Source organism: Ascaphus truei, unplaced genomic scaffold (genome assembly GCF_040206685.1).
Source record: "Ascaphus truei isolate aAscTru1 unplaced genomic scaffold, aAscTru1.hap1 HAP1_SCAFFOLD_699, whole genome shotgun sequence".
NCBI lineage: Eukaryota > Metazoa > Chordata > Amphibia > Anura > Ascaphidae > Ascaphus > Ascaphus truei.
The window spans coordinates 55,001-196,956 of NW_027457033.1; the positions used below are offsets into that span (position 1 = coordinate 55,001).

The 141,956-nt window shown below is 53.1% G+C and overlaps 3 protein-coding genes across 4 annotated transcripts in view; all 3 read right to left on the reverse strand.

Annotated features, from left to right (window-relative positions):
• The window catches only part of LOC142485990 (uncharacterized), a 47,568-nt gene extending 37,158 nt beyond the window's left edge, over positions 1-10,410 (reverse strand). Inside the window, exon 1 of one of the 2 annotated variants that reach the window (XM_075584648.1) lies at positions 10,328-10,410. The gene's annotated coding sequence lies outside the window, so the exon portion shown is untranslated. The remainder of the gene's footprint in view (positions 1-10,327) is intronic. The other variant, XM_075584649.1, reaches the window with a different exon arrangement.
• An 11,951-nt stretch (positions 10,411-22,361) lies between these two features.
• On the reverse strand, positions 22,362-93,163 carry LOC142485991 (uncharacterized). The gene is made up of 2 exons (XM_075584652.1): positions 92,572-93,163; positions 22,362-25,209 (listed from the first exon to the last, which is right to left on the reverse strand). Exon 2 carries the CDS (start codon positions 25,200-25,202, stop codon positions 24,039-24,041), a length of 1,164 nt encoding a protein of 387 aa, XP_075440767.1. The 5' UTR covers positions 25,203-25,209; positions 92,572-93,163; the 3' UTR covers positions 22,362-24,038.
• A 38,651-nt stretch (positions 93,164-131,814) lies between these two features.
• LOC142485992 (uncharacterized) lies at positions 131,815-141,136 on the reverse strand. Its single transcript, XM_075584654.1, has 2 exons — positions 140,840-141,136; positions 131,815-135,568 (listed from the first exon to the last, which is right to left on the reverse strand). Exon 2 carries the CDS (start codon positions 135,555-135,557, stop codon positions 132,591-132,593), a length of 2,967 nt encoding a protein of 988 aa, XP_075440769.1. The 5' UTR covers positions 135,558-135,568; positions 140,840-141,136; the 3' UTR covers positions 131,815-132,590.
• Between the last annotated feature and the right edge of the window lie 820 nt (positions 141,137-141,956).

Here is a 141,956-nt window from a genome sequence, read left to right on the forward strand (position 1 = left end):
GAGTGAGTGTGTGTGAGTACATACCTGAGTGAGTGTGTGAGTCAGTACATACCTGAGTGAGTGTGTGAGTCAGTACATGAGTGTGTGTGTGTGTGTGTGTGTGTGTGTGTGTGTGTGTGTGTGTCAGTACATACCTGAGTGAGTGTGAGTGTGTCAGTACATACCCGAGTGAGTGTGTGAGTACATACCTGAGTGAGTGTGTGTTAGTACATGAGTGAGTGTGTGTCAGCACATACCTGAGTGAGTGTGTGTGAGTCAGCACATACCTGAGTGAGTGTGTGAGTCAGCACATACCTGAGTTAGTGTGTGAGTCAGTACATACCTGAGTGAGTGTGTGAGTCAGTACATACCTGAGTGAGTGTGTGAGTCAGTACATGAGTGTGTGAGTGTGTGTGTGTGTGTGTGTGTGTGTGTGTGTGTGTGTCAGTACATATCTGAGTGAGTGTGTGAGTCAGTACATACCTGAGTGAGTGTGTGAGTACATACCTGAGTGAGTGTGTGTGTGAGTCTGTACATACATGAGTGAGTGTGTGTGAGTACATACCTGAGTGAGTGTGTGTGTGTGTGTGTGAGTACATACCTGAGTGAGTGAGTGTGTGAGTACATACCTGAGTGAGTGTGTGTGAGTACATACCTGAGTGAGTGTGTGTCAGTACATACCTGAGTGAGTGTGTGTCAGTACATACCTGAGTGAGTGTGTGTCAGTACATACCTGAGTGAGTGTGTGTCAGTACATACCTGAGTGAGTGTGTCAGTACATACCCGAGTGAGTGTGTGTCAGTACATACCCGAGTGAGTGTGTGTCAGTACATACCTGAGTGAGTGTGTCAGTACATACCCGAGTGAGTGTGTGTCCGTACATACCTGAGTGAGTGTGTGTGTGAGAGTCTGTACATACCTGAGTGAGTGTGTGAGTCAGTACATGAGTGAGTGAGTGTGAGTCAGTACATACCTGAGTGAGTGTGTATGTGTGAGTCAGTACATACCTGAGTGAGTGTGTGTGTATGTGTGAGTCAGTACATACCTGAGTGAGTGTGCGTGTGAGTCAGTACATACCTGAGAGAGTGTGTGTTAGTCAGTACATACCTGAGTGAGTGTGTGTGTGAGTCAGTACATATCTGAGTGTGTGAGAGTGCATACTTAGTGAGTGTGTGTGTGAGTCAGTACATACCTGAGTGAGTGTGTGGCAGTACATACCCGAGTGAGTGTGTGTGTCAGTACATACCCAAGTGAGTGTGTGTGTCAGTACATACACGAGTGAGTGTGTCAGTACATACCCGAGCGAGTGTGAGTCAGTACATACCTGAGTGAGTGTGTGTGTGTGAGTCAGTACATACCTGAGTGAATGTGTGTGTTAGTCAGTACATACCTGCGTGAGTGTGTGTGTGTGAGTCAGTACATACCTGAGTGAGTGTGTGTGTGTCAGTACATACCTGAGTGAGTGTGTGTGTGAGTCAGTACATACCAGAGTGAGTGTGTGCATGAGAGTCAGTACATACCAGACTGTGTGTGCGTGAGAGTCAGTACATACCAGAGTGTGTGCGTGAGAGTCAGTACATACCAGAGTGAGTGTGTGCGTGAGAGTCAGTACATACCAGAGTGGGTGGATGCGTGCGAGTCAGTACATACCAGAGTGGGTGGGTGTGTGTGTGTCAGCACATACCTGAGTGAGTGTGTGAGTCAGTACATACCTGAGTGAGTGTGTGTGTGTGTGTGTGTGTGTACATACCTGAGTGAGTGTGTGTGAGTACATACCTGAGTGAGTGTGTGTACATGCCTGAGTGAGTGTGTGTGAGTACATACCTGAGTGAGTGTGTGTGAGTACATACCTGTGTGAGTGTGTGCCAGTACATACCCGAGTGTGTGTGTGTCAGTACCTGCCTGAGTGAGTGTGTCAGAACATACCTGAGTGAGTGTGTGTACATGCCTGAGTGAGTGTGTGTGAGTACATACCTGGCGGAATGTGAGTACATACCTAAGTGAGTGTGAGTACATATCTGAGTGAGTGTGTGTGTGAGTACATACATGAGTGAGTGTGTGAGTACATTCCTGAGTGAGTGTGTGTGTGTGAGTACATACCTGAGTGAGTGTCAGTACATGCCTGAGTGAGTGTGTGTCAGTACATACCTAAGTGAGTGTGTGTAAGCACATACCTGAGTGAGTGTGTGAGTCAGTACATACCTGAGTGAGTGTGTGAGTCAGTGCATACTTGAGTGAGTGTGTGTGTGAGTACATACCTGAGTGAGTGTGTGTGTGTCAGTACATACATGAGTGAGTGTGTGTGTAAATCAGTACATACCTGAGTGTGTGTGTGTGTGTGTGTGTGTGTGTGTGTGTGTGTGTGTGTGTGTGTACTGTATGTGTGTGAGTACATACCTGAGTGAGTGTGTGTGAGTGTGAGTCCATACATACCTGAGTGAGTGTGTGTGAGTCAGTACATACCTGAGTGAGTGTGAGTCCGTACATACCTGAGTGAGTGTGTGAGTCAGTACATACCTGAGTGAGTGTGTGTGTGAGTCAGTACATACCTGAGTGAGTGTGTGTGTGAGTCAGTACATACCTGAGCGAGTGAGTGTGTGTCAGTACATACCTGAATGAGTGAGTGTGTGTGTGAGTCAGTACATACCTGAGTGAGTGAGTGTGAGTCCGTACATACCTGAGTGAGTGTGTGTGAGTCAGTACATACCTGAGTGAGTGTGTGTGTGTGTGTGTGTGTGTGTGTGTGTGTGTGTGTGTGTGTGAGAGAGTCAGTACATACCTGAGTGAGTGTGTGAGTCAGTACATACCCGAGTGAGTGTGTGAGTCAGTACATACCTGAGTGAGTGTGTGAGTCAGTACATACCTGAGTGAGTGTGTGTGTGAGTCAGTACATACCGGAGTGAGTGTGTGTGAGTCAGCACATACCTGAGTGAGTGTGTGTGAGTCAGTACATACCTGAGTGAGTGTGTGAATCAGTACATACCTGAGTGTGTGTGCGTGAGTACATACCTGAGTGAGTGTCAGTACATACCTGAGTGAGTGTGTGTACATACCTGAGTGAGTGTGTGTGAGTACATACCTGAGTGAGTGTGTGTGAGTACATACCTGAGTGAGTGAGTGTCAGTACATACCTGAGTGAGTGTGTGTCAGTACATAACTGAGTGAGTGTGTGTCAGTACATGCCTGAGTGAGTGTGTGTCAGTACATGCCTGAGTGAGTGTGTGTCAGTACGTACCTAAGTGAGTGTGTGTAAGCACATACCTGAGTGAGTGTGTGAGTCAGTACATACCTGAGTGAGTGTGTGAGTCAGTACATACCTGAGTGAGTGTGTGTGTCAGTACATACCTGAGTGTGTGTGTGAGTACATACCTGAGTGAGTGTGAGTGTGTACATACCTGAGTGAGTGTGTGTGTGTGTCAGTACATGCATGAGTGAGTGTGTGTGTAAATCAGTACATACCTGAGTGTGTGTGTGTGTGTGTGTGTATGTGTGTGAGTACATACCTGAGTGAGTGTGTGTCAGTACATACCTGAGTGAGTGTGTGTCAGTACATGCCTGAGTGAGTGTGTGTCAGTACATACCTAAGTGAGTGTGTGTAAGCACATACCTGAGTGAGTGTGTGAGTCAGTACATACCTGAGTGAGTGTGTGAGTCAGTACATACCTGAGTGAGTGTGTGAGTCAGTACATACCTGAGTGTGTGTGTGAGTACATACCTGAGTGAGTGTGAGTGTGTACATACCTGAGTGAGTGTGTGTGTGTGTCAGTACATGCATGAGTGAGTGTGTGTGTAAATCAGTACATACCTGAGTGTGTGTGTGTGTGTGTGTGTGTGTGTATGTGTGTGAGTACATACCTGAGTGAGTGTGTGTCAGTACATACCTGAGTGAGTGTGTGTCAGTACATGCCTGAGTGAGTGTGTCAGTACATACCTGAGTGAGTGTGTGTCAGTACATACCTGAGTGAGTGTGTGTGTGTGTGAGTCAGCACATACCTGAGTGAGTGTGTGTGTGAGTCAGTACATACCTGAGTGAGTGTGTGAGTCAGTACATACCTGAGTGTGTGTGTGTGTGAGTACATACCTGAGTGAGTGTGTGTCAGTGCATACCTGAGTGAATGTGTCAGTACATACCTGAGTGAGTGTGTGTCAGTACATACCTGAGTGAATGTGTCAGAACATACCTGGGTGAGTGTGTGTCAGTACATACCTGAGTGCGTGTGTGTGTGTGAGTCAGCACATACCTGAGTGAGTGTGTGTGAGTCAGTACATACCTGAGTGAGTGTGTGAGTCAGTACATACCCAAGTGAGTGTGTGAGTCAGTACATATCTGAGTGAGTGTGTGAGTCAGTACATACCCGAGTGAGTGTGTGAGCCAGTATATACCTGAGTGTGTGAGTCAATACATACCTGAGTGAGTGTGTGAGTCAGTACATACCTGAGTGAGTGTGTGTGTGTCAGTACATACCTGAGTGAGTGTGTGTGTGAGTCAGTACATACCAGAGTGAGTGTGTGCATGAGAGTCAGTACATACCAGACTGTGTGTGCGTGAGAGTCAGTACATACCAGAGTGTGTGCGTGAGAGTCAGTACATACCAGAGTGAGTGTGTGCGTGAGAGTCAGTACATACCAGAGTGGGTGGATGCGTGCGAGTCAGTACATACCAGAGTGGGTGGGTGTGTGTGTGTCAGCACATACCTGAGTGAGTGTGTGAGTCAGTACATACCTGAGTGAGTGTGTGTGTGTGTGTGTGTACATACCTGAGTGAGTGTGTGTGAGTACATACCTGAGTGAGTGTGTGTACATGCCTGAGTGAGTGTGTGTGAGTACATACCTGAGTGAGTGTGTCAGTACATACCTGAGTGAGTGTGTGTGAGTACATACCTGTGTGAGTGTGTGCCAGTACATACCCGAGTGAGTGTGTGTCAGTACCTGCCTGAGTGAGTGTGTCAGAACATACCTGAGTGAGTGTGTGTACATGCCTGAGTGAGTGTGTGTGAGTACATACCTGGCTGAATGTGAGTACATACCTAAGTGAGTGTGAGTACATATCTGAGTGAGTGTGTGTGTGAGTACATACCTGAGTGAGTGTGTGAGTACATTCCTGAGTGAGTGTGTGTGTGTGTGAGTACATACCTGAGTGAGTGTCAGTACATGCCTGAGTGAGTGTGTGTCAGTACATACCTAAGTGAGTGTGTGTAAGCACATACCTGAGTGAGTGTGTGAGTCAGTACATACCTGAGTGAGTGTGTGAGTCAGTGCATACTTGAGTGAGTGTGTGTGTGAGTACATACCTGAGTGAGTGTGTGTGTGTCAGTACATACATGAGTGAGTGTGTGTGTGTAAATCAGTACATACCTGAGTGTGTGTGTGTGTGTGTGTGTGTGTGTGTGTGTGTGTGTGTGTGTGTGTGTGTGTGTGTGTGTGTGTGTGTGTGTGTGTGTACTGTATGTGTGTGAGTACATACCTGAGTGAGTGTGTGTGTGTGAGTGTGAGTCCATACATACCTGAGTGAGTGTGTGTGAGTCAGTACATACCTGAGTGAGTGTGAGTCCGTACATACCTGAGTGAGTGTGTGAGTCAGTACATACCTGAGTGAGTGTGTGTGTGTGAGTCAGTACATACCTGAGTGAGTGTGTGTGTGAGTCAGTACATACCTGAGCGAGTGAGTGTGTGTCAGTACATACCTGAATGAGTGAGTGTGTGTGTGTGAGTCAGTACATACCTGAGTGAGTGAGTGTGAGTCCGTACATACCTGAGTGAGTGTGTGTGAGTCAGTACATACCTGAGTGAGTGTGTGTGTGTGTGTGTGTGTGAGAGTCAGTACATACCTGAGTGAGTGTGTGAGTCAGTACATACCCGAGTGAGTGTGTGAGTCAGTACATACCTGAGTGAGTGTGTGTGTGAGTCAGTACATACCGGAGTGAGTGTGTGTGAGTCAGCACATACCTGAGTGAGTGTGTGTGAGTCAGTACATACCTGAGTGAGTGTGTGAATCAGTACATACCTGAGTGTGTGTGCGTGAGTACATACCTGAGTGAGTGTCAGTACATACCTGAGTGAGTGTGTGTACATACCTGAGTGAGTGTGTGTGAGTACATACCTGAGTGAGTGTGTGTGAGTACATACCTGAGTGAGTGAGTGTCAGTACATACCTGAGTGAGTGTGTGTCAGTACATACCTGAGTGAGTGTGTGTCAGTACATGCCTGAGTGAGTGTGTGTCAGTACATGCCTGAGTGAGTGTGTGTCAGTACATACCTAAGTGAGTGTGTGTAAGCACATACCTGAGTGAGTGTGTGAGTCAGTACATACCTGAGTGAGTGTGTGAGTCAGTACATACCTGAGTGAGTGTGTGAGTCAGTACATACCTGAGTGTGTGTGTGAGTACATACCTGAGTGAGTGTGAGTGTGTACATACCTGAGTGAGTGTGTGTGTGTGTCAGTACATGCATGAGTGAGTGTGTGTGTAAATCAGTACATACCTGAGTGTGTGTGTGTGTGTGTGTGTGTGTGTGTGTGTGTGTGTGTGTGTGTGTGTGTGTGTGTGTGTGTGTGTGTGTGTGTGTGTGTATGTGAGTACATACCTGAGTGAGTGTGTGTCAGTACATACCTGAGTGAGTGTGTGTCAGTACATGCCTGAGTGAGTGTGTCAGTACATACCTGAGTGAGTGTGTGTCAGTACATACCTGAGTGAGTGTGTGTGTGTGTGAGTCAGCACATACCTGAGTGAGTGTGTGTGTGAGTCAGTACATACCTGAGTGAGTGTGTGAGTCAGTACATACCTGAGTGTGTGTGTGTGAGTACATACCTGAGTGAGTGTGTGTCAGTGCATACCTGAGTGAATGTGTCAGTACATACCTGAGTGAGTGTGTGTCAGTACATACCTGAGTGAATGTGTCAGAACATACCTGGGTGAGTGTGTGTCAGTACATACCTGAGTGCGTGTGTGTGTGTGAGTCAGCACATACCTGAGTGAGTGTGTGTGAGTCAGTACATACCTGAGTGAGTGTGTGAGTCAGTACATACCCGAGTGAGTGTGTGAGTCAGTACATATCTGAGTGAGTGTGTGAGTCAGTACATACCCGAGTGAGTGTGTGAGCCAGTATATACCTGAGTGTGTGAGTCAATACATACCTGAGTGAGTGTGTGAGTCAATACATACCTGAGTGAGTGTGTGAATCAGTACATTCCTGAGTGAGTGTGTGAGTCAGTACATACCTGAGTGTGTGTGTGTGTGTCAGTGCATACCTGAGTGAGTGTGTGTCAGTACATACCTGAGTGAATGTGTCAGAACATACCTGGGTGAGTGTGTGTCAGTACATACCTGAGTGAGTGAGTGAGTGTGTGTGTGTGAGTCAGCACATACCTGAGTGAGTGTGTGTGAGTCAGTACATACCTGAGTGAGTGTGTGTGTGTGTGAGTCAGTACATACCTGAGTGAGTGTGTGAGTCAGTACATACCTGAGTGAGTGTGTGAGTCAGTACATACCCGAGTGAGTGTGTGAGCCAGTATATACCTGAGTGTGTGAGTCAATACATACCTGAGTGAGTGTGTGAATCAGTACATACCTGAGTGAGTGTGTGAGTCAGTACATACCTGAATGAGTGTGTGTGTGTGTGAGTCAGTACATACCTGAGTGAGTGTGTGTGTGAGTCAGTATGTACCTGAGTGAGTGTGTGTGTGAGTCAGTACATACCTGGGTGAGTGTGTGTGTGAGTCAGTACATACCTGAGTGAGTGTGTGTGAGAGTCAGTACATACCAGAGTGAGTGTGTGTGTGAGAGTCAGTACATACCTGAGTGAGTGTGTGTATGTGAGAGTCAGTACATACCAGAGTGAGTGTGTGTGTGAGAGTCAGTATATACCTGAGTGAGTGTGTGAGTCAGTACATACCTGAGTGAGTATGTGTGAGTCAGTACATACCTGAGGGAGTGTGTGTGAGTCAGTACATACCTGAGTGAGTGTGTGAGTCAGTACATACCTGAGTGAGTGTGTGAGTCGGTACATACCCGAGTGAGTGTGTGAGCCAGTATATACCTGAGTGTGTGTGTCAATACATACCTGAGTGAGTGTGTGAATCAGTACATACCTGAGTGAGTGTGTGAGTCAGTACATACCTGAGTGAGTGTGTGTGTGTGAGTCAGTACATACCTGAGTGAGTGTGTGTGTGAGTCAGTACGTACCTGAGTGAGTGTGTGTGTGAGTCAGTACATACCTGGGTGAGTGTGTGTGAGAGTCAGTACATGCCTGAGTGTGTGTGTGTGTGAGAGTCAGTACATGCCTGAGTGTGTGTGAGAGTCAGTACATACCTGAGTGAGTGTGTGTGAGAGTCAGTACATACCTGAGTGAGTGTGTGAGTCAGTACATACCTGAGTGAGTGTGTGTGTGAGTGAGTACATACCTGAGTGAGTGTGTGTGAGAGTCAGTACATACCTGAGTGTGTGTGTGTGTGAGAGTCAGTACATGCCTGAGTGTGTGTGAGAGTCAGTACATACCTGAGTGAGTGTGTGTGAGAGTCAGTACATACCTGAGTGAGTGTGTGAGTCAGTACATACCTGAGTGAGTGTGTGAGTCAGTACATACCTGAGTGAGTGTGTGTGAGAGTCAGTACATGCCTGAGTGTGTGTGAGAGTCAGTACATACCTGAGTGCGTGTGTGAGTCAGTACATACCTGAGTGAGTGTGTGAGTCAGTCCATACGTGAGTGAGTGTGTGTGTGTGTGTGTGTGTCAGTACATACCTGAGTGAGTGTGTGTGTGAGTCAGTACATACCTGAGTGAGAGTGTGTGAGAGCCAGTACATACCTGAGTGAGTGTGTGAGTCAGTACATACCTGAGTGAGTGTGTGAGTCAGTACATACCTGAGTGAGTGTGTGTGAGTCAGTACATACCTGAGTGAGAATGTGTGAGAGTCAGTACATACCTGAGTGAGAATGTGTGAGAGTCAGTACATACCTGAGTGAGAATGTGTGAGAGTCAGTACATACCTGAGTGTGTGTGTGTGAGTCAGTACATACCTGAGTGAGTGTGTGAGTCAGTACATACCTGAGTGAGTGTGTGAGTCAGTACATACCTGGGTGAGTGTGTGTGAGTCAGTACATACCTGAGTGAGTGTGTGTGTGAGTGAGTACATACCTGAGTGAGTGTGTGTGAGAGTCAGTACATACCTGAGTGTGTGTGTGTGTGTGTGTGTGTGAGAGTCAGTACATGCCTGAGTGTGTGTGAGAGTCAGTACATACCTGAGTGAGTGTGTGTGAGAGTCAGTACATACCTGAGTGAGTGTGTGTGTGAGAGTCAGTACATACCTGAGTGAGTGTGTGTGTGAGTCAGTACATACCTGAGTGTATGTGTGTGAGAGTCAGTACATGCCTTAAGTGTGTGTGAGAGTCAGTACATACCTGAGTGAGTGTGTGTGAGCGTCAGTACATACCTGAGTGAGTGTTTGTGAGAGTCAGTACATACCTGAGTGAGTGTGTGTGAGTCAGTACATACCTGAGTGAGAGTGTGTGAGAGTCAGTACATACCTGAGTGAGTGTGTGAGTCAGTACATACCTGAGTGAGTGTGTGTGAGAGTCAGTACATGCCTGAGTGTGTGTGAGAGTCCGTACATACCTGAGTGAGTGTGTGTGAGAGTCAGTACATACCTGAGTGAGTGTGTGAGTCAGTACATACCTGAGTGAGTGTGTGAGTCAGTACATACCTGAGTGAGTGTGTGTGAGAGTCAGTACATGCCTGAGTGTGTGTGAGAGTCAGTACATACCTGAGTGAGTGTGTGTGAGAGTCAGTACATACCTGAGTGAGTGTGTGAGTCAGTACATACCTGAGAGTGTGTGTGTGAGTCAGTACATACCTGAGTGAGTGTGTGTGAGTCAGTACATACCTGAGTGAGTGTGTGTGAGAGTCAGTACATACCTGAGTGAGTGTGTGTGAGAGTCAGTACATACCTGAGTGAGTGTGTGAGTCAGTACATGCCTGAGTGTGTGTGAGTCAGTACATACCTGAGTGAGTGTGTGTGAGTCAGTACATACCTCAGTGAGAGTGTGTGAGAGTCAGTACATACCTGAGTGAGTGTGTGAGTCGGTACATACCTGAGTGAGTGTGTGTGAGAGTCAGTACATGCCTGAGTGTGTGTGAGTCAGTACATACCTGAGTGAGTGTGTGTGTGTCAGTACATACCTGAGTGTGTGTGTGAGTCGGTACATACCTGAGTGAGTGTGTGTGAGTCAGTACATACCTGAGTGAGTGTGTGAGTCAGTACATACCTGAGTGAGTGAGTGTGTGTGAGTCAGTACATACCTGAGTGAGAGAGTCAGTACATCCCCTGAGTGAGTGTGTTTGAGAGTCAGTACATACCTGTGTGTGAGTGTGTGTGAAAGTCAGTACATGCCAGAGTCTCCTGTGCTGCAGTTTCCTCCTGACCTGGAAGTGATTTCTGTGTATATAGGGCGGGGCTGTCAGTACTTCCTGCAAAGCATTCTGGGAGTTGTAGTGCAGTGTGAATATGTATGTGTGTATAGTGTGTATAGTGTGTAAGGTGTGTATAGTGTGTATAGTGTGTATAGTGTGTATAGTGTGTGTGTGTTCTTATATATACTATCCTTATCCCTGTATGTAATAACACTATCCTTATCCCTGTATGTACAGCGCCGCCGTCACTGTCACTGCTATGTAATAATACTATCCTTATCCCTGTATGTACAGCGCCGCCGTCACTGTCAGTACTATGTAATAATACTATCCTTATCCCTGTATGTACAGCGCCGCCGTCACTGTCACTGCTATGTAATAATACTATCCTTATCCCTGTATGTACAGCGCCGCCGTCACTGTCAGTGCTATGTAATAATACTATCCTTATCCCTGTATGTACAGCGCCGCCGTCACTGTCAGTGCTATGTAATAATACTATCCTTATCCCTGTATGTACAGCGCCGCCATCACTGTCACTGCTATGTAATAATACTATCCTTATCCCTGTATGTACAGCGCCACTGTCACTGCTATGTAATAATACTATCCTTATCCCTGTATGTACAGCGCCACTGTCACTGTCACTGCTGTGTAATAATACTATCCTTATCCCTGTATGTACAGCGCCGCCGTTACTGTCACTGCTACGTATTAATACTATCCTTATCCCTGTGTGTACAGCGCCACTGTCACTGCTATGTAATAATACTATCCTTATCCCTGTATGTACAGCGCCGCCGTCACTGTCACTGCTATGTAATAATACTATCCTTATCCCTGTATGTACAGCGCCGCCGTCACTGTCACTGCTATGTAATACTATCCTTATCCCTGTATGTACAGCGCCGCCGTCACTGTCACTGCTATGTAATAATACTACCCTTATCCCTGTATGTACAGCGCCGCCATCACTGTCACTGCTATGTAATAATACTATCCTTATCCCTGTGTGTACAGCGCCACTGTCACTGCTATGTAATAATACTATCCTTATCCCTGTATGTACAGCGCCGCCGTCACTGTCACTGCTATGTAATAATACTATCCTTATCCCTGTATGTACAGCGCCGCCGTCACTGTCAGTGCTATGTAATAATACTATCCTTATCCCTGTATGTACAGCGCCGCCGTCACTGTCACTGCTATGTAATAATACTATCCTTATCCCTGTATGTACAGCGCCGCCATCACTGTCACTGCTATGTAATAATACTATCCTTATCCCTGTATGTACAGCGCCGACTTCACTGTCAGTGCTATGTAATACTATCCTTATCCCTGTATGCACAGCGCCGCCGTCACTGTCAGTGCTATGTAATAATACTATCCTTATCCCTTTATGTACAGCGCCGCCGTCACTGTCACTGCTATGTAATAATACTATCCTTATCCCTGTATGTACAGCGCCGCCATCACTGTCACTGCTATGCAATAATACTATCCTTATCTCTGTATGTACAGCGCCGCCGTCACTGTCACTGCTATGTAATAATACTATCCTTATCCCTGTATGTACAGCGCCGTCGTCACTGTCAGTGCTATGTAATAATACTATCCTTATCCCTGTATGTACAGCGCCGCCGTCACTGTCACTGCTATGTAATACTATCCTTATCCCTGTATGTACAGCGCCTCCGTCACTGTCACTGCTATGTAATAATACTATCCTTATCCCTGTATGTACAGCACCGCTGTCAGTGCTATGTAATAATAATATCCTTATCCCTGTATGTACAGCGCCGCCGTCACTGTTACTGCTGTGTAATAATACTATCCTTATCCCTGTATGTACAGCGCCGCCATCACTGTCACTGCTATGCAATAATACTATCCTTATCTCTGTATGTACAGCGCCGCCGTCACTGTCACTGCTATGTAATAATACTATCCTTATCCCTGTATGTACAGCGCCGTCGTCACTGTCAGTGCTATGTAATACTATCCTTATCCCTGTATGTACAGCGCCTCCGTCACTGTCACTGCTATGTAATAATACTATCCTTATCCCTGTATGTACAGCACCGCTGTCAGTGCTATGTAATAATAATATCCTTATCCCTGTATGTACAGCGCCGCCGTCACTGTCACTGCTATGTAATAATACTATCCTTATCTCTGTATGTACAGCGCCGCCGTCACTGTCACTGCTATGTAATACTATCCATATCCCTGTATGTACAGCGCCGCCGTCACTGTTACTGCTATGTAATAATACTATCCTTATCCCTGTATGTACAGCGCCGCCGTCACTGTCACTGCTATGTAATAATACTATCCTTATCCCTGTATGTACAGCGCCGCCGTCACTGTCACTGCTATGTAATAATACTATCCTTATCCCTGTATGTACAGCGCCGCCGTCACTGTCAGTGCTATGTAATAATACTATCCTTATCCCTGTATGTACAGCGCCGCCGTCACTGTCAGTGCTATGTAATAATACTATCCTTATCCCTGTATGTACAGCGCCGCCGTCACTGTCACTGCTATGTAATAATACTACCCTTATCCCTGTATGTACAGCGCCGCCATCACTGTCACTGCTATGTAATAATACTATCCTTATCCCTGTATGTACAGCGCCGCCGTCACTGTCACTGCTATGTAATAATACTATCCTTATCCCTGTATGTACAGCGCCGCCGTCACTGTCACTGCTGTGTAATAATACTATCCTTATCCCTGTATGTACAGCGCCGCCGTCACTGTCACTGCTATGTAATAATACTATCCTTATCCCTGTATGTACAGCGCCGCCGTCACTGTCACTGCTATGTAATAATACTATCCTTATCCCTGTATGTACAGCGCCGCCGTCACTGTCACTGCTATGTAATAATACTATCCTTATCATTGTATGTACAGCGCCGCCGTCACTGTTACTGCTATGTACTAATACTATCCTTATCCCTGTATGTACAGCGCCGCCGTCACTGTCACTGCTATGTAATAATACTATCCTTATCCCTGTATGTACAGCGCCGCCGTCACTGTCAGTGCTATGTAATAATACTATCGTTATCCCTGTATGTACAGCACCGCCGTCACTGTCACTGCTATGTAATAATACTATCCTTATCCCTGTATGTACAGCGCCGCCGTCACTGTCACTGCTATGTAATAATACTATCCTTATCCCTGTATGTACAGCGCCGCCGTCACTGTCACTGCTGTGTAATAATACTATCCTTATCTCTGTATGTACAGCGCCGCCGTCACTGTCAGTGCTATGTAATAATACTATCCTTATCCCTGTATGTACAGCGCCTCCGTCACTGTCACTGCTATGTAATAATACTATCCTTATCCCTGTATGTACAGCGCCGCCGTCACTGTCACTGCTGTGTAATAATACTATCCTAACCCTGTATGTACAGCGCCGCCGTCACTGTCACTGCTATGTAATAATACTATCCTTATCCCTGTATGTACAGCGCCGCCGTCACTGTCAGTGCTATGTAATACTATCCTTATCCCTGTATGTACAGCGCCGCCATCACTGTCACTGCTATGTAATAATACTATCCTTATCCCTGTATGTACAGCGCCGCCGTCACTGTCAGTGCTATGTAATACTATCCTTATCCCTGTATGTACAGCGCCGCCGTCACTGTCACTGCTATGTAATAATACTATCCTTATCCCTGTATGTACAGCGCCGCCGTCACTGTCAGTGCTATGTAATAATACTATCCTTTTCCCTGTATGTACAGCGCCGCCGTCACTGTCACTGCTATGTAATAATACTATCCTTATCCCTGTATGTACAGCGCCTCCGTCACTGTCACTGCTATGTAATAATACTATCCTTATCCCTGTATGTACAGCGCCGCCGTCACTGTCACTGCTATGTAATAATACTATCCTTATCCCTGTATGTACAGCGCCGCCGTCACTGTCAGTGCTATGTAATAATACTATCCTTTTCCCTGTATGTACAGCGCCGCCGTCACTGTCACTGCTATGTAATAATACTATCCTTATCCCTGTATGTACAGCGCCTCCGTCACTGTCACTGCTATGTAATAATACTATCCTTATCCCTGTATGTACAGCGCCGCCGTCACTGTCACTGCTATGTAATAATACTATCCTTATCCCTGTATGTACAGCGCCACCGTCACTGTCAGTGCTATGTAATAATACTATCCTTATCCCTGTATGTACAGCGCCACTGTCACTGTCACTGCTGTGTAATAATACTATCCTTATCCCTGTATGTACAGCGCCGCCGTCACTGTCAGTGCTGTGTAATAATACTATCCTTATCCCTGTATGTACAGCGCCGCCGTCACTGTCACTGCTATGTAATAATACTATCCTTATCCCTGTATGTACAGCGCCGCCATCACTGTCACTGCTATGTAATAATACTATCCTTATCCCTGTATGTACAGCGCCGCCGTCACTGTCACTGCTGTGTAATAATACTATCCTTATCCCTGTATGTACAGCGCCGCCGTCACTGTCACTGCTATGTAATAATACTATCCTTATCATTGTATGTACAGCGCCGCCGTCACTGTCAGTGCTATGTAATAATACTATCCTTATCCCTGTATGTACAGCGCCACTGTCACTGTCAGTGCTATGTAATACTATCCATATCCCTGTATGTACAGCGCCGCCGTCACTGTTACTGCTATGTAATAATACTATCCTTATCTCTGTATGTACAGCGCCGCCGTCACTGTCACTGCTATGTAATAATACTATCCTTATCCCTGTATGTACAGCGCCGCCGTCACTGTCATTGCTATGTAATACTATCCATATCCCTGTATGTACAGCGCCGCCGTCACTGTTACTGCTATGTAATAATACTATCCTTATCTCTGTATGTACAGCGCCGCCGTCACTGTCACTGCTATGTAATAATACTATCCTTATCCCTGTATGTACAGCGCCGCCGTCACTGTCAGTGCTATGTAATAATACTATCCTTATCCCTGTATGTACAGCGCCGCCGTCACTGTCACTGCTATGTAATAATACTATCCTTATCTCTGTATGTACAGCGCCGCCGTCACTGTCACTGCTATGTAATAATACTATCCTTATCCCTGTATGTACAGCGCCGCCGTCACTGTCACTGCTATGTAATAATACTATCCTTATCCCTGTATGTACAGCGCCTCCGTCACTGTCACTGCTATGTAATACTATCCTTATCCCTGTATGTACAGCACCGCCGTCACTGTCACTGCTGTGTAATAATACTATCCTTATCCCTGTATGTACAGCGCCGCCGTCACTGTCAGTGCTATGTAATACTATCCTTATCCCTGTATGTACAGCGCCGCCGTCACTGTCACTGCTATGTAATAATACTATCCTTATCCCTGTATGTACAGCGCCGCCGTCACTGTCACTGCTATGTAATAATACTATCCTTATCCCTGTATGTACAGCGCCGCCATCACTGTCACTGCTGTGTAATAATACTATCCTTATCCCTGTATGTACAGCGCCGCCGTCACTGTCACTGCTGTGTAATAATACTATCCTTATCCCTGTATGTACAGCGCCTCCGTCACTGTCACTGCTATGTAATAATACTATCCTTATCCCTGTATGTACAGCGCCGCCGTCACTGTCACTGCTATGTAATAATACTATCCTTATCCCTGTATGTACAGCGCCGCCGTCACTGTCACTGCTATGTAATAATACTATCCTTATCCCTGTATGTACAGCGCCACCATCACTGTCACTGCTATGTAATAATACTATCCTTATCCCTGTATGTACAGCGCCGCCGTCACTGTCACTGCTGTGTAATAATACTATCCTTATCCCTGTATGTACAGCGCCCCCGTCACTGTCACTGTTGTGTAATAATACTATCCTTATCCCTGTATGTACAGCGCCGCCGTCACTGTCACTGCTATGTAATAATAATATTCTTATCCCTGTATGTACAGCGCCGCCGTCACTGTCAGTGCTATGTAATAATAATATCCTTATCCCTGTATGTACAGCGCCGCCGTCACTGTCACTGCTGTGTAATAATACTATCCTTATCCCTGTATGTACAGCGCCGCCGTCACTGTCAGTGCTATGTAATAATACTATCCTTATCCCTGTATGTACAGCGCCTCCGTCACTGTCACTGCTATGTAATAATACTATCCTTATCCCTGTATGTACAGCGCCGCCGTCACTGTCACTGCTATGTAATAATACTATCCTTATCCCTGTATGTACAGCGCCGCCGTCACTGTCACTGCTATGTAATAATACTATCCTTATCCCTGTATGTACAGCGCCGCCGTCACTGTCACTGCTATGTAATAATACTATCCTTATACCTGTATGTACAGCGCCGCCGTCACTGTCACTGCTATGTAATAATACTATCCTTATCCCTGTATGTACAGCGCCGCCGTCACTGTCACTGCTATGTAATACTATCCTTATCCCTGTATGTACAGCGCCGCCGTCACTGTCCCTGCTATGTAATAATACTATCCTTATCCCTGTATGTACAGCGCCGCCGTCACTGTCCCTGCTATGTAATAATACTATCCTTATCCCTGTATGTACAGCGCCGCCGTCACTGTCACTGCTATGCAATAATACTATCCTTATCCCTGTATGTACAGCGCCGCCGTCACTGTCACTGCTATGTAATAATACTATCCTTATCCCTGTATGTACAGCGCCGCCGTCACTGTCAGTGCTATGTAATAATACTATCCTTATCCCTGTATGTACAGCGCCGCCGTCACTGTCACTGCTATGTAATAATACTATCCTTATCCCTGTATGTACAGCGCCACCGTCACTGTCACTGCTATGTAATAATACTATCCTTATCCCTGTATGTACAGCGCCGCCATCACTGTCACTGCTATGTAATAATACTATCCTTATCCCTGTATGTACAGCGCCGCCGTCACTGTCACTGTTGTGTAATAATACTATCCTTATCCCTGTATGTACAGCGCCGCCGTCACTGTCAGTGCTATGTAATAATACTATCCTTATCCCTGTATGTACAGCGCCGCCGTCACTGTCACTGCTATGTAATAATACTATCCTTATCCCTGTATGTACAGCGCCGCCGTCACTGTCACTGCTATGTAATAATATTATCCTTATCTCTGTATGTACAGCACCGCCGTCACTGTCACTGCTATGTAATAATACTATCCTTATCTCTGTATGTACAGCGCCGCCGTCACTGTCACTGCTATGTAATAATACTATCCTTATCCCTGTATGTACAGCGCCGCCGTCACTGTCACTGCTGTGTAATAATACTATCCTTATCCCTGTATGTACAGCGCCACTGTCACTGCTATGTAATAATACTATCCTTATCCCTGTATGTACAGCGCCGTCGTCACTGTTACTGCTATGTAATAATACTATCCTTATCCCTGTATGTACAGCGCCGTCGTCACTGTCACTGCTGTGTAATAATACTATCCTTATCCCTGTATGTACAGCGCCGCCGTCACTGTCACTGCTATGTAATAATACTATCCTTATCCCTGTATGTACAGCGCCGCCGTCACTGTCAGTGGTATGTAATACTATCCTTATCCCTGTATGTACAGCGCCGCCGTCACTGTCAGTGCTATGTAATAATACTATCCTTATCCCTGTATGTACAGCTCTGCCGTCACTGTCACTGCTATGTTATACTATCCTTATCCCTGTATGTACAGCGCCGCCGTCACTGTCAGTGCTGTGTAATACTATCCTTATCCCTGTATGTACAGCGCCGCCGTCACTGTCACTGCTGTGTAATAATACTATCCTTATTCCTGTATGTACAGCGCCGCCGTCACTGTCAGTGCTGTGTAATAATACTATCCTTATCCCTGTATGTACAGCGCCGCCGTCACTGTCACTGCTACGTAATAATACTATCCTTATCCCTGTGTGTACAGCGCCTCCATCACTGTCACTGCTATGTAATAATACTATCCTTATCCCTGTATGTACAGCGCCGCCGTCACTGTCACTGCTACGTAATAATACTATCCTTATCCCTGTATGTACAGCACCGCTGTCAGTGCTGTGTAATAATACTATCCTTATCCCTGTATGTACAGCGCCGCCGTCACTGTCACTGCTATGTAATAATACTATCCTTATCCCTGTATGTACAGCGCCGCCGTCACTGTCACTGCTATGTAATAATACTATCCTTATCCCTGTATGTACAGCGCCGCCGTCACTGTCAGTGCTATATAATAATACTATCCTTATCTCTGTATGTACAGCGCCGCCGTCACTGTCACTGCTATGTAATACTATCCTTATCCCTGTATGTACAGCGCCGCCGTCACTGTCACTGCTATGTAATAATACTATCCTTATCCCTGTATGTACAGCGCCGCCGTCACTGTCACTGCTATGTAATAATACTATCCTTATACCTGTATGTACAGCGCCGCCGTCACTGTCACTGCTATGTAATAATACTATCCTTATCCCTGTATGTACAGCGCCACCGTCACTGTCACTGCTATGTAATAATACTATCCTTATCCCTGTATGTACAGCGCCGCCATCACTGTCACTGCTATGTAATAATACTATCCTTATCCCTGTATGTACAGCGCCGCCGTCACTGTCACTGTTGTGTAATAATACTATCCTTATCCCTGTATGTACAGCGCCGCCGTCACTGTCAGTGCTATGTAATAATACTATCCTTATCCCTGTATGTACAGCGCCGCCGTCACTGTCACTGCTATGTAATAATACTATCCTTATCCCTGTATGTACAGCGCCGCCGTCACTGTCACTGCTATGTAATAATATTATCCTTATCTCTGTATGTACAGCGCCGCCGTCACTGTCACTGCTGTGTAATAATACTATCCTTATCTCTGTATGTACAGCGCCGCCGTCACTGTCACTGCTATGTAATAATACTATCCTTATCTCTGTATGTACAGCGCCGCCGTCACTGTCACTGCTATGTAATAATACTATCCTTATCCCTGTATGTACAGCGCCGCCGTCACTGTCACTGCTGTGTAATAATACTATCCTTATCCCTGTATGTACAGCGCCACTGTCACTGCTATGTAATAATACTATCCTTATCCCTGTATGTACAGCGCCGTCGTCACTGTTACTGCTATGTAATAATACTATCCTTATCCCTGTATGTACAGCGCCGTCGTCACTGTCACTGCTGTGTAATAATACTATCCTTATCCCTGTATGTACAGCGCCGCCGTCACTGTCACTGCTATGTAATAATACTATCCTTATCCCTGTATGTACAGCGCCGCCGTCACTGTCAGTGGTATGTAATACTATCCTTATCCCTGTATGTACAGCGCCGCCGTCACTGTCAGTGCTATGTAATAATACTATCCTTATCCCTGTATGTACAGCTCTGCCGTCACTGTCACTGCTATGTTATACTATCCTTATCCCTGTATGTACAGCGCCGCCGTCACTGTCAGTGCTGTGTAATACTATCCTTATCCCTGTATGTACAGCGCCGCCGTCACTGTCACTGCTGTGTAATAATACTATCCTTATTCCTGTATGTACAGCGCCGCCGTCACTGTCAGTGCTGTGTAATAATACTATCCTTATCCCTGTATGTACAGCGCCGCCGTCACTGTCACTGCTACGTAATAATACTATCCTTATCCCTGTGTGTACAGCGCCGCCGTCACTGTCACTGCTACGTAATAATACTATCCTTATCCCTGTATGTACAGCACCGCTGTCAGTGCTGTGTAATAATACTATCCTTATCCCTGTATGTACAGCGCCACTGTCACTGCTATGTAATAATACTATCCTTATCCCTGTATGTACAGCGCCGCCGTCACTGTCACTGCTATGTAATAATACTATCCTTATCCCTGTATGTACAGCGCCGCCGTCACTGTCAGTGCTATATAATAATACTATCCTTATCTCTGTATGTACAGCGCCGCCGTCACTGTCACTGCTATGTAATACTATCCTTATCCCTGTATGTACAGCGCCGCCGTCACTGTCAGTGCTATGTAATAATACTATCCTTATCCCTGTATGTACAGCGCCACTGTCACTGTCACTGCTGTGTAATAATACTATCCTTATCCCTGTATGTACAGCGCCGCCGTCACTGTCACTGCTACGTAATAATACTATCCTTATCCCTGTGTGTACAGCGCCACTGTCACTGCTGTGTAATAATACTATCCTTATCCCTGTATGTACAGCGCCGCCGTCACTGTCACTGCTGTGTAATAATACTATCCTTATCCCTGTATGTACAGCGCCGCCGTCACTGTCACTGCTATGTAATAATACTATCCTTATCCCTGTATGTACAAGCCTGGTCATCAAAGGCTAAGTTGCTAATTGCTTATGCTTGGCCCAACGGACAAAAGGAATTAACCAGAGTAAGTGAAACTTTTTACACTGACCATGGAATTCCAAACCGAGCTTCAAAAGCTTGAAAGGGACGTTTGCTAGACGGCACGGAGCCGTAAACTGGGATACCAGGGTTGAAATGATATATAAGTCAGAACCACCTTTTACCCATTGTTGTTCATGTTCATGCTGTTCATGCAAAGTTGTTCATGCAAATGATCTTCATGCATGCATGTGTCCTGCCTGTTTTGCTGTGATGTCAACTCAAATATGGAAGAAGTGGCCAGTCTGTAATCCTGCTGGCTTTCTTGCCATAATCTTTAAGTAAGTGTCTATATTTTGACTGTTATTTGTACATATTTGCTGTGTTCACCTTTTATCAAGGAATAAAATCACTTTATTATATCTTAAGTCTCGTCCCAGTTCAAACCCAGGTATATATATATTTATATATAGTTTTGGTGTAAATTACAGCCTGTCGCAAGCTCTCGTGATACACCGCCGTCACTGTCACTGCTATGTAATAATACTATCCTTATCCTTGTATGTACAGCGCCGCCGTCACTGTCACTGCTATGTAATAATACTATCCTTATCCCTGTATGTACAGCGCCGCCGTCACTGTCACTGCTATGTAATAATACTATCCTTATCCCTGTATGTACAGCGCCGCCGTCACTGTCACTGCTATGTAATAATACTATCCTTATCCCTGTATGTACAGCGCCACTGTCACTGCTATGTAATAATAATATTCTTATCCCTGTATGTACAGCGCCACCATCACTGTCACTGCTGTGTAATAATACTATCCTTATCCCTGTATGTGCAGCGCCGCCGTCACTGTCACTGCTATGTAATAATACTATCCTTATCCCTGTATGTACAGCGCCGCCGTCACTGTCACTGCTGTGTAATAATACTATCCTTATCCCTGTATGTACAGCACCGCCGTCACTGTCAGTGCTATGTAATAATACTATCCTTATCCCTGTATGTACAGCGCCGCCGTCACTGTCACTGCTATGTAATAATACTATCCTTATCCCTGTATGTACAGCGCCACTGTCACTGCTATGTAATAATACTATTCTTATCCCTGTATGTACAGCGCCACCGTCACTGTCACTGCTGTGTAATAATACTATCCTTATCCCTGTATGTACAGCGCCGCCGTCACTGTCACTGCTATGTAATAATACTATCCTTATCCCTGTATGTACAGCGCCGCCGTCACTGTCAGTGCTGTGTAATAATACTATCCTTTTCCCTGTATGTACAGCGCCGCCGTCACTGTCACTGCTATGTAATAATACTATTCTTATCCCTGTATGTACAGCGCCGCCGTCACTGTCACTGCTATGTAATAATACTATCCTTTTCCCTGTATGTACAGCGCCGCCGTCACTGTCACTGCTATGTAATAATACTATTCTTATCCCTGTATGTATGTCAGTCTGTCCCGTATCTGTGTTGTATGTCAGTCTGTCCGTTTGTCCCATATCCCCACGCCTGTCCGGGGCGCACTATTTTGGAACTTTTTGTGCACATATAGAATGCAGTAAATCGATTCATCCATAGGAGCCTTTATTCCCCCCCTTTCTCCTAATGAAACATTGTCCTTTGTCCTTTGTGCTGATTTTCCTTCTTCTTTAGACCTCACGGACAGCAAGAAGTCTACTTCCTGTGACCTATAATCTTTCCCATGCTCCGTGCTTCCACCAAAGGACAGCAGCCCGCATCACCATCACGGCACCAGGAAGTAGCAGCAAGCATCACCATCACGGCACCAGGAAGTAGCAGCGAGTATCACCATCACGGCACCAGGAAGTAGCAGCGAGTATCACCATCACGGCACCAGGAAGTAGCAGCAAGCATCACCATCAGGTACCAGGAAGTAGCAGCGAGTATCACCATCACGGCACCAGGAAGTAGCAGCGAGTATCACCATCACGGCACCAGGAAGTAGCAGCCAGCTTCACCATCACGGCACCAGGAAGTAGCAGCCAGCATCACCATCACGGCACCAGGAAGTAGCAGCCAGCTTCACCATCACGGCACCAGGAAGTAGCAGCCAGCATCATGGCACCAGGAAGTAGCAGCCAGCATCACCATCACGGCACCAGGAAGTAGCAGCCAGCATCACGGCACCAGGAAGTAGCAGCCAGCATCACCATCACGGCACCAGGAAGTAGCAGCCAGCATCACCATCAGGCACCAGGAAGTAGCAGCCAGCATCACGGCACCAGGAAGTAGCAGCCAGCTTCACCATCATGGCAACTGGAAGTAGCAGCCAGCATCACGGCACCAGGAAGTAGCAGCCAGCATCACCATCAGGCACCAGGAAGTAGCAGCCATCTTCACCATCAGGCACCAGGAAGTAGCAGCCAGCATCACCATCAGGCACCAGGAAGTAGCAGCCGGCATCACCATCAGGCACCAGGAAGTAGCAGCCAGCATCACCATCAGGCACCAGGAAGTAGCAGCCAGCTTCACCATCACGGCACCAGGAAGTAGCAGCTAGCATCACCATCAGGCAGCAGGAAGTAGCAGCCAGCTTCACCATCAGGCACCAGGAAGTAGCAGCCAGCATTACCATCACGGCACCAGGAAGTAGCAGCCAGCTTCACCATCACGGCACCAGGAAGTAGCAGCCAGCTTCACCATCAGGCACCAGGAAGTAGCAGCCAGCATCACCATCAGGCACCAGGAAGTTGCAGCCAGCATCACCATCAGGCACCAGGAAGTAGCAGCCAGCATCACCATCAGGCACCAGGAAGTAGCAGCCAGCATCACCATCAGGCACCAGGAAGTAGCAGCCAGCATCACCATCAGGCACCAGGAAGTAGCAGCCAGCTTCACCATCACGGCAACAGGAAGTAGCAGCCGGCATCACGACACCAGGAAGTAGCATCCGGCATCACGACACCAGGAAGTAGCAGCCAGCATCACCATCAGGCACCAGGAAGTAGCAGCCAGCATCACCATCAGGCAACAGGAAGTAGCAGCCAGCATCATCATCACGGCACCAGGAAGTAGCAGCCAGCATCACCATCAGGCACCAGGAAGTAGCAGCCAGCATCACCATCAGGCACCAGGAAGAAGCAGCCAGCATCACCATCATGGGAACTAGGAACAGGGCCTTCAGGGAGCTGTTTATAGTCCAATGTTGGAGTGAATACTCTCCCCAGATTGTACTCTACATCCCCGCTATATTCAGTGTCCCTTCCTCCACTGTGTGAGTCCTCTAGTGTTTCAAGGCTGTATCCCGGGATACGAAGGCGAGGCCACAGTGCGGACACATGTGCGGCTTTCCCCGCGTGTGGCTCTTTCCTTCTCGTCTCTCTATGGTGACCAATGTTTTGCTGCAGACTCCGCAGGGCAGTAATCTGTCTCCCACCTCCCTCCGCTCCCCGACGTGGCACTTCCTGTGGGCCACCAGGTGGCGTGTAAGGCTGAAGCTCTTTCCGCACTCTTCGCACTGGTGCGGCCTCTGCCCCGTGTGGTAGCCTTGATGAGCAGACAGGTGTTGCCGGCAGCTGAACCTCCTACCGCAGTCTGGGCAGGGAAACGGCCTCTCCCCGGTATGGTCACGTTGGTGGACATTGAGATGATGGAGGTAGCTGAAGCTGAGGCCGCACTCCCCACAGGCATAGGGTTTCTCTCCGGTGTGGGTCCTCTTGTGCGTCTTCAGCCCATTTTTCTGGCTGAAACATTTGCCGCACTCCTGGCACCGGTGTGGTCTCTCCCTAGTGTGGGTTCTCTGATGGGTCACCAGGTGTTTACGGTGGCAGAAGCGCTTGTCGCAGTGGGCGCAGGCAAAGGGCCTCTCCCCTGTGTGTATGCGCTGATGGATCATCAGGTTCTGCTTGTTGCTGAAGCTCTTGCTGCAGATGGGGCACTCGTATGGCCTCTCCCCAGTGTGGCTTCTCTGGTGAGTGACCAAGTGCTGCTTGCGGCTGAAGCTCTTGCCGCAATCCTCGCAGGGGAAAGGTCTCTCGCCTGCATGTGTCTTGAGGTGCAGGCCCAGGTTGTCCTTGCGGTTGAAGCCCTTGCCACAGTCGGGGCACTTGTAGGGGTTCTCCCCTGTGTGGATTCTCTGATGGATCATCAGGTTGGACTTCTGGCAGAATCCCTTCTCGCACTTGTCGCAGATGTAGGGCTTGGCGCCGGTGTGTATGCGAAGGTGGATCTCCAGCGTGGAGTTATTCTTGAAGAGCTTGTGGCAGAACATGCAGCTCAAGGGGGGCTTCTGCTTCCGCACCCGGCGGTGGGACGATTGTAGGGGGCTCCTACTGGCCCCTTCTGGGGTAGAAACTTCCTGAGCGAAACCTTCCTCCTCCTCCTCTTCCTCCTCTTCCTCTGCTTCACATGTCGCCAGCGTCAAATCTGCGGACAGTTCCACATCCATCCCGTAGCTGCGTGGGAACAGCAAATGCAGACGTTATACAGAGACATTACTGCTCAACTCTACACGTCCTCTGTGCATACTGTCTCCTCTCTGCATCTCATCTCTCCCTGCACTCTCTGACAGTCTCCTCTCTCTCTCCCTCTCTTCTCACACTGTCTTCTCTCTCTCTCTTCTCAGACTGTCTTCTCTCTCTCTCTTCTCAGACTGTCTTCTCTCTCTCTCTTCTCAGACTGTCTTCTCTCTCTCTCTTCTCAGACTGTCTTCTCTCTCTCTCTTCTCAGACTGTCTCCTCTCTCTCTCTTCTCAGACTGTCTTCTCTCTCTCTCTTCTCAGACTGTCTTCTCTCTCTCTCTTCTCAGACTGTCTTCTCTCTCTCTTCTCAGACTGTCTTCTCTCTCTCTCTCTCTTCTCAGACTGTTTTCTCTCTCTCTTCTCAGACGGTCTTCTCTCTCTCTCCCTGAACTCTCTCTGTCTCCTTTCTCCCTGCACTCTCTCTGAGTGTCTCCTCTCTCTCCACTTTCTCCCTGCACTCTCTCTGAGTGTCTCCTCTCTCTCTCCACTTTCTCCCTGCACTCTCTGACTGTCTCCTCTCTGCATCTCTCCCTCTCCCCCTCTCTCTCCTCAGACTGTCTTCTCTCTCCCTGAACTCTCGCTGTCTCCTTTCTCCCTGCACTCGCTCAGACTGTCTGAATTGAGAAGGGAATTGAGAAGGGAAAAACAAAGATTTACAGAATAATGTCCCTTTCTCCCACAACAGTCTCTGCTCATTTTCTCCTTAAATCCCTCTCCTGGCTTCCCATCAAGCTCCGGATCACCTACAAGGTTCTCCTCCTCACCTACAAGGTTCTCTTCCTCACCTACAACTTTCTCTTCCTCACCTACAAGGTTCTCTTCCTCACCTACAAGGTTCTCCTCCTCACCTACAAGGTTCTCCTCCTCACCTACAAGGTTCTACTCCTCACCTACAAGGTTCTACTCCTCACCTACAAGGTTCTCTTCCTCACCTACAAGGTTCTCTTCCTCACCTACAAGGTTCTCTTCCTCACCTACAAGGTTCTCTTCCTCACCTACAAGGTTCTCTTCCTCACCTACAAGGTTCTCTTCCTCACCTACAAGGTTCTCTTCCTCACCTACAAGGTTCTCCTCCTCACCTACAAGGTTCTCCTCACCTACAAGATTCTCCTCCCTCACCTACAAGGTTCTCCTCCCTCACCTTGGTTCTCCTCCTCACCTACAAGGTTCTCCTCACCTACAAGGTTCTCCTCCTCACCTACAAGGTTCTCCTCCTCACCTACAAGGTTCTCCTCCTCACCTACAAGGTTGTCCTCCTCACCTACAAGGTTCTCCTCCTCACCTACATGGTTGTCCTCCTCACCTACAAGGTTGTCCTCCTCACCTACAAGGTTCTCCTCCTCACCTACAAGGTTCTCCTCACCTACAAGGTTCTCCTCACCTACAAGGCTCTCTTCCTCACCTACAAGGCTCTCTTCCTCACCTACAAGGTTCTCCTCACCTACAAGGTTCTCCTCCTCATCTACAAGGTTCTCCTCACCTACAAGGTTCTCCTCACCTACAAGGTTCTCTTCCTCACCTACAAGGTTCTCCTCCTCAGCTACAAGGTTCTCCTCACCTACAAGGGTCTCCTCATCTACAAAGTTCTCCTCCTCATCTACAAGGTTCTCTTCCTCATCTACAAGGTTCTCCTCCTTACCCACAAGGTTCTTCTCCTTACCTTAAAGGTTCTCCTCCTCATCCACAAGGTTCTCCTCCTCACCTACAAGGTTCTCCTCCTCACCCACAAGGTTCTCCTCCTTACCTTTAAGGTTCTCCTCCTTACCTTTTAAAGGTTCTCTATTCCCCTGCATATCAGCTCTGATCTCTCGTTATCCCCGTTTGTCTCCTGCGCTCTGTCCATAACTGTCTTCTCTCAGCTGGTCTCTCTCACCTTAAACCTTTTCCCCTCACTGCCCCTTACCTGTGGGACTCTGTCACACTCCTGGCTATTGTCCCACACCCACAGTCACTCCTACCACCCATTGTGACCAAGCACTGCCATCTACTGCACTTACCCACCATCAAGGCTAGCACTGCCATCTCCTGCCCTTATTCCCTCACCTGCTGTCTCTGTAACTCTCCCATCATACCTCTTAAATTGTAAGCTCTTTGGGGCAGGGATTTCCTTTCATATTGTCTGATTTTGTTGCATGTATTGTATTATAATTCCCTGTACTTATGCTGAGTGCACCGAGAGACCCCCCCCACCCCCCGCACGTGATGCTCTGGGAGGCCTCCCCCCGCACTGTGACGCAACGAGAGGCCCTCTCTCACGAGATGCTCCTCCACACCGTGACGCTCCGAGAGGAGCCCCCACCCTGCACTGTGACGCATCGAGAGGAGGCCCCCCTGCACCGTGAGGCCCTGAGAGAAGGCCCCCCCACACTGAGAGACCCCGATGGGAGGGGGTAACCAGGCTATATAATTAAGGTTACCCCGGCTCCGTGTATAAGGGACCCAACGAGTCAGCTCTTGAACTCAATAACATTGTATCTTTACATTGTACTGTGTGTAATAAAAGTATTTTTCGTGTTTTTCCCTTCCCGGGCGTGCCAGCGAGCAGGGATTGCTGGGGGATGAGTTTCCGGGCGTGCCAGCGAGCAGGGATTGCTGGGGGATGAGTTTCCGGGCGTGCCAGTGAGCAGGGATTGCTGGGGGATGAGTTTCCGGGCGGGCCAGCGAGCAGGGATGGCTGGGGGATGAGTTTCCGAGCGTGCCAGCGAGCGGGGATTGCTGGGGGATGGGTTTCCGGGCGTGCCAGCAAGCAAGGATTGCTGGGGGATGGGTTTCCGTGCGTGCCAGCGAGCAGGGATTGCTGGGGATGAGTTTCCGGGCGTGCCAGCAAGCAAGGATTGCTGGGGGATGGGTTTCCGTGCGTGCCAGCGAGCAGGGATTGCTGGGGGATGAGTTTCCGGGCGTGCCAGCGAGCAGGGATTGCTGGGGGATGAGTTTCCGGGCGTACCAGTGAGCAGGGATTGCTGGGGGATGGGTTTCCGGGCATGTCAGTGAGCGGGGATTGCTGGGGGATGAGTTTCCGGGCGTGCCAGCGAGCAGGGATTGCTGGGGGATGAGTTTCCGGGCGTGCCAGCGAGCGGGGATTGCTGGGGGATGAGTTTCCGGGCGTGCCAGCGAGCAGGGATTGCTGGGGGATGAGTTTCCGGGCGTACCAGTGAGCAGGGATTGCTGGGGGATGGGTTTCCGGGCATGTCAGTGAGCGGGGATTGCTGGGGGATGAGTTTCCGGGCGTGCCAGCGAGCAGGGATTGCTGGGGGATGAGTTTCCGGGCGTGCCAGCGAGCGGGGATTGCTGGGGGATGAGTTTCCGGGCGTGCCAGCGAGCGGGGATTGCTGGGGGATGAGTTTCCGGGCGTGCCAGCGAGCGGGTATTGCTGGGGGATGAGTTTCCGGGCGTACCAGCGAGCAGGGATTGCTGGGGGATGAGTTTCCGGGCGTACCAGCGAGCAGGGATTGCTGGGGGATGGGTTTCCGGGCATGTCAGTGAGCGGGGATTGCTGGGGGATGAGTTTCCGGGCGTGTCAGTGAGCAGGGATTGCTGGGGGATGAGTTTCCGGGCGTGCCAGCGAGCGGGGATTGCTGGGGGATGAGTTTCCGGGCGTGCCAGCGAGCGGGGATTGCTGGGGGATGAGTTTCCGGGCGTGCTAGCGAGCAGGGACTGCTGGGGGATGAGTTTCCAGGCGTACCAGCGAGCAGGGATTGCTGGGGGATGAGTTTCCGGGCGTGCCAGCGAGCGGGGATTACTGGGGGATGAGTTTCCGGGCGTGCCGGCGAGCGGGGATTGCTGGGGGATGAGTTTCCGGGAGTGCCGGTGAGCAGGGATTGCTGGGGGATGAGTTTCCGGGCGTGCCAGTGAGCAGGGATTGCTGGGGGATGAGTTTCCGGGCGTGCCAGCGAGCGGGGATTGCTGGGGGATGAGTTTCAAGGCGTGCCAGCGAGAGGGGCTTGCTGGGGGATGAGTTTCCGGGCGTGCCGGTGAGCAGGGATTGCTGGGGGATGAGTTTCCGGGCGTGCCGGCGAGCGGGGATTGCTGGGGGATGAGTTTCCGGGCGTGCCGGTGAGCAGGGATTGCTGGGGGATGGGTTTCCGTGCGTGCCAGCGAGCAGGGATTGCTGGGGGATGGGTTTCCGTGCGTGCCAGCGAGCAGGGATTGCTGGGGGATGAGTTTCCGGGCGTGCCAGCGAGCAGGGATTGCTGGGGGATGAGTTTCCAGGCGTGCCGGTAAGCAGGGATTGCTGGGGGATGAGTTTCCGGGCGTGTCAGTGAGCAGGGATTGCTGGGGGATGAGTTTCCGGGCGTGCCAGCGAGCGGGGATTGCTGGGGGATGAGTTTCCGGGCGTGCCAGCGAGCGGGGATTGCTGGGGGATGAGTTTCCGGGCGTGCCAGCGAGCGGGGATTACTGGGGGATGAGTTTCCGGGCGTGCCAGCGAGCGGGGATTGCTGGGGGATGAGTTTCCGGGCGTGCCAGCGAGCGGGGATTGCTGGGGGATGGGTTTCCGTGCGTGCCAGCGAGCAGGGATTGCTGGGGGATGAGTTTCCGGGCGTGCCAGCGAGCAGGGATTGCTGGGGGATGAGTTTCCAGGCGTGCCGGTAAGCAGGGATTGCTGGGGGATGAGTTTCCGGGCGTGTCAGTGAGCAGGGATTGCTGGGGGATGAGTTTCCGGGCGTGCCAGCGAGCGGGGATTGCTGGGGGATGAGTTTCCGGGCGTGCCAGCGAGCGGGGATTGCTGGGGGATGAGTTTCCGGGCGTGCCAGCGAGCGGGGATTACTGGGGGATGAGTTTCCGGGCGTGCCAGCGAGCGGGGATTGCTGGGGGATGAGTTTCCGGGCGTGCCAGCGAGCGGGGATTGCTGGGGGATGAGTTTCCGGGCGTGCTAGCGAGCAGGGATTGCTGGGGGATGAGTTTCCGGGCGTGCCGGCGAGCGGGGATTGCTGGGGGATGAGTTTCCGGGTGTGCCGGTGAGCAGGGATTGCTGGGGGATGAGTTTCCGGGCGTGCCAGCGAGCAGGGATTGCTGGGGGATGGGTTTCCGTGCGTGCCAGCGAGCAGTGATTGCTGGGGGATGAGTTTCCGGGCGTGCCAGCGAGCAGGGATTGCTGGGGGATGAGTTTCCGGGCGTGCCGGTGAGCAGGGATTGCTGGGGGATGAGTTTTTGGGCGTGCCAGCGAGCAGGGATTACTGGGGGATGAGTTTCCGGGCGTGCCAGCGAGCGAGGATTGCTGGGGGATGAGATTCCGGGCGTGCCGGTGAGCAGGGATTGCTGGGGGATGAGTTTCCGAGCGTGCCAGCGAGCGGGGATTGCTGGGGGATGAGTTTCCGGGCGTGCCAGCGAGCAGGGATTGCTGGGGGATGAGTTTCCGGGCGTGCCAGCGAGCGGGGATTGCTGGGGGATGAGTTTCCGGGCGTGCCAGCGAGCAGGGATTGCTGGGGGATGAGTTTCCGTGCGTGCCAGCGAGCAGGGATTGCTGGGGGATGAGTTTCCGGGCGTGCCAGCGAGCAGGGATTGCTGGGGGATGAGTTTCCAGGCGTGCCGGTAAGCAGGGATTGCTGGGGGATGAGTTTCCGGGCGTGTCAGTGAGCAGGGATTGCTGGGGGATGAGTTTCCGGGCGTGCCAGCGAGCGGGGATTGCTGGGGGATGAGTTTCCGGGCGTGCCAGCGAGCGGGGATTGCTGGGGGATGAGTTTCCGGGCGTGCCAGCGAGCGGGGATTGCTGGGGGATGAGTTTCCGGGCGTGCCAGCGAGCGGGGATTGCTGGGGGATGAGTTTCCGGGCGTGCCAGCGAGCGGGGATTGCTGGGGGATGAGTTTCCGGGCGTGCTAGCGAGCAGGGATTGCTGGGAGATGAGTTTCCGGGCGTGCCGGCGAGCGGGGATTGCTGGGGGATGAGTTTCCGGGTGTGCCGGTGAGCAGGGATTGCTGGGGGATGAGTTTCCAGGCGTGCCAGCGAGCAGGGATTGCTGGGGGATGGGTTTCCGTGCGTGCCAGCGAGCAGTGATTGCTGGGGGATGAGTTTCCGGGCGTGCCAGCGAGCAGGGATTGCTGGGGGATGAGTTTCCGGGTGTGCCGGTGAGCAGGGATTGCTGGGGTATGAGTTTCCGGGCGTGCCAGCGAGCAGGGATTGCTGGGGGATGAGTTTCCGAGTGTGCCAGCGAGCGGGGATTGCTGGGGGATGAGTTTCTGGGCGTGCCAGCGAGCAGGGATTGCTGGGGATGAGTTTCTGGGCGTGCCAGCGAGCGGGGATTGCTGGGGGATGAGTTTCCGGGCGTGCCAGCGAGCGGGGATTGCTGGGGGATGAGTTTCCGGGCGTGCTAGCGAGCAGGGATTGCTGGGGGATGAGTTTCCGGGCGTGCTGGCGAGCGGGGATTGCTGGGGGATGAGTTTCCGGGTGTGCCGGTGAGCAGGGATTGCTGGGGGATGAGTTTCCGGGCGTGCCAGCGAGCAGGGATTGCTGGGGGATGGGTTTCCGTGCGTGCCAGCGAGCAGTGATTGCTGGGGGATGAGTTTCCGGGCGTGCCAGCGAGCAGGGATTGCTGGGGGATGAGTTTCCGGGCGTGCCGGTGAGCAGGGATTGCTGGGGGATGAGTTTTTGGGCGTGCCAGCGAGCAGGGATTACTGGGGGATGAGTTTCCGGGCGTGCCGGTGAGCAGGGATTGCTGGGGGATGAGTTTCCGAGCGTGCCAGCGAGCGGGGATTGCTGGGGGATGAGTTTCCGGGCGTGCCAGCGAGCAGGGATTGCTGGGGGATGAGTTTCCGGGCGTGCCAGCGAGCGGGGATTGCTGGGGGATGAGTTTCCGGGCGTGCCAGCGAGCAGGGATTGCTGGGGGATGAGTTTCCGGGCGTGCCAGCGAGCGGGGATTGCTGGGGGATGAGTTTCCGGGCGTGCCAGCGAGAGGGGATTGCTGGGGGATGGGTTTCCGTGCGTGCCAGCGAGCAGGGATTGCTGGGGTATGAGTTTCCGGGCGTGCCAGCGAGCAGGGATTACTAGGGGAGGAGTTTCCGGGCGTGCCAGCGAGCAGGGATTGCTGGGGGATAAGTTTCCTGGGTGCCAGCGGACAGGGATTGCTATGGTATGAGTTTCTGGGCGTGCCAGTGAACAGGGATTACTGGGGGATGAGTTTCCGGGCGTGCCAGCGAGCAGGGATTGCTGGGGTATGAGTTTCCGGGCGTGCCAGCGAGCAGGGATTGCTGGGGGATGAGTTTCCGGGCGTGCCAGCGAGCGGGGATTGCTGGGGGATAAGTTTCTGGGCGTGCCAGCAAGCAGGGATTGCTGGGGTATGAGTTTCCGGGCGTGCCAGTGAGCGGGGATTGCTGGGGGATGAGTTTCCGGGCGTGCCAGCGAGCGGGGATTGCTGGAGGATGAGTTTCAGGACGTGCCAGCGAGCAGGGATTGCTGGGGGATGAGTTTCCGGGCGTGCCAGCGAGCGGCGATTGCTGGGGGATGAGTTTCCGGGCGTGCCAGCGAGCGGGGATTGCTGAGGGATGAGTTTCCGGGCGTGCTAGCGAGCAGGGATTGCTGGGGGATGAGTTTCCGGGCGTGCCAGCGAGCGGCGATTGCTGGGGGATGAGTTTCCGGGCGTGCCAGCGAGCAGGGATTGCTGGGGGATGGGTTTCCGTGAGTGCCAGCGAGCAGTGATTGCTGGGGGATGAGTTTCCGGGTGTGCCAGCGAGCGGGGATTGCTGGGGGATGAGTTTCCGGGCGTGCCGACGAGCGGGGATTGCTGGGGGATGAGTTTCTGGGCGTGCCGATGAGCAGGGATTGCTGGGGGATGAGTTTCCGGGCGTGCCAGCGAGCGGGGATTGCTGGGGGATGAGTTTCAAGGCGTGCCAGCGAGAGGGGATTGCTGGGGGATGAGTTTCCGGGCATGCCGGTGAGCAGGGATTGCTGGGGGATGAGTTTCCGGGTGTGCCAGCGAGCGGGGATTGCTGGGGGATGAGTTTCCGGGCGTGCCAGCGAGCAGGGATTGCTGGGGGATGGGTTTCCGTGCGTGCCAGCGAGCAGGGATTGCTGGGGGATGAGTTTCCAGGCGTGCCGGTGAGCAGGGATTGCTGGGGGATGAGTTTCCGGGCGTGTCAGTGAGCGGGGATTGCTGGGGGATGAGTTTCCGGGCGTGCCAGCGAGCGGGGATTGCTGGGGGATGAGTTTCCGGGCGTGCCAGCGAGCGGGGATTGCTGGGGGATGAGTTTCCGGGCGTGCCAGCGAGCGGGGATTGCTGGGGGATGAGTTTCCGGGCGTGCCAGCGAGCGGGGATTGCTGGGGGATGAGTTTCCGGGCGTGCCAGGGAGCGGGGATTGCTGGGGGATGAGTTTCCGGGCGTGCTGGCGAGCGGGGATTGCTGGGGGATGAGTTTCCGGGCGTGCCGGTGAGCAGGGATTGCTGGGGGATGAGTTTCCGGGCGTGCCAGCGAGCAAGGATTGCTGGGGGATGGGTTTCCGTGCGTGCCAGCGAGCAGTGATTGCTGGGGGATGAGTTTCCGGGCGTGCCAGCGAGCAGGGATTGCTGGGGGATGAGTTTCCGGGCGTGCCGGTGAGCAGGGATTGCTGGGGGATGAGTTTCCGGGCGTGCCAGCGAGCGGGGATTGCTGGGGGATGAGTTTCTGGGCGTGCCGATGAGCAGGGATTGCTGGGGGATGTGTTTCCGGGCGTGCCAGCGAGCAGGGATTGCTGGGGGATGGGTTTCCGTGCGTGCCAGCGAGCGGGGATTGCTGGGGGATGAGTTTCCAGGCATGCCAGCGAGCAGGGATTGCTGGGGGATGAGTTTCCGGGCGTGCCAGCAAGCAGGGATTGCTGGGGGATGAGTTTACGGGCGTGCCAGTGAGCAGGGATTGCTGGGGGATGAGTTTCCGGGCGGGCCAGCGAGCAGGGATTGCTGGAGGATGAGTTTCCGAGCGTGCCAGCGAGCAGAGATTGCTGGGGGATGAGTTTTTGGGCGTGCCAGCGAGCAGGGATTACTGGGGGATGAGTTTCCGGGCGTGCCAGCGAGCGAGGATTGCTGGGGGATGAGTTTCCGGGCGTGCCAGCGAGCAGGGATTGCTGGGGGATGGGTTTCCGTGGCGTGCCAGCGAGCGGGGATTGCTGGGGGATGAGTTTCCGGGCGTGCCAGCGAGCAGGGATTGCTGGGGGATGGGTTTCCGTGGCGTGCCAGCGAGCGGGGATTGCTGGGGGATGAGTTTCCGGGCGTGCCGGTGAGCAGGGATTGCTGTGGGATGAGTTTCTGGGCGTGCCGGCGAGCGGGGATTGCTGGGGGATGAGTTTCCGGGCATGCCGGCGAGCGGGGATTGCTGGGGGATGAGTTTCCGGGCGTGCCTGCGAGCAGGGATTGCTGGGGGATGGGTTTCCGTGCGTGCCAGCGAGCAGGTATTGCTGGGGGATGAGTTTCCGGGCGTGCCGGTGAGCAGGGATTGCTGGGGGATGAGTTTCCGGGTGTGCCAGCGAGCAGGGATTGCTGGGGGATGAGTTTCCGGGCGTGCCAGCAAGCAGGGATTGCTGGGGGATGAGTTTCCGGGCGTGCCAGCGAGCGGGGATTGCTGGGGGATGAGTTTCCGGGCGTGCCAGCGAGCAGGGATTGCTGGGGGATGAGTTTCCGGGCGTGCCAGCGAGCGGGGATTGCTGGGGGATGAGTTTCTGGGCGTGCCAGCGAGAGGGGATTGCTGGGGGATGGGTTTCCGTGCGTGCCAGCGAGCAGGGATTGCTGGGGGATGAGTTTCCGGGCGTGCCAGCGAGCAGGGATTACTAGTGGAGGAGTTTCCGGGCGTGCCAGCGAGCAGGGATTGCTGGGGGATAAGTTTCCTGGGTGCCAGCGGACAGGGATTGCTATGGTATGAGTTTCTGGGCGTGCCAGTGAACAGGGATTACTGGGGGATGAGTTTCCGGGCGTGCCAGCGAGCAGGGATTGCTGGGGTATGAGTTTCCGGGCGTGCCAGCGAGCAGGGATTGCTGGGGGATGAGTTTCCGGGCGTGCCAGCGAGCGGGGATTGCTGGGGGATAAGTTTCTGGGCGTGCCAGCAAGCAGGGATTGCTGGGGGATGAGTTTCCGGGCGTGCCAGTGAGCGGGGATTGCTGGGTGATGAGTTTCCGGGCGTGCCAGCGAGCGGGGATTGCTGGAGGATGAGTTTCCGGACGTGCCAGCGAGCAGGGATTGCTGGGGGATGAGTTTCCGGGCGTGCCAGCGAGCAGGGATTGCTGGGGGATGAGTTTCCGGGCGTGCCAGTGAGCGGGGATTGCTGGGGGATGAGTTTCCGGGCGTGCCAGCGAGCAGGGATTGCTGGGGGATGAGTTTCCGGGCATGCCAGCGAGCGGGGATTTCCTGGGGTATGAGTTTCCGGGCGTGCCAGCGAGCAGGGATTGCTGGGGGATGGGTTTCCGTGCGTGCCAGCGAACAGGGATTGCTGGGGGATGAGTTTCCGGGCGTGCCAGCGAGCGGGGATTGCTGGGGGATGAGTTTCCGAGCGTGCCAGCGAGCGGGGATTGCTGGGGGATGAGTTTCCGGGCGTGCCAGCGAGCGGGGATTGCTGGGGGATGAGTTTCCGGGCGTGCCAGCGAGCGGGGATTGCTGGGGGATGAGTTTCCGGGCGTGCCAGCGAGCAGGGATTGCTGGGGGATGAGTTTCCGGGCGTGCCAGCGAGCGGGGATTGCTGGGGGATGAGTTTCCGGGCGTGCCAGCGAGAGGGGATTGCTGGGGGATGGGTTTCCGTGCGTGCCAGCGAGCAGGGATTGCTGGGGGATGAGTTTCCGGGCGTGCCAGCGAGCGGGGATTGCTGGGGGATGAGTTTCCGGGCGTGCCAGCGAGCGGGGATTGCTGGGGGATGAGTTTCCGGGCGTGCCAGCGAGCGGGGATTGCTGGGGGATGAGTTTCCGGGCGTGCTGGCGAGCGGGGATTGCTGGGGGATGAGTTTCCGGGCGTGCCGGTGAGCAGGGATTGCTGGGGGATGAGTTTCCGGGCGTGCCAGCGAGCAGGGATTGCTGGGGGATGGGTTTCCGTGCGTGCCAGCGAGCAGTGATTGCTGGGGGATGAGTTTCCGGGCGTGCCAGCGAGCAGGGATTGCTGGGGGATGAGTTTCCGGGCGTGCCGGTGAGCAGGGATTGCTGGGGGATGAGTTTCCGGGCGTGCCAGCGAGCGGGGATTGCTGGGGGATGAGTTTCTGGGCATGCCGATGAGCAGGGATTGCTGGGGGATGTGTTTCCGGGCGTGCCAGCGAGCAGGGATTGCTGGGGGATGGGTTTCCGTGCGTGCCAGCGAGCGGGGATTGCTGGGGGATGAGTTTCCAGGCATGCCAGCGAGCAGGGATTGCTGGGGGATGAGTTTCCGGGCGTGCCAGCAAGCAGGGATTGCTGGGGGATGAGTTTACGGGCGTGCCAGTGAGCAGGGATTGCTGGGGGATGAGTTTCCGGGCGGGCCAGCGAGCAGGGATTGCTGGAGGATGAGTTTCCGAGCGTGCCAGCGAGCAGAGATTGCTGGGGGATGAGTTTTTGGGCGTGCCAGCGAGCAGGGATTACTGGGGGATGAGTTTCCGGGCGTGCCAGCGAGCGAGGATTGCTGGGGGATGAGTTTCCGGGCGTGCCAGCGAGCAGGGATTGCTGGGGGATGGGTTTCCGTGGCGTGCCAGCGAGCGGGGATTGCTGGGGGATGAGTTTCCGGGCGTGCCAGCGAGCAGGGATTGCTGGGGGATGGGTTTCCGTGGCGTGCCAGCGAGCGGGGATTGCTGGGGGATGAGTTTCCGGGCGTGCCGGTGAGCAGGGATTGCTGTGGGATGAGTTTCTGGGCGTGCCGGCGAGCGGGGATTGCTGGGGGATGAGTTTCCGGGCATGCCGGCGAGCGGGGATTGCTGGGGGATGAGTTTCCGGGCGTGCCTGCGAGCAGGGATTGCTGGGGGATGGGTTTCCGTGCGTGCCAGCGAGCAGGTATTGCTGGGGGATGAGTTTCCGGGCGTGCCGGTGAGCAGGGATTGCTGGGGGATGAGTTTCCGGGTGTGCCAGCGAGCAGGGATTGCTGGGGGATGAGTTTCCGGGCGTGCCAGCAAGCAGGGATTGCTGGGGGATGAGTTTCCGGGCGTGCCAGCGAGCGGGGATTGCTGGGGGATGAGTTTCCGGGCGTGCCAGCGAGCAGGGATTGCTGGGGGATGAGTTTCCGGGCGTGCCAGCGAGCAGGGATTGCTGGGGGATGAGTTTCCGGGCGTGCCAGCGAGAGGGGATTGCTGGGGGATGGGTTTCCGTGCGTGCCAGCGAGCAGGGATTGCTGGGGGATGAGTTTCCGGGCGTGCCAGCGAGCAGGGATTACTAGTGGAGGAGTTTCCGGGCGTGCCAGCGAGCAGGGATTGCTGGGGGATAAGTTTCCTGGGTGCCAGCGGACTGGGATTGCTATGGTATGAGTTTCTGGGCGTGCCAGTGAACAGGGATTACTGGGGGATGAGTTTCCGGGCGTGCCAGCGAGCAGGGATTGCTGGGGTATGAGTTTCCGGGCGTGCCAGCGAGCAGGGATTGCTGGGGGATGAGTTTCCGGGCGTGCCAGCGAGCGGGGATTGCTGGGGGATAAGTTTCTGGGCGTGCCAGCAAGCAGGGATTGCTGGGGGATGAGTTTCCGGGCGTGCCAGTGAGCGGGGATTGCTGGGTGATGAGTTTCCGGGCGTGCCAGCGAGCGGGGATTGCTGGAGGATGAGTTTCCGGACGTGCCAGCGAGCAGGGATTGCTGGGGGATGAGTTTCCGGGCGTGCCAGCGAGCAGGGATTGCTGGGGGATGAGTTTCCGGGCGTGCCAGTGAGCGGGGATTGCTGGGGGATGAGTTTCCGGGCGTGCCAGCGAGCAGGGATTGCTGGGGGATGAGTTTCCGGGCATGCCAGCGAGCGGGGATTTCCTGGGGTATGAGTTTCCGGGCGTGCCAGCGAGCAGGGATTGCTGGGGGATGGGTTTCCGTGCGTGCCAGCGAACAGGGATTGCTGGGGGATGAGTTTCCGGGCGTGCCAGCGAGCGGGGATTGCTGGGGGATGAGTTTCCGAGCGTGCCAGCGAGCGGGGATTGCTGGGGGATGAGTTTCCGGGCGTGCCAGCGAGCAGGGATTACTAGTGGAGGAGTTTCCGGGCGTGCCAGCGAGCAGGGATTGCTGGGGGATAAGTTTCCTGGCGTGCCAGCGAGCGGGGATTGCTGGGGGATGAGTTTCCGGGCGTGCCAGCGAGCGGGGATTGCTGGGGGATGAGTTTCCGGGCGTGCCAGCGAGCGGGGATTGCTGGGGGATGAGTTTCCGGGCGTGCTAGCGAGCAGGGATTGCTGGGGGATGAGTTTCCGGGCGTGCCGGCGAGCGGGGATTGCTGGGGGATGAGTTTCCGGGTGTGCCGGTGAGCAGGGATTGCTGGGGGATGAGTTTCCGGGCGTGCCAGCGAGCAGGGATTGCTGGGGGATGGGTTTCCGTGCGTGCCAGCGAGCAGTGATTGCTGGGGGATGAGTTTCCGGGCGTGCCAGCGAGCAGGGATTGCTGGGGGATGAGTTTCCGGGCGTGCCGGTGAGCAGGGATTGCTGGGGGATGAGTTTTTGGGCGTGCCAGCGAGCAGGGATTACTGGGGGATGAGTTTCCGGGCGTGCCAGCGAGCGAGGATTGCTGGGGGATGAGATTCCGGGCGTGCCGGTGAGCAGGGATTGCTGGGGGATGAGTTTCCAAGCGTGCCAGCGAGCGGGGATTGCTGGGGGATGAGTTTCCGGGCGTGCCGGTGAGCAGGGATTGCTGTGGGATGAGTTTCTGGGCGTGCCGGCGAGCGGGGATTGCTGGGGGATGAGTTTCCGGGCATGCCGGCGAGCGGGGATTGCTGGGGGATGAGTTTCCGGGCGTGCCTGCGAGCAGGGATTGCTGGGGGATGGGTTTCCGTGCGTGCCAGCGAGCAGGTATTGCTGGGGGATGAGTTTCCGGGCGTGCCGGTGAGCAGGGATTGCTGGGGGATGAGTTTCCGGGTGTGCCAGCGAGCAGGGATTGCTGGGGGATGAGTTTCCGGGCGTGCCAGCAAGCAGGGATTGCTGGGGGATGAGTTTCCGGGCGTGCCAGCGAGCGGGGATTGCTGGGGGATGAGTTTCCGGGCGTGCCAGCGAGCAGGGATTGCTGGGGGATGAGTTTCCGGGCGTGCCAGCGAGCGGGGATTGCTGGGGGATGAGTTTCCGGGCGTGCCAGCGAGAGGGGATTGCTGGGGGATGGGTTTCCGTGCGTGCCAGCGAGCAGGGATTGCTGGGGGATGAGTTTCCGGGCGTGCCAGCGAGCAGGGATTACTAGTGGAGGAGTTTCCGGGCGTGCCAGCGAGCAGGGATTGCTGGGGGATAAGTTTCCTGGGTGCCAGCGGACAGGGATTGCTATGGTATGAGTTTCTGGGCGTGCCAGTGAACAGGGATTACTGGGGGATGAGTTTCCGGGCGTGCCAGCGAGCAGGGATTGCTGGGGTATGAGTTTCCGGGCGTGCCAGCGAGCAGGGATTGCTGGGGGATGAGTTTCCGGGCGTGCCAGCGAGCGGGGATTGCTGGGGGATAAGTTTCTGGGCGTGCCAGCAAGCAGGGATTGCTGGGGGATGAGTTTCCGGGCGTGCCAGTGAGCGGGGATTGCTGGGTGATGAGTTTCCGGGCGTGCCAGCGAGCGGGGATTGCTGGAGGATGAGTTTCCGGACGTGCCAGCGAGCAGGGATTGCTGGGGGATGAGTTTCCGGGCGTGCCAGCGAGCAGGGATTGCTGGGGGATGAGTTTCCGGGCGTGCCAGTGAGCGGGGATTGCTGGGGGATGAGTTTCCGGGCGTGCCAGCGAGCAGGGATTGCTGGGGGATGAGTTTCCGGGCATGCCAGCGAGCGGGGATTTCCTGGGGTATGAGTTTCCGGGCGTGCCAGCGAGCAGGGATTGCTGGGGGATGGGTTTCCGTGCGTGCCAGCGAACAGGGATTGCTGGGGGATGAGTTTCCGGGCGTGCCAGCGAGCGGGGATTGCTGGGGGATGAGTTTCCGAGCGTGCCAGCGAGCGGGGATTGCTGGGGGATGAGTTTCCGGGCGTGCCAGCGAGCGGGGATTGCTGGGGGATGAGTTTCCGGGCGTGCCAGCGAGCGGGGATTGCTGGGGGATGAGTTTCCGGGCGTGCCAGCGAGCAGGGATTGCTGGGGGATGAGTTTCCGGGCGTGCCAGCGAGCGGGGATTGCTGGGGGATGAGTTTCCGGGCGTGCCAGCGAGAGGGGATTGCTGGGGGATGGGTTTCCGTGCGTGCCAGCGAGCAGGGATTGCTGGGGGATGAGTTTCCGGGCGTGCCAGCGAGCAGGGATTGCTGGGGTATGAGTTTCCGGGCGTGTCAGCGAGCAGGGATTGCTGGGGGGTGAGTTTCCGGGCGTGCCAGCGAGCAGGGATTGCTGGGGGATGAGTTTCCGGGCGTGCCAGCGAGCAGGGATTGCTGGGGGATGAGTTTCCGGGCGTGCCAGCGAGCAGGGATTACAGGGGGAGGAGTTTCCGGGCGTGCCAGCGAGCAGGGATTGCTGGGGGATGAGTTTCCGGGCGTGCCAGCGAGCAGGGATTGCTGGGGGATGAGTTTCAATGGGGAAGTTTACAGAGGAACCCGTGCCTAGGTAGTCGGGTCCGAAGTTACCGGATCTCCAATAAATGTACCCGGGAATCATGCCTGATTCTCGGATACCAGTAGGCACATTGTCCCGGCAATTCTTCCCCTTGAGAATGTAACCATAACTCGCTACTAGGGCGTCCTGCTTCAGCACAGCCAGAAAGGAGGATGAGGCACAGGGATAAATGTGTATCTCTTGAGCTGAGGGAATCCCTATGTTAAGGGGGGTACCCCAGCTAGTGCCATGGTGACCCACAAACAGTATATGGTTTGTGGGTACCCCACCATACATAAGGTTGGGGGGACTCTGAGAGTCCAAACTGAGTCAAAAGGGAAAGCATGAGGGGGACATCATGTAGACAGAAATAAAAAAGGGTACATTTTTCCCTCTTCTGCTCCTGGTACCCAGAGAGTTCATTAAAATGCATTTAAATGTGTTTAAACATTCGGAACCGATGTCCAAACAGGCCGCCCGAGCTAACCCATAGGCGCCGGTAAGTCTGCTGGACATCGGAGTTCAAAGCAGCCAGAGATGTGAACAGCATTTGGTCAGCGGGGAAAGGTGGAGCACCAGGTCCGGATATTAATGCCTCCGGGATGCCACTTGTCCTGCCAGACCTAGGGGCGCCTGGCCAGCGGGTGGCATTGGGACAGCTGGGGCAGATGGGGCAGCTTGCGCATGTCTCTTGGCTGTTTCAAATTTCCTTTTTTCCTGGCTTTTCTACCCGGCTCGGCTCTGATTGGCTGCGTGAGAAAGTTCCCGCGCACTGATTGGCTGTCCGGTCTGCTTCTATTTTATGAATGAAGCAGGGAATACTAGAAGAAGCCGTGAGCCAATCATATTGTGTGTTCCCTTTAGTCAGAGCCAAAAAAGAGTGCGGGCGGGCTTTTCAAAGTTGCTTTGTTCAAAATAGCAAAGCAACCGGCTTTGATTTCAAGCCTGAAAATCCGGCCCGCCTGAGACTAAGTCCCGACTTTTGCGACCAAGTTCTCAGAAACGAACGTAGCGTGGCGTATGGAAGTGTGTCGGTGCAGTAGCGTGGCGTATGGAAGTGTGTCGGTGCAGTAGCGTGACGTATGGAAGTGTGTCGGTGCAGTAGCGTGGCGTATGGAATTTCACGCCGATTTGAGTTACAGGAGATTTTGGGCTAAGTCCCGGTCAGGGTAAAATTCTCACATAGAGTTTCGTGCACCTAGAAAATTCTAGTTTTCAACCGCAAACCCCCAGTAAGTGTGTCTTTTCGTCTGTATTTTGTGTTCCATTGTGTGTAAGCGAATTTATGCCGAATAAACTACAATTTATTTCTCTACCTTGTTTTGCTCAATGAATGAACCTGGCAAACAGGTGTAAATAACCTGGTCTCCCATGATAGGCTTATTTACTGGTGGCAGAGGTGGGATCATTGAGCTTTATGCTATAAATCCTGCGGGATTTATAGCATAAAGATGAACTCGTAGATTGCGAGCTCACAAAACAAGTAGTTACTTAAACACGTTACACAAAGCAGGAAAAGCGCAGGTTTTCTTGTCACTTTACGTTTAGTGCCACCAGGCGAAAATGGATAAACGTTCAGGTTGGTAGCGGACCTGGGCACGTCCCAGAATCGTAGCCCGGTGTGAGGGGTAGGAACTCCTGACAGCCGGTCGGACAAAGACTCAGCTGGAGGAGGATCTTGAGCACCATGAAGCGAGGATAGCTTCACTTGCAGATGCAGGGGCAACCATTCTGGCCAGGGTCCAGGAGGTTCTTCCAGACCTGGAGGAAGTGGAGGAGGAGGAGAACGGGGAAGAAGAAGAACCAAAGGGTGAGCGTGAGCCCGGGAGTGCAGCCATAGTAGCCCCAATTGCTGCCGTTCCCCCAAACACAGATCTTACCTCTCGCCTCACTGTTTGGGGAGAGGGGGTCACCTTTGAGCAGAGGTTGCAGCTACTCAAGGTGTGCAGTCCCCCGACCCCGGCGGGTCCCTGACAAACCACCATCACTAAGGGTGTCACACTACAGTTTCAGCAAGTTTGTAGAAAGCACAGACGACATTGGCTATCTCAAGGTATTTGAGGATCGGTGTCACCGGTTCTAGGTTCCAGAATGGGTTGTCTCCGCTGTTGACCGGGGGAGCCCTGAAGACCTTCCAGGGGATCAGCGGACAGCAATGATTACCAGCATGTAAAGGCTCTGTTACTGCTCCAGTATGCCCTCACTCCAGAGGCATACCAGGGAATGTTCCGGTCGGGGGAGAAGACCGTCCAGGACAATCACATGACATTCGCCGCCTGGCTCACCCAGCATGGCACCCAGTGGGTGGAGGGGTGCAAAGCCACCAAATACCACAGCTTGCTGGACTTGATGTTCACGGAACAGTTTTTACCCCAGTGCCAGCCTGAGGTGAGGGATTGGGTGTAAGCCCACCACTTGCCGGGATTCGGCCAGCCTGGCTGATGAATTTGTAACCAGCCGCACGCCGTCGGGCGGAAGGCGCCTGCCCAGAATGGAGCCACCTTGGCTCGGGCACACAAGGGCACCGAGTTCAATATTGGTGCTCCACACTGGAGGCCCAAAGCGATTGCAGAGGGGAGTTCACCCAAGCCTGCAGAATTCAGGCACAAGAAGCGGTGCTACAAGTCCAATCGGACTGGGCACATAAAGCTGCCCTGATTTGCCACATTCTCCAGTGGTCAGACCGGTCACCTTCGTAGGGCTGGCACCCACTGTGGAGCAACGTGCAGCCATCCAGCAAGTACAGCAGCAGACCCAGGCGGCGATTTCTACCCCCTCAGCAAGCGGCACCGCAGAGGAGGCAGATGGGGTATCAGCTTTCAGCTGGTGGGCTGCCTTCCAACGATGTGAGGATGAAGCATTTGAGGCCAGTGACCATCGACTCCGGTGCCACAGTCACTCTGGTGAGACCTGATATGGTCAATCCAGGTGACTGGCTCCCAGACACATGGATGCGGGTACCCATGCCAGACGAGGGACCTCAGTCAATCCAGGTCACCCGGGTGCTTGACTGGGGTGCCGGTCAAGGTATGAGGGATGTGGGTGTTATGCCTGGGTTGGATACTGAGGTGCTGCTCAGTAACGACCTAGGGCACCTCATCTGCTCATTTGCGGAAGTTGCTGCTCCGGTACCAGCCATCACCAGAAGCCCAAGCAGGGCACTTGCCCAGGCAGGGGAGCCTATGGTACCCCTGCCCACTGAGGATGTCACCGTCCCCCTGCATTTGGGACCCACAGATCCAGAGGTCCCTGCAGAGTCCAGTAACCCCAGCCTGGGGCAACGCTCCCCAGCTACAGGATGGACCTCCTGCGGGGGGTTGTACCCCAAGGTAGAGCAGACAGCAGCCATGCAGCCGCTCCAGGCAGAGATACAGTCAGCGGTCCCCAAAGATCAGGCAATCGGCAGGCAGTCGGCCTGGGGGTCCCCGGCGACCAGGTACTCCTGGGGCAGCATGATAGGGTATGTACGGGCACCGGCACCCACAGACAGGGATGCCAGTGAAGGTACAGGGAGAGGATGCTCTTGTGACCCCAGTCACAGAGAGCCACAGTTGGGCAGTTGTCCAGGCAGAGATGCAGTTGGCACCGCTGCCCACCACGGTGGTTTATGATCCCCGGCCTCGGGAGCCCACCCCACTGACCTATGCTCCTTTGCTTTTGGAGCCCCCACACACAGAGGACCTCGAAGGGACCAGGCAGATGAGCCAGACCATGCCCGACCCGTGTCCCCATATGTATTTTGTTCCCCACTGTGACCGCTTGTTTGACTGTGTGACAGACAGGGAACTATCGGAGCTCAGTGCATTATACCGGGGGCTGGTGCGGGCAGATGCTTGCGGACCCGGGTATAGGTTCACACTGGGTCTCAGCCCCAGGAGCTCCGGCTAGTGCAGAGCAGCAAGGGACCAGGTAGTGGTTCCTTGGAGGTTTAGGGCAGGCTCTGTGGGGCGGGGGAGACAGCTCCCCTCTGGGAGTGTAAGTGAGAGGCGTTAGGGAGACAGCTCCCCACTGGGTGTGTAAGTGAGAGGCGTTAGGGAGACAGCTCCCCACTGGGTGTGTAAGTGAGAGGTGTTAGGGAGACAGCTCCCCACTGGGAGTGTAAGTGAGAGGCGTTAGGGAGACAGCTCCCCACTGGGTGTGTAAGTGAGAGGCGTTAGGGAGACAGCTCCCCACTGGGTGTGTAAGTGAGAGGTGTTAGGGAGACAGCTCCCCTCTGGGAGTGTAAGTGAGAGGCGTTAGGGAGACAGCTCCCCACTGGGAGTGTAAGTGAGAGGCGTTAGGGAGACAGCTCCCCACTGGGAGTGTAAGTGAGAGGCGTTAGGGAGACAGCTCCCCACTGGGAGTGTAAGTGAGAGGTGTTAGGGAGACAGCTCCCCTCTGGGAGTGTAAGTGAGAGGCGTTAGGGAGACAGCTCCCCGCTGGGAGTGTAAGTGAGAGGCGTTAGGGAGACAGCTCCCCGCTGGGAGTGTAAGTGAGAGGCGTTAGGGAGACAGCTCCCCGCTGGGAGTGTAAGTGAGAGGCGTTAGGGAGACAGCTCCCCACAGGGAGTGTAAGTGAGAGGCGTTAGGGAGACAGCTCCCCACAGGGAGTGTAAGTGAGAGGCGTTAGGGAGACAGCTCCCCTCTGGGAGTGTAAGTGAGAGGCGTTAGGGAGACAGCTCCCCACTGGGTGTGTAAGTGAGAGGTGTTAGGGAGACAGCTCCCCTCTGGGAGTGTAAGTGAGAGGCGTTAGGGAGACAGCTCCCCACTGGGAGTGTAAGTGAGAGGCGTTAGGGAGACAGCTCCCCACTGGGAGTGTAAGTGAGAGGCGTTAGGGAGACAGCTCCCCACTGGGAGTGTAAGTGAGAGGTGTTAGGGAGACAGCTCCCCTCTGGGAGTGTAAGTGAGAGGCGTTAGGGAGACAGCTTCCCACTGGGAGTGTAAGTGAGAGGTGTTAGGGAGACAGCTCCCCACTGGGAGTGTAAGTGAGAGGCGTTAAGGAGACAGCTTCCCACTGGGAGTGTAAGTGAGAGGCGTTAGGGAGAAAGCTCCCCACTGGGAGTGTAAGTGAGAGGCGTTAGGGAGACAGCTCCCCACAGGGAGTGTAAGTGAGAGGCGTTAGGGAGACAGCTCCCCTCTGGGAGTGTAAGTGAGAGGCGTTAGGGAGACAGCTCCCCACTGGGAGTGTAAGTGAGAGGCGTTAGGGAGACAGCTCCCCACTGGGAGTGTAAGTTAGGGAGACAGCTCCCCGCTGGGAGTGTAAGTGAGAGGCGTTAGGGAGACAGCTCCCCTCTGGGAGTGTAAGTGAGAGGCGTTAGGGAGACAGCTCCCCACTGGGAGTGTAAGTGAGAGGCGTTAGGGAGACAGCTCCCCACTGGGAGTGTAAGTGAGAGGCGTTAGGGAGACAGCTCCCCGCTGGGAGTGTAAGTGAGAGGCGTTAGGGAGACAGCTCCCCGCTGGGAGTGTAAGTGAGAGGCGTTAGGGAGACAGCTCCCCTCTGGGAGTGTAAGTGAGAGGCGTTAGGGAGACAGCTCCCCACTGGGAGTGTAAGTGAGAGGCGTTAGGGAGACAGCTCCCCGCTGGGAGTGTAAGTGAGAGGCGTTAGGGAGACAGCTCCCCGCTGGGAGTGTAAGTGAGAGGCGTTAGGGAGACAGCTCCCCTCTGGGAGTGTAAGTGAGAGGCGTTAGGGAGACAGCTCCCCTCTGGGAGTGTAAGTGAGAGGCGTTAGGGAGACAGCTCCCCACTGGGAGTGTAAGTGAGAGGCGTTAGGGAGACAGCTCCCCACTGGGAGTGTAAGTGAGAGGCGTTAGGGAGACAGCTCCCCGCTGGGAGTGTAAGTGAGAGGCGTTAGGGAGACAGCTCCCCGCTGGGAGTGTAAGTGAGAGGCGTTAGGGAGACAGCTCCCCGCTGGGAGTGTAAGTGAGAGGCGTTAGGGAGACAGCTCCCCTCTGGGAGTGTAAGTGAGAGGCGTTAGGGAGACAGCTCCCCTCTGGGAGTGTAAGTGAGAGGCGTTAGGGAGACAGCTCCCCACTGGGAGTGTAAGTGAGAGGCGTTAGGGAGACAGCTCCCCACTGGGAGTGTAAGTGAGAGGCGTTAGGGAGACAGCTCCCCACTGGGAGTGTAAGTTAGGGAGACAGCTCCCCGCTGGGAGTGTAAGTGAGAGGCGTTAGGGAGACAGCTCCCCGCTGGGAGTGTAAGTGAGAGGCGTTAGGGAGACAGCTCCCCGCTGGGAGTGTAAGTGAGAGGCGTTAGGGAGACAGCTCCCCGCTGGGAGTGTAAGTGAGAGGCGTTAGGGAGACAGCTCCCCTCTGGGAGTGTAAGTGAGAGGCGTTAGGGAGACAGCTCCCCTCTGGGAGTGTAAGTGAGAGGCGTTAGGGAGACAGCTCCCCACTGGGAGTGTAAGTGAGAGGCGTTAGGGAGACAGCTCCCCACTGGGAGTGTAAGTGAGAGGCGTTAGGGAGACAGCTCCCCACTGGGAGTGTAAGTTAGGGAGACAGCTCCCCGCTGGGAGTGTAAGTGAGAGGCGTTAGGGAGACAGCTCCCCGCTGGGAGTGTAAGTGAGAGGCGTTAGGGAGACAGCTCCCCGCTGGGAGTGTAAGTGAGAGGCGTTAGGGAGACAGCTCCCCGCTGGGAGTGTAAGTGAGAGGCGTTAGGGAGACAGCTCCCCGCTGGGAGTGTAAGTGAGAGGCGTTAGGGAGACAGCTCCCCTCTGGGAGTGTAAGTGAGAGGCGTTAGGGAGACAGCTCCCCTCTGGGAGTGTAAGTGAGAGGCGTTAGGGAGACAGCTCCCCGCTGGGAGTGTAAGTGAGAGGCGTTAGGGAGACAGCTCCCTGCTGGGAGTGTAAGTGAGAGGCGTTAGGGAGACAGCTCCCCGCTGGGAGTGTAAGTGAGAGGCGTTAGGGAGACAGCTCCCCGCTGGGAGTGTAAGTGAGAGGCGTTAGGGAGACAGCTCCCCGCTGGGAGAGTAAGTGAGAGGCGTTAGGGAGACAGCTCCCCGCTGGGAGTGTAAGTGAGAGGCGTTAGGGAGACAGCTCCCCGCTGGGAGTGTAAGTGAGAGGCGTTAGGGAGACAGCTCCCCGCTGGGAGTGTAAGTGAGAGGCGTTAGGGAGACAGCTCCCTGCTGGGAGTGTAAGTGAGAGGCGTTAGGGAGACAGCTCCCCGCTGGGAGTGTAAGTGAGAGGCGTTAGGGAGACAGCTCCCCGCTGGGAGTGTAAGTGAGAGGCGTTAGGGAGACAGCTCCCCGCTGGGAGTGTAAGTGAGAGGCGTTAGGGAGACAGCTCCCCGCTGGGAGTGTAAGCGAGAGGCGTTAGGGAGACAGCTCCCCTCTGGGAGTGTAAGTGAGAGGCGTTAGGGAGACAGCTCCCCGCTGGGAATGTAAGCGAGAGGCGTTAGGGAGACAGCTCCCCGCTGGGAATGTAAGCGAGAGGCGTTAGGGAGACAGCTCCCCGCTGGGAGTGTAAGCGAGAGGCGTTAGGGAGACAGCTCCCCGCTGGGAGTGTAAGCGAGAGGCGTTAGGGAGACAGCTCCCCGCTGGGAGTGTAAGCGAGAGGCGTTAGGGAGACAGCTCCCCGCTGGGAGTGTAAGCGAGAGGCGTTAGGGAGACAGCTCCCCGCTGGGAGTGTAAGCGAGAGGCGTTAGGGAGACAGCTCCCCGCTGGGAGTGTAAGCGAGAGGCGTTAGGGAGACAGCTCCCCGCTGGGAGTGTAAGCGAGAGGCGTTAGGGAGACAGCTCCCCGCTGGGAGTGTAAGTGAGAGGCGTTAGGGAGACAGCTCCCCACTGGGAGTGTAAGTGAGAGGCGTTAGGGAGACAGCTCCCCACTGGGAGTGTAAGTGAGAGGCGTTAGAGAGACAGCTCCCCTCTGGGAGTGTAAGTGAGAGGCGTTAGGGAGACAGCTCCCCACTGGGAGTGTAAGTGAGAGGCGTTAGGGAGACAGCTCCCCACTGGGAGTGTAAGTGAGAGGCGTTAGGGAGACAGCTCCCCTCTGGGAGTGTAAGTGAGAGGCGTTAGGGAGACAGCTCCCCACTGGGAGTGTAAGCGAGAGGCGTTAGGGAGACAGCTCCCCACTGGGAGTGTAAGTGAGAGGCGTTAGGGAGACAGCTCCCCAGCTCCCCACTGGGAGTGTAAGTGAGAGGCGTTAGGTAGACAGCTCCCCACTGGGAGTGTAAGTGAGAGGCGTTAGGGAGACAGCTCCCAACTGGGAGTGTAAGTGAGAGGCGTTAGGGAGACAGCTCCCCACTGGGAGTGTAAGCGAGAGGCGTTAGGGAGACAGCTCCCCACAGGGAGTGTAAGCGAGAGGCGTTAGGGAGACAGCTCCCCACTGGGAGTGTAAGCGAGAGGCGTTAGGGAGACAGCTCCCCACTGGGAGTGTAAGCGAGAGGCGTTGGGGAGACAGCTCCCCACTGGGAGTGTAAGCGAGAGGCGTTAGGGAGACAGCTCCCCTCTGGGAGTGTAAGTGAGAGGCGTTAGGGAGACAGCTCCCCTCTGGGAGTGTAAGTGAGAGGCGTTAGGGAGACAGCTCCCCGCTGGGAGTGTAAGTGAGAGGCGTTAGGGAGACAGCTCCCTGCTGGGAGTGTAAGTGAGAGGCGTTAGGGAGACAGCTCCCCGCTGGGAGTGTAAGTGAGAGGCGTTAGGGAGACAGCTCCCCGCTGGGAGTGTAAGTGAGAGGCGTTAGGGAGACAGCTCCCCGCTGGGAGAGTAAGTGAGAGGCGTTAGGGAGACAGCTCCCCGCTGGGAGTGTAAGTGAGAGGCGTTAGGGAGACAGCTCCCCGCTGGGAGTGTAAGTGAGAGGCGTTAGGGAGACAGCTCCCCGCTGGGAGTGTAAGTGAGAGGCGTTAGGGAGACAGCTCCCTGCTGGGAGTGTAAGTGAGAGGCGTTAGGGAGACAGCTCCCCGCTGGGAGTGTAAGTGAGAGGCGTTAGGGAGACAGCTCCCCGCTGGGAGTGTAAGTGAGAGGCGTTAGGGAGACAGCTCCCCGCTGGGAGTGTAAGTGAGAGGCGTTAGGGAGACAGCTCCCCGCTGGGAGTGTAAGCGAGAGGCGTTAGGGAGACAGCTCCCCTCTGGGAGTGTAAGTGAGAGGCGTTAGGGAGACAGCTCCCCGCTGGGAATGTAAGCGAGAGGCGTTAGGGAGACAGCTCCCCGCTGGGAATGTAAGCGAGAGGCGTTAGGGAGACAGCTCCCCGCTGGGAGTGTAAGCGAGAGGCGTTAGGGAGACAGCTCCCCGCTGGGAGTGTAAGCGAGAGGCGTTAGGGAGACAGCTCCCCGCTGGGAGTGTAAGCGAGAGGCGTTAGGGAGACAGCTCCCCGCTGGGAGTGTAAGCGAGAGGCGTTAGGGAGACAGCTCCCCGCTGGGAGTGTAAGCGAGAGGCGTTAGGGAGACAGCTCCCCGCTGGGAGTGTAAGCGAGAGGCGTTAGGGAGACAGCTCCCCGCTGGGAGTGTAAGCGAGAGGCGTTAGGGAGACAGCTCCCCGCTGGGAGTGTAAGTGAGAGGCGTTAGGGAGACAGCTCCCCGCTGGGAGTGTAAGTGAGAGGCGTTAGGGAGAGAGCTCCCCGCTGGGAGTGTAAGCGAGAGGCGTTAGGGAGACAGCTCCCCTCTGGGAGTGTAAGCGAGAGGCGTTAGGGAGACAGCTCCCCGCTGGGGACAGCTCCCCGCTGGGAGTGTAAGAGAGAGGCGTTAGGGAGACAGCTCCCCGCTGGGAGTGTAAGAGAGAGGCGTTAGGGAGACAGCTCCCCGCTGGGAGTGTAAGAGAGAGGCGTTAGGGAGACAGCTCCCCGCTGGGAGTGTAAGCGAGAGGCGTTAGGGAGACAGCTCCCCGCTGGGAGTGTAAGCGAGAGGCGTTAGGGAGACAGCTCCCCGCTGGGAGTGTAAGCGAGAGGCGATAGGGAGACAGCTCCCCGCTGGGAGTGTAAGCGAGAGGCGTTAGGGAAACAGCTCCTCGCTGGGAGTGTAAGAGAGAGGCGTTAGGGACACAGCTCCCCGCTGGGAGTGTAAGAGAGAGGCGTTAGGGAGACAGCTCCCCGCTGGGAGTGTAAGCGAGAGGCGTTAGGGAGACAGCTCCCCTCTGGGAGTGTAAGCGAGAGGCGTTAGGGAGACAGCTCCCCGCTGGGAGTGTAAGCGAGAGGCGTTAGGGAGACAGCTCCCCGCTGGGAGTGTAAGCGAGAGGCGTTAGGGAGACAGCTCCCCGCTGGGAGTGTAAGCGAGAGGCGTTAGGGATTAAGCTCCCCGCTGGGAGTGTAAGTGAGAGGCGTTAGGGAGACAGCTCCCCGCTGGGAGTGTAAGTGAGAGGCGTTAGGGAGACAGCTCCCCACTGGGAGTGTAGTTAGGGAGACAGCTCCCCACTGGGAGTGTAAGTGAGAGGCGTTAGGGAGACAGCTCCCCACTGGGAGTGTAAGAGAGAGGCGTTAGGGAGACAGCTCCCCACTGGGAGTGTAAGTGAGAGGCGTTAGGGAGACAGCTCCCCACTGGGAGTGTAAGTGAGAGGCGTTAGGGAGACAGCTTCCCACTGGGAGTGTAAGCGAGAGGCGTTGGGGAGACAGCTCCCCACTGGGAGTGTAAGTGAGAGGCGTTAGGGAGACAGCTCCCCACTGGGAGTGTAAGTGAGAGGCGTTGGGGAGACAGCTCCCCACTGGGAGTGTAAGTGAGAGGCGTTAGGGAGACAGCTTCCCACTGGGAGTGTAAGCAAGAGGCGTTGGGGAGACAGCTCCCCACTGGGAGTGTAAGTGAGAGGCGTTAGGGAGACAGCTCCCCACTGGGAGTGTAAATGAGAGGCGTTGGGGAGACAGCTCCCCACTGGGAGTGTAAGTGAGAGGCGTTAGGGAGACAGCTCCCCACTGGGAGTGTAAGTGAGAGGCGTTAGGGAGACAGCTCCCCACTGGGAGTGTAAGTGAGAGGCGTTAGGGAGACAGCTCCCCACTGGGAGTGTAAGTGAGAGGCGTTAGAGAGACAGCTCCCCTCTGGGAGTGTAAGTGAGAGGCGTTAGGGAGACAGCTCCCCACTGGGAGTGTAAGTGAGAGGCGTTAGGGAGACAGCTCCCCACTGGGAGTGTAAGTGAGAGGCGTTAGGGAGACAGCTCCCCTCTGGGAGTGTAAGTGAGAGGCGTTAGGGAGACAGCTCCCCACTGGGAGTGTAAGCGAGAGGCGTTAGGGAGACAGCTCCCCACTGGGAGTGTAAGTGAGAGGCGTTAGGGAGACAGCTCCCCAGCTCCCCACTGGGAGTGTAAGTGAGAGGCGTTAGGTAGACAGCTCCCCACTGGGAGTGTAAGTGAGAGGCGTTAGGGAGACAGCTCCCAACTGGGAGTGTAAGTGAGAGGCGTTAGGGAGACAGCTCCCCACTGGGAGTGTAAGCGAGAGGCGTTAGGGAGACAGCTCCCCACAGGGAGTGTAAGCGAGAGGCGTTAGGGAGACAGCTCCCCACTGGGAGTGTAAGCGAGAGGCGTTAGGGAGACAGCTCCCCACTGGGAGTGTAAGCGAGAGGCGTTGGGGAGACAGCTCCCCACTGGGAGTGTAAGCGAGAGGCGTTAGGGAGACAGCTCCCCTCTGGGAGTGTAAGTGAGAGGCGTTAGGGAGACAGCTCCCCACTGGGAGTGTAAGTGAGAGGCGTTAGGGAGACAGCTCCCCTCTGGGAGTGTAAGTGAGAGGCGTTAGGGAGACAGCTCCCCGCTGGGAGTGTAAGTGAGAGGCGTTAGGGAGACAGCTCCCCGCTGGGAGTGTAAGTGAGAGGCGTTAGGGAGACAGCTCCCCACTGGGAGTGTAAGTGAGAGGCGTTAGGGAGACAGCTCCCCACTGGGAGTGTAAGTGAGAGGCGTTAGGGAGACAGCTCCCCACTGGGAGTGTAAGTGAGAGGCGTTAGGGAGACAGCTCCCCACTGGGAGTGTAAGTGAGAGGCGACAGGGAGACAGCTCCCCACTGGGAGTGTAAGTGAGAGGCGTTAGGGAGACAGCTCCCCACTGGGAGTGTAAGTGAGAGGCGTTAGGGAGACAGCTCCCCACTGGGAGTGTAAGTGAGAGGCGTTAGGGAGACAGCTCCCCACTGGGAGTGTAAGTGAGAGGCGACAGGGAGACAGCTCCCCACTGGGAGTGTAAGCGAGAGGCGTTAGGGAGACAGAGGGTCCCTGTTATGGATGTCCCAGTGAACTGTGATTGGTCAGGGTATTACACCCAGAGTATTGATCGGGGAGGGATGTGATTGGTCAGGATATTACACGGCAGAGTATTGATCGGGGAGGAATGTGATTGGTCAGGACATTACACGGCAGAGTATTGATCGGGGAGGGATGTGATTGGTCAGGATATTACACGGCAGAGTATTGATCGGGGAGGAATGTGATTGGTCAGGACATTACACGGCAGAGTATTGATCGGGGAGGGATGTGATTGGTCAGGATATTACACGGCAGAGTATTGATCGAGGAGGGATGTGATTGGTCAGGATATTACACGGCAGAGTATTGATCGGGGAGGGATGTGATTGGTCAGGATATTACACGGCAGAGTATTGATCGGGGAGGGATGTGATTGGTCAGGATATTACACGGCAGAGTATTGATCGGGGAGGGATGTGATTGGTCAGGATATTACACGGCAGAGTATTGATCGGGGAGGGATGTGATTGGTCAGGATATTACACGGGAGAGTATTGATCAGGGAGGGATGTGATTGGTCAGGACATTACACAGGCAGAGTATTGATCGGGGAGGGATGTGATTGGTCAGGATATTACACGGCAGAGTATTGATCGGGGAGGGATGTGATTGGTCAGGATATTACACGGCAGAGTATTGATCGGGGAGGAATGTGATTGGTCAGGACATTACACGGCAGAGTATTGATCGGGGAGGGATGTGATTGGTCAGGATATTACACGGCAGAGTATTGATCGAGGAGGGATGTGATTGGTCAGGATATTACACGGCAGAGTATTGATCGGGGAGGGATTTGATTGGTCAGGATATTACACGGCAGAGTATTGATCGGGGAGGGATGTGATTGGTCAGGATATTACACGGCAGAGTATTGATCGGGGAGGGATGTGATTGGTCAGGGTATTACACAGGCAGAGTATTGATCGGGGAGGGATGTGATTGGTCAGGATATTACACAGGCAGAGTATTGATCGGGGAGGGATGTGATTGGTCAGGATATTACACGGCAGAGTATTGATCGGGGAGGGATGTGATTGGTCAGGATATTACACAGGCAGAGTATTGATCGGGGAGGGATGTGATTGGTCAGGATATTACACAGGCAGAGTATTGATCGGGGAGGGATGTGATTGGTCAGGATATTACACGGCAGAGTATTGATCGGGGAGGGATGTGATTGGTCAGGATATTACACAGCAGAGTATTGATCGGGGAGGGATGTGATTGGTCAGGATATTACACGGCAGAGTATTGATCGGGGAGGGATGTGATTGGTCAGGATATTACACGGGAGAGTATTGATCGGGGAGGGATGTGATTGGTCAGGATATTACACGGCAGAGTATTGATCGGGGAGGGATGTGATTGGTCAGGATATTACACAGCAGAGTATTGATCGGGGAGGGATGTGATTGGTCAGGATATTACACGGCAGAGTATTGATCGGGGAGGGATGTGATTGGTCAGGATATTACACGGGAGAGTATTGATCGGGGAGGGATGTGATTGGTCAGTACATTACACGGCAGAGTATTGATCGGGGAGGGATGTGATTGGTCAGGACATTACACAGGCAGAGTATTGATCGGGGAGGGATGTGATTGGTCAGGATATTACACGGGAGAGTATTGATCGGGGAGGGATGTGATTGGTCAGGATATTACACAGGCAGAGTATTGATCGGGGAGGGATGTGATTGGTCAGGATATTACACAGGCAGAGTATTGATCGGGGAGGGATGTGATTGGTCAGGATATTACACGGCAGAGTATTGATCGGGGAGGGATGTGATTGGTCAGGATATTACACGGGAGAGTATTGATCGGGGAGGGATGTGATTGGTCAGTACATTACACGGCAGAGTATTGATCAGGGAGGGATGTGATTGGTCAGGATATTACACGACAGAGTATTGATCGGGGAGGGATGTGATTGGTCAGGATATTACACGGCAGAGTATTGATCGGGGAGGGATGTGATTGGTCAGGATATTACACAGGCAGAGTATTGATCGGGGAGGGATGTGATTGGTCAGGATATTACACGGCAGAGTATTGATCGGGGAGGGATGTGATTGGTCAGGATATTACACGGCAGAGTATTGATCGGGGAGGGATGTGATTGGTCAGGATATTACACGGCAGAGTATTGATCGGGGAGGGATGTGATTGGTGAGGATATTACACAGGCAGAGTATTGATCGGGGAGGGATGTGATTGGTCAGGATATTACACGGCAGAGTATTGATCGGGGAGGGATGTGATTGGTCAGGATATTACACGGCAGAGTATTGATCGGGGAGGGATGTGATTGGTCAGGATATTACACGGCAGAGTATTGATCGGGGAGGGATGTGATTGGTCAGGATATTACACGGCAGAGTATTGATCGGGGAGGGATGTGATTGGTCAGGATATTACACGGCAGAGTATTGATCGGGGAGGGATGTGATTGGTCAGGATATTACACAGCAGAGTATTGATCGGGGAGGGATGTGATTGGTCAGGATATTACACAGGCAGAGTATTGATCGAGGAGGGATGTGATTGGTCAGGATATTACACGGCAGAGTATTGATCGGGGAGGGATGTGATTGGTAAGTACATTACACGGCAGAGTATTGATCGGGGAGGGATGTGATTGGTCAGGATATTACACGGCAGAGTATTGATCGGGGAGGGATGTGATTGGTCAGGATATTACACGGCAGAGTATTGATCGGGGAGGGATGTGATTGGTCAGGATATTACACGGCAGAGTATTGATCGGGGAGGGATGTGATTGGTCAGGATATTACACGACAGAGTATTGATCAGGGAGGGATGTGATTGGTCAGGATATTACACGGCAGAGTATTGATCGGGGAGGAATGTGATTGGTCAGGATATTACATGGCAGAGTATTGATCGGGGAGGAATGTGATTGGTCAGGATATTACACGGCAGAGTATTGATCGGGGAGGAATGTGATTGGTCAGGATATTACACGGCAGAGTATTGATCGGGGAGGGATGTGATTGGTCAGGATATTACACAGGCAGAGTATTGATCGGGGAGGGATGTGATGGGTCAGGATATTACACGGCAGAGTATTGATCGTGGAGGGATGTGATTGGTCAGGATATTACACAGGCAGAGTATTGATCGGGGAGAGATGTGATTGGTCAGGATATTACACGGCAGAGTATTGATCGGGGAGGGATGTGATTGGTCAGGATATTACACGGGAGAGTATTGATCAGGGAGGGATGTGATTGGTCAGGATATTACACAGGCAGAGTATTGATCGGGGAGGGATGTGATTGATCAGGACATTACACAGGCAGAGTATTGATCGGGGAGAGATGTGATTGGTCAGGATATTACATGGCAGAGTATTGATCGGGGAGGGATGTGATTGGTCAGGACATTACACGGCAGAGTATTGATCGGGGAGAGATGTGATTGGTCAGGACATTACACGGCAGAGTATTGATCGGGGAGGGATGTGATTGGTCAGGATATTACACGGCAGAGTATTGATCGGGGAGAGATGTGATTGGTCAGGATATTACACGGCAGAGTATTGATCGGGGAGAGATGTGATTGGTCAGGATATTACATGGCAGAGTATTGATCGGGGAGGGATGTGATTGGTCAGGATATTACATGGCAGAGTATTGATCGGGGAGGGATGTGATTGGTCAGGATATTACACGGCAGAGTATTGATCGGGGAGGGATGTGATTGGTCAGGATATTACACGGGAGAGTATTGATCGGGGAGGGATGTGATTGGTCAGTACATTACACGGCAGAGTATTGATCAGGGAGGGATGTGATTGGTCAGGATATTACACAGGCAGAGTATTGATCGGGGAGGGATGTGATTGGTCAGGATATTACACGGCAGAGTATTGATCGAGGAGGGATGTGATTGGTTAAGGATATTACACGGCAGAGTATTGATCGGGGAGGGATGTGATTGGTTAAGGATATTACACGGCAGAGTATTGATCGGGGAGGGATGTGATTGGTCAGGATATTACACGGCAGAGTATTGATCGGGGAGGGATGTGATTGGTCAGGATATTACACGGCAGAGTATTGATCGGGGAGGGATGTGATTGGTCAGGATATTACACGGCAGAGTATTGATCGGGGAGGGATGTGATTGGTCAGGATATTACACAGGCAGAGTATTGATCGGGGAGGGATGTGATTGGTCAGGATATTACACGGCAGAGTATTGATCGGGGAGGGATGTGATTGGTCAGGATATTACACAGCAGAGTATTGATCGGGGAGGGATGTGATTGGTCAGGATATTACACGGCAGAGTATTGATCGGGGAGGAATGTGATTGGTCAGGATATTACACGGCAGAGTATTGATCGGGGAGGGATGTGATTGGTCAGGATATTACACAGGCAGAGTATTGATCGGGGAGGGATGTGATTGGTCAGGATATTACACAGGCAGAGTATTGATCGGGGAGGGATGTGATTGGTCAGGATATTACACAGGCAGAGTATTGATCGGGGAGAGATGTGATTGGTCAGGATATTACACGGCAGAGTATTGATCGAGGAGGGATGTGATTGGTCAGGATATTACACGGCAGAGTATTGATCGGGGAGGGATGTGATTGGTCAGGATATTACACGGCAGAGTATTGATCGGGGAGGGATGTGATTGGTCAGGATATTACACAGCAGAGTATTGATCAGGGAGGGATGTGATTGGTCAGGATATTACACGGCAGAGTATTGATCGGGGAGGGATGTGATTGGTCAGGATATTACACGGCAGAGTATTGATCGAGGAGGGATGTGATTGGTCAGGATATTACACGGCAGAGTATTGATCGGGGAGGAATGTGATTGGTCAGGACATTACACGGCAGAGTATTGATCGGGGAGGGATGTGATTGGTCAGGATATTACACGGCAGAGTATTGATCGGGGAGGGATGATATTGGTCTGGATATTACACGGCAGAGTATTGATCGGGGAGGGATGTGATTGGTCAGGATATTACACGGCAGAGTATTGATCGGGGAGGGATGTGATTGGTCAGGATATTACACGGCAGAGTATTGATCGGGGAGGGATGTGATTGGTCAGGATATTACACGGCAGAGTATTGATCGGGGAGGGATGTGATTGGTCAGGATATTACACGGCAGAGTATTGATCGGGGAGGGATGTGATTGGTCAGGATATTACACGGCAGAGTATTGATCAGGGAGGGATGTGATTGGTCAGGATATTACACAGGCAGAGTATTGATCGGGGAGGGATGTGATTGGTCAGGATATTACACAGGCAGAGTATTGATCGGGGAGGGATGTGATTGGTCAGGTTATTACACAGGCAGAGTATTGATCGGGGAGGGATGTGATTGGTCAGGATATTACACGGCAGAGTATTGATCAGGGAGGGATGTGATTGGTCAGGATATTACACAGCAGAGTATTGATCGGGGAGGGATGTGATTGGTCAGGACATTACACAGGCAGAGTATTGATCGGGGAGGGATGTGATTGGTCAGGACATTACACGGCAGAGTATTGATCGGGGAGGGATGTGATTGGTCAGGACATTACACAGGCAGAGTATTGATCGGGGAGGGATGTGATTGGTCAGGATATTACACAGGCAGAGTATTGATCGGGGAGGGATGTGATTGGTCAGGATATTACACGGGAGAGTATTGATCAGGGAGGGATGTGATTGGTCAGGATATTACACAGGCAGAGTATTGATCGGGGAGGGATGTGATTGGTCAGGATATTACACAGGCAGAGTATTGATCGGGGAGGGATGTGATTGGTCAGGATATTACACAGGCAGAGTATTGATCGGGGAGGGATGTGATTGGTCAGGATATTACACAGGCAGAGTATTGATCGGGGAGGGATGTGATTGGTCAGGACATTACACAGGCAGAGTATTGATCGGGGAGAGATGTGATTGGTCAGGATATTACATGGCAGAGTATTGATCGGGGAGGGATGTGATTGGTCAGGACATTACACGGCAGAGTATTGATCGGGGAGAGATGTGATTGGTCAGGATATTACATGGCAGAGTATTGATCGGGGAGAGATGTGATTGGTCAGGATATTACACGGCAGAGTATTGATCGGGGAGAGATGTGATTGGTCAGGATATTACATGGCAGAGTATTGATCGGGGAGGGATGTGATTGGTCAGGATATTACATGGCAGAGTATTGATCGGGGAGGGATGTGATTGGTCAGGATATTACACGGCAGAGTATTGATCGGGGAGGGATGTGATTGGTCAGGATATTACACGGGAGAGTATTGATCGGGGAGGGATGTGATTGGTCAGTACATTACACGGCAGAGTATTGATCAGGGAGGGATGTGATTGGTCAGGATATTACACAGGCAGAGTATTGATCGGGGAGGGATGTGATTGGTCAGGATATTACACGGCAGAGTATTGATCGAGGAGGGATGTGATTGGTTAAGGATATTACACGGCAGAGTATTGATCGGGGAGGGATGTGATTGGTTAAGGATATTACACGGCAGAGTATTGATCGGGGAGGGATGTGATTGGTCAGGATATTACACGGCAGAGTATTGATCGGGGAGGGATGTGATTGGTCAGGATATTACACGGCAGAGTATTGATCGGGGAGGGATGTGATTGGTCAGGATATTACACGGCAGAGTATTGATCGGGGAGGGATGTGATTGGTCAGGATATTACACAGGCAGAGTATTGATCGGGGAGGGATGTGATTGGTCAGGATATTACACAGGCAGAGTATTGATCGGGGAGGGATGTGATTGGTCAGGATATTACACAGGCAGAGTATTGATCGGGGAGAGATGTGATTGGTCAGGATATTACACAGGCAGAGTATTGATCGGGGAGGGATGTGATTGGTCAGGATATTACACGGCAGAGTATTGATCGGGGAGGGATGTGATTGGTCAGGATATTACACGGCAGAGTATTGATCAGGGAGGGATGTGATTGGTCAGGACATTACACAGGCAGAGTATTGATCGGGGAGGGATGTGATTGGTCAGGATATTACACAGGCAGAGTATTGATCGGGGAGGGATGTGATTGGTCAGGATATTACACGGCAGAGTATTGATCGGGGAGGGATGTGATTGGTCAGGATATTACACAGGCAGAGTATTGATCGGGGAGGGATGTGATTGGTCAGGATATTACACAGGCAGAGTATTGATCGGGGAGGGATGTGATTGGTCAGGATATTACACGGCAGAGTATTGATCGGGGAGGGATGTGATTGGTCAGGATATTACACGGCAGAGTATTGATCGGGGAGGGATGTGATTGGTCAGGATATTACACAGGCAGAGTATTGATCGGGGAGGGATGTGATTGGTCAGGATATTACACGGCAGAGTATTGATCGGGGAGGGATGTGATTGGTCAGGATATTACACAGCAGAGTATTGATCGGGGAGGGATGTGATTGGTCAGGATATTACACGGCAGAGTATTGATCGGGGAGGAATGTGATTGGTCAGGATATTACACGGCAGAGTATTGATCGGGGAGGGATGTGATTGGTCAGGATATTACACAGGCAGAGTATTGATCGGGGAGGGATGTGATTGGTCAGGATATTACACAGGCAGAGTATTGATCGGGGAGGGATGTGATTGGTCAGGATATTACACAGGCAGAGTATTGATCGGGGAGAGATGTGATTGGTCAGGATATTACACAGGCAGAGTATTGATCGGGGAGGGATGTGATTGGTCAGGATATTACACGGCAGAGTATTGATCGGGGAGGGATGTGATTGGTCAGGATATTACACAGGCAGAGTATTGATCGGGGAGAGATGCGATTGGTCAGGATATTACACAGGCAGAGTATTGATCGGGGAGGGATGTGATTGGTCAGGATATTACACAGGCAGAGTATTGATCGGGGAGGGATGTGATTGGTCAGGATATTACACAGGCAGAGTATTGATCGGGGAGGGATGTGATTGGTCAGGATATTACACGGCAGAGTATTGATCGGGGAGGGATGTGATTGGTCAGGATATTACACGGCAGAGTATTGATCGGGGAGGGATGTGATTGGTCAGGATATTACACAGGCAGAGTATTGATCGGGGAGAGATGCGATTGGTCAGGATATTACACAGGCAGAGTATTGATCGGGGAGGGATGTGATTGGTCAGGATATTACACAGGCAGAGTATTGATCGGGGAGGGATGTGATTGGTCAGGATATTACACGGCAGAGTATTGATCGGGGAGGGATGTGATTGGTCAGGATATTACACGGCAGGGTATTGATCGGGGAGGGATGTGATTGGTCAGGATATTACACAGGCAGAGTATTGATCGGGGAGAGATGCGATTGGTCAGGATATTACACAGGCAGAGTATTGATTGGGGAGGGATGTGATTGGTCAGGATATTACACGGCAGAGTATTGATCGGGGAGGGATGTGATTGGTCAGGATATTACACAGGCAGAGTATTGATCGGGGAGGGATGTGATTGGTCAGGGTATTACACGGCAGAGTATTGATCGGGGAGAGATGTGATTGGTCAGGATATTACACGGCAGAGTATTGATCGGGGAGGGATGTGATTGGTCAGGATATTACACGGCAGAGTATTGATCAGGGAGGGATGTGATTGGTCAGGATATTACACGGCAGAGTATTGATCGGGGAGGGATGTGATTGGTCAGGGTATTACACGGCAGAGTATTGATCGGGGAGGGATGTGATTGGTCAGGATATTACACGGCAGAGTATTGATCGGGGAGGGATGTGATTGGTCAGGATATTACACAGCAGAGTATTGATCGGGAAGGGATGTGATTGGTCAGGATATTGCACGGCAGAGTATTGATCAGGGAGGGATGTGATTGGTCAGGGTATTACACAGGCAGAGTATTGATCGGGGAGGGATGTGATTGGTCAGGATATTACACGGCAGAGTATTGATCGGGGAGGGATGTGATTGGTCAGGATATTACACAGCAGAGTATTGATCGGGGAGGGATGTGATTGGTCAGGATATTACACAGGCAGAGTATTGATCGGGGAGGGATGTGATTGGTCAGGATATTACACGGCAGTGTATTGATCGGGGAGGGATGTGATTGGTCAGGATATTACACAGGCAGAGTATTGATCGGGGAGGGATGTGATTGGTCAGGATATTACACGGCAGAGTATTGATCGGGGAGAGATGTGATTGGTCAGGATATTACACGGCAGAGTATTGATCGGGGAGGGATGTGATTGGTCAGGATATTACACAGCAGAGTATTGATCGGGGAGGGATGTGATTGGTCAGGATATTACACGGCAGAGTATTGATCGGGGAGGGATGTGATTGGTCAGGATATTACACGGCAGAGTATTGATCGGGGAGGGATGTGATTGGTCAGGATATTACACGGCAGAGTATTGATCGGGGAGGGATGTGATTGGTCAGGATATTACACGGCAGAGTATTGATCAGGGAGGGATGTGATTGGTCAGGGTATTACACAGGCAGAGTATTGATCGGGGAGGGATGTGATTGGTCAGGATATTACACGGCAGAGTATTGATCGGGGAGGGATGTGATTGGTCAGGATATTACACAGCAGAGTATTGATCGGGGAGGGATGTGATTGGTCAGGACATTACACGGCAGAGTATTGATCGGGAGGGATGTGATTGGTCAGGATATTACACGGCAGAGTATTGATCGGGGAGGGATGTGATTGGTCAGGATATTACACGGCAGAGTATTGATCGGGGAGGGATGTGATTGGTCAGGATATTACACAGGCAGAGTATTGATCGGGGAGGGATGTGATTGGTCAGGATATTACACGGCAGAGTATTGATCGGGGAGGGATGTGATTGGTCAGGATATTACACAGGCAGAGTATTGATCGGGGAGGGATGTGATTGGTCAGGATATTACACAGGCAGAGTATTGATCGGGGAGGGATGTGATTGGTCAGGATATTACACGGCAGAGTATTGATCGGGGAGAGATGTGATTGGTCAGGATATTACACGGCAGAGTATTGATCGGGGAGGGATGTGATTGGTCAGGATATTACACAGCAGAGTATTGATCGGGGAGGGATGTGATTGGTCAGGATATTACACGGCAGAGTATTGATCGGGGAGGGATGTGATTGGTCAGGATATTACACGGCAGAGTATTGATCGGGGAGGGATGTGATTGGTCAGGATATTACACGCCAGAGTATTGATCGGGGAGGGATGTGATTGGTCAGGATATTACACGGCAGAGTATTGATCAGGGAGGGATGTGATTGGTCAGGGTATTACACAGGCAGAGTATTGATCGGGGAGGGATGTGATTGGTCAGGATATTACACGGCAGAGTATTGATCGGGGAGGGATGTGATTGGTCAGGATATTACACAGCAGAGTATTGATCGGGGAGGGATGTGATTGGTCAGGACATTACACGGCAGAGTATTGATCGGGAGGGATGTGATTGGTCAGGATATTACACGGCAGAGTATTGATCGGGGAGGGATGTGATTGGTCAGGATATTACACGGCAGAGTATTGATCGGGGAGGGATGTGATTGGTCAGGATATTACACAGGCAGAGTATTGATCGGGGAGGGATGTGATTGGTCAGGATATTACACAGGCAGAGTATTGATCGGGGAGGGATGTGATTGGTCAGGATATTACACGGCAGAGTATTGATCGGGGAGGGATGTGATTGGTCAGGATATTACACAGGCAGAGTATTGATCGGGGAGGGATGTGATTGGTCAGGATATTACACAGGCAGAGTATTGATCGGGGAGGGATGTGATTGGTCAGGATATTACACAGGCAGAGTATTGATCGGGGAGGGATGTGATTGGTCAGGATATTACACAGGCAGAGTATTGATCGGGGAGGGATGTGATTGGTCAGGATATTACACAGGCAGAGTATTGATCGGGGAGGGATGTGATTGGTCAGGATATTACACGGCAGAGTATTGATCGGGGAGGGATGTGATTGGTCAGGATATTACACAGCAGAGTATTGATCGGGGAGGGATGTGATTGGTCAGGATATTACACGGCAGAGTATTGATCGGGGAGGGATGTGATTGGTCAGGATATTACACGGCAGAGTATTGATCGGGGAGGGATGTGATTGGTCAGGATATTACACAGCAGAGTATTGATCGGGAGGGATGTGATTGGTCAGGGTATTACACAGGCAGAGTATTGATCAGGGAGGGATGTGATTGGTCAGGATATTACACGGCAGAGTATTGATCGGGGAGGGATTTGATTGGTCAGGATATTACACGGCAGAGTATTGATCGGGGAGAGATGTGATTGGTCAGGATATTACACGGCAGAGTATTGATCGGGGAGGGATGTGATTGGTCAGGATATTACACGGCAGAGTACTGATCAGGGAGGGATGTGATTGGTCAGGATATTACACGGCAGAGTATTGATCGGGGAGAGATGTGATTGGTCAGGATATTACACAGGCAGAGTATTGATCGGGGAGGGATGTGATTGGTCAGGATATTACACAGGCAGAGTATTGATCGGGGAGGGATGTGATTGGTCAGGATATTACACGGCAGAGTATTGATCGGGGAGGGATGTGATTGGTCAGGATATTACACAGGCAGAGTATTGATCGGGGAGGGATGTGATTGGTCAGGATATTACACGGCAGAGTACTGATCGGGGAGGGATGTGATTGGTCAGGGTATTACACAGGCAGAGTATTGATTGGGGAGGGATGTGATTGGTCAGGATATTACACGGCAGAGTATTGATCGGGGAGGGATGTGATTGGTCAGGATATTACACGGCAGAGTATTGATCGGGGAGGGATGTGATTGGTCAGGATATTACACGGCAGAGTATTGATCGGGGAGGGATGTGATTGGTCAGGATATTACACGGCAGAGTATTGATCGGGGAGGGATGTGATTGGTCAGGATATTACACGGCAGAGTATTGATCGGGGAGGGATGTGATTGGTCAGGATATTACACAGGCAGAGTATTGATCAGGGAGGGATGTGATTGGTCAGGATATTACACAGGCAGAGTATTGATCGGGAGGGATGTGATTGGTCAGGATATTACACAGGCAGAGTATTGATCGGGAGGGATGTGATTGGTCAGGATATTACACGGCAGAGTATTGATCGGGGAGGGATGTGATTGGTCAGGATATTACACGACAGAGTATTGATCGGGGAGGGATGTGATTGGTCAGGATATTACACAGCAGAGTATTGATCGGGGAGGGATGTGATTGGTCAGGATATTACACGGCAGAGCATTGATCGGGGAGGGATGTGATTGGTCAGGATATTACACGGCAGAGTATTGATCGGGGAGGGATGTGATTGGTCAGGATATTACACGGCAGAGTATTGATCGGGGAGGGATGTGATTGGTCAGGATATTACACGGCAGAGTATTGATCGGGGAGGGATGTGATTGGTCAGGATATTACACAGGCAGAGTATTGATCGGGGAGAGATGCGATTGGTCAGGATATTACACAGGCAGAGTATTGATCGGGGAGGGATGCGATTGGTCAGGATATTACACAGGCAGAGTATTGATCGGGGAGGGATGTGATTGGTCAGGATATTACACGGCAGAGTATTGATCGGGGAGGAATGTGATTGGTCAGGACATTACACGGCAGAGTATTGATCGGGGAGGGATGTGATTGGTCAGGATATTACACAGGCAGAGTATTGATCGGGGAGGGATGTGATTGGTCAGGATATTACACGGCAGAGTATTGATCGGGGAGGGATGTGATTGGTCAGGATATTACACGGCAGAGTACTGATCGGGGAGGGATGTGATTGGTCAGGGTATTACACAGGCAGAGTATTGATCGGGGAGGGATGTGATTGGTCAGGAAATTACACGGCAGAGTATTGATCGGGGAGGGATGTGATTGGTCAGGATATTACACGGCAGAGTATTGATCGGGGAGGGATGTGATTGGTCAGGATATTACACGGCAGAGTACTGATCGGGGAGGGATGTGATTGGTCAGGATATTACACGGCAGAGTATTGATCGGGGAGGGATGTGATTGGTCAGGATATTACACAGGCAGAGTATTGATCGGGGAGGGATGTGATTGGTCAGGATATTACACGGCAGAGTATTGATCGGGGAGGGATGTGATTGGTCAGGATATTACACAGGCAGAGTATTGATCGGGGAGGGATGTGATTGGTCAGGATATTACACAGGCAGAGTATTGATCGGGGAGGGATGTGATTGGTCAGGATATTACACAGGCAGAGTATTGATCGGGGAGGGATGTGATTGGTCAGGATATTACATGGCAGAGTATTGATCGGGGAGGGATGTGATTGGTCAGGATATTACACAGGCAGAGTATTGATCGGGGAGGGATGTGATTGGTCAGGACATTACACGGCAGATTATTGATCGGGGAGGGATGTGATTGGTCAGGATATTACACGGCAGAGTATTGATCGGGGAGAGATGTGATTGGTCAGGATATTACACAGGCAGAGTATTGATCGGGGAGGGATGTGATTGGTCAGGATATTACACAGGCAGAGTATTGATCGGGGAGGGATGTGATTGGTCAGGATATTACACGGCAGAGTATTGATCGGGGAGGGATGTGATTGATCAGGATATTACACAGGCAGAGTATTGATCGGGGAGAGATGTGATTGGTCAGGGTATTACACGGCAGAGTATTGATCAGGGAGGGATGTGATTGGTCAGGACATTACACGGCAGAGTATTGATCGGGGAGGGATGTGATTGGTCAGGATATTACACGGCAGAGTATTGATCGGGGAGAGATGTGATTGGTCAGGATATTACACGGCAGAGTATTGATCGGGGAGGGATGTGATTGGTCAGGATATTACACAGGCAGAGTATTGATCGGGGAGGGATGTGATTGGTCAGGATATTACACGGCAGAGTATTGATCGGGGAGGGATGTGATTGGTCAGGATATTACACAGGCAGAGTATTGATCGGGGAGGGATGTGATTGGTCAGGATATTACACAGGCAGAGTATTGATCGGGGAGGGATGTGATTGGTCAGGATATTACACAGGCAGAGTATTGATCGGGGAGGGATGTGATTGGTCAGGATATTACACAGGCAGAGTATTGATCGGGGAGGGATGTGATTGGTCAGGATATTACACAGGCAGAGTATTGATCGGGGAGGGATGTGATTGGTCAGGATATTACACGGCAGAGTATTGATCGGGGAGGGATGTGATTGGTCAGGATATTACACAGCAGAGTATTGATCGGGGAGGGATGTGATTGGTCAGGATATTACACGGCAGAGTATTGATCGGGGAGGGATGTGATTGGTCAGGATATTACACGGCAGAGTATTGATCGGGGAGGGATGTGATTGGTCAGGATATTACACAGCAGAGTATTGATCGGGAGGGATGTGATTGGTCAGGGTATTACACAGGCAGAGTATTGATCAGGGAGGGATGTGATTGGTCAGGATATTACACGGCAGAGTATTGATCGGGGAGGGGTTTGATTGGTCAGGATATTACACGGCAGAGTATTGATCGGGGAGAGATGTGATTGGTCAGGATATTACACGGCAGAGTATTGATCGGGGAGGGATGTGATTGGTCAGGATATTACACGGCAGAGTACTGATCAGGGAGGGATGTGATTGGTCAGGATATTACACGGCAGAGTATTGATCGGGGAGAGATGTGATTGGTCAGGATATTACACAGGCAGAGTATTGATCGGGGAGGGATGTGATTGGTCAGGATATTACACAGGCAGAGTATTGATCGGGGAGGGATGTGATTGGTCAGGATATTACACAGGCAGAGTATTGATCGGGGAGGGATGTGATTGGTCAGGATATTACACGGCAGAGTATTGATCGGGGAGGGATGTGATTGGTCAGGATATTACACGGCAGAGTATTGATCGGGGAGGGATGTGATTGGTCAGGATATTACACGGCAGAGTATTGATCGGGGAGGGATGTGATTGGTCAGGATATTACACGGCAGAGTATTGATCGGGGAGGGATGTGATTGGTCAGAATATTACACGGCAGAGTATTGATCGGGGAGGGATGTGATTGGTCAGGATATTACACGGCAGAGTATTGATCGGGGAGGGATGTGATTGGTCAGGATATTACACGGCAGAGTATTGATCGGGGAGGGATGTGATTGGTCAGGATATTACACGGCAGAGTATTGATCGGGGAGGGATGTGATTGGTCAGGATATTACACGGCAGAGTATTGATCGGGGAGGGATGTGATTGGTCAGGATATTACACGGCAGAGTATTGATCGGGGAGGGATGTGATTGGTCAGGATATTACACGGCAGAGTATTGATCGGGGAGGGATGTGATTGGTCAGGATATTACACGGCAGAGTATTGATCGGGGAGGGATGTGATTGGTCAGGATATTACACGGCAGAGTATTGATCGGGGAGAGATGCGATTGGTCAGGATATTACACAGGCAGAGTATTGATCGGGGAGAGATGCGATTGGTCAGGATATTACACAGGCAGAGTATTGATCGGGGAGGGATGCGATTGGTCAGGATATTACACAGGCAGAGTATTGATCGGGGAGGGATGTGATTGGTCAGGATATTACACGGCAGAGTATTGATCGGGGAGGAATGTGATTGGTCAGGACATTACACGGCAGAGTATTGATCGGGGAGGGATGTGATTGGTCAGGATATTACACAGGCAGAGTATTGATCGGGGAGGGATGTGATTGGTCAGGATATTACACGGCAGAGTATTGATCGGGGAGGGATGTGATTGGTCAGGATATTACACGGCAGAGTACTGATCGGGGAGGGATGTGATTGGTCAGGATATTACACGGCAGAGTACTGATCGGGGAGGGATGTGATTGGTCAGGATATTACACGGCATAGTATTGATCGGGGAGGGATGTGATTGGTCAGGATATTACACAGGCAGAGTATTGATCGGGGAGGGATGTGATTGGTCAGGATATTACACGGCAGAGTATTGATCGGGGATGGATGTGATTGGTCAGGATATTACACAGGCAGAGTATTGATCGGGGAGGGATGTGATTGGTCAGGATATTACACGGCAGAGTATTGATCGGGGAGGGATGTGATTGGTCAGGATATTACACGGCAGAGTATTGATCGGGGAGGGATGTGATTGGTCAGGATATTACACGGCAGAGTATTGATCGGGGAGGGATGTGATTGGTCAGGATATTACACGGCAGAGTATTGATCGGGGAGGGATGTGATTGGTCAGGATATTACACGGCAGAGTATTGATCGGGGAGGGATGTGATTGGTCAGGATATTACACGGCAGAGTATTGATCGGGGAGGGATGTGATTGGTCAGGATATTACACGGCAGAGTATTGATCGGGGAGGGATGTGATTGGTCAGGATATTACACGGCAGAGTATTGATCGGGGAGGGATGTGATTGGTCAGGATATTACACGGCAGAGTATTGATCGGGGAGGGATGTGATTGGTCAGGGTATTACACGGCAGAGTATTGATCGGGGAGGGATGTGATTGGTCAGGATATTACACGGCAGAGTATTGATCGGGGAGGGATGTGATTGGTCAGGATATTACACAGGCAGAGTATTGATCGGGGAGGGATGTGATTGGTCAGGATATTACACAGGCAGAGTATTGATCGGGGAGGGATGTGATTGGTCAGGATATTACACGGCAGAGTATTGATCGGGGAGGGATGTGATTGGTCAGGATATTACACGGCAGAGTATTGATCGGGGAGGGATGTGATTGGTCAGGATATTACACGGGAGAGTATTGATCGGGGAGGGATGTGATTGGTCAGGATATTACACGGCAGAGTATTGATCGGGGAGGGATGTGATTGGTCAGGATATTACATGGCAGAGTATTGATCGGGGAGGGATGTGATTGGTCAGGATATTACACGGCAGAGTATTGATCGGGGAGGGATGTGATTGGTCAGGATATTACACAGGCAGAGTATTGATCGGGGAGGGATGTGATTGGTCAGGATATTACACAGGCAGAGTATTAATCGGGGAGGGATGTGATTGGTCAGGATATTACACGGCAGAGTATTGATCGGGGAGGGATGTGATTGGTCAGGATATTACACGGCAGAGTATTGATCGGGGAGGGATGTGATTGGTCAGGATATTACACAGGCAGAGTATTGATCGGGGAGGGATGTGATTGGTCAGGACATTACACGGCAGAGTATTGATCGGGGAGGGATGTGATTGGTCAGGGTATTACACAGGCAGAGTATTGATCGGGGAGGGATGTGATTGGTCAGGATATTACACGGCAGAGTATTGATCGGGGAGGGATGTGATTGGTCAGGATATTACATGGCAGAGTATTGATCGGGGAGGGATGTGATTGGTCAGGATATTACACGGCAGAGTATTGATCGGGGAGGGATGTGATTGATCAGGATATTACACAGGCAGAGTATTGATCGGGGAGGGATGTGATTGGTCAGGACATTACACAGGCAGAGTATTGATCAGGGAGGGATGTGATTGGTCAGGATATTACACGGCAGAGTATTGATCGGGGAGGGATGTGATTGGTCAGGATATTACACGGCAGAGTATTGATCGGGGAGGGATGGGATTGGTCAGGATATTACACGGCAGAGTATTGATCAGGGAGGGATGTGATTGGTCAGGGTATTACACGGCAGAGTATTGATCGGGGAGAGATGTGATTGGTCAGGATATTACACGGCAGAGTATTGATCGGGGAGGGATGTGATTGGTCAGGGTAATACACAGGCAGAGTATTGATCGGGGAGGGATGTGATTGGTCAGGCTATTACACGGCAGAGTATTGATCGGGGAGGGATGTGATTGGTCAGGATATTACACGGCAGAGTATTGATCGGGGAGGGATTTGATTGGTCAGGATATTACACGGCAGAGTATTGATCGGGGAGGGATGTGATTGGTCAGGGTATTACACAGGCAGAGTATTGATCGGGGAGGGATGTGATTGGTCAGAATATTACACGGCAGAGTATTGATCGGGGAGGGATGTGATTGGTCAGGATATTACACGGCAGAGTATTGATCAGGGAGGGATGTGATTGGTCAGGATATTACACGGCAGAGTATTGATCGGGGAGGGATGTGATTGGTCAGGATATTACACGGCAGAGTATTGATCGGGGAGGGATGTGATTGGTCAGGATATTACACAGGCAGAGTATTGATCGGGGAGGGATGTGATTGGTCAGGATATTACACGGCAGAGTATTGATCGGGGAGGGATGTGATTGGTCAGGATATTACACGGCAGAGTATTGATCGGGGAGGGATGTGATTGGTCAGGATATTACACAGGCAGAGTATTGACCGGGGAGGGATGTGATTGGTCAGGATATTACACGGCAGAGTATTGATCGGGGAGAGATGTGATTGGTCAGGATATTACACAGGCAGAGTATTGATCGGGGAGGGATGTGATTGGTCAGGATATTACACGGCAGAGTATTGATCGGGGAGGGATGTGATTGGTCAGGATATTACACGGCAGAGTATTGATCGGGGAGGGATGTGATTGGTCAGGATATTACACAGGCAGAGTATTGATCGGGGAGGGATGTGATTGGTCAGGGTAATACACAGGCAGAGTATTGATCGGGGATGGATGTGATTGGTCAGGATATTACACAGGCAGAGTATTGATCGGGGAGGGATGTGATTGGTCAGGGTAATACACAGGCAGAGTATTGATCGGGGAGGGATGTGATTGGTCAGGGTAATACACAGGCAGAGTATTGATCGGGGAGGGATGTGATTGGTCAGGATATTACACAGGCAGAGTATTGATCGGGGAGGGATGTGATTGGTCAGGGTAATACACAGGCAGAGTATTGATCGGGGAGGGATGTGATTGGTCAGGATATTACACAGGCAGAGTATTGATCGGGGAGGGATGTGATTGGTCAGGATATTACACGGCAGAGTATTGATCGGGGAGGGATGTGATTGGTCAGGATATTACACAGGCAGAGTATTGATCGGGGAGGGATGTGATTGGTCAGGATATTACACAGGCAGAGTATTGATCGGGGAGAGATGTGATTGGTCAGGATATTACACAGCAGAGTATTGATCGGGGAGAGATTTGATTGGTCAGGATATTACACAGCAGAGTATTGATCGGGGAGGGATGTGATTGGTCAGGATATTACACAGGCAGAGTATTGATCGGGGAGGGATGTGATTGGTCAGGGTATTACACGGCAGAGTATTGATCGGGGAGGGATGTGATTGGTCAGGATATTACACAGGCAGAGTATTGATCGGGGAGGGATGTGATTGGTCAGGATATTACACAGGCAGAGTATTGATCGGGGAGGGATGTGATTGGTCAGGGTATTACACGGCAGAGTATTGATCGGGGAGGGATGTGATTGGTCAGGATATTACACGGCAGAGTATTGATCGGGGAGGGATGTGATTGGTCAGGACATTACACAGGCAGAGTATTGATCGGGGAGGGATGTGATTGGTCAGGATATTACACAGGCAGAGTATTGATCGGGGAGGGATGTGATTGGTCTGGATATTACACGGCAGAGTATTGATCGGGGAGGGATGTGATTGGTCAGGATATTACACAGGCAGAGTATTGATCGGGGAGAGATGTGATTGGTCAGGATATTACACGGCAGAGTATTGATCAGGGAGGGATGTGATTGGTCAGGACATTACACGGCAGAGTATTGATCGGGGAGGGATGTGATTGGTTAGGATATTACACGGCAGAGTATTGATCGGGGAGGGATGTGATTGGTCAGGACATTACACAGGCAGAGTATTGATCGGGGAGGGATGTGATTGGTCAGGATATTACACGGCAGAGTATTGATCGGGGAGGGATGTGATTGGTCAGGAAATTACACAGGCAGAGTATTGATCGGGGAGGGATGTGATTGGTCAGGATATTACACGGCAGAGTATTGATCGGGGAGGGATGTGATTGGTCAGGATATTACACAGGCAGAGTATTGATCGGGGAGGGATGTGATTGGTCAGGATATTACACGGCAGAGTATTGATCGGGGAGGGATGTGATTGGTCAGGATATTACACGGCAGAGTATTGATCGGGGAGGGATGTGATTGGTCAGGATATTACACGGCAGAGTATTGATCGGGGAGGGATGTGATTGGTCAGGATATTACACGGCAGAGTATTGATCGGGGAGGGATGTGATTGGTCAGGATATTACACGGCAGAGTATTGATCGGGGAGGGATGTGATTGGTCAGGATATTACACAGGCAGAGTATTGATCGGGGAGGGATGTGATTGGTCAGGATATTACACGGCAGAGTATTGATCGGGGAGGGATGTGATTGGTCAGGATATTACACGGCAGAGTATTGATCGGGGAGGGATGTGATTGGTCAGGATATTACACAGGCAGAGTATTGATCGGGGAGGGATGTGATTGGTCAGGATATTACACGGCAGAGTATTGATCAGGGAGGGATGTGATTGGTCAGGATATTACACAGGCAGAGTATTGATCGGGGAGGGATGTGATTGGTCAGGATATTACACAGGCAGAGTATTGATCGGGGAGGGATGTGATTGGTCAGGATATTACACGGCAGAGTATTGATCGGGGAGGGATGTGATTGGTTAGGATATTACACAGGCAGAGTATTGATCGGGGAGGGATGTGATTGGTCAGGGTATTACACAGGCAGAGTATTGATCGGGGAGGGATGTGATTGGTCAGGATATTACACGGCAGAGTATTGATCGGGGAGGGATGTGATTGGTCAGGATATTACACGGCAGAGTATTGATCGGGGAGGGATGTGATTGGTCAGGATATTACACGGCAGAATATTGATCGGGGAGGGATGTGATTGATCAGGATATTACACGGGAGAGTATTGATCGGGGAGGGATGTGATTGGTCAGGGTATTACACAGGCAGAGTATTGATCGGGGAGGGATGTGATTGGTCAGGACATTACACGGCAGAGTATTGATCGGGGAGGGATGTGATTGGTCAGGGTATTACACAGGCAGAGTATTGATCGGGGAGGGATGTGATTGGTCAGGATATTACACGGCAGAGTATTGATCGGGGAGGGATGTGATTGGTCAGGACATTACACAGGCAGAGTATTGATCGGGGAGGGATGTGATTGGTCAGGATATTACACGGCAGAGTATTGATCGGGGAGGGATGTGATTGGTCAGGATATTACACGGCAGAGTATTGATCGGGGAGGGATGTGATTGATCAGGATATTACACGGGAGAGTATTGATCGGGGAGGGATGTGATTGGTCAGGGTATTACACAGGCAGAGTATTGATCGGGGAGGGATGTGATTGGTCAGGATATTACACGGCAGAGTATTGATCGGGGAGGGATGTGATTGGTCAGGGTATTACACAGGCAGAGTATTGATCGGGGAGGGATGTGATTGGTCAGGATATTACACGGCAGAGTATTGATCGGGGAGGGATGTGATTGGTCAGGACATTACACGGCAGAGTATTGATCAGGGAGGGATGTGATTGGTCAGGATATTACACAGGCAGAGTATTGATCGGGGAGGGATGTGATTGGTCAGGATATTACACAGGCAGAGTATTGATCGGGGAGGGATGTGATTGGTCAGGATATTACACAGGCAGAGTATTGATCGGGGAGGGATGTGATTGGTCAGGACATTACACGGCAGAGTATTGATCGGGGAGGGATGTGATTGGTCAGGATATTACACGGCAGAGTATTGATCGGGGAGAGATGTGATTGGTCAGGGTATTACACAGGCAGAGTATTGATCGGGGAGGGATGTGATTGGTCAGGATATTACACGGCAGAGTATTGATCGGGGAGGGATGTGATTGGTCAGGATATTACACGGCAGAGTATTGATCGGGGAGGGATGTGATTGGTCAGGATATTACACGGCAGAGTATTGATCGGGGAGGGATGTGATTGGTCAGGATATTACACGGCAGAGTATTGATCGGGGAGGGATGTGATTGGTCAGGACATTACACGGCAGAGTATTGATCAGGGAGGGATGTGATTGGTCAGGATATTACACGGCAGAGTATTGATCGGGGAGGGATGTGATTGGTCAGGATATTACACGGCAGAGTATTGATCAGGGAGGGATGTGATTGGTCAGGATATTACACGGCAGAGTATTGATCAGGGAGGGATGTGATTGGTCAGGACATTACACAGGCAGAGTATTGATCGGGGAGGGATGTGATTGGTCAGGATATTACACAGGCAGAGTATTGATCGGGGAGGGATGTGATTGGTCAGGGTATTACACAGGCAGAGTATTGATCGGGGAGGGATGTGATTGGTCAGGATATTACACGGCAGAGTATTGATCGGGGAGGGATGTGATTGGTCAGGATATTACACGGCAGAGTATTGATCGGGGAGGGATGTGATTGGTCAGGATATTACACGGCAGAGTATTGATCGGGGAGGGATGTGATTGGTCAGGATATTACACGGCAGAGTATTGATCGGGGAGGGATGTGATTGGTCAGGATATTACACGGCAGAGTATTGATCGGGGAGGGATGTGATTGGTCAGGATATTACACGGCAGAGTATTTATCGGGGAGGGATGTGATTGGTCAGGATATTACACGGCAGAGTATTGATCGGGAAGGGATGTGATTGGTCAGGATATTACACGGCAGAGTATTGATCGGGGAGGGATGTGATTGGTCAGAATATTACACAGGCAGAGTATTGATCGGGGAGGGATGTGATTGGTCAGGATATTACACGGCAGAGTATTGATCGGGGAGGGATGTGATTGGTCAGGATATTACACGGCAGAGTATTGATCGGGGAGGGATGTGATTGGTCAGGATATTACACAGGCAGAGTATTGATCGGGTAGGGATGTGATTGGTCAGGATATTACACGGCAGAGTATTGATCGGGGAGGGATGTGATTGGTCAGGATATTACACAGGCAGAGTATTGATCGGGGAGGGATGTGATTGGTCAGGATATTACACAGGCAGAGTATTGATCGGGGAGGGATGTGATTGGTCAGGATATTACACAGGCAGAGTATTGATCGGGGAGGGATGTGATTGGTCAGAATATTACACGGCAGAGTATTGATCGGGGAGGGATGTGATTGGTCAGGATATTACACGGCAGAGTATTGATCGGGGAGAGATGTGATTGGTCAGGATATTACACAGGCAGAGTATTGATCGGGGAGGGATGTGATTGGTCAGGGTATTTCACGGCAGAGTATTGATCGGGGAGGGATGTGATTGGTCAGGATATTACACGGCAGAGTATTGATCGGGGAGGGATGTGATTGGTCAGGATATTACACAGGCAGAGTATTGATCGGGGAGGGATGTGATTGGTCAGGACATTACACGGCAGAGTATTGATCGGGGAGGGATGTGATTGGTCAGGATATTACACGGCAGAGTATTGATCAGGGAGGGATGTGATTGGTCAGGATATTACACGGCAGAGTATTGATCGGGGAGGGATGTGATTGGTCAGGATATTACACGGCAGAGTATTGATCAGGGAGGGATGTGATTGGTCAGGATATTACACGGCAGAGTATTGATCGGGGAGGGATGTGATTGGTCAGGATATTACACAGGCAGAGTATTGTTCGGGAGGGATGTGATTGGTCAGGATATTACACAGGCAGAGTATTGATCGGGGAGGGATGTGATTGGTCAGGATATTACACGGCAGAGTATTGATCGGGGAGAGATGTGATTGGTCAGGACATTACACGGCAGAGTATTGATCGGGAGGGATGTGATTGGTCAGGACATTACACAGGCAGAGTATTGATCGGGGAGGGATGTGATTGGTCAGGATATTACACGGCAGAGTATTGATCGGGGAGGGATGTGATTGGTCAGGATATTACACAGCAGAGTATTGATCGGGGAGAGATGCGATTGGTCAGGATATTACACGGCAGAGTATTGATCGGGGAGGGATGTGATTGGTCAGGATATTACACAGGCAGAGTATTGATCGGGGAGGGATGTGATTGGTCAGGATATTACACGGCAGAGTATTGATCGGGGAGGGATGTGATTGGTCAGGATATTACACAGGCAGAGTATTGATCGGGGAGGGATGTGATTGGTCAGGATATTACACGGCAGAGTATTGATCGGGGAGGGATGTGATTGGTCAGGATATTACACAGGCAGAGTATTGATCGGGGAGGGATGTGATTGGTCAGGATATTACACGGCAGAGTATTGATCGGGGAGGGATGTGATTGGTCAGGATATTACACAGGCAGAGTATTGATCGGGGAGGGATGTGATTGGTCAGGATATTACACGGCAGAGTATTGATCGGGGAGGGATGTGATTGGTCAGGATATTACACGGCAGAGTATTGATCGGGGAGGGATGTGATTGGTCAGGATATTACACGGCAGAGTATTGATCGGGGAGGGATGTGATTGGTCAGGATATTACACAGCAGAGTATTGATCGGGGAGGGATGTGATTGGTCAGGATATTACACAGGCAGAGTATTGATCGGGGAGAGATGTGATTGGTTAGGATATTACACAGGCAGAGTATTGATCGGGGAGAGATGTGATTGGTTAGGATATTACACAGGCAGAGTATTGATCGGGGAGGGATGTGATTGGTCAGGATATTACACAGGCAGAGTATTGATCGGGGAGAGATGTGATTGGTCAGGATATTACACAGGCAGAGTATTGATCGGGGAGAGATGTGATTGGTCAGGATATTACACGGCAGAGTATTGATCGGGGAGGGATGTGATTGGTTAGGATATTACACAGGCAGAGTATTGATCGGGGAGAGATGTGATTGGTCAGGATATTACACGGCAGAGTATTGATCGGGGAGGGATGTGATTGGTTAGGATATTACACAGGCAGAGTATTGATCGGGGAGGGATGTGATTGGTCAGGATATTACACGGCAGAGTATTGATCGGGGAGGGATGTGATTGGTCAGGATATTACACGGCAGAGTATTGATCGGGGAGGGATGTGATTGGTCAGGATATTACACAGGCAGAGTATTGATCGGGGAGGGATGTGATTGGTCAGGATATTACACGGCAGAGTATTGATCGGGGAGAGATGTGATTGGTCAGGATATTACACAGGCAGAGTATTGATCGGGGAGGGATGTGATTGGTCAGGATATTACACAGGCAGAGTATTGATCGGGGAGGGATGTGATTGGTTAGGATATTACACAGGCAGAGTATTGATCGGGGAGAGATGTGATTGGTCAGGATATTACACAGGCAGAGTATTGATCGGGGAGGGATGTGATTGGTTAGGATATTACACAGGCAGAGTATTGATCGGGGAGAGATGTGATTGGTCAGGATATTACACAGCAGAGTATTGATCGGGGAGGGATGTGATTGGTCAGGATATTACACGGCAGAGTATTGATCGGGGAGGGATGTGATTGGTCAGGATATTACACAGGCAGAGTATTGATCGGGGAGGGATGTGATTGGTCAGGATATTACACGGCAGAGTATTGATCGGGGAGGGATGTGATTGGTCAGGATATTACACGGCAGAGTATTGATCGGGGAGGGATGTGATTGGTCAGGATATTACACGGCAGAGTATTGATCGAGGAGGGATGTGATTGGTCAGGATATTACACGGCAGAGTATTGATCGGGGAGGGATGTGATTGGTCAGGATATTACACAGGCAGAGTATTGATCGGGGAGGGATGTGATTGGTCAGGATATTACACGGCAGAGTATTGATCGGGGAGGGATGTGATTGGTCAGGATATTACACAGCAGAGTATTGATCGGGGAGGGATGTGATTGGTCAGGATATTACATGGCAGAGTATTGATCGGGGAGGGATGTGATTGGTCAGGATATTACACGGCAGAGTATTGATCGGGGAGGGATGTGATTGGTCAGGATATTTCACGGCAGAGTATTGATCGGGGAGGGATGTGATTGGTCAGGATATTACACGGCAGAGTATTGATCGGGGAGGGATGTGATTGGTCAGGATATTACACAGGCAGAGTATTGATCGGGGAGGGATGTGATTGGTCAGGATATTACACGGCAGAGTATTGATCGGGGAGGGATGTGATTGGTCAGGATATTACACGGCAGAGTATTGATCGGGGAGGGATGTGATTGGTCAGGATATTACACGGCAGAGTATTGATCGGGGAGAGATGTGATTGGTCAGGATATTACACGGCAGAGTATTGATCGGGGAGGGATGTGATTGGTCAGGATATTACACGGCAGAGTATTGATCGGGGAGGGATGTGATTGGTTAGGATATTACACAGGCAGAGTATTGATCGGGGAGGGATGTGATTGGTCAGGATATTTCACGGCAGAGTATTGATCGGGGAGGGATGTGATTGGTCAGGATATTACACGGCAGAGTATTGATCGGGGAGGGATGTGATTGGTCAGGATATTACACAGGCAGAGTATTGATCGGGGAGGGATGTGATTGGTCAGGATATTACACAGGCAGAGTATTGATCGGGGAGGGATGTGATTGGTCAGGATATTACACGGCAGAGTATTGATCGGGGAGGGATGTGATTGGTCAGGATATTACACGGCAGAGTATTGATCGGGGAGGGATGTGATTGGTCAGGATATTACACGGCAGAGTATTGATCGGGGAGAGATGTGATTGGTCAGGATATTACACGGCAGAGTATTGATCGGGGAGGGATGTGATTGGTCAGGATATTACACGGCAGAGTATTGATCGGGGAGGGATGTGATTGGTCAGGATATTACACGGCAGAGTATTGATCGGGGAGGGATGTGATTGGTCAGGATATTACACAGGCAGAGTATTGATCAGGGAGGGATGTGATTGGTCAGGGTATTACACAGGCCGAGTATTGATCGGGGAGGGATGTGATTGGTCAGGATATTACACGGCAGAGTATTGATCGGGGAGGGATGTGATTGGTCAGGATATTACACAGGCAGAGTATTGATCAGGGAGGGATGTGATTGGTCAGGGTATTACACAGGCAGAGTATTGATCGGGGAGGGATGTGATTGGTCAGGATATTACACGGCAGAGTATTGATCGGGGAGGGATGTGATTGGTTAGGATATTACACAGGCAGAGTATTGATCGGGGAGGGATGTGATTGGTCAGGATATTTCACGGCAGAGTATTGATCGGGGAGGGATGTGATTGGTCAGGATATTACACGGCAGAGTATTGATCGGGGAGGGATGTGATTGGTCAGGATATTACACGGCAGAGTATTGATCGGGGAGGGATGTGATTGGTCAGGATATTACACAGGCAGAGTATTGATCGGGGAGGGATGTGATTGGTCAGGATATTACACGGCAGAGTATTGATCGGGGAGGGATGTGATTGGTCAGGATATTACACGGCAGAGTATTGATCGGGGAGGGATGTGATTGGTCAGGATATTACACGGCAGAGTATTGATCGGGGAGAGATGTGATTGGTCAGGATATTACACGGCAGAGTATTGATCGGGGAGGGATGTGATTGGTCAGGATATTACACGGCAGAGTATTGATCGGGGAGGGATGTGATTGGTTAGGATATTACACAGGCAGAGTATTGATCGGGGAGGGATGTGATTGGTCAGGATATTTCACGGCAGAGTATTGATCGGGGAGGGATGTGATTGGTCAGGATATTACACGGCAGAGTATTGATCGGGGAGGGATGTGATTGGTCAGGATATTACACAGGCAGAGTATTGATCGGGGAGGGATGTGATTGGTCAGGATATTACACAGGCAGAGTATTGATCGGGGAGGGATGTGATTGGTCAGGATATTACACGGCAGAGTATTGATCGGGGAGGGATGTGATTGGTCAGGATATTACACGGCAGAGTATTGATCGGGGAGGGATGTGATTGGTCAGGATATTACACGGCAGAGTATTGATCGGGGAGAGATGTGATTGGTCAGGATATTACACGGCAGAGTATTGATCGGGGAGGGATGTGATTGGTCAGGATATTACACGGCAGAGTATTGATCGGGGAGGGATGTGATTGGTCAGGATATTACACGGCAGAGTATTGATCGGGGAGGGATGTGATTGGTCAGGATATTACACAGGCAGAGTATTGATCAGGGAGGGATGTGATTGGTCAGGGTATTACACAGGCAGAGTATTGATCGGGGAGGGATGTGATTGGTCAGGATATTACACGGCAGAGTATTGATCGGGGAGGGATGTGATTGGTCAGGATATTACACAGGCAGAGTATTGATCAGGGAGGGATGTGATTGGTCAGGGTATTACACAGGCAGAGTATTGATCGGGGAGGGATGTGATTGGTCAGGATATTACACAGGCAGAGTATTGATCGGGGAGGGATGTGATTGGTCAGGATATTACACGGCAGAGTATTGATCGGGGAGGGATGTGATTGGTCAGGATATTACACGGCAGAGTATTGATCGGGGAGGGATGTGATTGGTCAGGATATTACACGGCAGAGTATTGATCGGGGAGGGATGTGATTGGTCAGGATATTACACAGCAGAGTATTGATCGGGGAGGGATGTGATTGGTCAGGATATTACACAGGCAGAGTATTGATCGGGGAGAGATGTGATTGGTTAGGATATTACACAGGCAGAGTATTGATCGGGGAGAGATGTGATTGGTTAGGATATTACACAGGCAGAGTATTGATCGGGGAGGGATGTGATTGGTCAGGATATTACACAGGCAGAGTATTGATCGGGGAGAGATGTGATTGGTCAGGATATTACACAGGCAGAGTATTGATCGGGGAGAGATGTGATTGGTCAGGATATTACACGGCAGAGTATTGATCGGGGAGGGATGTGATTGGTTAGGATATTACACAGGCAGAGTATTGATCGGGGAGAGATGTGATTGGTCAGGATATTACACGGCAGAGTATTGATCGGGGAGGGATGTGATTGGTTAGGATATTACACAGGCAGAGTATTGATCGGGGAGGGATGTGATTGGTCAGGATATTACACGGCAGAGTATTGATCGGGGAGGGATGTGATTGGTCAGGATATTACACGGCAGAGTATTGATCGGGGAGAGATGTGATTGGTCAGGATATTACACAGGCAGAGTATTGATCGGGGAGGGATGTGATTGGTCAGGGTATTTCACGGCAGAGTATTGATCGGGGAGGGATGTGATTGGTCAGGATATTACACGGCAGAGTATTGATCGGGGAGGGATGTGATTGGTCAGGATATTACACAGGCAGAGTATTGATCGGGGAGGGATGTGATTGGTCAGGACATTACACGGCAGAGTATTGATCGGGGAGGGATGTGATTGGTCAGGATATTACACGGCAGAGTATTGATCAGGGAGGGATGTGATTGGTCAGGATATTACACGGCAGAGTATTGATCGGGGAGGGATGTGATTGGTCAGGATATTACACGGCAGAGTATTGATCAGGGAGGGATGTGATTGGTCAGGATATTACACGGCAGAGTATTGATCGGGGAGGGATGTGATTGGTCAGGATATTACACAGGCAGAGTATTGTTCGGGAGGGATGTGATTGGTCAGGATATTACACAGGCAGAGTATTGATCGGGGAGGGATGTGATTGGTCAGGATATTACACGGCAGAGTATTGATCGGGGAGAGATGTGATTGGTCAGGACATTACACGGCAGAGTATTGATCGGGAGGGATGTGATTGGTCAGGACATTACACAGGCAGAGTATTGATCGGGGAGGGATGTGATTGGTCAGGATATTACACGGCAGAGTATTGATCGGGGAGGGATGTGATTGGTCAGGATATTACACAGCAGAGTATTGATCGGGGAGAGATGCGATTGGTCAGGATATTACACGGCAGAGTATTGATCGGGGAGGGATGTGATTGGTCAGGATATTACACAGGCAGAGTATTGATCGGGGAGGGATGTGATTGGTCAGGATATTACACGGCAGAGTATTGATCGGGGAGGGATGTGATTGGTCAGGATATTACACAGGCAGAGTATTGATCGGGGAGGGATGTGATTGGTCAGGATATTACACGGCAGAGTATTGATCGGGGAGGGATGTGATTGGTCAGGATATTACACAGGCAGAGTATTGATCGGGGAGGGATGTGATTGGTCAGGATATTACACGGCAGAGTATTGATCGGGGAGGGATGTGATTGGTCAGGATATTACACAGGCAGAGTATTGATCGGGGAGGGATGTGATTGGTCAGGATATTACACGGCAGAGTATTGATCGGGGAGGGATGTGATTGGTCAGGATATTACACGGCAGAGTATTGATCGGGGAGGGATGTGATTGGTCAGGATATTACACGGCAGAGTATTGATCGGGGAGGGATGTGATTGGTCAGGATATTACACAGCAGAGTATTGATCGGGGAGGGATGTGATTGGTCAGGATATTACACAGGCAGAGTATTGATCGGGGAGAGATGTGATTGGTTAGGATATTACACAGGCAGAGTATTGATCGGGGAGAGATGTGATTGGTTAGGATATTACACAGGCAGAGTATTGATCGGGGAGGGATGTGATTGGTCAGGATATTACACAGGCAGAGTATTGATCGGGGAGAGATGTGATTGGTCAGGATATTACACAGGCAGAGTATTGATCGGGGAGAGATGTGATTGGTCAGGATATTACACGGCAGAGTATTGATCGGGGAGGGATGTGATTGGTTAGGATATTACACAGGCAGAGTATTGATCGGGGAGAGATGTGATTGGTCAGGATATTACACGGCAGAGTATTGATCGGGGAGGGATGTGATTGGTTAGGATATTACACAGGCAGAGTATTGATCGGGGAGGGATGTGATTGGTCAGGATATTACACGGCAGAGTATTGATCGGGGAGGGATGTGATTGGTCAGGATATTACACGGCAGAGTATTGATCGGGGAGGGATGTGATTGGTCAGGATATTACACAGGCAGAGTATTGATCGGGGAGGGATGTGATTGGTCAGGATATTACACGGCAGAGTATTGATCGGGGAGAGATGTGATTGGTCAGGATATTACACAGGCAGAGTATTGATCGGGGAGGGATGTGATTGGTCAGGATATTACACAGGCAGAGTATTGATCGGGGAGGGATGTGATTGGTTAGGATATTACACAGGCAGAGTATTGATCGGGGAGAGATGTGATTGGTCAGGATATTACACAGGCAGAGTATTGATCGGGGAGGGATGTGATTGGTTAGGATATTACACAGGCAGAGTATTGATCGGGGAGAGATGTGATTGGTCAGGATATTACACAGCAGAGTATTGATCGGGGAGGGATGTGATTGGTCAGGATATTACACGGCAGAGTATTGATCGGGGAGGGATGTGATTGGTCAGGATATTACACAGGCAGAGTATTGATCGGGGAGGGATGTGATTGGTCAGGATATTACACGGCAGAGTATTGATCGGGGAGGGATGTGATTGGTCAGGATATTACACGGCAGAGTATTGATCGGGGAGGGATGTGATTGGTCAGGATATTACACGGCAGAGTATTGATCGAGGAGGGATGTGATTGGTCAGGATATTACACGGCAGAGTATTGATCGGGGAGGGATGTGATTGGTCAGGATATTACACAGGCAGAGTATTGATCGGGGAGGGATGTGATTGGTCAGGATATTACACGGCAGAGTATTGATCGGGGAGGGATGTGATTGGTCAGGATATTACACAGCAGAGTATTGATCGGGGAGGGATGTGATTGGTCAGGATATTACATGGCAGAGTATTGATCGGGGAGGGATGTGATTGGTCAGGATATTACACGGCAGAGTATTGATCGGGGAGGGATGTGATTGGTCAGGATATTTCACGGCAGAGTATTGATCGGGGAGGGATGTGATTGGTCAGGATATTACACGGCAGAGTATTGATCGGGGAGGGATGTGATTGGTCAGGATATTACACAGGCAGAGTATTGATCGGGGAGGGATGTGATTGGTCAGGATATTACACGGCAGAGTATTGATCGGGGAGGGATGTGATTGGTCAGGATATTACACGGCAGAGTATTGATCGGGGAGGGATGTGATTGGTCAGGATATTACACGGCAGAGTATTGATCGGGGAGAGATGTGATTGGTCAGGATATTACACGGCAGAGTATTGATCGGGGAGGGATGTGATTGGTCAGGATATTACACGGCAGAGTATTGATCGGGGAGGGATGTGATTGGTTAGGATATTACACAGGCAGAGTATTGATCGGGGAGGGATGTGATTGGTCAGGATATTTCACGGCAGAGTATTGATCGGGGAGGGATGTGATTGGTCAGGATATTACACGGCAGAGTATTGATCGGGGAGGGATGTGATTGGTCAGGATATTACACAGGCAGAGTATTGATCGGGGAGGGATGTGATTGGTCAGGATATTACACAGGCAGAGTATTGATCGGGGAGGGATGTGATTGGTCAGGATATTACACGGCAGAGTATTGATCGGGGAGGGATGTGATTGGTCAGGATATTACACGGCAGAGTATTGATCGGGGAGGGATGTGATTGGTCAGGATATTACACGGCAGAGTATTGATCGGGGAGAGATGTGATTGGTCAGGATATTACACGGCAGAGTATTGATCGGGGAGGGATGTGATTGGTCAGGATATTACACGGCAGAGTATTGATCGGGGAGGGATGTGATTGGTCAGGATATTACACGGCAGAGTATTGATCGGGGAGGGATGTGATTGGTCAGGATATTACACAGGCAGAGTATTGATCAGGGAGGGATGTGATTGGTCAGGGTATTACACAGGCCGAGTATTGATCGGGGAGGGATGTGATTGGTCAGGATATTACACGGCAGAGTATTGATCGGGGAGGGATGTGATTGGTCAGGATATTACACAGGCAGAGTATTGATCAGGGAGGGATGTGATTGGTCAGGGTATTACACAGGCAGAGTATTGATCGGGGAGGGATGTGATTGGTCAGGATATTACACGGCAGAGTATTGATCGGGGAGGGATGTGATTGGTTAGGATATTACACAGGCAGAGTATTGATCGGGGAGGGATGTGATTGGTCAGGATATTTCACGGCAGAGTATTGATCGGGGAGGGATGTGATTGGTCAGGATATTACACGGCAGAGTATTGATCGGGGAGGGATGTGATTGGTCAGGATATTACACGGCAGAGTATTGATCGGGGAGGGATGTGATTGGTCAGGATATTACACAGGCAGAGTATTGATCGGGGAGGGATGTGATTGGTCAGGATATTACACGGCAGAGTATTGATCGGGGAGGGATGTGATTGGTCAGGATATTACACGGCAGAGTATTGATCGGGGAGGGATGTGATTGGTCAGGATATTACACGGCAGAGTATTGATCGGGGAGAGATGTGATTGGTCAGGATATTACACGGCAGAGTATTGATCGGGGAGGGATGTGATTGGTCAGGATATTACACGGCAGAGTATTGATCGGGGAGGGATGTGATTGGTTAGGATATTACACAGGCAGAGTATTGATCGGGGAGGGATGTGATTGGTCAGGATATTTCACGGCAGAGTATTGATCGGGGAGGGATGTGATTGGTCAGGATATTACACGGCAGAGTATTGATCGGGGAGGGATGTGATTGGTCAGGATATTACACAGGCAGAGTATTGATCGGGGAGGGATGTGATTGGTCAGGATATTACACAGGCAGAGTATTGATCGGGGAGGGATGTGATTGGTCAGGATATTACACGGCAGAGTATTGATCGGGGAGGGATGTGATTGGTCAGGATATTACACGGCAGAGTATTGATCGGGGAGGGATGTGATTGGTCAGGATATTACACGGCAGAGTATTGATCGGGGAGAGATGTGATTGGTCAGGATATTACACGGCAGAGTATTGATCGGGGAGGGATGTGATTGGTCAGGATATTACACGGCAGAGTATTGATCGGGGAGGGATGTGATTGGTCAGGATATTACACGGCAGAGTATTGATCGGGGAGGGATGTGATTGGTCAGGATATTACACAGGCAGAGTATTGATCAGGGAGGGATGTGATTGGTCAGGGTATTACACAGGCAGAGTATTGATCGGGGAGGGATGTGATTGGTCAGGATATTACACGGCAGAGTATTGATCGGGGAGGGATGTGATTGGTCAGGATATTACACAGGCAGAGTATTGATCAGGGAGGGATGTGATTGGTCAGGGTATTACACAGGCAGAGTATTGATCGGGGAGGGATGTGATTGGTCAGGATATTACACAGGCAGAGTATTGATCGGGGAGGGATGTGATTGGTCAGGATATTACACAGGCAGAGTATTGATCGGGGAGGGATGTGATTGGTCAGGATATTACACGGCAGAGTATTGATCGGGGAGGGATGTGATTGGTCAGGATATTACACGGCAGAGTATTGATCGGGGAGGGATGTGATTGGTCAGGATATTACACGGCAGAGTATTGATCGGGGAGGGATGTGATTGGTCAGGATATTACACGGCAGAGTATTGATCGGGGAGGGATGTGATTGGTCAGGATATTACACAGCAGAGTATTGATCGGGGAGGGATGTGATTGGTCAGGATATTACACAGGCAGAGTATTGATCGGGGAGAGATGTGATTGGTTAGGATATTACACAGGCAGAGTATTGATCGGGGAGAGATGTGATTGGTTAGGATATTACACAGGCAGAGTATTGATCGGGGAGGGATGTGATTGGTCAGGATATTACACAGGCAGAGTATTGATCGGGGAGAGATGTGATTGGTCAGGATATTACACAGGCAGAGTATTGATCGGGGAGAGATGTGATTGGTCAGGATATTACACGGCAGAGTATTGATCGGGGAGGGATGTGATTGGTTAGGATATTACACAGGCAGAGTATTGATCGGGGAGAGATGTGATTGGTCAGGATATTACACGGCAGAGTATTGATCGGGGAGGGATGTGATTGGTTAGGATATTACACAGGCAGAGTATTGATCGGGGAGGGATGTGATTGGTCAGGATATTACACGGCAGAGTATTGATCGGGGAGGGATGTGATTGGTCAGGATATTACACGGCAGAGTATTGATCGGGGAGGGATGTGATTGGTCAGGATATTACACGGCAGAGTATTGATCGGGGAGGGATGTGATTGGTCAGGATATTACACGGCAGAGTATTGATCGGGGAGAGATGTGATTGGTCAGGATATTACACAGGCAGAGTATTGATCGGGGAGGGATGTGATTGGTCAGGATATTACACAGGCAGAGTATTGATCGGGGAGGGATGTGATTGGTTAGGATATTACACAGGCAGAGTATTGATCGGGGAGAGATGTGATTGGTCAGGATATTACACAGGCAGAGTATTGATCGGGGAGGGATGTGATTGGTTAGGATATTACACAGGCAGAGTATTGATCGGGGAGAGATGTGATTGGTCAGGATATTACACAGCAGAGTATTGATCGGGGAGGGATGTGATTGGTCAGGATATTACACGGCAGAGTATTGATCGGGGAGGGATGTGATTGGTCAGGATATTACACAGGCAGAGTATTGATCGGGGAGGGATGTGATTGGTCAGGATATTACACGGCAGAGTATTGATCGGGGAGGGATGTGATTGGTCAGGATATTACACGGCAGAGTATTGATCGGGGAGGGATGTGATTGGTCAGGATATTACACGGCAGAGTATTGATCGAGGAGGGATGTGATTGGTCAGGATATTACACGGCAGAGTATTGATCGGGGAGGGATGTGATTGGTCAGGATATTACACAGGCAGAGTATTGATCGGGGAGGGATGTGATTGGTCAGGATATTACACGGCAGAGTATTGATCGGGGAGGGATGTGATTGGTCAGGATATTACACAGCAGAGTATTGATCGGGGAGGGATGTGATTGGTCAGGATATTACATGGCAGAGTATTGATCGGGGAGGGATGTGATTGGTCAGGATATTACACGGCAGAGTATTGATCGGGGAGGGATGTGATTGGTCAGGATATTTCACGGCAGAGTATTGATCGGGGAGGGATGTGATTGGTCAGGATATTACACGGCAGAGTATTGATCGGGGAGGGATGTGATTGGTCAGGATATTACACGGCAGAGTATTGATCGGGGAGGGATGTGATTGGTCAGGATATTACACGGCAGAGTATTGATCGGGGAGAGATGTGATTGGTCAGGATATTACACGGCAGAGTATTGATCGGGGAGGGATGTGATTGGTCAGGATATTACACGGCAGAGTATTGATCGGGGAGGGATGTGATTGGTTAGGATATTACACAGGCAGAGTATTGATCGGGGAGGGATGTGATTGGTCAGGATATTTCACGGCAGAGTATTGATCGGGGAGGGATGTGATTGGTCAGGATATTACACGGCAGAGTATTGATCGGGGAGGGATGTGATTGGTCAGGATATTACACAGGCAGAGTATTGATCGGGGAGGGATGTGATTGGTCAGGATATTACACAGGCAGAGTATTGATCGGGGAGGGATGTGATTGGTCAGGATATTACACGGCAGAGTATTGATCGGGGAGGGATGTGATTGGTCAGGATATTACACGGCAGAGTATTGATCGGGGAGGGATGTGATTGGTCAGGATATTACACGGCAGAGTATTGATCGGGGAGGGATGTGATTGGTCAGGATATTACACGGCAGAGTATTGATCGGGGAGGGATGTGATTGGTCAGGATATTACACGGCAGAGTATTGATCGGGGAGGGATGTGATTGGTCAGGATATTACACAGGCAGAGTATTGATCAGGGAGGGATGTGATTGGTCAGGGTATTACACAGGCAGAGTATTGATCGGGGAGGGATGTGATTGGTCAGGATATTACACGGCAGAGTATTGATCGGGGAGGGATGTGATTGGTCAGGATATTACACAGGCAGAGTATTGATCAGGGAGGGATGTGATTGGTCAGGGTATTACACAGGCAGAGTATTGATCGGGGAGGGATGTGATTGGTCAGGATATTACACAGGCAGAGTATTGATCGGGGAGGGATGTGATTGGTCAGGATATTACACAGGCAGAGTATTGATCGGGGAGGGATGTGATTGCTATTACTGGAAGGATTTTGCTTCCTGCGGATCGATAGAGGTTTATGCTGCAATGATCTCATGCAGTCTCCACAAAGAACTGATACTCACGCCCGCTGTCAGTCAGGTTATCACCCGGCTACTGTATATACACACGTGTCTCTGTATATAAGCTACTCATGTATATACATACACGCGTGTCTCTGTATATAAGCTGCTCATGTATATACATACACGCGTGTCTCTGTATATAAGCTGCTCATGTATATACATACACGCGTGTCTCTGTATATAAGCTGCTCATGTATATACATACACGCGTGTCTCTGTATATAAGTTGCTCATGTATATACATACACGCGTGTCTCTGTATATAAGTTGCTCATGTATATACATACACGCGTGTCTCTGTATATAAGCTGCTCATGTATATACATACACGCGTGTCTCTGTATATAAGCTGCTCATGTATATACATACACGCGTGTCTCTGTATATAAGTTGCTCATGTATATACATACACACGTGTCTCTGTATATAAGTTGCTCATGTATACACATGCACACGTATCTCTGTATGTAAGCTGCTCCTGTACATATACAAACGTACCTCTGTATATAAGCTACTCCTGTATATACACACACGTATCGCTGTATGTAAGCTGCTCCTGTACATATACAAACGTACCTCTGCATATAAGCTGCTCCTGTATATACAAACGTACCTCTGTATATAAGCTACTCCTGTGTATACACACACGTACCTCTGTATATAAGCTGCTCCTGTATATACACACGTACCTCTGTATATAAGCTACTCCTGTGTATACACACACGTACCTCTGCATATTAGCTGCTCCTGTATATACACACACGTACCTCTGCATATAAGCTTCTCCTGTACATATACAAACGTACCTCTGTATATAAGCTACTCCTGTATATACACACATACCTCTGTATATAAGCTGCTCCTGTATATACACACGTACCTCTGTATATAAGCTGCTCCTGTATATACACACACGTACCTCTGCATATAAGCTTCTCCTGTACATATACAAACGTACCTCTGTATATAAGATACTCCTGTATATACACACGTACCTCTGTATATAAGCTGCTCCTGTATATACACACACGTACCTCTGCATATTAGCTTCTCCTGTACATATACAAACGTACATATACAAATGTACCTCTGTATATAAGCTACTCCTGTATATACACACACGTACTTCTGTATATAAGCTACTCCTGTACATAAACACGTACCTCTGTATATAAGCTACTCCTGTACATACACACGTACCTCTGTCTATAAGCTGCTCCTGTATATACACACGTACCTCAGTATATAAGCTGCTCCTGTATATACACACACGTACCTCTGTATATAAGCTGCTCCTGTATATACACACGTACCTCTGTATATAAGCTGCTCCTGTATATACACACACGTACCTCTGTATATAAGCTGCTCCTGTATACACACACGTACCTCTGTATATAAGCTGCTCCTGTACATACACACACGTACCTCTGTATATAAGCTGCTCCTGTACATACACACACGTACCTCTGTATATAAGCTGCTCCTGTATACACACACGTACCTCTGTATATAAGCTGCTCCTGTACATACACACGTACCTCTGTATATAAGCTGCTCCTGTATATACACACACGTACCTCTGTATATAAGCTGCTCCTGTACATACACACACGTACCTCTGTATATAAGTTGCTCCTGTATACACACACGTACCTCTGTATATAAGCTGCTCCTGTACATACACACACGTACCTCTGTATATAAGCTGCTCCTGTACATACACACACGTACCTCTGTATATAAGCTGCTCCTGTATACACACACGTACCTCTGTATATAAGCTGCTCCTGTACATACACACGTACCTCTGTATATAAGCTGCTCCTGTATATACACACACGTACCTCTGTTTATAAGCTGCTCCTGTACATACACACACGTACCTCTGTATATAAGCTGCTCCTGTATATACACACACGTACCTCTGTTTATAAGCTGCTCCTGTACATACACACACGTACCTCTGTATATAAGCTGCTCCTGTACATACACACGTACCTCTGTATATAAGCTGCTCCTGTATACACACACGTACCTCTGTATATAAGCTGCTCCTCTATATACATACACGTACCTCTGTATATAAGCTGCTCCTGTATATACACACGTACCTCTGTATATAAGCTGCTCCTGTATATACACACGTACCTCTGTATATAAGCTGCTCCTCTATATACACACACGTACCTCTGTATATAAGCTGCTCCTGTATATACACACGTACCTCTGTATATAAGCTGCTCCTGTATATACACACGTACCTCTGTATATAAGCTGCTCCTGTATACACACACGTACCTCTGTATATAAGATGCTCCTGTATACACACACGTACCTCTGTATATAAGCTGTTAAACCCCAGCGACTCCCTGTGCCAGAGACTGAGGATCTCAGCTGAAGGAGAAAGGGAGGAGGGGGGGAGCAGGATGGAGCAGGAGGGGAGGGGAGGGAGAAAGAGGAAAGAGGTGGGCGAGGGGAGGAGAGGGAGAATGAGGGAAGAGGTGGGCGAGGGGAGGGGAGGGAGAAAGAGGAAAGAGGTGGGCGAGGGGAGGAGAGGGAGAATGAGGGAAGAGGTGGGCGAGGGGAGGAGAGAGAGAATGAGGGAAGAGGTGGGCGAGGGGAGGAGAGAGAATGAGGGGAGAGAGGTGGGCGATGGGAGGAGAGAGAGAATGAGGGAAGAGGTGGGCGAGGGGAGGAGAGAGAGAATGAGGGAAGAGGTGGGCGAAGGGAGGAGAGAGAATGAGGGAAGAGGTGGGCGAGGGGAGGTGAGAGAACGAGGGAAGAGGTGGGCGAGGGGAGGAGAGAGAATGAGGGAAGAGGTGGGTGAGAGGATGAGAGAGAATGAGGGAAGAGGTGGGTGAGGGGAGGAGAGAGAATGAGGAAAGAGGTGGGTGAGGGGAGGAGAGAGAATGAGGGAAGAGGTGGGCGAGGGGAGGAGAGAGAGAATGAGGGAAGAGGTGGGCGAGGGGAGGAGAGAGAATGAGGGAAGAGGTGGGCGAGGGGAGGAGAGAGAGAATGAGGGAAGAGGTGGGCGAGGGGAGGAGAGAGAAAATGAGGGAAGAGGTGGGCGAGGGGAGGAGAGAGAATGAGGGAAGAGGTGGGCGAGGGGAGGAGAGAGAATGAGGGAAGAGGTGCGCGAGGGGAGGAGAGAGAATGAGGGAAGAGGTGGGCGAGGGGAGGAGAGAGAATGAGGGAAGAGGTGGGCGAGGGGGGGAGAGAGAACGAGGGAAGAGGTGGGCGAGGGGAGGAGAGAGAACGAGGGAAGAGGTGGGCGAGGGGAGGAGAGAACGAGGAAGGAGGCGGGCGAGGGGAGGAGAGAGAATGAGGGAAGAGGTGGGCGAGGGGAGGAGAGAACGAGGAAGGAGGCGGGCGAGGGGAGGAGAGAGAATGAGGGAAGAGGTGGGCGAGGGGAGGGGAGAGAATGAGGGAAGAGGTGGGTGAGGGGAGGAGAGAGAATGAGGGAATAGGTGGGCGAGGGGAGGAGAGAGAATGAGGGAAGAGGTGGGCGAGGGGAGGAGAGAGAATGAAGAAGAGGTGGGCGAGGGGAGGGGAGAGAATGAGGGAAGAGGTGGGCGAGGGGAGGAGAGAGAATGAGGGAAGAGGTGGGCGAGGGGAGGAGAGAGAGAATGAGGGAAGAGGTGGGCGAGAGGAGGAGAGGGAACGAGGGAAGAGGTGGGCGAGGGGAGGAGAGAGAGAGAATGAGGAAAGAGGTGGGCGAGGGGAGGAGAGAGAATGAGGGAAGAGGTGGGCGAGGGGAGGAGAGAGAATGAGGGAAGAGGTGGGTGAGAGGATGAGAGAGAATGAGGGAAGAGGTGGGTGAGGGGAGGAGAGAGAATGAGGAAAGAGGTGGGTGAGGGGAGGAGAGAGAATGAGGGAAGAGGTGGGCGAGGGGAGGAGAGAGAATGAGGGAAGAGGTGGGCGAGGGGAGGAGAGAGAATGAGGGAAGAGGTGGGCGAGGGGGGGAGAGAGAACGAGGGAAGAGGTGGGCGAGGGGAGGAGAGAACGAGGAAGGAGGCGGGCGAGGGGAGGAGAGAGAATGAGGGAAGAGGTGGGCGAGGGGAGGGGAGAGAATGAGGGAAGAGGTGGGTGAGGGGAGGAGAGAGAATGAGGGAAGAGGTGGGCGAGGGGAGGAGAGAGAATGAGGGAAGAGGTGGGCGAGGGGAGGAGAGAGAATGAAGAAGAGGTGGTCGAGGGGAGGGGAGAGAATGAGGGAAGAGGTGGGCGAGGGGAGGAGAGAGAATGAGGGAAGAGGTGGGCGAGGGGAGGAGAGAGAGAATGAGGGAAGAGGTGGGCGAGAGGAGGAGAGGGAACGAGGGAAGAGGTGGGCGAGGGGAGGAGAGAGAGAGAATGAGGAAAGAGGTGGGCGAGGGGAGGAGAGAGAATGAGGGAAGAGGTGGGCGAGGGGAGGAGAGAGAATGAGGGAAGAGGTGGGTGAGAGGATGAGAGAGAATGAGGGAAGAGGTGGGTGAGGGGAGGAGAGAGAATGAGGAAAGAGGTGGGTGAGGGGAGGAGAGAGAATGAGGGAAGAGGTGGGCGAGGGGAGGAGAGAGAATGAGGGAAGAGGTGGGCGAGGGGAGGAGAGAGAATGAGGGAAGAGGTGGGCGAGGGGGGGAGAGAGAACGAGGGAAGAGGTGGGCGAGGGGAGGAGAGAGAGAACGAGGAAAGAGGTGGGCGAGGGGAGGAGAGAGAATGAGGGAGAGGTGGGCGAGGGGAGGAGAGAGAATGAGGGAAGAGGTGGGCGAGGGGAGGAGAGAGAGAATGAGGGAAGAGGTGGGCGAGGGGAGGAGAGAGAATGAGGGAAGAGGTGGGCGAGGGGAGGAGAGAGAATGAGGGAAGAGGTGGGCGAGGGGAGGAGAGAGAATGAGGGAAGAGGTGGGTGAGAGGATGAGAGAGAATGAGGGAAGAGGTGGGCGAGGGGAGGAGAGAGAGAACGAGGGAAGAGGTGGGCGAGGGGAGGAGAGAGAATGAGGGAGAGGTGGGCGAGGGGAGGAGAGAGAATGAGGGAAGAGGTGGGTGAGAGGATGAGAGAGAATGAGGGAAGAGGTGGGCGAGGGGAGGAGAGAGAGAATGAGAGAAGAGGTGGGCGAGGGGAGGAGAGAGAATGAGGGAAGAGGTGGGCGAGGGGAGGAGAGAGAATGAGGGAAGAGGTGGGCGAGGGGAGGAGAGAGAGAATGAGGGAAGAGGTGGGTGAGAGGATGAGAGAGAATGAGGGAAGAGGTGGGCGAGGGGAGGAGAGAGAATGAGGGAAGAGGTGGGCGAGGGGAGGAGAGAGAATGAGGGAGAGGTGGGCGAGGGGAGGAGAGAGAATGAGGGAAGAGGTGGGTGAGAGGATGAGAGAGAATGAGGGAAGAGGTGGGCGAGGGGAGGAGAGAGAATGAGGGAAGAGGTGGGCGAGGGGAGGAGAGAGAATGAGGAAAGAGGTGGGCGAGGGGAGGAGAGAGAGAATGAGGGAAGAGGTGGGCGAGGGGAGGAGAGAGAGAGAGAACGAGGGAAGAGGTGGGCGAGGGGAGGAGAGAGAATGAGGGAAGAGGTGGGCGAGGGGAGGAGAGAGAGAATGAGGGAAGAGGTGGGCGAGGGAAGGAGAGAGAATGAGGGGAGAGAGGTGGGCGAGGGGAGGAGAGAGAATGAGGGAAGAGGTGGGCGAGGGGAGGGGAGAGAATGAGGGAAGAGGTGGGCGAGGGGAGGAGAGAGAATGAGGGAAGAGGTGGGCGAGGGGAGGAGAGAGAGAATGAGGAAAGAGGTGGGCGAGGGGAGGAGAGAGAATGAGGGAAGAGGTGGGCGAGGGGAGGAGAGAGAATGAGGGAAGAGGTGGGCGAGGGGAGGAGAGAGAATGAGGGAAGAGGTGGGCGAGGGGAGGAGAGAGAATAAGGGAAGAGGTGGGCGAGGGGAGGAGAGAGAACGAGGAAAGAGGTGGGCGAGGGGAGGAGAGAATGAGGGAAGACGTGGGCGAGGGGAGGAGAGAGAATGAGGGAAGAGGTGGGCGAGGGGAGGAGAGAATGAGGGAAGAGGTGGGCGAGGGGAGGAGAGAGAATGAGGGAAGAGGTGGGTGAGGGGAGGAGAGAGAATGAGGGAAGAGGTGAGCGAGGGGAGGAGAGAGAATGAGGGAAGAGGTGGGCGAGGGGAGGAGAGAGAATGAGGGAAGAGGTGGGTGAGAGGAGGAGAGAGAATGAGGGAAGAGGTGGGTGAGGGGAGGAGAGAGAATGAGGGAAGAGGTGGGTGAGGGGAGGAGAGAGAATGAGGGAAGAGGTGGGCGAGGGGAGGAGAGAGAATGAGGGAAGATGTGGGTGAGGGGAGGAGAGAGAATGAGGGAAGAGGTGGGTGAGAGGAGGAGGGAGAATGAGGGAAGAGGTGGGTGAGGGGAGGAGAGAGAATGAGGGAAGAGGTGGGTGAGGGGAGGAGAGAGAATGAGGGAAGAGGTGGGCGAGGGGAGGAGAGAGAATGAGGGAAGAGGTGGGCGAGGGGAGGAGAGAGAATGAGGGAAGAGGTGGGCGAGGGGAGGAGAGGGAATGAGGGAAGAGGTGGGCGAGGGGAGGAGAGAGAGAATGAGGGAAGAGGTGGGTGAGGGGAGGAGAGAGAATGTGGGAAGAGGTGGGTGAGGGGAGGAGAGAGAATGAGGGAAGAGGTGGGTGAGAGGAGGAGAGAGAATGAGGGAAGAGGTGGGCGAGGGGAGGAGAGAGAATGAGGGAAGAGGTGGGCGAGGGGAGGAGAGAGAATGAGGGAAGGGGTGGGCGAGGGGAGGAGAGAGAATGAGGGAAGATGTGGGTGAGGGGAGGAGAGAGAATGAGGGAAGAGGTGGGTGAGAGGAGGAGAGAGAATGAGGGAAGAGGTGGGTGAGGGGAGGAGAGAGAATGAGGGAAGAGGTGGGTGAGGGGAGGAGAGAGAATGAGGGAAGAGGTGGGCGAGGGGAGGAGAGAGAATGAGGGAAGAGGTGGGCAAGGGGAAGAGAGAGAGAATGAGGGAAGAGGTGGGCGAGGGGAGGAGAGAGAGAATGAGGGAAGAGGTGGGCGAGGGGAGGAGAGAGAATGAGGGAAGGGGTGGGCGAGGGGAGGAGAGAGAGAATGAGGGAAGAGGTGGGTGAGGGGAGGAGAGAGAGAATGAGGGAAGAGGTGGGCGAGGGGAGGAGAGAGAATGAGGGAAGAGGTGGGCGAGGGGAGGAGAGAGAGAATGAGGGAAGAGGTGGGTGAGGGGAGGAGAGAGAGAATGAGGAAAGAGGTGGGCGAGGGGAGGAGAGAGAGAATGAGGAAAGAGGTGGGCGAGGGGAGGAGAGAGAATGAGGGAAGAGGTGGGTGAGGGGAGGAGAGAGAGAATGAGGAAAGAGGTGGGCGAGGGGAGGAGAGAGAATGAGGGAAGAGGTGGGCGAGGGGAGGAGAGAGAATGAGGGAAGAGGTGGGCGAGGGGAGGAGAGAGAATGAGGGAAGAGGTGGGCGAGGGGAGGAGAGAGAATGAGGGAAGAGGTGGGCGAGGGGGAGAGAGAGAATGAGGGAAGAGGTGGGTGAGGGGAGGAGAGAGAATGAGGGAAGAGGTGGGCGAGGAGAGGAGAGAGAATGAGGGAAGAGGTGGGCGAGGGGAGGAGAGAGAGAGAATGAGGGAAGAGGTGGGCGAGGGGAGGAGAGAGAACGAGGGAAGAGGTGGGCGAGGGGAGGAGAGAGAGAACGAGGAAAGAGGTGGGCGAGGGGAGGAGAGAGAATGAGGGAAGAGGTGGGCGAGGGGAGGAGAGAGAACGAGGGAAGAGGTGGGCGAGGGGAGGAGAGAGAACGAGGGAAGAGGTGGGCGAGGGGAGGAGAGAGAATGAGGGAAGAGGTGGGTGAGGGGAGGAGAGAGAATGAGGGAAGAGGTGGGCGAGGGGAGGAGAGAGAATGAGGGAAGAGGTGGGCGAGGGGAGGAGAGAGAGAATGAGGGAAGAGGTGGGCGAGGGGAGAGAGAGAGAGAATGAGGGAAGAGGTGGGCGAGGGGAGGAGAGAGAATGAGGGAAGAGGTGGGTGAGGGGAGGAGAGAGAGAATGAGGAAAGAGGTGGGCGAGGGGAGAAGAGAGAATGAGGAAAGAGGTGGGCGAGGGGGAGAGAGAGAGAATGAGGGAAGAGGTGGGCGAGGGGAGGAGAGAGAATGAGGGAAGAGGTGGGCGAGGGGAGGAGAGAGAATGAGGGAAGAGGTGGGCGAGGGGAGGAGAGAGGGAATGAGGGAAGAGGTGGGCGAGGGGAGGAGAGAGAATGAGGGAAGAGGTGGGCGAGGGGAGGAGAGAGAATGATTGAAGAGGTGGGCGAGGGGAGGAGAGAGAGAATGAGGAAAGAGGTGGGCGAGGGGAGGAGAGAGAGAATGAGGGAAGAGGTGGGCGAGGGGAGGAGAGAGAATGAGGGAAGAGGTGGGTGAGGGGAGGAGAGAGAATGAGGGAAGAGGTGGGCGAGGGGAGGAGAGAGAATGAGGGAAGAGGTGGGCGAGGGGAGGAGAGAGAATGAGGGAAGAGGTGGGCGAGGGGGAGAGAGAGAATGAGGGAAGAGGTGGGCGAGGGGAGGAGAGAGAATGAGGGAAGAGGTGGGCGAGGGGAGGAGAGAGAGAATGAGGGAAGAGGTGGGCGAGGGGAGGAGAGAGAATGAGGGAAGAGGTGGGTGAGGGGAGGAGAGAGAATGAGGGAAGAGGTGGGCGAGGGGAGGAGAGAGAGAGAATGAGGGAAGAGGTGGGCGAGGGGGGGAGAGAGAATGAGGGAAGAGGTGGGTGAGGGGAGGAGAGAGAATGAGGGAAGAGGTGGGTGAGGGGAGGAGAGAGAATGAGGGAAGAGGTGGGTGAGGGGAGGAGAGAGAATGAGGGAAGAGGTGGGTGAGGGGAGGAGAGAGAATGAGGGAAGAGGTGGGTGAGGGGAGGAGAGAGAATGAGGGAAGAGGTGGGCGAGGGGAGGAGAGAGAATGAGGGAAGAGGTGGGTGAGGGGAGGAGAGAGAATGAGGGAAGAGGTGGGTGAGAGGAGGAGAGAGAATGAGGGAAGAGGTGGGTGAGGGGAGGAGAGAGAATGAGGGAAGAGGTGGGTGAGGGGAGGAGAGAGAGAATGAGGGAAGAGGTGGGCGAGGGGAGGAGAGAGAGAATGAGGGAAGAGGTGGGCGAGGGAAAGAGAGAGAGAATGAGGGAAGAGGTGGGCGAGGGGAGGAGAGAGAGAATGAGGGAAGGGGTGGGCGAGGGGAGGAGAGAGAGAATGAGGGAAGAGGTGGGCGAGGGGAGGAGAGAGAATGAGGGAAGAGGTGGGCGAGGGGAGGAGAGAGAATGAGGGAAGAGGTGGGCGAGGGGAGGAGAGAGAAAATGAGGGAAGAGGTGGGCGAGGGGGGGAGAGAGAATGAGGGAAGAGGTGGGCGAGGGGAGGAGAGAGAGAATGAGGGAAGAGGTGGGTGAGGGGAGGAGAGAGAATGAGGGAAGAGGTGGGCGAGGGGAGGAGAGAGAGAATGAGGGAAGAGGTGGGTGAGGGGAGGAGAGAGAGAATGAGGGAAGAGGTGGGCGAGGGGAGGAGAGGGAATGAGGGAAGAGGTGGGCGAGGGGAGGAGAGAGAGAATGAGGGAAGAGGTGGGCGAGGGGAGGAGAGAGAATGAGGGAAGAGGTGGGCGAGGGGAGGAGAGAGAATGAGGGAAGAGGTGGGCGAGGGGAGGAGAGAGAAAATGAGGGAAGAGGTGGGCGAGGGGAGGAGAGAGAAAATGAGGGAAGAGGTGGGCGAGGGGGGGAGAGAGAATTAGGGAAGAGGTGGGTGAGGGGAGGAGAGAGAATGAGGGAAGAGGTGGGTGAGGGGAGGAGAGAGAGAATGAGGAAAGAGGTGGGCGAGGGGAGGAGAGAGAATGAGGGAAGGGGTGGGTGAGGGGAGGAGAGAGAATGAGGGAAGAGGTGGGCGAGGGGAGGAGAGAGAATGAGGGAAGAGGTGGGCGAGGGGGAGAGAGAGAATGAGGGAAGAGGTGGGTGAGGTGAGGAGAGAGAATGAGGGAAGAGGTGGGCGAGGGGAGGAGAGAGAATGAGGGAAGAGGTGGGCGAGGGGAGGAGAGAGAGAGAATGAGGGAAGAGGTGGGCGAGGGGAGGAGAGAGAACGAGGGAAGAGGTGGGCGAGGGGAGGAGAGAGAGAACGAGGAAAGAGGTGGGCGAGGGGAGGAGAGAGAATGAGGGAAGAGGTGGGCGAGGGGAGGAGAGAGAATGAGGGAAGAGGTGGGCGAGGGGAGGAGAGAGAACGAGGGAAGAGGTGGGCGAGGGGAGGAGAGAGAATGAGGGAAGAGGTGGGTGAGGGGAGGAGAGAGAATGAGGGAAGAGGTGGGCGAGGGGAGGAGAGAGAATGAGGGAAGAGGTGGGCGAGGGGAGGAGAGAGAGTGAATGAGGGAAGAGGTGGGCGAGGGGAGGAGAGAGAATGAGGGAAGAGGTGGGTGAGGGGAGGAGAGAGAATGAGGGAAGAGGTGGGTGAGGGGAGGAGAGAGAGAGAATGAGGAAAGAGGTGGGCGAGGGGAGGAGAGAGAATGAGGGAAGAGGTGGGTGAGGGGAGGAGAGAGAATGAGGGAAGAGGTGGGCGAGGGGAGGAGAGAGAATGAGGGAAGAGGTGGGTGAGGGGAGGAGAGAGAGAATGAGGAAAGAGGTGGGCGAGGGGAGAAGAGAGAATGAGGAAAGAGGTGGGCGAGGGGGAGAGAGAGAGAATGAGGGAAGAGGTGGGCGAGGGGAGGAGAGAGAATGAGGGAAGAGGTGGGCGAGGGGAGGAGAGAGAATGAGGGAAGAGGTGGGCGAGGGGAGGAGAGAGGGAATGAGGGAAGAGGTGGGCGAGGGGAGGAGAGAGAATGAGGGAAGAGGTGGGCGAGGGGAGGAGAGAGAATGATTGAAGAGGTGGGCGAGGGGAGGAGAGAGAGAATGAGGAAAGAGGTGGGCGAGGGGAGGAGAGAGAGAATGAGGGAAGAGGTGGGCGAGGGGAGGAGAGAGAATGAGGGAAGAGGTGGGCGAGGGGAGGAGAGAGAATGAGGGAAGAGGTGGGCGAGGGGAGGAGAGAGAATGAGGGAAGAGGTGGGCGAGGGGAGGAGAGAGAATGAGGGAAGAGGTGGGCGAGGGGAGGAGAGAGAGAATGAGGGAAGAGGTGGGCGAGGGGAGGAGAGAGAATGAGGGAAGAGGTGGGCGAGGGGAGGAGAGAGAATGAGGGAAGAGGTGGGCGAGGGGAGGAGAGAGAGAATGAGGGAAGAGGTGGGCGAGGGGGGGAGAGAGAATGAGGGAAGAGGTGGGTGAGGGGAGGAGAGAGAATGAGGGAAGAGGTGGGTGAGAGGAGGAGAGAGAATGAGGGAAGAGGTGGGTGAGGGGAGGAGAGAGAATGAGGGAAGAGGTGGGTGAGGGGAGGAGAGAGAATGAGGGAAGAGGTGGGTGAGGGGAGGAGAGAGAATGAGGGAAGAGGTGGGTGAGGGGAGGAGAGAGAATGAGGGAAGAGGTGGGCGAGGGGAGGAGAGAGAATGAGGGAAGAGGTGGGTGAGGGGAGGAGAGAGAATGAGGGAAGAGGTGGGCGAGGGGAGGAGAGAGAATGAGGGAAGAGGTGGGCGAGGGGAGGAGAGAGAATGAGGGAAGAGGTGGGCGAGGGGAGGAGAGAGAATGAGGGAAGAGGTGGGCGAGGGGAGGAGAGAGAATGATTGAAGAGGTGGGCGAGGGGAGGAGAGAGAGAATGAGGAAAGAGGTGGGCGAGGGGAGGAGAGAGAGAATGAGGGAAGAGGTGGGCGAGGGGAGGAGAGAGAATGAGGGAAGAGGTGGGCGAGGGGAGGAGAGAGAATGAGGGAAGAAGTGGGCGAGGGGGAGAGAGAGAATGAGGGAAGAGGTGGGCGAGGGGAGGAGAGAGAATGAGGGAAGAGGTGGGCGAGGGGAGGAGAGAGAGAATGAGGGAAGAGGTGGGCGAGGGGAGGAGAGAGAATGAGGGAAGAGGTGGGTGAGGGGAGGAGAGAGAATGAGGGAAGAGGTGGGCGAGGGGAGGAGAGAGAGAGAATGAGGGAAGAGGTGGGCGAGGGGAGGAGAGAGAATGAGGGAAGAGGTGGGCGAGGGGAGGAGAGAGAATGAGGGAAGAGGTGGGCGAGGGGGAGAGAGAGAATGAGGGAAGAGGTGGGCGAGGGGAGGAGAGAGAATGAGGGAAGAGGTGGGCGAGGGGAGGAGAGAGAGAATGAGGGAAGAGGTGGGCGAGGGGAGGAGAGAGAATGAGGGAAGAGGTGGGTGAGGGGAGGAGAGAGAATGAGGGAAGAGGTGAGTGAGGGGAGGAGAGGGAATGAGGGAAGAGGTGGGCGAGGGGAGGAGAGAGAATGAGGGAAGAGGTGGGCGAGGGTAGGAGAGAGAATGAGGAAAGAGGTGGGCGAGGGGAGGAGAGAATGAGGGAAGAGGTGGGCGAGGGGGAGAGAGAGAGAATGAGGGAAGAGGTGGGCGAGGGGAGGAGAGAGAATGAGGGAAGAGGTGGGCGAGGGGAGGAGAGAGAATGAGGGAAGAGGTGGACGAGGGGAGGAGAGAGAATGAGGGAAGAGGTGGGTGAGGGGAGGAGAGGGAATGAGGGAAGAGGTGGGCGAGGGGAGGAGAGAGAATGAGGGAAGAGGTGGGCGAGGGGAGGAGAGAGAGAGAATGAGGGAAGAGGTGGGCGAGGGGAGGAGAGAGAGAGAATGAGGGAAGAGGTGGGCGAGGGGAGGAGAGAGAGAATGAGGGAAGAGGTGGGTGAGGGGAGGAGAGGGAATGAGGGAAGAGGTGGGCGAGGGGAGGAGAGAGAATGAGGGAAGAGGTGGGCGAGGGGAGGAGAGAGAATGAGGGAAGAGGTGGGCGAGGGGAGGAGAGAGAACGAGGAAAGAGGTGGGCGAGGGAAGGAGAGAGAATGAGGGAAGAGGTGGGCGAGGGGAGGAGAGAGAATGAGGGAAGAGGTGGGCGAGGGGAGGAGAGAGAATGAGGGAAGAGGTGGGCGAGGGGAGGAGAGAGAATGAGGGAAGAGATGGGGGAGGGGAGAGAATGAGGGAAGAGGTGGGCGAGGGGAGGAGAGAGAATGAGGGAAGAGGTGGGCGAGGGGAGGAGAGAGAGAATGAGGGAAGAGGTGGGCGAGGGGAGGAGAGAGAATGAGGGAAGAGGTGGGCGAGGGGAGGAGAGAGAATGAGGGAAGAGGTGGGCGAGGGGGAGAGAGAGAATGAGGGAAGAGGTGGGCGAGGGGAGGAGAGAGAATGAGGGAAGAGGTGGGCGAGGGGAGGAGAGAGAGAATGAGGGAAGAGATGGGCGAGGGGAGGAGAGAGAGAATGAGGGAAGAGGTGGGCGAGGGGAGGAGAGAGAATGAGGGAAGAGGTGGGCGAGGGGAGGAGAGAGAATGAGGGAAGATGTGGGCGAGCGGAGGAGAGAGAATGAGGGAAGAGGTGGGCGAGGGGAGGAGACAGAATGAGGGAAGAGGTGGGTGAGGGGAGGAGAGAGAATGAGTGAAGAGGTGGGCGAGGGGAGGAGAGAGAGAGAATGAGGGAAGAGGTGGGCGAGGGGAGGAGAGAGAGAATGAGGGAAGAGGTGGGTGAGGGGAGGAGAAGGAATGAGGGAAGAGGTGGGCGAGGGGAGGAGAGAGAATGAGGGAAGAGGTGGGCGAGGGGAGGAGAGAGAGAGAATGAGGGAAGAGGTGGGCGAGGGGAGGAGAGAGAGAATGAGGGAAGAGGTAGGTGAGGGGAGGAGAGGGAATGAGGGAAGAGGTGGGCGAGGGGAGGAGAGAGAGAATGAGGGAAGAGGTGGGCGAGGGGAGGAGAGAGAACGAGGAAAGTGGTGTGCGAGGGAAGGAGAGAGAATGAGGGAAGAGGTGGGTGAGGGGAGGAGAGAGAATGAGGGAAGAGGTGGGCGAGGGGAGGAGAGAGAATGAGGGAAGAGGTGGGTGAGGGGAGGAGAGAGAATGAGGAAAGAGGTGGGCGAGAGGAGGAGAGGAAACCAGGGAAGAGGTGGGCGAGGGGAGGAGAGAGAGAATAAGGTAAGTGGTGAGCGAGGGGAGGAGAGAGAGAGAACGAGGATAGAGGTGGGCGAGAGGAGGAGAGGGAACGAGGGAAGAGGTGGGCGAGGGGAGGAGAGGGAGAATGAGGGAAGAGGTGGGCGAGGGGAGGAGAGAGAATGAGGGAAGAGGTGGGTGAGGGGAGGAGAGAGAGAATGAGGAAAGAGGTGGGCGAGGGGAGGAGAGAGAATGAGGGAAGAGGTGGGCGAGGGGAGGAGAGAGAACGAGGGAAGAGGTGGGCGATGGGAGGAGAGAGAATGAGGGAAAAGGTGGGCGAGGGGAGGAGAGAGAGAATAAGGGAAGAGGTGGGTGATGGGAGGAGAGAGAATGAGGGAAGAGGTGGGCGAGGGGAGGAGAGAGAGAATGAGGGAAGAGGTGGGCGATGGGAGGAGAGAGAATGAGGGAAGAGGTGGGCGAGGGGAGGAGAGAGAGAATGAGGGAAGAGGTGGGCGATGGGAAGAGAGAGAATGAGGGAAGAGGTGGGTGAGAGGATGAGAGAGAACGAGGGAAGAGGTGGGCGAGGGGAGGAGAGAGAATGAGGGAAGAGGTGGGCGAGGGGAGGAGAGAGAATGAGGGAAGAGGTGGGTGAGGGGAGGAGAGAGAATGAGGAAAGAGGTGGGCGAGAGGAGGAGAGGAAACCAGGGAAGAGGTGGGCGAGGGGAGGAGAGAGAGAATAAGGTAAGTGGTGAGCGAGGGGAGGAGAGAGAGAGAACGAGGATAGAGGTGGGCGAGAGGAGGAGAGGGAACGAGGGAAGAGGTGGGCGAGGGGAGGAGAGGGAGAATGAGGGAAGAGGTGGGCGAGGGGAGGAGAGAGAATGAGGGAAGAGGTGGGTGAGGGGAGGAGAGAGAGAATGAGGAAAGAGGTGGGCGAGGGGAGGAGAGAGAATGAGGGAAGAGGTGGGCGAGGGGAGGAGAGAGAACGAGGGAAGAGGTGGGCGATGGGAGGAGAGAGAATGAGGGAAAAGGTGGGCGAGGGGAGGAGAGAGAGAATAAGGGAAGAGGTGGGTGATGGGAGGAGAGAGAATGAGGGAAGAGGTGGGCGAGGGGAGGAGAGAGAGAATGAGGGAAGAGGTGGGCGATGGGAGGAGAGAGAATGAGGGAAGAGGTGGGCGAGGGGAGGAGAGAGAGAATGAGGGAAGAGGTGGGCGATGGGAAGAGAGAGAATGAGGGAAGAGGTGGGTGAGAGGATGAGAGAGAACGAGGGAAGAGGTGGGCGAGGGGAGGAGAGAGAATGAGGGAAGAGGTGGGCGAGGGGAGGAGAGAATGAGGGAAGAGGTGGGCGAGGGGAGGAGAGAGAATGAGGGAAGAGGTGGGCGAGGGGGGGAGAGAGAATGAGGGAAGAGGTGGGCGAGGGGGGGGGAGAGAGAATGAGGGAAGAGGTGGGCGAGGGGAGGAGAGAGAACGAGGGAAGAGGTGTAAAAGTTGGTAGTGCTAGCTGGTACTTCTCCGTTCCCCAGCCCTGAGTAAGTGTTACCCTCTTGCCTGCTAATTGTACTATATTGCTGTGTTCACCTTTTTTAAGGAATAAATTATATTTTATTATATTTAAGCCTCGTTCAGTTCCACCCAGATATTTGGTGTTCATTATACCTTGTCATAAGTTACCGTGACACAAACATCATCAAAACACCGTCTAGTCTTGTTGTTAACTTACTAGAGAACAGATAAATGATTCTTATTTCAAAAGACATTTAGCAATATCCAAGAGCAAAAAAACATTCAGTTCTTGCACACAGCAAACATTTCATTCAGCTTCATACAGACAAAATGGAGGCTCATTCTCAAGATGGTGGCATCTTGCATTCACCCTAGACCACTCCTCATTTGACCAGTAGTCCAGGTATATCACAATCTTCTCAGTCCCCCCTATTTATACTTAAAAGGTCAGTCTTTTTAAGGATGTAACGTTTGCGCTCACCACGAACAAGGCGGTACCCCGATACTGAGGTGGGAGAGTATAGATCATGCCATCCACAGCAGCGGAGGCACGTCTGGAAAGTGGATAGTCAAGGTTTGCCGGGTCAGGGTTGGAGAGAGTAGAATGGTCTTGATACTTGCTGAGGTCAGAGGTTGGAGCCGGGAGAGTAGTCGGTAGCGGGTGCCGTGGTCAAGGGGTGGGTGCCAGTAGGATAGTCGTTATTCGTGTGCCGTGGTCAGGGATGGAGAGATACGGAAGGTCAGAGGCAAGCCAGGGTTGATATCCAGAGAAGGGTCCAAAGTCTAGCTGGGTCGGTACACAGGAGATCAAACACAGAGACAGGCGAGGAAAGGCAAAACAACAGGAACAGGGACGTGGGAACAGCAAGGCTACAAGGAACTATGCTCAGCCAAAGTAGGAGTGAGAGAGCTGAGCATGTATGAGAATAGGCGGCCAGTGAGACGGGGGATGAGCGGCCACGGCGGAGACAGGGATTGGCTGTGAGGTGCAGGAGGCAGGTGGGAGACACCAGGAGTGTTGACACGAAGCTGGGGAGCGGTGCATGTGCATCACGCATGTGCGCATCGCAAGCAGGGGCGGGGCCAATCTCCGTGGAAACATTGAAAGCCCTGCGTGTGCGCGCGCGCTCTAAGCTGCGCTGAAGTATGCAAAGCATCAGGTAAGGAGGAATCACGCCGCGGGGGACATGCTCCCCGATTCCTTACAGTCCCCCCCCTTGAGGAGCAGCCTCAGGATGACTCTAATATGGTTTGAGGGTTTTTTTTTAGCATGAAACCGCCTTAGAAGACTGGGAGCGTGTACTTGATGGTGGGGTATCTAGGACCTCTCTTCTGGTCGAAACCCCTTCCAATGGACCAAGTATTGAATAGCCCCTCTTGATCGTCTTGAGTCGATGATGGATTGTATCTCGTAGTCCTCTTGTCCTTGTACGATTACAGGCGGTGGTTTGGATGAAGAATCTGGAAATTGAGAACTTTGAAAAACAGGCTTCAAGAGAGACACATGAAAAACTGAAGGTATCCTGAAGTTTAAGACGGTACGCTACTGGATTGACTCACCCCAGGATAGGAAATCGACCGAGGAATCTTGGGGCCAATTTGAGAGTCGTTGTCTTAAGCCTGATATTTTTTGAAGAAAGCCACACTCTGTCTCCTGGTTTGAAGTTGGGCGCCTTGCGGCGATGACGATCAGCCTGTGATTTCTGTCTGCCAGTTGCCTCCTCGAGAGTCTTTTGAATCGTCCTCCGTAACTCCTGTAAGGAATTAATTCTGTTGTCCGCTGCTGGAGCCTCTGAAGAAGAGGAAGTGATGGGGAGTCGTGCCGGGTGAAAACCGTAATTGATAAAGAACGGGGATTCCCATGTAGATTCGTTCCTAAGGGAATTGTGGGCGAATTCTGCCCATGGAAGAAGATCCACCCAGTCGTCTTGGGCATCAGAAATGAAGCATCGTAAGTACTGCTCCAAGGTTTGGTTAGTCCTTTTGGTCTGTCTATTGGTCTGGGGATGATACCCTGAGGAAAAATGAAGAGAAATATCCATTCTTTGGGCAAATGCACGTCAGAATTTTGAGATAAATTGAGATCCACGATCGGACACTATGGACAATGGTACCCCATGAATGCGAAAGATTTCCTTAATGAAGATATCCACCAAGGTAACGAAGTTGGATAAGCCTTTCAGAGGAATAAAATGTGATTGCTTTGAGAATCTGTCGACAATAACCAGAATGGTGTTCATTCCTCTGGAAATAGGAAGTTCAACAATAAAGTCCATAGACAGATGACTCCAGGGACGATCCGGTATGGGCAGTGGCCGTAGAAGGCCAGGTGGTTTGCTGCGTGCAGTTTTGTTTCAAGCGCAAGTGGAGCAGGATTTGATCAATTCTTCAATGTTTTTTTAACATGTTGGGCCACCAGAATGTTCGTCTGATGAGATCAGTAGTGCACCCCAAAACTGGAACAACCTACCAGCGACTCTCATATCCACCACCAGCTTAAGTTCTTTCAAATCTAAGGCTGTCTCACATTTTAACCTGGTCTGTAACTGTTACATACGCCCATAATATATATTACCTGTAACTGTTACATACGCCTATAATATATATTACCTGTAACTGTTACATACGCCTATAATATATATTACCTGTAACTGTTACATACGCCTATAATATATATTATCTGTAACTGTTACATGCGCCTATAATATATATTATCTGTAACTGTTACATACGCCTATAATATATATTACCTGTAACTGTTACATACGCCTATAATATATATTACCTGTAACTGTTACATACGCCTATAATATATATTACCTGTAACTGTTACATACGCCTATAATATATATTATCTGTAACTGTTACATACGCCTATAATATATATTATCTGTAACTGTTACATGCGCCTATAATATATATTATCTGTAACTGTTACATCCGCCTATAATATATATTACCTGTAACTGTAATATACGCATATAATATATATTACCTGTAACTGTTTCATACGCTCATAATATACATTTTCTTTAACTGTGCACGCAATGTCTTGTATATAATGTATACCTTGTTCATTTATGTAACTGTATTTGTAACCATGTATTATTTGTTTTACTCTGTGCCCAGGACATACTTGAAAACGAGAGGTAACTCTCAATGTATTACTTCCTGGTAAAATATTTTATAAATAATAAATAAATAAATAAATAATATGGTGCCAGGATGACCGGCAGATTTAGACGAATTACCTCATTCTAGAATTTTCTTACGAAATTGTGATGCAGCGTATAAACATCCCTCCGGCACCTCTAGACCTTCAGGAATGCGAGTTTGAGTAGCCAAAATGCCATCCAGGAGGTCCAATGAATTAGAGGAAATAACATATTTGGTAGGAAGGATGATCTCCGATATGTCTTCAGACTTGTCTTCTACCATGAATTGGCGGGACAAGGCGTCAGCTTTCAGGTTTTTTGACCCAGGAATATAAGAGATAAGATAATTGAATCTAGAGAAAAAAAGTGACCAACGGGCCTGACGGGCACCAAGGCGGCGGGCACCAAGGCGGTGGGCACCAAGGCGGCGGGCACCAAGGCGGTGGGCACCAAGGGGGCGGGCGCCAAGGCGACGGGCACCAAGGCGGCGGGCACCAAGGCGGCGGGCACCAAGGCGGTGGGCACCAAGGCGGCGGGCACCAACGGGCCTGACGGGCACCAAGGGGGCGGGCACCAAGGCGGTGGGCACCAAGGCGGTAGGCACCAAGGCGGCGGGCACCAAGGCGGCGGGCACCAAGGGGGCAGGCACCAAGGCGGCGGGCACCAAGGGGGCAGGCACCAAGGCGGCGGGCACCAAGGGGGCGGGCGCCAAGGCGACGGGCACCAAGGCGGCGGGCACCAAGGCGGCAAGCTCCAAGGCAGCGGGCACTAAGGTGTCGAGCGCCAAGGCGACGGGCACCAAGGCGGCGGGCACCAAGGCGGCAGGCACCAAGGGGGCGGGCACCAAGGCGGCGGGCACCAAGGCGGCGGGCACCAAGGCGGCGGGCACCAAGGCGGCGGGCACCAAGGGGGCGGGCGCCAAGGCGACGGGCACCAAGGCGGCGGGCGCCAAGGGAGCGGGCGCCAAGGCGACGGGCACCAAGGCGGCGGGCACCAAGGTGGCGGGCGCCAAGGCGGCGGGCGCCAAGGGGGCGGGCGCCAAGGCGACGGGCACCAAGGCGGCGGGCACCAAGGGGGCGGGCACCAAGGCAGCGGGCACTAAGGCGTCGAGCGCCAAGGCGACGGGCACCAAGGCGGCGGGCACCAAGGCGACGGGCACCAAGGCGGCGGGCACCAAGGCGGCGGGCACCAAGGCAGCGGGCACTAAGGCGTCGAGCGCCAGGGCGACGGGCACCAAGGCGGCGGGCACTAAGGCGTCGAGCGCCAAGGCGACGGGCGCCAAGGCGGCGGGCACCAAGGCGGCGGGCACCAAGGCGACGGGCACCAAGGCGGCGGGCACCAAGGCGGCGGGCACCAAGGCGGCGGACACCAAGGCGGCGGGCACCAAGGGGGCACTAAGGCGTCGAGCGCATTCTATGTAGAACAAATTTTTATGATCTGTGAGAATTGTTATGGGGTTTTTGGTACCTTCCAAAAGGTGTCTCCATTCTTGTAGGGCAAGCTTGATAACTAGAAGCTCCCGGTTGCCAACATCATAGTTCTGCTCTGCCGAAGGGTGTAGCTTGGCTTGAGGTGATTGCCTGTGAGACAAAATAGCCCCAGCCCCAATGTTAGAAGTATCTACCTCCAGAGTGAAGGGTAGTTTGGGGTCTGGGTGGTGTAAGATAGGTGCGGACACAAAAGCTTTTTTGAGAGAATCGAAGGCTTGAAGCGCCGCAGGTGCCCAGGAAGAGGCATCTGCTCCTTTTTTAGTTAAAGCAGCGATCGGAGCTTCTGTAGAAGAAAAGTTTTGAATAAATGTACGATAATAATTAGCAAACCCTAAAAAAGTTGAATCGCTTTCAAAGATGTAGGCGGCGGCCATTCCAACACCGCCTGGAGTTTATCAGGGTCCATGGAGAATCCAGAGTCTGAAATAATATAGCCCGGGAGAGACATAGACGTTTGGTGAAACTGGCATTTCTCTAGTTTAGCGTAGAGGTGGTTCTCCCGTAGGCGAGACAGGACCAGCTTGGTATGATGAATGTGTTCAGAAAGAGATTTTGAAAAGATAAGGATGTCGTCAAGATAGACTATGACAAAAAGATTAAGGAGGTCTCGAAAAATCTCATTCGCAAATTCTTGGAACATGGCCAGGGCGTTACACAGGCCAAAAGGCATGGCTATTCGTAATGACCATCGCGTGTGTTGAAGGCCGTCTTCCATTCGTCGCCCTGACGTATACGTATCAGATTATATGCCCCCCGGAGATCTAATTTAGAAAAAATAGTGGAACCTTGCAAGCGATCAAAAAGCTCAGAGATGAGTGGTAGAGGATAACGTTTCTTCAAAGTAATCTTATTGAGCCCTCTGTCATCTATGCAGGGGCGGAGAGAACCATCCTTCTTTTAGACAAAGAAAAAACCTGCCCCAGCTGGGGATGAAGAGTTCTGAATAAATCCCGTCTTCGATTTTCTGGAATCTATTCTGACATCGCTTTGGTCTCAGGAAGAGAAAGAGGGTAAGATCTGGTTCTGGGAGAACGGCACCAGGCAAGAGATCAATCGGGCAATCATTAGGGCGATGAGGGGGAAGGACTTCTGAGCGTACTGTACCTTGTCAAAGACATCTTGGAATTCAGCATAAACTTCGGGTAGGACAAACTTGTCCGGCTTGGGAGTTTCTAGACCACAGATCTGCTGCACAGGATTGATACAAGATTCAGCACATACTGTAGAGGACTCCATTGCATGGGTATTCTGTCTGTCCAATCCAAGTGTGGATTGTGTTGTTGGAGCCAGGAAGGCCCAAGATTACCTCCACGGATGGTGAATGAATAACGTCCAGAGAAATCTCCTTCTTTTGAATGAGAGGAATAGTGTTCCTTAGAGCGAAATCTTGGTCAATAAAGTTCCCTCCAGACCCAGAGTCAATGAAGGCGGATGCTGCGGCTTGAAATTCAGGACCTTTGAGAAGTATCGGAAGCATGATCCGAGTCAGTAAGATTTCCTGGATAGAAGGGGAAGGAGAGATAGTGCCCAATCTGATCCCCTTATACCTCATTGGGTGTTGGCATTTCCCGACTTGATTGGGCAGCGAAGCATCAGGTGTCCGGGATGACCACAGTAAAGACAGAGACCGCTATCCCTCCGGCGCTGTCTCTCAGAGAAGGAGAGTCGGTGACCTCCCAGCTGCATAGGTTCATGATCATCTGGAGCCGAGGGATCTGTAGGGATAAGATTGAAAGTAGAGGATCTGGCTGGAGGAGACCGAGAGCGAGAGCGTTCAGCCTTCCTTTCCTGGAGACGCTGGTCGACCCGAATACACACCGTGATAAGGTCTTCTAACTCGGTGTGTCGTTTCTGCGTGGCCAGCTCGTCCTTGAGGGACTCAGATAAGCCCTGCCAGAAGGCTGCCGACAAGGCCTCATTATTCCAGCTCTTCTCTGCTGCGATGGTCCGGAACTCGAGAGCGTACCTTGCGACTGGCCGATGCCCCTGAGAGAGATGAAACAAAGAAGAGCAGATAAAGGATTTGTGCGCGCTGTCCCTCCCAATGCCCTCCCTCGACTTTCAATGCTCTCCCTCGACTTTCAAGTGACCCAATCAGCTCCTAATCTCCCGTGATCAGCGGGGCACACTCAGAACATATAACACAAAAATAGGAGCGCATGGAAAGGAAACCAGAAAAACCGAAATTAGTACATAAATCTTTGTGAATTAAAACATGAAATGTTTCAGCAGAGAGTCTGCTCCGGAGTAGGCGAAAAAACAGTTGCAGGTCTGAGGATTCTAGACTGTGATTTTTGCAGGGAAAAGTTGAAAAACTTTGAGTCAAGGATGCGACTTCAGTCTCCAACTGGTGAAAACGATCACCAATGGCAGACAGGGCTTGGCCCACCTCAGTAGGGTCCACATTCATTGGGCTGAGCATACTGTAACGCTTGCGCTCACCGCAGCGGAGGCACGTCTGGAGATGGGATTGTCAAGGTTTGCCGGGTCAGGGTTGGAGAGAGTAGAATGGTCTTGATACTTGCCGAGGTGGGAGCCGGGAGAGTAGTCGGTAGCGGGTGCCGTGGTGAAGGGGTTGGTGCCAGTAGGATAGTCATTGTTCGTGTGCCATGGTCAGGGATGGAGAGATACAGAAGGTCAGAGGCAAGCCGGGGTTGATATCCAGAGAAGGGACCAAAGTCTAGTTGGGTCGGTACACAGGAGATCAAACACAGAGACAGGCAAGGCAATGCAAAACAGCAGGAACAGGGACGTGGGAACAGCAAGGCTACAATGAACTATGCTCAAACTTTGACAGCGCGAAACGCGTTAGAGAACCTCTCTTTCTGTAGCCCGGTCTACTCATGCAATAGATTAAAGCATTTTTAACCTGCCACAAGCCTCCAGCCATTCATTTTTTCTAGCAGTGCTCCACCATTCTTCTCTACTTATATATGAGAATAGGCGGCCAATGAGACAGGGGGGTGGAGCAGAGGAGCGGCCACGGCGGAGACAGGGATAGGCTGTGAGGTGCAGGAGACAGGTGTGACGGTTCAGGGGATTCCTGCTTCTCAATGTGTCCCCGTCACCCCTGTTCTCCCTGCCTCTGACCTTCCTCCTCCGCCTCCTCATTCATCTCTCCCTTCCTCCTCCCGCGCCCGTTCCTCTGCGCCCTGTCCGGACGCACGCCCAGCTGTCACGCGCGTTCCCCGCAAGGTGCGCGCTTATCCCCAAACTCCCGATTCCTCCCGCGGCACTCATCGCTCGCGGCGCCCCTCGATTCCCTCTCCTGCCACGTTACCTCCTTCAGCTGATCCTCCTGCCCCGGCGCCGTCCTTGGTGAGCGCCCCGCGGCGCAAAGCTCCTCACGCTCCCTGGCACACACTGTGCGCGCGCATCCAGCCCTCTGCTCCTCCTCTCTCTCCCATCGGTGCTCAACCCCCCACTCTACCCTCTGCTCCTCCTCTCTCTCCCATTGGTGCTCCACTCCTCACTCTACCCTCTGCTCCTCCTCTCTCTCCCATTGGTGCTCCACCCCTCACTCTACCCTCTGCTCCTCCTCTCCCATTGGTGCTCAACCCCTCACTCTACCCTCTGCTCCTCCTCTCTCTCCCATTGGTGCTCAACCCCTCACTCCACCCTCTGCTCCTCCTCTCTCTCCCATTGGTGCTCAACCCCTCACCCTACCCTCTGCTCCTCCTCTCTCTCCCATTGGTGCTCAACCCCTCACTCCACCCTCTGCTCCTCTTCTCTCTCCCATTGGTGCTCAACCCCTCACCCTACCCTCACTCCTCCTCTCTCTCCCATTGGTGCTCCACCCCTCACTCTACCCTCTGCTCCTCTCTCTCCCATTGGTGCTCTACCCCTCACTCTACCCTCTGCTCCTCCTCTCCCATTGGTGCTCAACCCCTCACTCTACCCTCTGCTCCTCCTCTCTCTCCCATTGGTGCTCAACCTCTCACTCTACCCTCTGTTCCTCCTCTCTCTCCCATTGGTGCTCAACCCCTCACTCCACCCTCTGCTCCTCCTCTCTCTCCCATTGGTGCTCCACCCCTCACTCTACCCTCTGCTCCTCTCTCTCCCATTGGTGCTCAACCCCTCACTCTACCCTCTGCTCCTCCTCTCCCATTGGTGCTCAACCCCTCACTCTACCCTCTGCTCCTCCTCTCTCTCCCACTAGTGCTCAACCCCTCACTCTACCCTCTGCTCCTCCTCTCTCTCCCATTGGTGCTCAACCCCTCACTCCACCCTCTGCTCCTCCTCTCTCTCCCATTGGTGCTCAACCCCTCACTCCACCCTCTGCTCCTCCTCTCTCTCCCATTGGTGCTCAACCCCTCACTCTACCCTCTGCTCCTCCTCTCTCTCCCATTGGTGCTCAACCCCTCACTCTACCCTCTGCTCCTCCTCTCTCTCCCATTGGTGCTCAACCCCTCACTCCACCCTCTGCTCCTCCTCTCTCTCCCATTGGTGCTCAACCCCTCACTCTACCCTCTGCTCCTCCTCTCTCTCCCATTGGTGCTCAACACCTCACTCGACCCTCTGCTCCTCCTCTCTCTCCTATTGGTGCTCAACCCCTCACTCTACCCTCTGCTCCCCCTCTCTCTCCCATTGGTGCTCAACCCCTCACTATACCCTCTGCTCCTCCTCTCTCTCCCATTGGTGCTCAACCCCTCACTCTGCCCTCTGCTCCTCCTCTCTCTCCCATTGGTGCTCAACTCCTCACTCCACCCTCTGCTCCTCCTCTCTCTCCCATTGGTGCTCAACCCCTCACTATACCCTCTGCTCCTCCTCTCTCTCCCATTGGTGCTCAACCCCTCACTCCGCCCTCTGCTCCTCCTCTCTCTCCCATTGGCGCTCAACCCCTCACTCCACCCTCTGCTCCTCCTCTCTCTCCCATTGGTACTCTACCCTCTGCTCCTCCTCTCTCTCCCATTGGTGCTCAACCCCTCACTCTACCCTCTGCTCCTCCTCTCTCTCCCATTGGTGCTCAACCCCTCACTCTACCCTCTGCTCCTCCTCTCTCTCCCATTGGTGCTCAACCCCTCACTCCACCCTCTGCTCCTCCTCTCTCTCCCATTGGTGCTCCACCCCTCACTCTACCCTCTGCTCCTCTCTCTCCCATTGGTGCTCAACCCCTCACTCTACCCTCTGCTCCTCCTCTCCCATTGGTGCTCAACCCCTCACTCTACCCTCTGCTCCTCCTCTCTCTCCCACTAGTGCTCAACCCCTCACTCTACCCTCTGCTCCTCCTCTCTCTCCCATTGGTGCTCAACCCCTCACTCCACCCTCTGCTCCTCCTCTCTCTCCCATTGGTGCTCAACCCCTCACTCCACCCTCTGCTCCTCCTCTCTCTCCCATTGGTGCTCAACCCCTCACTCTACCCTCTGCTCCTCCTCTCTCTCCCATTGGTGCTCAACCCCTCACTCTACCCTCTGCTCCTCCTCTCTCTCCCATTGGTGCTCAACCCCTCACTCTACCCTCTGCTCCTCCTCTCTCTCCCATTGGTGCTAAACGCCTCACTCGACCCTCTGCTCCTCCTCTCTCTCCCATTGGTGCTCAACCCCTCACTCTACCCTCTGCTCCCCCTCTCTCTCCCATTGGTGCTCAACCCCTCACTATACCCTCTGCTCCTCCTCTCTCTCCCATTGGTGCTCAACCCCTCACTCTGCCCTCTGCTCCTCCTCTCTCTCCCATTGGTGCTCAACCCCTCACTCCACCCTCTGCTCCTCCTCTCTCTCCCATTGGTGCTCAACCCCTCACTATACCCTCTGCTCCTCCTCTCTCTCCCATTGGTGCTCAACCCCTCACTCCGCCCTCTGCTCCTCCTCTCTCTCCCATTGGTGCTCAACCCCTCACTCCACCCTCTGCTCCTCCTCTCTCTCCCATTGGTACTCTACCCTCTGCTCCTCCTCTCTCTCCCATTGGTGCTCAACCCCTCACTCTACCCTCTGCTCCTCCTCTCTCTCCCATTGGTGCTCAACCCCTCACTCTACCCTCTGCTCCTCCTCTCTCTCCCATTGGTGCTCAACCCCTCACTCCACCCTCTGCTCCTCCTCTCTGTCCCATTGGTGCTCAACCCCTCACTCTACCCTCTGCTCCTCCTCTCTCCCATTGGTGCTCAACCCCTCACTCCACCCTCTGCTCCTCCTCTCTCTCCCATTGGTGCTCAACCCCTCACTCTACCCTCTGCTCCTCCTCTCTCCCATTGGTGCTCAACCCCTCACTCCACCCTCTGCTCCTCCTCTCTCTCCCATTGGTGCTCCCTCCTTTATAACCCCTGTCTGTCCTCTAGCTCATTGCTCTGCATAGCTTCTTGTGACCCCTGTGTGTGCAGTCTCTATTCTTGGCTCTCCTGTCTCTTTCAGCGCTGGTTCCTGTCCCTGCTTACCCCTGGATCTCCCTGGCTTGAACTCTGCTTTGAATGGGATTACCCTGCTTTCTCCCGCCCTTGGACCCTGAATTCGGATACGTTTACGCTGCCCTCTCCTATCCTCGAACACTGGCTTATGGACTTGATTACGCTGCTCTCTGTTACCCCTGAACTCTGGCACACGGACATTATTACCCAAACTCAGATACCCAGGACACTGCAAGTATCTGCTAATCTTTTCTCACCAGGCCCGGCTACGCACTACCACACCCCGGGCACACCCTCACTGCTGTGGGTGCGTGTTACAACCTTACCCACCTCAGTACTGGGGACTGGTCAGGTCTGCGGGCATAAAGGCATTACAACAGATGGGAGACATCAGGAGTGTTGACACGCAGCTGGGGAGTGGTGCACGCGCATCACGCGGGCGCGCAGGGCGGGGGCAGAGCCAATCTCCGTGGAAGCATTGCACGCCCTCTGTGGGAGCGCACGCTCTGTAAGCTGCGCTGGAGTATGCAAAGCATCAGATAAGGAGGAAGTGCGCCACGGGGGTGTAAGGATGTGCTCACCACAAACGAGACGGGACCGCGGTGCTGAGGTGGGATAGGAAATAACGCCACCCACAGCCACGAGGACACGTCTTGATTGAAGAGTGGTCTGGGATTCCGGATCGGGGTAGGAGAGGTACGGTAGGTAGAGAGGCCGTTAGCCAAGTCCGGGGTTAGAGAGAGGGACGTTGTCGTTTACCGTAAGCCAGGATCGGGATGCCAGAGGTGCGGAGAGTCGTGTAGCCGTATGCCGAGTTCGGGATGCCAGAGGTACAGGAAGACGTAGCGGAAGCCGGTTCAGTTCACGAGGAAGTCTGCGAATTAGAATAAGGAGGCAGAGAGAGGTGAGAACAACTGGTTCTATGCTCAGCCAACGAGTCAGTGACTCTGCAAGGTATATATAAGAGAGAGGATCCAATAGCAGCGCAGCAAGGTGGAGGTGTGTGGAAAGGCCAGGTTACAGCAGGTATAGGTCCAGAAGGAGTCCCAGGGGAGGAGCCATAAAGCCCAGCAGCCTGACTGTATTTGGTGATGGCCATCAAAAGAGGTGTTGTGCCTTTAAGAGGCGGGAGCGCCTCCGTGTGGCCGCGCCTCCGTGAATCAGTGCCATCGGCTGCGTGCGCGGACCCACGCCCTGCTCCGAGAGCAGAAGAGAGAGGAAGACGTGCGCGCGCGCGCATAGGAGGAACAGCTGTCGGCGGCTTGCCTCCGGAGTCCATGTGCGCCGCGGGAGACCCAGACGGAGCTGCAGGTAAGTGAGGAGCACGCCGTGAGCGGCGTGACTCCAGAATCCTCACAGTACCCCCCCCTTCAGGGGCGACCTCCGGGCGACCATGATAAGGCTTGGAGGGATTCTTGCGATGAAAAGCCTGTAGAAGACGAGGTGCGTGAAGATCCCGGTGAGGAATCCATGAACGTTCCTCTGGTCCGAACCCCTTCCAGTGAACCAAGTATTGTACTCCTCCTCTGGAAATTCTAGAATCCAGGACAAACTGTACCTCGTATTCCTGTTGACCTTGAATCATAATCGGACGTGGAGAAGAAGTATTTTTGGAAAAGCGAGGACTCCGAAACACTGGTTTAAGTAAGGACACATGGAAGACCGAAGGTATCTTCATAGAAGGTGGAAGACGTAGCTCGTAAGCCACAGGATTAATCCTCCTAACTATGGTAAAGGGACCGAGGAACTTGGGAGCGAGCTTCATGGTAGGAACCTTCAAACGGATATTCCTGGACGAGAGCCATACCCTGTCTCCTGGGGCGAACTCCGGCACTTGGCGTCGAAGTCGATCAGCCTGGAGTTTCTGTCTCCCTGTAGCCACCCTTAAGTTCTCCTGAATCTTGGACCATAAGACCTTCAGGCGAGCGACATGCTTGTCCACTGCTGGCACCCCTGAGGAGAGAGAAGAGAAAGGTGACCGAGACGGATGAAATCCAAAATTTATAAAGAATGGAGATTCTTGGGTAGAATCATTGCGAAGAGAGTTCAGAGCAAACTCGGCCCATGGAAGCAGATCCACCCAGTCCTCCTGTGTATCAGTTATAAAACATCGAAGGTATTGTTCCAGGTTTTGGTTGGCCCTCTCCGTCTGCCCATTGGTCTGTGGATGGTACCCAGAAGAGAACTGAAGCGAAATCCCCAACTTCTGGGAAAAGGCACGCCAAAACCTCGACACGAATTGAGACCCACGATCCGAGACAATGGTAGAAGGTACTCCGTGAAGACGAAAAATCTCCTGAATGAAGACATCTGCCAGCCTGGAGGAATTCGGTAGACCCCTCAAAGGAACAAGGTGCGACTGTTTGGAAAAACGATCGATGACCACCAGAATCGTATTTTTTCCTTTGGATTCTGGAAGCTCTACAATAAAGTCCATAGAAATATGGTTCCAGGGACGGTCTGGAATGGGTAAAGGTAGCAGAAGCCCAGCAGGTCTGACCCGAGGTACCTTGTTGCGAGCGCAAATACTACACGCTTTTACAAACTCCTCCACATCTTTAGCCCTCTCTGGCCACCAGAAGGTACGTTGAACCAGGTCGTTGGTCTTCCGTATCCCTGGGTGTCCTGCTGATTTAGAGGAATGACACCACTCGAGAACCTTCTTGCGGTGTTGAGGTGCCGTGTAGAGTCTTCCCTCCGGAACCTTGAGTCCCTCAGGAGTCCGTGACTGTTCGGATTGAATCTTGCCCATGATATCAAACGAATTAGCGGACAGGATACAACTAGAAGGAATAATAGACTCAAGTTGCTCTTCAGACCTGTCCTCCGCCAGGAACTGTCGCGATAGGGCGTCCGCCTTTAGATTCTTGGAGCCAGGAATGAAGGAGATGAGAAAATTAAATCGTGAAAAAAACAAAGCCCAGCGGGCTTGTCGAGCGTTCAAACGCCGTGCCCCTTCTAGGTAGAGGAGATTCTTATGATCCGTCAGAATGGTAATGGGTGTCTCAGTACCCTCTAAGAAATGTCTCCACTCCTCTAAAGCCAACTTGATTGCCAAAAGCTCTCTATTCCCGACATCATAATTCCGTTCAGCGGACGAAAATCTCTTCGAGAAAAACGCACATGGGTGCAGTCTGGCTAAGGGAGATGTTCTCTGGGACAGAACAGCCCCAGCCCCAATGTCCGATGCATCCACCTCCAAGGTAAATGGGAGTTTAGGATCTGGGTGGGTGAGGATGGGAGCAGACACAAAAGCCCTTTTTAGCAGATCAAACGCCCTAATGGCGGTCTCCGACCAAGATGAAGGATCTGCACCCTTCTTGGTGAGGGCAGTTATGGGAGATACGGTGGACGAAAAATTGCGGATGAAACGTCGATAATAGTTTGCAAAACCTAAAAAGCGTTGCACGGCTCTAAGAGTAGTCGGACGAGGCCAGTCCAGAATAGCCTTAAGTTTTTCTGGATCCATATTGAAACTGGAGTCCGAGATGACGTAACCCAAAAATGCCACTGATTTGAGGTGGAACTGACATTTCTCCAGCTTCGCAAAAAGATGGTTCTCCTGAAGACGTAACAGTACTTGTTGAACATGTTTGATGTGTTCTTGAGTGGATTTAGAAAAAATGAGGATATCATCCAAGTAAACAATAAGAAATGAGTTCAGAATGTCCCGAAAAATCTCGTTGACAAAATCCTGGAAAACTGCTGGTGCGTTGCACAAACCGAACGGCATAACCAGATATTCGTAGTGGCCGTCATGGGTGTTAAAAGCAGTCTTCCACTCGTCCCCCTCTCGTATCCTTACTAAATTGTAGGCACCTCTTAGATCCAGCTTAGAAAAGATAGTTGCTCCCTGGAGACGGTCGAAGAGTTCCGGAATCAAAGGCAGAGGGTAGCGATTTTTACGAGTGATATTATTCAAACCCCGGTAGTCTATGCATGGGCGGAGAGAACCGTCCTTTTTCTTGACAAAGAAGAAGCCTGCTCCGACCGGGGAAGACGATTTTCTGATGAAACCCCTCTCTAAGTTCTCAGCAATGTAAGTGTTCATGGCCCTTGTCTCTGGGAGAGAGAGAGGATAGGATCTTGCCCTGGGAAGAGGTGCGCCCGGAAGTAGGTCAATAGGACAATCAAAAGAACGGTGCGGAGGTAGAACCTCGGAACGTGCCTTGTCGAATACATCACGGAATTCCCAGTACACAGAGGGTAAGGAGTTAATCTTCTCAGATAGGGTAGACAATCCACCAATCCTCTGGAAAATCTGGGTACATGTCTTGGCACAAGAAGGAGCCCACTGGATGGGTTCCTGATCCGTCCAGTCGATGCGAGGATTATGAAGTTGAAGCCAAGGAAGACCCAAAATCAGCTCAGCAGAAGGAGTGTGGATTACATCGAGGGTAATGATCTCCGTATGGACGTTGACGAACTGCAGTAGAAGAGGCACCGTCTGTAGCGTGATAAATGCTGGTTTAAGCGGTCGACCGTCAATGGCCTCCAGTCCTACCGGCGTCCTCCTGTTGATCAAAGGGATATTGTTCAGTCTAGCAAAAGTCTCATCAATGAAATTACCTGCAGAACCGGAGTCAATGAACGCTCGTGCCTGAGTGTGAAACCCCTCTCCAGAAAGTGTAATGGGCAAGATTATCCTGGTGGGAAGGATGCTCTGGACAATGGGAGAAAGTGTCAATATTCCCAACGAAACTCTCCGGGATCTCATTGGGAGCTGGCGTTTCCCGGTTTGTGAGGACACTGGGGTACAGCGTAACCGGAATTGCCACAGTACATGCAAAGACCGGCCTTGCGCCGACGCTGTTTCTCAGCAGGAGACAGCCTGTTGCCTCCCAACTGCATGGGTTCTGGAATGTCCCCGGAAGGAGGTAACGGAGCCACGAAGGAGGGAGCAAGAGTTCTTGAAACCCGTTGACGGTAATGAGAACGCTCGTATCTCCGCTCCAGCAGACGCTGATCCACACGAATGGACAGAGCGATCAACTCCTCCAGGTTAGTGGGACGATCTCGCGCGGCAAGCTCATCCTTTAGGGTTTCAGACAGACCTTGCCAGAATGCAGAAGATAGGGCCTCATTATTCCAACCTGTCTCAGCAGCAAGAGTGCGAAACTCCACTGCATACACGGCAACCGAACGATCTCCCTGGGTTATGTGGTGAAGAGCAGAAGCTGCCGTTAACCTCCGTGCGGGAGTATCGAAGACTCTTCGGAATTCCTCGACGAAGAGATCGATGTCCTGTGTGATAGCACCCTGTTGTTCCCAAATGGGGGAGGCCCATGCCAGTGCCTGGTCGGTGAGAAGGGAGTAGATGTAGCCAACCCTGGAGACAGAAGACACAAAGCGAGAGGGAGAGAGACGAAATTGGACGAGACATTGGTTAATGAAACCCCGGCATCCTTGGGGATCCCCCGCATAGTGTCTGGGAGGTGGAATTCGTGGTTCCGGGGCAGACGGAGGTGTCGGAGCAGGACTAGCCGGTACAGGAGCTGCCACGGGTGAAGGTTGCTGAGTGAGGGCTCGAACCTGAAGAGTAAGGGCATGGACGCTTTGCTGCAACGTATCCGTCCGTTTATCTGCTTGGTCTAAATAAGTCTCTAGTCTGGAAAACAGAGCAGTATGGGCGTTTAAAGTGCGCTCCACCTCAGCGGGGTCCATGTTTGTTGGGCTGAGCATAATGTAAGGATGTGCTCACCACAAACGAGACGGGACCGCGGTGCTGAGGTGGGATAGGAAATAACGCCACCCACAGCCACGAGGGCACGTCTTGATTGAAGAGTGGTCTGGGATTCCGGATCGGGGTAGGAGAGGGTAGGTAGAGAGGCCGTTAGCCAAGTCCGGGGTTAGAGAGAGGGACGTTGTCGTTTACCGTAAGCCAGGATCGGGATGCCAGAGGTGCGGAGAGTCGTGTAGCCGTATGCCGAGTTCGGGATGCCAGAGGTACAGGAAGACGTAGCGGAAGCCGGTTCAGTTCACGAGGAAGTCTGCGAATTAGAATAAGGAGGCAGAGAGAGGTGAGAACAACTGGTTCTATGCTCAGCCAACGAGTCAGTGACTCTGCAAGGTATATATAAGAGAGAGGATCCAATAGCAGCGCAGCAAGGTGGAGGTGTGTGGAAAGGCCAGGTTACAGCAGGTATAGGTCCAGAAGGAGTCCCAGGGGAGGAGCCATAAAGCCCAGCAGCCTGACTGTATTTGGTGATGGCCATCAAAAGAGGTGTTGTGCCTTTAAGAGGCGGGAGCGCCTCCGTGTGGCCGCGCCTCCGTGAATCAGTGCCATCGGCTGCGTGCGCGGACCCACGCCCTGCTCCGAGAGCAGAAGAGAGAGGAAGACGTGCGCGCGCGCATAGGAGGAACAGCTGTCGGCGGCTTGCCTCCGGAGTCCATGTGCGCCGCGGGAGACCCAGACGGAGCTGCAGGTAAGTGAGGAGCACGCCGTGAGCGGCGTGACTCCAGAATCCTCACAGGGGGATGTCCTCCCCGATTCCTTACAAAGGATAACTCTTGTAAGACATACATTCAGTGTGCTGGACATCCGGGTCCGAGTTGGCATACCTTTGATAGTACATGGTGCTGCCGCCTATGATATCAGACAGGCAAAGCTCATCTCCACCGTCTTCATGTACCGAGGTCCATAGAGGGGGGCTGATTTCACTTGCAGAGGCAAACTGGTCATCGGATTCATCTGAAGCTGTAAGTAGTAGCATAGCTTGGGTTGAGGGTGTGATACACCTTTGCAGCCAGGCTTTACTGCATGTGACACAAACATACAACACAACCAAAACTGCAAGCACACAAACAAGACCATTCGTTATCTTCGCTCCCAGGGAACCGACCCAACCGCTAATTCCCAGTCTTTATTCATGATTTTCCCAAACGTTCAACTCAAACCAGCATCGGGGGCAGTGCCAGGGACCATCTGCTGCTTCTCACCCGGACCTCATGCGTGGTCAGTGGTCCCACACGTGGTTAGTGGTCTCACTCAGGCCTCACACGGATAAGGATCCATTCCCTGGCCTGATTGGTTACTATTAGCTATCGCGCTAGGATTGTTTTTTTTTTTCAACTTATATTTTTTATTGTTTTGTTCAGTACATAATATGCATACAGTAAAAAGGCTCGTAAGAACAAACATTATCAGCTTACTGCATGTGTCATTCAACTTTGTAATTGGGTAGAAGGTTTTGGACATACGGGGTAGACAGACAGACAGGGGGGGGGACTCCGGCCAGCAGTCGGAGGGGAGAGACAGACAAAAAGAGGGGGAGAGAAAGGGAGGGAAGGAGGGGGGGGGGGGGGGGAGTTCGGGGGGTCTCCTTCCATGATTCCGCCTCTGCCTCTCTCATGCTGGTTCTCTGCGTCTGAGGACTTTGTGCATACCCCGTAGGACCTCTAACTTTTGACTAGTGTGTCTCTCTCATTTTCTTTTAGGTCCCTCTTGGGGCCGGTGGGGTTTTGGAGTGGGGGGGGGGGGGGGGGGCGGGGGCGGGGGGGCTGCTGCGTGTGTCTAAGTGTGGTGCGGGTTTTACCGTTAAGCACTTCCTCATGGGAGAACGCATTTGTTTCTATCAAAGCCAAATAGAGGTCCTCTCCACTCCCTGAATTTCTTTCTGGGCTAACCATGGTGCCCAGACTTTTTCAAAATTTTCGCCAGTGTCGTTGACCAGGCTTGTCAGCATTTCCAACTGGCATACCGTCCAAATTCTATGTCTAATATTTGGGAGTGAGGGAATTATGTTCTGTTTCCAGCGTGCTGCAGTCTCCCCCCTCATCGCCATAGCAAAGTGAGCTATCAACTTATTTTCTCCTTTAGTGAACCCAATTGCTGGTCTGTTCAGGAGGAACAGCCAAGGATCTAATGGGACGGGTTTACCCGTGATAATGTTTAACCAGTCCTTAATTGAGTCCCAGACTGGGACGATTTTGGGGCAGGACCACAGCATGTGCAACAAATCTGCCTGCTGTCCACACTGTCTTGGACACAATGGGGAGTAACTGGGCAGAAATTTAGCTAATTTTGTGGGAGTGTGATACCAGCGCATCATTACTTTATATGCGTTCTCCCTTAAGGTCGTGCACATAGAGCTTTTGGAGGTCGCCGTCACTATCCTTGTCCAGTCCTCTACCTCCAACTCCTCTCCTAGGTCTGTTTCCCATTGGGTCATATATCTGGTTTTGTCCTTTACTGTCGTGCTAGAACCGGTCACTTCTTTATACATCTGCGATGTGAGTCTCACCGTGGATGTCCCTGATCGACAGAGCTTTTCGAAATTTGTCATAGGGGATTTTGGCTGCACTTTTTGATAGAACGCCCTGATCTGGAGGTACCTAAAGATCTCGGCATTAGGGATATGGTAGTCTGATTTGACTATTTCGAAGATTTTTATTCCTTGTCTTCCCTCCAGATCAATCAATCGCTTTATGTTATTTTGTTTCCAGATAGAGAAATCTGTGCTGGACTGGCCCGGAGCAAAGAGGGGGTTATTCCAGATTGGTGTCATGCCCGATGCCCTGCTGGTCAGGCCATATTTGAGCCTTGTGCTTTCCCAGATTGACAGCGAGTTGGTCATTGAGGATAGCGGCAATTTGGTGCTATTGCGCACCTTCTTAGGGTACCAAATCAGGTGCTCTAGTTCCAATGGGGAGCAGGCCTCTCTTTCCAACGCGACCCACCTTTTAGAGTCGGGGTTAGTGTGCCATTGCACAATTTGACATAATTGGGCCGCTCGATAGTATGACAACAAACAAGGTACCGCTAGCCCTCCCGCCCCCGTTTGTGTGCGCATTATCTGTTTGCTCACCCTCGCCTTCTTACCTCCCCAGATAAACTTATCTATCTCAGTTTGGAGGGAGAGAGTTTCCTTCAAGCTTAGCGGCACTGGGAGTGTTTGAAAGAGATATAAGAGGCGAGGGAGCAAGTTCATCTTTACGCAGTGGATTTTGCCAATCCATGAAATTTTATTTTTGGCCCACCTATGGAGATCCTCTCTCAGGGTCCGTATCAGCCGCGGGTAGTTAGCTTGGCCAATTGTAAGGATTGTTTTTTGGTGTATTATTGGATTTCTCTGCTGGCGCCCCTGAGGATGAGCCTTCATCCCGCCATTGGCAAGACTACTTTATTTATTTAAGGTGTTCATTGATTGCCAATGTGCATATGTAGGCCTCCATTGAGGGATTAGGTAGCCACATTGACAATCAATGGATAAAAAGATTAGAGTTTGATTTTTTTTTTGTTAAATGTATTTTTTTTTTAATGCTTCTCAAAGGGCAAAAACCCAATTTGCCAGATTTGGGGACAGTAAGTCTGACTACATCTGTATGATGGCCAAGTATACTACAGCCAGGTTTATCCTACAGCCTGATGTATACTACAGCCAGATGTATACTACAGCCAGATGTATACTACAGCCAGATGTATACTACAGCCAGATGTATACTACAGCCAGATGTATACTACAGCCAGATGTATACTACAGCCAGATGTATCCTACAGCCGGGTGTATCCTACAGCCGGGTGTTTCCTACAGCCGGGTGTATACTACAGCCTGATGTATACTACAGCCTGATGTATACTACAGCCAGATGTACACTGCAGCCTGATGTGTACTGCAGCCTGATGTATACTACAGCCTTATGTATACTACAGCCTGATGTATACTACAGCCTGATGTATACTACAGCCTGATGTATACTACAGCCTGATGTATACTACAGCCTGGTGTATACTACAGCCAGATGTATACTACAGCCTGATGTATACTACAGCCAGATGTATACTACAGCCAGATGTATACAACAGCCAGATGTATACAACAGCCAGATGAATACTACAGCCTGGTGTATACTACAGCCTGATGTATACTACAGCCTGGTGTATACTACAGCCAGATGTATACTACAGCCAGATGTACACTACAGCCTGATGTATACTACAGCCAGATGTATACTACAGCCTGATGTATACTACAACCAGATGTATACTACAGCCAGATGTACACTACAGCCTGATGTATACTACAGCCAGATGTACACTACAGCCAGATGTACACTACAGCCAGATGTACACTACAGCCAGATGTATCCTACAGCCAGATTTATACTACAGCCAGATTTATACTACAGCCAGATGTGTACTACAGCCAGATGTATACTACAGCCTGATGTATACTACAACCTGATGTATACTACAGCCAGGTGTATCCTACAGCCAGGTGTATACTACAGCCAGATTTAAACTACAGCCAGATGTGTACTACAGCCAGATGTATACTACAGCCTGATGTATACTACAACCTGATGTATACTACAGCCAGATGTATACTATAGCCAGATGTATACTATAGCCAGATGTATACTACAGCCAGATGTATACTACAGCCAGATGTATACTACAGCCATATGTATACTACAGCCATATGTATACTACAGCCCGATGTATACTGCAGCCCGATGTATACTACAGCCTGATGTACACTACAGCCTGATGTATACTAGAGCCTGATGTATACTACAGCCAGATGTATACTACAGCCATATGTATACTACAGCCAGATGTATACTACAACCTGATGTATACTACAGCCTGATGTATACTACAGCCTGATGTATACTAGAGCCTGATGTATACTACAGCCAGATGTATACTACAGCCAGATGTATACTACAGCCAGATGTATACTACAACCTGATGTATACTACAGCCAGATGTATACTGCAGCCTGATGTATACTACAACCAGATGTATACTACAGCCAGATGTATACTACAGCCAGATGTATACTACAGCCAGATGTATACTACAGCCAGATGTATACTACAGCCAGATGTATACTATAGCCAGATGTATACTACAGCCAGATGTATACTACAGCCAGATGTATACTACAACCAGATGTATACTACAGCCAGATGTATACTACAGCCAGATGTATACTACAGCCAGATGTATACTACAGCCTGATGTATACTACAACCAGATGTATACTACAACCAGATGTATACTACAGCCAGATGTATACTACAGCCAGATGTATACTACAGCCAGATGTATACTATAGCCAGATGTATACTACAGCCAGATGTATACTACAGCCAGATAATCTCAGGGTGGCATTATCCTACAGCAGCCGCCTTCTGTCTACCCAACATTACACAGCAATGCGTCCTGCTTGATATGAGATAGATATCTCAGAGCAGTGAGCCCCCTGCGCTAATGATGGGCGAGGAAATGTAATCTTACTAGTTTTAGGTTAATAAATGTTAGTCACTACGATAGTCCAATATTCACGTGTACTCCTTATATTAGAGGCGATGGGTAGTACGGGGCTCCAGCTACGATGGGTAGTACGGGTCTCCAGCTACGATGGGTAGTACGGGCTCCAGCCACGATGGGTAGTACGGGATGATGAGTAGTACGGGGCTCCAGCTACGATGGGTAGTACGGGGCTCCAGCTACGATGGGTAGTACGGGGCTCCAGCTACGATGGGTAGTATGGGACAATGGGTAGTACGGGACGATGGGTAGTACGGGACGATGGGTAGTACGGGACGATGGGTAGTACGGGACGATGGGTAGTACGGGACGATGGGTAGTACGGGACGATGGGTAGTACGGGACTCCAGCTACAATGGGTAGTACGAGACGATGGGTAGTACGGGATTCCAGCTACAATGGGTAGTACGGGACGATGGGTAGTATGGGACGATGGGTAGTACGGGGCTCCAGCTACGATGGGTAGTACGGGACGATGGGTAGTACGGGACGATGGGTAGTACGGGACGATGGGCAGTACAGGACGATGGGTAGTACAGGGTTCCAGCTATGATGGGTAGTACGGGACGATGGGTAGTACGGGGCTCCAGCTATGATAGGTAGTATGGGACGATGGGTAGTACGGGACAATAGGTAGTACGGGGCTCCAGCCATGATGGGTAGTACGGGACGATGGGTAGTTCGGGGCTCCAGCTATGATGGGTAGTACGGGACGATGGGTAGTACGGGGCTCCAGCTATGATGGGTAGTACGGGACGATGGGTAGTACGGGGCTCCAGCTACGATGGGTAGTACGGGATGATGGGTAGTACGGGGCTCTAGCTATGATGGGTAGTACGGGACGATGGGTAGTACGGGACGATGGGTAGTACGGGACGATGGGCAGTACAGGACGATGGGTAGTACGGGGCTCCAGGTATGATAGGTAGTACGGGACGATGGGTAGTACGGGGCTCCAGCTACGATGGGTAGTACGGGACGATGGGTAGTACGGGACGATGGGTAGTACGGGGCTCCAGCTATGATGGGTAGTACGGGGCTCAAGCTATGATGGGTAGTACTTGACGATGGGTAGTATGGGACGATGGGTAGTACGGGACGATGGGTAGTACGGGGTTCCAGCTATGATGGGTAGTACGGGACGATGGGTAGTACGGGGCTCCAGCTATGATGGGTAGTACGGGACGATGGGTAGTACGGGGCTCCAGCTACGATGGGTAGTACGGGACGATGGGTAATACGGGACAATGGGTAGTACGGGGCTCCAGCTATGATGCGTAGTACGGGACGATGGGTAGTACAGGACGATGGGTAGTACGGGGCTCCAGCTACGATGAGTAGTACGGGACGATGGGTAGTACAGGGTTCCAGCTATCATGGGTAGTACGGGGCTCCAGCTATGATGGGTAGTACGGGACGATGGGTAGTACGGGGCTCCAGCTATGATGGGTAGTACGGGGCTCCAGCTATGATGGGTAGTACGGGACGATGGGTAGTACGGGGCTCCAGCTATGATGAGTAGTACGGGACGATGGGTAGTACGGGGCTCCAGCTATGATGGGTAGTACGGGACGATGGGTAGTACGGGGCTCCAGCTATGATGGGTAGTACGGGACGATGGGTAGTACGGGGCTCCAGCTATGATGGGTAGTACGGGACGATGGGTAGTACGGGGTTCCAGCTATGACGGGTAGTACGGGGCTCAAGCTATGATGGGTAGTACGGGATGATGGGTAGTACGGGGCTCCAGCTACGATGGGTAGTACGGGGCTCCAGCTATGATGGGTAGTACGGGACGATTGGTAGTACGGGACGATGGGTAGTACGGGGCTCCAGCTACGATGGGTAGTACTGGACGATGGGTAGTACGGGACGATGGGTAGTACGGGACGATGGGTAGTACAGGGTTCCAGCTATGATGGGTAGTACGGGACGATGGGTAGTACGGGGCTCCAGCTATGATAGGTAGTATGGGACGATGGGTAGTACGGGACAATAGGTAGTACGGGGCTCCAGCCATGATGGGTAGTACGGGACGATGGGTAGTACGGGGCTCCAGCTATGATGGGTAGTACGGGACGATGGGTAGTACGGGGCTCCAGCTATGATGGGTAGTACGGGGTTCCAGCTATGACGGGTAGTACGGGGCTCAAGCTATGATGGGTAGTACGGGATGATGGGTAGTACGGGGCTCCAGGTACGATGGGTAGTACAGGGCTCCAGCTATGATGGGTAGTACGGGACGATGGGTAGTACGGGGCTCCAGCTATGATGGGTAGTAAGGGACGATGGGTAGTACGGGATGATGGGAAGTACGGGGCTCCAGCTATGATGGGTAGTACGGGACGATGGGTAGTACGGGACGATGGGTAGTACGGGGCTCCAGCTATGATGGGTAGTACGGGACGATGGGTAGTACGGGGCTCCAGCTATGATGGGTAGTACGGGACGATGGGTAGTACGGGACAATGGGTAGTACGGGACGATGGGTAGTACGGGACAATGGGTAGTACGGGACAATGGGTAGTACGGGACAATGGGTAGTACGGGACGATGGGTAGTACAGGGTTCCAGCTATGATGGTTAGTACGGGATGATGGGTAGTATGGGACGATGGGCAGTATGGGACGATGGGCAGTACGGGACGATGGGTAGTACGGGACGATGGGTAGTACGGGACGATGGGTAGTACAGGGTTCCAGCTATGATGGGTAGTACGGGACGATGCGTAGTGCGGGGCTCCAGCTATGATAGGTAGTACGGGACGATGGGTAGTATGGGGCTCCAGCTATGATGGGTAGTACGGGACAATAGGTAGTACGGGGCTCCAGCTATGATGGGTAGTACTGGACGATGGGTAGTACGGGGCTCCAGCTATGATGGGTAGTACGGGACGATGGGTAGTACGGGGCTCCAGCTATGATGGGTAGTACGGGGCTCCAGCTATGATGGGTAGTACGGGACGATGGGTAGTACGGGACGATGGGTAGTACGGGACGATGGGTAGTACAGGGTTCCAGCTACGATGGGTAGTACGGGACGATGGGTAGTACGGGACGATGGGTAGTACAGGGTTCCAGCTACGATGGGTAGTACGGGACGATGGGTAGTACGGGACGATGGGTAGTACGGGATGATGGGTAGTACGGGACGATGGGTAGTACAGGGTTCCAGCTACGATGGGTAGTACGGGACGATGGGTAGTACAGGGTTCCAGCTACGATGGGTAGTACGGGACGATGGGTAGTACGGGACGATGGGTAGTACGGGACGATGGGTAGTACGGGGCTCCAGCTATGATGGGTAGTACTGGACGATGGGTAGTACGGGGCGATGGGTAGTATGGGACGATGGGTAGTACGGGGCTCCAGCTATGATGGGTAGTACGGGACGATGGGTAGTACGGGGCTCCAACTATGATGGGTAGTACGGGACGATGGGTAGTACGGGACGATGGGTAGTACGGGACGATGGGTAGTACGGGACGATGGGTAGTACAGGGTTCCAGCTACGATGGGTAGTACGGGACGATGGGTAGTACGGGACGATGGGTAGTACAGGGTTCCAGCTACGATGGGTAGTACGGGACGATGGGTAGTACGGGACGATGGGTAGTACGGGACGATGGGTAGTACGGGACGATGGGTAGTACGGGACGATGGGTAGTACAGGGTTCCAGCTATGATGGGTAGTACGGGACGATGGGTAGTACGGGACGATGAGTAGTACGGGGCTCCAGCTATGATGGGTAGTACGGGACGATGGGTAGTACGGGACGATGGGTAGTACGGGACGATGGGTAGTACGGGACGATGGGTAGTACGGGACGATGGGTAGTACGGGACGATGGGTAGTACGGGACGATGGGTAGTACGGGGCTCCAGCTACTTGCAGTGTAAAATCAAAGTAAAGAAAAACAAAGACCACCAACAAAACCATCATATTGTACAACATTTAATAAGTGATATCTTATGTACCACGCTGCTAACCGCACACTATATACTATAACTATATACCGGGTGGTCTTGTTGGTGTGCTCCCCCCCCCTGGAGTTTTGAGGGCTGCGATACAGCTCCGGGGGATCCTCCTACTCAGTCTCTTCTAGTTCAGAAACACTTGGCAGTACACGCGGCGTTACATTCCCTGTCATGCCGGGCTGTCCCGGAGCGCATTGCTCCTCCCACAGCGCAGGCGTTAATAAAGCAAAATGTGAGAGCCAAGCTCGAAAAAAGGAAGCACAAAGTGGCAGATGGGGAGCAGGGATTAAAGGTGTTTGCTGAGGTGCAGTGACAGACGTGGCATATTCAACTGGAAAATACAAGGTAGTAACAAGTACAACCTGTAGCACCCGCAATACAGCCAAGATATAGTGAGGGCAAAACCCCAGCTTAGGAGATAGGGCCCTAACTTCCATCCCCTACTCGTGGACTAATCCGAGTGTTTCAATATAATTGGTGCACGGAGAAGGGTAAGGACACAGCATGGGATCTCCCGTACGCGTCTCTCTCTCTCTCTCTCTCTCTCTCTCTCCTCCTCTCCGCAGTGACTGTGTCCCAGGTCCCCCTGCAGGGGAAGAGTTAGAGCAAACTTAATTACACATGAAGCTGGGTTTTTGTTTGAGTAAAAACACCATATATTTCACCGCCTGTGGTCTCTCTCATACATCCCCACCTGGGAGAGGCCAGGGACACCGAATCCAGGACCCCAGACACGCTTACTCATCCAGTGACATGTTCAGGATGGACGTGTCAGAGAGGTGTGCCTGCTGATGCGAGATGAGGTTCCCTTTCTGGTGGAAGATCTCCCCGCAGGGGGGGCAGGTGTAAGGCTTGTCTCCAGTGTGCAGTCGTTGATGTGTGATGAGGTTGTGCTTGACCCTGAAGGTCTTCCTACAGTTGGTGCAGGTGTAGGGTCTCTCCCCAGTGTGCAACCTCTGGTGCTTGGATAGCTGCTGTTTCTGGATAAAGTGTTTACCGCAGTCCTCGCAGGCGTATGGTTTTTCCCCGGAGTGGATCCTCTGGTGGTTGATGAGGGTGAACATGTGGTTGAAGTCCTTACTGCACTCACTGCACTGATATGGTCTTCGCTTTGCTGCGACTCCCTTGCAGTCGGCCTGCTCTCTCTCCTCCTCCGTTCGAGCTTCTTCCTTTGGATTGATGACATCCTCCTCAGAAGTGGAAGCAGAAGGTGCCTTCTGTCGGTGAATTCTTTCGTGAGCGATAAGAATTCCCCGGCGGTTAAAGCTTTTCCCACACTGCGTACAAGTGTAGGGTTTCTCCCCAGTGTGGATTCTCTGATGGGTCATCAGGTTGTGCTTCAGGCTGAAGCTCCGGCCGCACTCCTGGCAGGTGTAGGGTTTCTCCCCTGTGTGCAGCCTGAGGTGCTTGGTCAGGTGCTGCTTTTGAATGAAGCTCTTCCCACACACCTCACAGGGGTACGGGCGTTCCCCAGAGTGGATTCTCAGGTGGTTGATTAGAGTGTGCTTCTGGCTGAATGTTTTCCCACACACCGAACATGTGAAAACCCGAAGGCGTGGACGAAGTTTCAGAGTGTGGGAGCGTCTCTGAGTCGTGCTCACCCTTCGCTTCTCCTGCTGTGGCATGTCTTGTAGTACATTAGTGTCCGTAGACAGTCTCTGGTCCCGATGGCTCCTCTCATGGATGTGCAGTGTCTCCCTGCGGCTGAAACTCTTTCCACACTGAGTGCAGATATAGGGCTTCTCCCCGGTGTGACTTCTCCGGTGCGTGAGGAGGTTGTGCTTCAGGCTAAAGCTCCTCCTGCACAGGTCACAGGTGTAGGGTTTCTCCCCCGTGTGCAGCCTCTGGTGCTTGCTCAAGTGTCGCTTTTGCAGGAACGTCTTCCCGCACTGATCACAGATATGCATCCTCTCCCCAGAATGCTGCCGCAGGTGCCGTACAAGCTGCTGTTTCTGGGAGAAATCCTGACCGCACTTGGTGCAGGGAAAGCTCTTGCCCCCGGTGTGGGACTCTTCGTGCCTGTGCAGACTCAGCCGGCTCTTGCAGCTTATCCCACACACAGCACACGTGTACCGTGATGCCAGCAGGGGAATGACTGAATCGTCCTGGAGGGTAAAGGTCTCCTCACTTTTAGTGATCAGCAGGGACGTACTCTGGCCCTCTGTGTTACAGACCGAGGATTCGGCCTCATTCCCCCAATGTGTTCTTTGGTGTACTGTGAGGATTCCCCTCCGGTTGAACGTCCTCCCGCAGTCAGTGCAGGAGTACGGTTTCTCCCCCGTGTGGATTCTCTGATGCGCCATAAGGTTGTGCTTGACGCTGAAGCTTTTTCCGCACTGCTCGCAGGTGTAGGGTTTTTCCCCTGTGTGCAGTCTGCGGTGCTTGGTCAGGTGCTGCTTCTGAATGAAGCTCTTTCCGCAGACCTCGCAAGGGTATGGTCTCTCCCCAGAGTGGATCCTCAAGTGGTTGATCAGGGTGTGCTTGTGTTTGAAGGTCTTGGTGCACACGTTACACTTGTAAACTCTCAAGTGCCCACGTGGCAGCCTCCGTGGCACCAGCAGCTTCTTGATGTAAAAGCTCCTTGGAGTCACAAAAGTCTCTGACCCTCCTTGCTGAGGTTTCCCCAGAGCTGCCCCCAAGTGACGCTGCACTGTGGCTTTGTGCCTGGAGTGGATCTTCTGGTGGGAAACGTAGGTGCTCTGGCGGGTGAAGCACTTCCCGCATTCACTGCATGTGTAGGGTTTCTCCCCCGTGTGCGTCTTCTGGTGTGTGAGCAGGTTATGCTTCAGGCTGAATCTCCTTGCACACTGAATGCAGGCATAGGGCCTCTCCCCTGTGTGCACGCGAAGATGCTTGGTGAGGTGCTGCTTCTGCACAAAGCTTCGGCCGCACTCTGGGCAGGCGTAGGGCCTCTCCCCCGTGTGGATCCTGTAATGATTGACAAAGGTTTGCTTGTGCCCAAAACGCTTCCCGCACTGGGGGCATATGAAGGGTCTCGTAGCCACAGCAGTTCCACAACTTGCACCCAGAGAAGGATCCCCATCACCAGTAGCTCCCCAACTCTCATCTTGGGGGGTGATCTCTGCTGGCAGGGAAGGGCTCGGTGGACTTCCCACCTGCTCCTGTGGTACCAGGATGTTCTCCGGAAACCTCTGCTCCCTGTGGCTCCTTTCGTGCGTGCGCAAAGTCTCCCTGCGGCTGAAGCCTTTCCCACAATGGGTGCAGGTGTAGGGCTTCTCCCCAGTATGGATTCTCTGGTGGGTCATCAGGTTGTGCTTCAAGCTGAAGTTTCGGCCGCACTGCTGGCAGGTGTAGGGTCTCTCCCCCGTGTGCAGCCTCTGGTGCTTGGTGAGGTGCTGCTTCTGGATGAAGCTCTTCCCACACTGTGCACAGGTATACGGGCGCTCCCCGGTGTGTATTCTCTGGTGCTTCACCAGGTTGTGTCTTTGCCCGAACCCCTTTCCGCACACAAGGCAGTGGAAGGGCTTCTCCGCTTCTTCGGGACATTGTGGTCCCACACTTGGGGAATTCTGACGTCCCCATAGATCCGCCTCCTCCTCCTCTTCCGTTTTCACAGTGTATTCATCCAGTTGCCCCTCCAGATGACTGGGATTTAAGGACCAGTGGTGAAATAAAGCCATGCCCCCCGACTGCGCCTCCTGCTCCTCTCCCACTGCTTCCTGGTCCGAGAAATCTCCATTCATAATCTTAGAATCTGCAGCAAAAGATGAATGAGAAGACGTTAATCTCAGGTGTAACCCCATGATGGATATGTCATGTCTCATAGGTCTCTGATGTCACTGTCACAGAGTGGTAGCAGGGACAAATTCTCTGTCCATCAGGTCCCCTCTGTCTTTGACAGGCTCATAGCTCCCTTCTTTCTGTCACTGTGTCACCCTGCGGGGGAGGGACAGACTCATAGCTCCCTTCTGTCTGTCACTGTGCCACCCTGCGGGGGGAGGGACAGACTCATAGCTCCCTTCTGTCTGTCACTGTGTCACCCTGCGGGGGGAGGGACAGACTCATAGCTCCCTTCTGTCTGTGTCACTGTGTCACCCTGTGGGGAGAGGGACAGACTCATAGCTCCCTTCTGTCTGTGTCACTGTGTCACCCTGCGGGGGGTGGGACAGACTCATAGCTCCCGTCTGTGTCACTCATAGCTCAGCCTTTACTTTTTGTCACTAAAAATACAGGATATGAAAACAACTACGGACCTAAACTAACCCCCGACCCTAACCGCTAAACCCCTTAAATTAACCCCTTACTGCTAAAACCCCTTAAATAAACCCCCTTACCCTAACCGCTAAAACCCCTTAAATTAACCCCTTACCCTAACCGCTAAAATCCCTTAAATTTACCCCCTTACCCTAACCGCTAAAACTCCTTAAATTTACACCCTTACCCTAACCGCTAAAACCCCTTAAATTTACCCCCTAACCACTAAACCCCCTTAAATTAACCCCCTACCCTGTATTGGGAAGTACCACTTATTAGCTTAAGTGTGCCATGACATGTGCTTTGAGTTAGCAGAGCTCTCTCTCTCTGTCACATGTTTACCATATATAGAGTTGTTTACTGCAAAGGAAGTGTGACTCATCAGTCTAAGTATGCATTTTGCTACAACCCTTAGGCTTCCTCCAATCGGCGTGGGGCTCGGGGGGCGGTGGCGTGGGGCTGGGGGGGCGGCGGCGTGGGGCTGGGGGGGCGGCGGCGTGGGGCTCGGGGGGCGGCGTGGGGCTCGGGGGGCGGCGGCGTGGGGCTTGGGGGGGGGGCGGCGTGGGGCTCGGGGGGGGGGGCGGCGTGGGGCTGGGGGGGGGGCGGCGTGGGGCTCGGGGGGCGGCGGCGTGGGGCTTGGGGGGCGGCGTGGGGCTCGGGGGGGGGCGGCGTGGGGCTCGGGGGGGGGGCGGCGTGGGGCTCGGGGGGGGGGCGGCGTGGGGCTCGGGGGGGGGGCGGCGTGGGGCTCGGGGGGCGGCGGCGTGGGGCTGGGGGGCGGCGGCGTTGGGCTCGGGGGGCGGCGGCGTGGGGCTCGGGGGGGGGCGGCGTGGGGCTCGGGGGGGGGGCGGCGTGGGGCTCGGGGGGGGGGCGGCGTGGGGCTCGGGGGGGGGGCGGCGTGGGGCTGGGGGGGGCGGCGTGGGGCTCGGGGGGGGGGCGGCGTGGGGCTCGGGGGGGGGCGGCGTGGGGCTCGGGGGGCGGCGGCGTGGGGCTCGGGGGGCGGCGGCGTGGGGCTCGGGGGGGGGCGGCGTGGGGCTGGGGGGGGGGCGGCGTGGGGCTGGGGGGGCGGCGGCGTGGGGCTGGGGGGGCGGCGGCGTGGGGCTCGGGGGGGGGGCGGCGTGGGGCTCGGGGGGGGGCGGCGTGGGGCTCGGGGGGGGGGCGGCGTGGGGCTCGGGGGGCGGCGGCGTGGGGCTCGGGGGCGTGGGGCTCGGGGGGGGGCGGCGTGGGGCTCGGGGGGGGCGGCGTGGGGCTCGGGGGGGGCGGCGTGGGGCTCGGGGGGGGCGGCGTGGGGCTCGGGGGGCGGCGGCGTGGGGCAGGGGGGGGGGGCGGCGTGGGGCTGGGGGGGCGGCGGCGTGGGGCTCGGGGGGCGGCGGCGTGGGGCTCGGGGGGGCGGCGGCGTGGGGCTCGGGGGGGGGGGGCGGCGGCGTGGGGCTCGGGGGGGGGGGCGGCAGCGTGGGGCTCGGGGGGGGGGGGCGGCGTGGGGCTCGGGGGGCGGCGGCGTGGGGCTCGGGGGGCGGCGGCGTGGGGCTCGGGGGGGGGGCGGCGGCGTGGGGCTCGGGGGGCGGCGGCGTGGGGCTCGGGGGGGCGGCGTGGGGCTCGGGGGGGGCGGCGTGGGGCTCGGGGGCGGCGGCGTGGGGCTCGGGGGGGGCGGCGTGGGGCTCGGGGGGGGCGGCGTGGGGCTCGGGGGGCGGCGGCGTGGGGCTGGGGGGGGGGCGGCGTGGGGCTGGGGGGGCGGCGGCGTGGGGCTCGGGGGGCGGCGGCGTGGGGCTCGTGGGGGGGGCGGCGTGGGGCTCGGGGGGGGGCGGCGTGGGGCTCGGGGGGGGGGGGCGGCGTGGGGCTCGGGGGGGGGGGCGGCGTGGGGCTCGGGGGGCGGCGGCGTGGGGCTGGGGGGGGGGCGGCGTGGGGCTGGGGGGGCGGCGGCGTGGGGCTCGGGGGGCGGCGGCGTGGGGCTCGGGGGGGGGCGGCGTGGGGCTCGGGGGGGGGCGGCGTGGGGGGGGGCGGCGTGGGGCTCGGGGGGCGGCGGCGTGGGGCTCGGGGGGCGGCGGCGTGGGGCTCGGGGGGCGGCGTGGGGCTCGGGGGGCGGCGGCGTGGGGCTCGGGGGGGGCGGCGTGGGGCTCGGGGGGGGCGGCGTGGGGCTCGGGGGCGGCGGCGTGGGGCTGGGGGGGGCGGCGTGGGGCTCGGGGGGCGGCGGCGTGGGGCTCGGGGGGGCGGCGGCGTGGGGCTGGGGGGCGGCGGCGTGGGGCTCGGGGGGGCGGCGGCGTGGGGCTCGGGGGGGGGCGGCGGCGTGGGGCTGGGGGCGGCGGCGTGGGGCTCGGGGGGGCGGCGGCGTGGGGCTCGGGGGGCGGCGGCGTGGGGCTCGGGGGGGGCGGCGTGGGGCTCGGGGGGGGCGGTGTGGGGCTCGGGGGGGGGCGGCGTGGGGCTTGGGGGGCGGCGGCGTGGGGCTTGGGGGCGGCGGCGTGGGGCTCGGGGGGCGGCGTGGGGCTCGGGGGCGGCGGTTTCAGCTTGGGATTGGTGACGGGGGGGAGTCACAGGCAAATGTCCCATTCCTGGTGCACAGGGGGAATATATTGACCAATAAGAAGAGAGAGGGGGGGAATATTGACCAATAGGGGGAGAGAGGGGCACAGGGGGAGTATATTGACCAATAGGAAGAGAGAGGGGGGAATATTGACCAATAGGGAGAGAGAGGGGCACAGGGGGAGTACATTGACCAATAGAGAGGGGCACAGGGGGTGTATATTGACCAATAGGGGGAGAGAGGGGCACAGGGGGAGTATATTGACCAATAGGAAGAGAGAGGGGGGGAATATTGACCAATAGGGAGAGAGAGGGGCACAGGGGGAGTATATTGACCAATAGGAAGAGAGAGGGGGGGAATATTGACCAATAGGGAGAGAGAGGGGCACAGGGGGAGTACATTGACCAATAGAGAGGGGCACAGGGGGAGTACATTGACCAATAGGGGGAGAGAGGGAGTATATTGACCAATAGGGAGAGAGAGGGGCACAGGGGGAGTATATTGACCAATAGGGAGAGAGAGGGGCACAGGGGGAGAATATTGACCAATAGGGAGAGAGAGGGGCACAAGGGGAGTATATTGACCAATAGAGAGGGGCACAGGGGGAGTATATTGACCAATAGGAAGAGAGAGGGGCACAGGGGGATAATATTGACCAATAGGGAGAGAGAGGGGCACAGGGGGAGTATATTGACCAATAGGGGGAGAGAGGGGCACAGGGGGTGTATATTGACCAATAGGGGGAGAGAGGGGCACAGGGGGAGTACATTGACCAATAGGGGGAGAGAGGGAGTATATTGACCAATAGGGAGAGAGAGGGGCACAGGGGGGAGTATATTGACCAATAGGGAGAGAGAGGGGCACAGGGGGGAGTATATTGACCAATCGGGAGAGAGAGGGGCACAGGGGGAGTATATTGACCAATAGGGAGAGAGAGGGGCACAGGGGGGAGTATATTGACCAATCGGGAGAGAGAGGGGCACAAGGGTAGAATATTGAACAATAGGGAGAGAGAGAGAGAGAGGCACAGGGGGAGTATATTGACCAATAGAGAGAGAGAGGGGCACAGGGGGAGAATATTGACCAATAGGGAGAGAGAGGGGCACAGGGGGAGTATATTGACCAATAGAGAGAGGGGCACAGGGGGAGTATACTGACCAATAGGGAGAGAGAGAGCCACAGGGGGAGAATATTGACCAATAGGGAGAGAGAGAGGGGCACAGGGGGAGTATATTGACCAATAGAGAGGGGCACAGGGGGAGTATATTGATCAATAGGAAGAGAGAGGGGCACAGGGGGAGTATATTGACCAATAGGGAGAGAGAGGGGCACAGGGGGAGTATATTGACCAATAGGGAGAGAGAGGGGCACAGGGGGGAGTATATTGACCAATAGGAAGAGAGAGGGGCACAGGGGGATAATATTGACCAATAGGGAGAGAGAGAGGGGCACAGGGGGAGTATATTGACCAATAGAGAGGGGCACAGGGGGAGTATATTGATCAATAGGAAGAGAGAGGGGCACAGGGGGAGTATATTGACCAATAGGGAGAGAGAGGGGCACAGGGGGGAGTATATTGACCAATAGGGAGAGAGAGGGGCACAGGGGGAGTATATTGACCAATAGGGAGAGAGAGGGGCACAGGGGGGAGTATATTGACCAATAGGGAGAGAAAGGGGCACAGGGGGAGTATATTGACCAATAGGGAGAGAGAGGGGCACAGGGGGAGTATATTGACCAATAGGGGGAGAGAGGGGCACAGGGGGTGTATATTGACCAATAGGGGGAGAGAGGGGCACAGGGGGAGAATATTGACCAATCGGGAGAGAGAGGGGCACAGGGGGAGAATATTGACCAATCGGGAGAGAGAGGGGCACAGGGGGAGTATATTGACCAATAGGGAGAGAGAGGGGCACAGGGGGAGTATATTGACCAATAGGGGGGAGAGAGGGGCACAGGGGGTGTATATTGACCAATAGGGGGAGAGAGGGGCACAGGGGGAGTACATTGACCAATAGGGGAGAGAGGGGCACAGGGGGAGTACATTGACCAATAGGGGGAGAGAGGGGCACAGGGGGAGTACATTGACCAATAGGGGGAGAGAGGGGCACAGGGGGAGTACATTGACCAATAGGGGGAGAGAGGGGCACAGGGGGAGTACATTGACCAATAGGGGGAGAGAGGGAGTATATTGACCAATAGGGAGTGAGCGGGACACATGAGATGTCACATTATATTATGGGTGAGGTCTCTCACCTGGAAACAGATGTCTCTCCCTCTAACAGCAGCACTTTCTCGCAATCTCTAGTTCAAGATGACAGCTCTAGGATGTCTCTTACACTTTGTATGAGGAGCTCTTTACCTTGCACTTCCTGTATGAGGCTGTCTCTCTCTTCCTTGCACTTCCTGTATGAGGCTGTCTCTCTCTTCCTTGCACTTCCTGTATGAGGCTGTCTCTCCCTTGCACTTCCTGTATGAGGCTGTCTCTCCCTTGCACTCCCTGTGTGAGGCTGTCTCTCTCTATCTCTCTCTCCCTTGCCCACCCTGTGTGAGGCTGTCCCCCTCTCCCCCTCTCCCCACCTGTGTGAGCCTCTCTCTCTCTCTCTCTCTCTCTCTCTCCCTTGCACTCCCTGTATGAGGCTGTCTCTCTCTCCCTTGCACTCCCTGTGTGGGGCTGTCTCTCTCTCCCTTGCACTCCCTATGTGAGGCTGTCTCTCCCCTGCACTCCCTGTGTGAGGCTGTCTCTCTCTCCTCTGCACTCTCTGTGTGAGGCTGTCTCTCTCTCCCTTGCACTCCCTGTGTGAGGCTGTCTCTCTCTCCCTTGCACTCCCTGTGTGAGGCTGTCTCTCCCTGCACACTCTGTGTGAGGCTGTCTCTCTCTCCCTTGCACTCCCTGTGTGAGGCTGTCCCTCTCTCCCCCTCTCTCCCCCTCTCTCCCCTCTCTCCCCCTCTCTCCCCTCTCTCCCCCTCTCTCCCCTCTCTCCCCCTCTCTCCCCCTCTCTCCCCCTCTCTCCCCCTCTCTCCCCCTCTCTCCCCCTCTCTCCTCCTCTCCCTCCTCCCCCTCTCCCTCCCTGTGTGAGCCTCTCTCTCTCTCTCTCTGCCTTGCACTCCCTGTATGAGGCTGTCTCTCTCTCCCTTGCACTCCCTGTGTGAGGCTGTCTCTCTCTCTCCCTTGCACTCCCTGTGTGAGGCTGTCTCTCTCTCTCCCTTGCACTCCCTGTGTGAGGCTGTCTCTCCCCTGCACTCCCTGTGTGGGGCTGTCTCTCTCTCCCTTGCACTCTCTGTGTGAGGCTGTCTCTCTCTCCCTTGCACTCCCTGTGTGGGGCTGTCTCTCTCTCCCTTGCACTCCCTATGTGAGGCTGTCTCTCTCTCC

What these genes read in the sequence shown, in the direction of transcription:
- LOC142485991 (XM_075584652.1), bottom strand. Translation starts at nt 25,202, where the DNA reads ATGGATGTGGAACTGTCCGCAGATTTGACGCTGGCGACATGTGAAGCA.
- LOC142485992 (XM_075584654.1), bottom strand. Translation starts at nt 135,557, where the DNA reads ATGAATGGAGATTTCTCGGACCAGGAAGCAGTGGGAGAGGAGCAGGAG.